Source organism: Capricornis sumatraensis, chromosome 13 (genome assembly GCF_032405125.1).
Source record: "Capricornis sumatraensis isolate serow.1 chromosome 13, serow.2, whole genome shotgun sequence".
Taxonomy (NCBI): domain Eukaryota; kingdom Metazoa; phylum Chordata; class Mammalia; order Artiodactyla; family Bovidae; genus Capricornis; species Capricornis sumatraensis.
In genome coordinates this window covers 88,913,749-89,054,366 of record NC_091081.1, presented here as the reverse complement: position 1 = coordinate 89,054,366, position 140,618 = coordinate 88,913,749, and the positions used below count along the sequence as shown (strand labels likewise).

General features: G+C 53.5%; 5 protein-coding genes across 6 annotated transcripts; 4 read left to right on the top strand and 1 right to left on the bottom strand.

The window, feature by feature from the left end:
• The first annotated feature begins 24,399 nt into the window (after positions 1-24,399).
• Positions 24,400-52,417, top strand: UNC93A (unc-93 homolog A). 2 transcript variants are annotated; one of them, XM_068985433.1, is made up of 9 exons: positions 24,400-24,473; positions 31,413-31,542; positions 35,474-35,655; positions 36,717-36,946; positions 38,879-39,004; positions 41,535-41,749; positions 45,233-45,368; positions 46,368-46,499; positions 51,842-52,417. In XM_068985433.1, exons 2-9 carry the CDS (start codon positions 31,456-31,458, stop codon positions 52,090-52,092), a joined length of 1,359 nt encoding a protein of 452 aa, XP_068841534.1. In that variant the 5' UTR covers positions 24,400-24,473; positions 31,413-31,455; the 3' UTR covers positions 52,093-52,417. The 2 variants fall into 2 exon arrangements, with proteins under 2 accessions (XP_068841534.1, XP_068841535.1); XM_068985434.1 differs by lacking the exon at positions 24,400-24,473 and adding an exon at positions 30,872-30,896.
• A 16,222-nt stretch (positions 52,418-68,639) lies between these two features.
• Positions 68,640-70,232, top strand: TTLL2 (tubulin tyrosine ligase like 2). Its single transcript, XM_068984980.1, has one exon. It carries the CDS (start codon positions 68,640-68,642, stop codon positions 70,230-70,232), a length of 1,593 nt encoding a protein of 530 aa, XP_068841081.1.
• A 6,814-nt stretch (positions 70,233-77,046) lies between these two features.
• LOC138089604 (uncharacterized) lies at positions 77,047-85,289 on the top strand. Its single transcript, XM_068984979.1, has 3 exons — positions 77,047-77,067; positions 78,063-78,153; positions 84,517-85,289. Exons 1-3 carry the CDS (start codon positions 77,047-77,049, stop codon positions 85,287-85,289), a joined length of 885 nt encoding a protein of 294 aa, XP_068841080.1.
• Positions 85,290-107,482: 22,193 nt separating this feature from the next.
• On the top strand, positions 107,483-108,379 carry GPR31 (G protein-coupled receptor 31). Its single transcript, XM_068984978.1, has one exon. The coding sequence runs from the start codon at positions 107,483-107,485 to the stop codon at positions 108,377-108,379; it is 897 nt and encodes a 298-aa protein (XP_068841079.1).
• A 14,223-nt stretch (positions 108,380-122,602) lies between these two features.
• On the bottom strand, positions 122,603-125,280 carry CCR6 (C-C motif chemokine receptor 6). Its single transcript, XM_068984977.1, has 2 exons — positions 125,149-125,280; positions 122,603-123,721 (listed from the first exon to the last, which is right to left on the bottom strand). The coding sequence occupies exons 1-2, from the start codon at positions 125,278-125,280 to the stop codon at positions 122,603-122,605; spliced, it is 1,251 nt and encodes a 416-aa protein (XP_068841078.1).
• Positions 125,281-140,618: the final 15,338 nt, after the last annotated feature.

Below are 140,618 nucleotides of genomic sequence, written 5' to 3'. Positions count from 1 at the left end.
AGAAGCAGAAAAAGATGCTTTATTGCTTTGCCAGGCAAAGGCAGCGACAGCAGGCTAATGCCCTCAAAACCAAGCGTCCACACTTGGGGAGGACAGTGAGAAGTTTCATGGCAATTGTTCAAAGAGGGAGTGATCACTTGGTGGACACTCTTCTGATGGGTTGGGGGTGGCGAGGTGAGTCGGAGTCAGCATCACCAACCTTCAGGTCAACTGGTCTGGTGCCCACATGCCTAAGGGCAGCATACCTTGTGACTCGATAACTTTTCCCACCTGGAGGGGGTTTCAGTATCTGCAAAATAGCTGAAAGATACTGTTGTGTGTAGTCAGTGGTGGGGAAATAGAAGGTTGCCCCAAGGCTGCTCTTGACTGCTTGTTTCTCCCTGGTCTTATCGGTTCAGTCACTCAGGCATGCCTGACTCTTTGCGATCCCATGGACTGCAGCAAGCCAGGCCTCCCTGTCCATCACCAACTGCCGGAGTCTGCTCAGACTCATGTCCATTGAGTCAGTGATGCCATCCAACCATCTCATCCTCGGTGGTCGCCTTCTCCTCCTGCCCTCGATCTTTCCCAGCATCAGGGGCTTTTCCTGTGAGTCAGTTCTTTGCATCAGGTGGCTGAAGTATTGGACTTTCAGCTTCAACATCAGTCCTTCCAATGAACACCCAGGACTGATCTCCTTTAGGATGGACTGGTTGGATCTCCTTGCAGTCCAAGGGACTCTCAAGAGTCTTCTCCAACACCACAGTTCAAAAGCATCACTTCTTTGGCACTCAGCTTTCTTTATAGTCCAACTCTCACATCTATACATGACCACTGGAGAAAACATAGCTTTGACTAGATGGACCTTTGTTGGCAGAGGTACTAAAACCCCAAAATACTCTCCTTTATGCTGTAATCTTTTAGAAAAGACCAGGGCATCTCTCAAGAGACATTAACCTTAAAACACAGCAGCCTTAAGGAAGTCGTTAAAATGCCTCTCTCTCAGCAGGCTCGTTGGTACCCTGGCTGCCCAGGCCCGCAGGGAGGAGGTGGTTCTGCTGCTGCAGATGCTCTGCTTCGGCCCTGAACTCCACCTCTCTTTTTGCTCTTGACAGAGAGGCCGGGTCGCATGTCTCTGGTCTCTGGTCTCGGGGTCCCTGGACTCGGCGTGCCCGCTCCTCGCCTGCGTGATTACCCAGCTCCCTGCAGGTCTGTCTCGCCCTCCCCCTCCTTTCCGTCCCAGACCTCTCAGGCTGCGTTCCTCCTAGGTGTCAAGGATGTGTTCTGCTGTACTGCTAATTATAAACCACTTTTAAAGTGCCATTAAATAGAAATCCATTCATGAGTAAGATCTGACCCATCCATTCTCCAGACGAATTTTCAGCTTCAGCCAGGAAGCCAAGAATGCAGCTTTAAACACTGAAACCAGCCCTTCCAGCACGCAGGTCCAGGCTCCTTTAAAGGCAGCGAGCCAGTGCGCCGCCCCTTCCCGTGTGGAGTTCAAGGCCCCTCACGGAACACGACGGCATTTTCTCTGTTCTCTGATTGTATAGTTCCTTTGGGTCTCCTAGCAGACTGCCCCTGCACTTGATTTCCGAAGGTGTACTGATTACTTGACATAATTAGCTTCTTATAATTTTATGCTGTCTACATGAACCAGAAAGCTTTAATTATTCAAATTCCAGCTCGGCCGACTTTCACGCTTGCCTTCCGAGTGCGGCCTTGCCCCGGTCCGGTCACGTTAAGGACTCGCGCGTTGTCTTTGGGCTTCCCTGATGCCTCAGCAGCAAAGGGTCATCCTGCAATGCAGGACACTTGCAGGGGGTGCAGGTTTGACCCCGGGGTCGGGAAGCTCCCCTGGAGAGGGACATGGCACCCACTCCAGTGTTCTTGCCTGGAGAATCCCATGGACAGAGGAGCCTGGTGGGCTACAGTCCGTGGGGTCACAATAAGTGGGACAAGACTGAGTGCCTAAATGACAATATTGTCCTTGGTAGGGTAGCAAGTGAGCTGAGTTATAATTTTATTTTTTGCTGGAAGACATGCACTTATCTGTTTGAATAGGACTGTGGGAAATGTAAATAGAGTAGATAGGACATTCATGAGAGCACATTCTTTGCAAAGCCACTCAGAACATTTGCACAATTGCATGCCTTATCAAATGCTTGATTAAGTTATAGAGCATGATTAAAAACCCAGATCAGTATTGACTCCAAGAATGACACCCTACCCTCCCCCCTCAAAAATGGCAGAGGCTCCAGTATAGTTTTTTCTCTTTCTAGAATCAACCATGTCATTTTGATAGTTATGAGAATTGTTTTAACATTAGAAACCAAGCTATATTATTTCTCAGGCCCATTTCCTAAAATAAACCACAATTTACAGGTGTGGGCTGCAGAAACTTTGATACTCAGATACAATTAGGAATTGTAGACACTTGGAAAATGAACCGGCCTCTATTCTGAAATAAACAAACAAATCTTTATTTAAGGATTCAGAATGCAATGAAACAAAGACTCCCAAATGCCCAAAATTGATCAGTAAGGACTCTGGGGATATCCGCTTCCTGCATATTTCAAGGGCTAGGAAAATCTTACTTTGCAGTTTAAACAAAGGACTTATGGTCTCAAGGTCTAGTTCCTAATCCCCTAACCCGGTTTATCAATGAAATAGCAAGGAGCCTAATGCTTGAACTCACACACTATAGCCAGGTCTCGCTCAACTTTTTCCTGAAAGGTAATTACACTAAGAATGAAAAAAAATTCTATAGCAGGGTTTTCAAGAAAGGCGCTATTTTAAAGCACGTTCGCTCCTCTTGGTGTGAGCTGGACATTGTGATTCGCTTTCCACGGGTGGAGTATGGTGGACGTGACTCATATCACTCCCCTGCGGGTCACCAAGGCAGGTGGCTCCTCAGGCTCCCTGGGAAGCCTCACTAGGGACGAGCCAGCACTGTGTCATGAAGGCAGCCAGCATCCCTGCAGGAGGCTGTGCGCGAAGTGTGGATGCCGCGGGAGGTGCCGCCGCGGAAGGCCAGCCTTCAGACGGCTTCCAGATTCCTCACCCACTGACTCAGAGATACATACTGAGATATATTTATATATGTGTGTGTGTATATATCCATATGCATATACATATATACATACACACGTATACACACATGAATACACATGCATATATACATAGACATATATACATATTTGCATATACATACACGATGAAAGGAAATGGTCCGCATGGTTACAGAGGCTGAGAAGCCCCCCACGTGCCGTCTGCAAGCTGAGATCAGAAGGTGGTGCAAGGCAGTTTGGTCTGAAAGTCTGAGAACCAGCAGAGCGGAAGGTGTAAACCCCCGCCGGGGGCAGGAGAGGCTGAACAAGCCAGGCCAGCGTGTCAGTGAGCAGGAGAAATGGGGGATCCTCCTCCTCGCACCTTTTGTCCTATTGGGGTCCCAGCTGACTGGACGCTGCCCACTCACAACGGGCGGGGCCCAGGGCTTTACTGAGTCCACCTATTCAAATGCTAATCTCATCCGGAAACACTCACACACACTCAGAGTCCTGTCTAACGGGGAGCATGAGTGCTAAGTTGTTCAGTCACGTCCAACTCTCAGCAATCCCGGGGACTGTAGCCTGCCAGGCTCCTCTGTCCATAGGATTCTCCAGCAAGAGTACAGGAGTGGGTTGCCAGTTCCTGCTCCGGCAGATCTTCCTCACCCAGGGATCAAACCCAAGTCTGCTGAGTCTCCTGCACTGGCAGGCGGATTCTTTACCAGCTACGCCATCTAGGAAGTCAGTTAAAGCCCTTAAGATAATCTGTGTCTAGTGGGGAGATTTCATAAACTGTAACAGAGAAAGAGTCAGGGACAAGTGGGGAATTTTCTGCTGGCCCTGAAATCATAGCTTACAGATGGCTTCTGGATTCTGCCTCTCGCAACCAAAATGCCATGTTAATAAGCTGAGTCCAGGCTTGCTGAGTCTGAAATAATGATGACTTTTGAGCCAAGCATGGGATTAGAGCCATGATCACTGGGCCTGAGGGAACTGCCCCAGGCTCAGGCCCTTCGCTGGGCAGGGAATTGTGTGTCCCTGACCCCAGGCCAGAGGCTTCCTGGCTGTTCCTGGCTGGCCTCCAGCCATACAAGCTCTGCCTTCAGAGTCTCTTTTCTCTGGGTTCTCAATGCCAAGCGGGCGAACTCAAGGCCAGAGCATGGCCTGTGGCCTGCGGGCCCTTCCTTTATTTCCCACCGCCGATGCCTCAGCAATGACTCTGCACTCAAGAGCCTCATGCTGGATTTGAGCCTCGTGGAGACACTGAAGTCTGACCTGGGGGTCTTGAAGCTGCTCACCCGCACCCGCCTCGTCCTCCGCAGCTTCCCGGGGCCCAGCCAGGAGGGAGGGGAGCGTGGCTTCCCCTGCAGCCCACAAAGCTGGGGAACAAAGACCATCCCTGGGGCTCCGGGAAACGACCTGTTCTCTCCAAGTTCACTGGGATATGAGTAATAACCCAGAGCAGCCACTTACCCTGCTTCCGTCAGTCAAGCCACTCCCACTCTTTGCTTTTCTTTTTGGGGTAAATTGAAGAAAGGGAGAGAAACAGAAATATGCAAACCTACAACGGCTGCTTCCAGGATCCTCTTGGAGAGCTGGCCGATCCGGAGCCCTTGCACGTGGGTATGAAGGGAATCCCGGCATTTCTGGGACTCCGACAACAAAGGAAGGCATTCCCGGCCACCACCGGCCACTGAGGGGTTTGGTTTCTGAAAGCTGCAGCCTTGAAGCCGTGTTATGGTTGCTGGCTGCTCACTTGCCGAAGGGAACTTTGTATTCTTTTCTCTGCTCCAGGTTTTCTGCTCAGTTAGTAAAACTCGCTTTTCATTTGCTGCCACCTCTGGTTCTGCCCTGGATTTCAGAGGACACCTCACCGAATGGCCTGGCTGGCGTGAGGTCAGACGCCTGCTCCTGCGGGGGGCGGGGTGGGGGCAGCAGGAGGGAGGCGGCTCTTGTCTGATGAGGATCCTGGTCCCCAGGGCGAAGGACGGAGCAGCCACAGCCCTTTCTCGTCACGCCCCTTCCACAGTGGTCTTCTCTTTCATTCTGGAATGGTCCCCACTCTGTGGGGGAGGCCCCTGGTTTTCAGAAACCTTAAGTCCGAGAGAAACCACTGCTTGGAGTCTGGCTGACAGAGGTTGGTGGGGGCCCTGAAGGCCTGGCCAGGTTTGCTGAGCCCAGGACTCTGCCGCCCACCACCCCTGCCCCCAACCACCCCTGGTGGGCGTGGCCATGTGGCTGATTCTGCCCGGGAGGGCACGGATGAGCCCGGGGCCCCTGGCAGCCTGGCTCTGGAAGCCTCCTCCCTCCTCTTTCTCTGGCTGAATGGGAAGACTTCATGGCCTCCAGGGGCAAAACGGTGCCGGGACCAGGGGCCTGCATGACCATAGAGAAGGTCACTCACCCACCAGGAACTCGGCGATGAATGTTTTCTAAGCAAAAATTAGCTTTCTGAAATTAACTGGGGTGTCTGGTGAGTCGGTACTGCCCTGAGAAACATGGGCCAGTGGCCCCCACTCACGCCCAGCCCTGGATTTCTCATCCACCCAGTGAGGAATGGTGCTCCTCGCCTCGCTGTGTTCAAGCCAGGATCGCAGGACAGGAAATCTGGGGGCGACTCGACCAGGGCCTGCTCTCAGCAGGTCCTCGATCAATACCTGCCTTCCTGCTTTTCAGACCGGCTCTCTCTGCCCTGGGTCTCCCCGCTGCCCGTCTCTAAAGCTCCATCCCTTCATCCACCTGTGACACAGGGCTCCTCAAACTGCCCGTGACAGTCGGTGAAGGGGGCGCCCTCACTCGGCAGTCTTCAGCCACGGGGGTTGGCATTCCTGCTGAGTAACAACGCCACCCCACCCGTTTCCTTGGCGGCAGAGACCAGGACAAAATCAGAGACCGGGACAAGCGAGATCCCAGGAGGGCTTGGGTCCCTCACTTGGGACGGTGGAGGCCCTCCTGGTTGGAACCAAGCGGAATGGCTCCCTGATCGCTCGTAATTATACATCCGCCGGCTGCATGCACCGGCGCGGCCCGGGAAGGAAGCGAGGGCCCGCCAGGGGTCCTGGTCCTCAGCTCAGCCCTCAGCCTGGGTCTGGGGCCAGACGCCAGCCTCTCCCCACGTCCTGGTCCTGGGGGGTGGCCCTCCTTTTTAGAAGCTGATTTATTCTCCCGGCTTGTTCGAGGTAAAAGTGACAAACGGAAACGTTGCTGAAGGTGTGTGGCGCGGTGTTCTGCATGTGTGTGGCGTGTTTCCCGCACCAGGCCCATGGACGCGTCCAGCACCCCCACAGACACCTTCTATTCCTCATGATGAGAACGCTTACATCCCTCTGAGCACGTTTCACGCAGACGCAAGAGTGTTACTAACTGCAGGCGCCAGGCTGGGCATCGATCCAGGGCATCTTCGCCTTCTAACTGGAGGTCTGTATCCTCTGACCAACATCTCCCCGCCCCCACTCCACTTCACCCCCGCCCCTGGAGACCACCCCTCTGCTCTGGTGCTGGGAGTCTGGCTGGTTTTGAGGTCACGCAGCGTCTGTCTTTCTGTGTCTGGCTCGTTTCAGCCAGCTGGCTTTCTGTCTGTCCGTGAGTCTGTCTGTCTGATGGAGTGTGGCCTCCTCACATCCTCCATTTTCCAGGTGATTCTCACGGTCGCCCAGAGAGCGCAGGCCAGTCTCAAGGACGAGCTGCAAAATTGGCCTCTCCTGACACCTGGCGGCCGCTCGTTGTCTCCAGGGCGTCTCAATTCTCTTCTGTCTCAGGGGCACAGATGGGGCCGCAAATGGGGCAAACTCAGGACAGATGGACGGGAGAGGGACAACAGGAGCTACGAGGCGTGCGCGGCGCGCTCACAGGAGGCCTCAGGGACGCGGCCCCGGTGTGGGCACCACAGCTTCCACAGCGTCCCAGCAGAAGGACAAGGGGCTGGGAGAGAAGGGCCAGGACAGGGGCCTGGGACGCGAGCCCCCAGAGATAGCGAAGACGGGCTGGCACAGGCTGATGGGGGCAAAAGCGTTTCAGGAGAGTTTGCTGCACAGAGTCCTAGGTGCCGACTGTGGGCTGAGAACAGTCTAGAATTGCCAAATAATTAAGAATCGTCCAGCCCTTACTGGGGGGGGGGGGGGGTGGGCGTGGGGGTGGGGGTGGGGGTGGGGTTGGGGGGTGGGTGGGGCAGAGTTTATCTTGTATTTCCTTTTTCTCACTGTTTCAGCTCAGAAGCCTCCCTGTGCAGAGCGGTGTATTTGGGGTGGCATCTTCCAGCCCCTCTAGAAGCCAGACCTAGGGGTCTGCAGCCCAGGGCTTCTGGGGCCTGGCTGTTCACCGTCTGGAGAGGTGGCTTTCAGGTGCATCTGTGCGTGTGTGGTCAGTCTCAGGCCCCCCCGGAGGGACAAGCCTGCCAGGCCAGCAGTTTCCTCCCCAGCTCCTTCCCCAGCAGAACCTGGGCCCAGCTAGAACGTCCCGCACAGGTCAATCCCTCTGAGCGACACTCTGCCCCTCCTGGAGGATGCGCTCTGGGGTCCTCAGAGTGAGTCATTCCTTGGATTCGGATCTGAGCTGAATTCTCCAGAATTAGCGAAAGCAACCGGTATGGGCTCTGGCGTTGGGATTAGAATGTAAGAATAGTATCAGTTGTAGCGAAGATAAAAACTTCAGGACTTTCGCCAGCTGTTCTCTGCCAATTAGCTTTGAGGTGAGATGCTTGGGGTTTTGTGAGCCAACTTTTATTCCCCTCTCAGGTGGATATTGAACTCTGAAAAAAAAGTTGGGTTTATCAATACAGACAGCCCTGGGAAGCAATGTAGTTATATATATATATATATATATATATATATATATATATATATATATATACACACACTGGTCTGTGTGATTTTTAAAACTTCAACTCCTTAGCAGTTCCTACTGGCTCTGGCTCTGGTGGGGACTTCTGAAGAAAGTGAGCTCCTGAGGGCCTCTCCTTTAGCTTCCTCTGAAAGGACGGTGAGGACTTTCTTTCTCCCTGACTCATCACGGTCTCCCTTCCTCTGCAAACAGCCTCTCAGACAGAACACACAGACACTTGCACAGACCGTGCTGGGGATGAAGAACGGTTAGGACTCTAGACTCTCACTGCCGAGGGCCCAGCTTCAATCTCCAGTCAGGGAACAAAGGTCCCACAAGCAGAGCACTATGGCCAAGGGAAAAGAAAGAAAGAAGAGCAAACCGTTGTTGCCGTGTCAGAAGCAAAGGATGCTGAGGCCCTCGAGCCATCGGCCGCTACAGCAGCAAATAGACGGGGAGACAGTGACAGATTTTCTCGGGCTCCAGTATCACTGGGGATGGGGGCTGCAGCCATGAAATTAAAAGATGCTTGCTCCTTGGAAGGAAAGCTATGACAAACCCAGACAGCATGTTAAAAAGCAGAGACGTCACTTTCCTGGCAAAGGTCTGTTTAGCCAAAGCTATGCTTCTCTGGTGGCTCAGAGGTTAAAGCATCTGCCTGGGTTCGATCCCTGAATCAGGATGATCCCCTGGAGAAGGAAATGGCAACCCACTCCAGTATTCTTGCCTGGAGAATCCCATGGACGTGGGAGCCATGGGGTCACAAAGAGTCAGACACGACTGGGAGACTTCACTCACTTCACTCGTGGTGTTTACAGTACTCATGCACGGATGTGAGAGTTGGACCATAAAGAAGGCTGAGTGTTGAAAACTGATGCTTTTGAACTATGGTGCTGGAGAAGACTCTTCAGAGTCCCTTGGATGGACAGATATCAAGCATGTCAATCCTAAAGGAAATTAATCCTGAAAAATCATTGGAAGGACTGTTGCTAAAGCTGAAGCTCCAATACTTTGACCTCCTGATGTGAAAAGCCATTCATTGGAAAAAACCATGATGCTGAGAAAGATGGAGGGTGATGAAGAAGGGGGTGGCAGAGGATGAGATGATTAGGTGGCATCACTGACTCAATGGACATGAATTTGAACAAGCTCTGAGAGACGGTGGAGGACAGAGGAGCCTGGGATGCTGCCGTCCATGGCGTCACAAAGAGAAGGACATGACTTAGCGCCTGAGCAAGAGGGGCATTTGCCGTCTGCTTCCGTGTGGACCGAGTCCTGAGCTGCTGCAGTGTTCGACCTTCGACCTGCCCTGAAGGGAGTTCTAGGTGGCAAACAGGAATGAGCTATCTTGCGCTTCAGAAAACTGGTGGAACAGGCCTTCAGATAATTACAGATTTTCAGGAACTGATTTTATGAGTCCAATCCCAGCATCTCCTCATATCCAGACAAGCACTAAATCACATCAGCTCCTCGTGACTAGCAGAAAACCTTTTGCAAAGAGATGCGCTTGACAGTATGAACTTCCTGTTCAACAGAGTCGCTCGTGCTGGCCTTGCCCCTGCCTCTCTGGAGAAGCTTCTCAGACCTTTGGCTGCTGTCCTCATTTGGCCCCAATGAAACTGAACTTGAAACTCTCACACTGTGTGTGTTTAAGCTGACAGGTGTGTAAACAGGGGAAATCTGTGTACCACATTTTGTGTTGTTGCTATTATTATTCGGGCAAAGAATAGCCACTTTATCCAGAAAGCCAGCAAACCAAGAGGATAGTGGACTCATGTCCCAAAGAAGCATCTTGCCTGAGTCAGAGTTCAGGCTTCTTTTATACTAACACAAGAGGAAATAAGTCCGACGTTCCCTCGCTGTGGGCAGCCTCCAGAGGGGAGGTATCTTTCTCCTTCCTGCAGACGTTCACAGGGAGCTATACTCGGTTATATCCATGGTCATCCTCAGGATGGCTTTGCTAAAATTCCCCTCTATGCCCCACTGTTTCTGCTGGCCAAATGAACACAAATTTACCCAATATTTGTTTTTCTATTGTCAACTAAAAAATGCACAATGTGAGAGTTTCGAATCAAGTTTTATTTGCAGCAAATGAGGACTGCAGCCCGGGAGACAGCACCTCAGACAGCTCTGAGTCTGCTCTAAAGAGGCAGTGTGGGGAGGTCAATACATAAGATTTCAGTGAAGGGGAGTTCAGTGCAGTCAAGCGCTTACTTTACAAGACGTGAGTTCTGCTAGTCACCAGGAGCTGGGGGATTCGGTGCTCTTGTAGACATGATGCAATGCAAGGACCAGGATCATGAAGTCAGCTCTTGAAAGTCTCTTTCTAAAGGCCTGTTCTGCCGTCTCCTTGGAGCATGGAGTGCCTCCTTCTCCACCTGAAATCCCTCCGGGGGCTGCTGTAGGCTGGCAGCTGAAGCAACATGAGGTTTTGTCTCTGAGGGGCCAGATGGCAAACGCCCAGGTCGTTGTTCAGTTGCTGGCAGATGCTCTGGGCAAGCGCCAGTTTCTAGCTGACACTATCTCCGTGCGAACTGCCTTGCTTCCTCTATAAGTCTCAAACCCCCAACATCTTCTTTTGCATTTAGCTGAAAATGGTATTTGAGGTGAGGGCTCTGGCAATTTTGGTGAATTACTCCGTTTTCTTGTGTTTCTCCCAGCTGGCTCAATGGTAAAGATTTTGCCTGTCAATGCAGAGCCACAGGAGACGTTGGTTTGATCCCTGGGTTGGGAAGACCCCCTGGAGAAGGAAATGGCAACCCACTCCAGTATTCTTGCCTGGATAATTACACAGGCAGAGGAGCCTGGTAGGTTACAGTCTGTGGGGTCACAAAGAGTCGCCATGACTGAGCAACAAATTAGGCGTGAAAGTGAAAGAGTGAAAAAGCCGACTTAAAACTAAACATTCAAAAAACTAAGATCTTGGCATCCATGATCCCATCACTTCATGGCAAATAGACAGGGAAACAGTGGAAAGAGTGGCTGACTTTGTTTTCTTGGCTCCAAAATCACTGCAGATGGTGATTGCAGCCTTGAAATTAAAAGACACTTGCTCCTTGGAAGAAAATCTATGACCAACCTAGAAAACATATTAAAAAGCAGAGACATTACTTTGCCCACAAAGGTCAGTGAGTCAAAGCTATGGTTTTTCCAGTAGTCATGTATGGATGTGAGAGTTGGACCATAAAGAAAGCTAAGCAATGAAGAATTGATGTTTTTGAACTGTGGTGTTGGAAAAGACTCTTGAGAGTCCCTTGGACTGCAAGGAGATCCAACCAGTCCATCCTAAAGGAGATCAGTCCTGGTTGTTCATTGGAAGGACTGATGCTGAAGCTGAATCTCCAATACTCTGGCCACCTGATGTGAAGAACTGACTCACTGGAAAAGACCCTGATGCTGGGAAAGATTGAAGGTGGGAGGAGAAGGGGATGACAGAGGACGACATGGTTGAATGGCATCACTGACTCAATGGACATGAGTTTGAGCAAGCTCTGGGAGTTGGTGATGGACAGGGAAGCCTGGCGTGCTGCATTCCATGGGGTTACAAAGAGTCGGACACAACTGAGTGACTGAACTGAACTGACTGATGTATACACGTTATTTAAATTTGGTGTGATTTTCTCTGATTGATCTGTCTTGTGTTAATTCTTAGATTAGCCAAATGAACCTAAAAGGGTAGAGGACAACTTCTTCCTTCACAGCAGTTGGCTGTGTAGCTGGCTGAATTCAACTTACTGATGGAATACTCCTTGCCCCAAGGCTGCTGAGGCTCAGAAAGCCTGAAACTCCTGATAAAAGAAGGCACGAGGTAAGCACGAGGTCAGTTAGCATCTTCACAGTCAAGATAATCACGATGGTGTGATCACTCACCTAGAGCCAGACATCCTGGAATGTGAAGTCAAATGGGCCTTAGAAAGCACCACTATGAACAAAGCTAGTGGAGCTGATGGAATTCCAGTTGAGCTGTTTCAAATCCTGAAAGATGATGCTGTGAAAGTGCTGCACTCAATATGCCAGCAAGTTTGGAAAACTCAGCAGTGGCCACAGGACTGGAAAAGGTCAGTTTTCATTCCAATCCCAAAGAAAGGCAATGCCAAAGAATGCTCAAACTACCGCACAATTGCACTCATCTCACACGCTAGTAAAGTAATGCTCAAAATTCTCCAAGCCAGGTTTCAGCAATACTTGAACCATGAACTTCAGGATGTTCAAGCTGGTTTTCGAAAAAGCAGAGGAACCAGAGATAAATTGCCAACATCCGCTGGATCATCAAAAAATCATGAGAGTTCCAGAAAAACATCTATTTCTGCTTTATTGACTATGCCAAAGCCTTTGACTGTGTGAATCACAGTAAACTGTGGAAAATTCTTCAAGAGATGGGAATACCAGACCACCTGACCTGTCTCTTGAGCAACCTATATGCAGGTCAGGAAGCAACAGTTAGAACTGGACATGGAACAACAGACTGGTTCCAAATAGGAAAAGGAGTACGTCAAGGCTGTATATTGTCACCCTGCTCATTTAACTTCTATGCAGAGTACATCATGAGAAATGCTGGACTGGAAGAAGCACAAGCTGGAATCAAGATTGCCAGGAGAAATATCAATCACCTCAGATATGCAGATGACACCACCCTTATGGCAGAAAGTGAAGAGGAACTAAAAAGCCTCTTGATGAAAGTGAAAGAGGAGAGTGAAAAAGTTGGCTTAAAACTCAACATTCAGAAAACGAAGATCATGGCATCCGGTCCCATCACTTCATGGGAAATACATGTGGAAACAGTGTCAGACTTTATTTTGGGGGGCTTCAAAATCACTGCAGTTGGTGACTGCAGCCATTAAATTAAAAGACGCTTACTCCTTGGAAGAAAAGTTATGACCAGCCTAGATAGCATATTCAAAAGCAGAGACATTACTTTGCTGACTAAGGTCCATCTAGTCAAGGCTATGGTTTTTCCTGTGGTCATGTATGGATGTGAGAGTTGGACTGTGAAGAAGGCTGAGCGCCGAAGAACTGATGCTTTTGAACTGTGGTGTTGGAGAAGACTGTTGAGAGTCCCTTGGACTGCAAGGAGATCCAATCTGTCCATCCTAAAGGAGATCAGCCCTGGGATTTCTTTGGAAGGAATGATGCTAAAGCTGAAGCTCCAGTACTTTGGCCACCTCATGCGAAGAGTTGACTCATTGGAAAAGACTCTGATGCTGGGAGGGATTGGGGGCAGGAGGAGAAGCGGACGACAGAGGATGAGATGGCTGGATGGCATCACCGACTCAATGGACCTGAGTCTGAGTGAACTCCGGGAGTTGGTGATGGACAGGGAGGCCTGGTGTGCTGCGATTCATGGGGTCACAAAGAGTCAGACATGACTGAGCGACTGAACTGAACTGAGCATCTTGGAGCTCTGCCTGCAGGGTCTGGTGGAAACTGAGTGGTAAGAGCCCTTTATGTCTTTTCTAAATTTATATTAGCAGGAGAAAGCACGGTGCTAATTTCTTGGCTCAATGACTCGGGGCACATTTTGGTAAATTACTCTTGGTTTGCAGATTCTTTCTTCCCAGAGGTGGCAGTTGTTTGTCTTTTATCCATTTTTCATGAGGAAAAAGAACTCTGGCCTGGTTGGTCTTCCTCGTGTCTTGTTCTGAGTCTTGAGAGCTTAGGGGAGCACAGAGCAGAGGAGGGGAGAGTGCTCCCTGACCAGACCTGAGAGGGATGGGACGGAGGACAGGAAGGGGCAGGGAAAGGACTGCCGTGTGGGGCTGCAGCTGAGGGCCTTGCTGGCTGGCTGTGCTCAGCCTCACTTAGAAACTAGACCCTGCATGCTGCAACCGGTAAAAAAAAGTCTTGCATGCCTCAACCAAAGACCCTGCATGCTGCAACTAAGACCCAACACAGCCAAACAAATAAAAGAAATATATATATTCAAAGAAAAAGTAAGGAGAAGGAAATAGCAACCCACTCCAGCATTCTTTTCAGGATGACTTGTGGACAGAGGAACCGAGTGGGCTTCAGTCCATGGGGTCGTGTCTGAGAGTCTGCTCCAAGGCGGCAGTGGGGGAAGGCCAATATATAAGGTTTCGGTGAAGGGGGAGCTCACTACCATGAAGCATTCATTTTACAAAAGGTTTTTTGATCCTTAGTCATGAGGATCTTCTGTAGATATGAGGAGATTTAAGGATTGGGACCATAAAATCTATTCCTAAAAACATCCAACTGTCTAAAGACCTGTCGCACCAGATTCCCTGGAGCACCGAGTGCCTCCCTCCACCCTGAACTCCCTCAGGGGCTGTTGAAGGTCAGCAGCTATTGCAGCTCGGGGTTCAGCCTCTGTAGCGGCAGATGGCAAACGCCTTTGCTGTTCAGTCTTTGAAGATGCTCTTGATAAGTGCCAATTTGTAGTTGGCCGTTGCGTAGAGTCGAACACGATTTAGCGACTAAACAACAGCTGCTTAGCACAGGAAATATATTGAATATTCTGTGATAAACCATAATGGGAAAGACTATTTTAAAAAGAATAATGTATATATGTATGTATGTATCTGAATCACTTTGCTGTACAGCAGAAATTAACACGCCATTATGCATCAACTATATTTCAATAAAATTAAAAAAAAAGAATTCATCAAATTGAGGTATTTCTCTCTAAGAAATTTCAAAGTCAATTTGAGGTCAAAAGAGTCCATGTAGAATTTGATTTGAGGAAGTTGTCCAAAACGTCAATAGTTTTGACCATTTGATCAAATGGGATCATAGATCATTCGTAAATAATGTTTGATTATCTGTTGGAACAAGGTGACAGTGTGAGATTTTTAAAGACAAATACAGAAGTTTTGGGGGTTTCCCTGGTTACTCAGAAGGAAAAGAATCTGCCTGCAATGCAAGAGACAAGAGTTCGACCCCTGGGTCAGGAAGATCCCCTGGAGAAGGAAATAGCAACCCACTCCAATATTCTTGCCTTGAGAATTCCATGAACAGAGGAGCCTGGTGGACTGCAGTCCATAGGGTCACAAAGAGTCGGACAGGACTAAAATGACTTAGCATGCACAAAATGTATATCATTATGAATAAAACTTAGCTCTTTGAATATGGAGAAGACTCAATTCTCCCAAGTAATCAAAGACCCAAGAAAAACACAAAGCACAGGAGATTTTGATAGGATGCAAAATCTTTGCTTTCCAGGTAGATAACCCAAAAGGTAAAGAAGAACATTTTACAATCTCTTATCAAGAGCAGAAAATCTTGTTCTTTTTAACAAAGAGAAAACTGAATTCTGATTTTGCACCAGATTGCACTTGTGCAGTTATTAGAAGCTGCTCCGTGACTTGAAAGCTGGAGCGCCAAGGGCATCTGAAGGACGATGAGAGCAGCTCGGAGACTGTCAGGGGCGGGGGGGGGGGGGGATGATGTGCTGGGAGGGGCGGGGCTTTGGTGTCAGGGCAGAGCCTGTCCCCCTACCTGAAGTTCGAGGGCGCAACACCACCTGTGTCTTCAGTCTCATTCTTGCAAAGTGGTTACTATAAAGTGTCTGGCAAACCACAAAATGCCACGGCAACAAGAGTGAGGAGCAGATTGTGAGAGTGAACGGAATTCACGGACTCAGAGCTTTTATCACAGAGACTGGCACGGGCTCAGCGTGCAGTGAGCACAGAGAGCCACGCTCAGTGACAACCCCACTACTGCTCAGTGATGGCGCAACAGACTCACCGTCACAACAAACGCTGGGAGAACAGAACGCATGGGGCCTGCTTGGGCTGCAAGAACTGGACACGCTCTGAGAGGAGGAACAGGACCCTGCTTCTGCCCACCTCTCTCTGCCTGGAAAACTTTCATTTAGAATCTAAGTTCTGGCGGAAAATAAATGTTCATCTAGAATTATATGCCCAGTGCCATAAATACAGTTTAAGATTAAAACAAATGAAAAAACAAAACAAAACAAAACTGGGAGGTTTTACCACCCAAGAACTCACTAAAGCAAATTCTATAGAACAAACTTCCAGAAAAGGGAAGTTGTCCTGTAGGAAGGGCTGACACTTAAGAATGATGAGCAAAAACACTGTTGAGCATACAGGGAAATGCAAGCTAATATCGTCCATGGGGAAAAAGGAGTTTAATCTGGGAGATTAAATTGAAAACAGTTAATACAAAACAGCAACATATAAATTGGGAAGGATGGTCTTAAATTCTTATTATTCAAATGGAAAGTTTAAGATATTCATTAACTTAAGGTAAGTTGAAAGTCAAGGATCACCATTAAAGGAGTAGGAAAAGAATACGTAACATCTAAAATAGAGAGAAAATGGAGTATGAAAACAAGTATTCAGTTCAGTTCAGTTCAGTCTCTCAGTCGTGTCCGACTCTGCGACCCCATGTACCGCAGCATGCCAGGCCTCCCTGTCCATCACTAACTCCCGGAGTCCACCCAAACCCATGTCCACCGAGTCAGTGATGCTATCCAACCATCTCATCCTCTGTTGTCCCCTTCTCCTCCTGCCCCCAATCCCTCCCAGCATCAGGGTCTTTTCCAATGAGTCAACTCTTCACATCAGGTGGCCAAAGTATTAGAGTTTCAGCTTCAATATCAGTCCTTCCAATGAACACCCAGGACTGATCTCCTTTAGGATGGACTGGTTGGATCTCCTTGCAGTCCAAGGGACTCTCAAGAGTCTTCTCCAACACCACAGTTCAAAAGCATCAATTCTTCGGCGCTCAGCTTTCTTTACGGTCCAACTCTCAAGATCGTGGGTGAATCCAGACGGTGATGCCAGAGGGCAGGGGAGGGTCCCTGCCAGCCTCACACAGTAGGGGGCGCGGCTGCGGGGCCGGGACTAGACGTTTCTCAGGCATCACCAGGCCCGGGGACCACATCTGCCCTGCTTCTCCCTGCCCCATCCCAGAGATCGCCTCGTGCCCACCAGTGTCCTCTGGACTCCTGCCCCACCCCTGTGCATGGGTGAACCGGACCAGCAAGGGTGGTGGGCGTCCCTCTGGAGCGGGCCCCAACCTTCTGCCTTCCTGCCCAAGAACTTTGCTTTGGCACTGTTGGAGTTGGGGACATCTTTTCCTCGGAGTGGGACTAAAAGAAGACATCTAAAAGTGAGTCTTTGTTGTGAAGGAGATAGAGCAGTGGTTGAACAAGGCGAGCTGCCCAGGCAAGGCTGGTCCCACAAGCGCTCTTCAGCAGGCCTTCCCGGGGCTCCCGTGGCAGGGGGGACACAAACGACCTCCGGTCTCAGCAGCACGAGGCTCGAGTCCTCGTTCCTCAGTAGTGGGTCTGCAGAACCAGAGACCCCTCTCAGGGTGAGAGACGTTACAATCGCTTAAGTTTTGAGAGTGTGGTGGTCGCAGGAAGGAACTTCCAACGAGCAATGTCAGCGTCACTTAGAAGGCCGAAGATAGTCATTTGCAAACCTTTCAACCATCGCGGTCTCTTCTGGACCCCAGGGCACTTCAGGAAATGATTCTGTAGTCAGACTCTCCTAGAGTGTCCTGGGAGTGTGACACCCACAAGTCAGGCTTCATCTTGTTTGGTAGACTCTGTCTGCTTTACTAAATCCAAAAAATAGGTAGTGAGGCCGAGTGCGAAGCATGCAGAGCAATCCCCCTCAGTCCTAGGGACGGGGCTACAAACGGACAGATGGACAGCCGTGGGCCCTGGCCTGGGAGGCCCCCCAGCAGCACACCTCAGGCTCTCCAAACCCCGAGGTGGGGGTGAGACTCGGGGGCCGTGCCCTGACCTCTGCAAACCTGTGCACCCCTTCTCCTGCAGGCCAGGGAGCCCCTGTCAGTGTAGTTTTCTGCTGAGGCCCCTGGACCGCGCCCCCCCACCCCCCCAGCCCCACAGGCACGGTGAGATGCTCGGCAGAGTTCATAACCAGCTCTGAAGACACAGGGTTCTCAGCTCCTAGGAAAGAAAGGAACTGCAGTCTGAGCACCATGAAGGAAAGCTATTGAGAACAGGCCTGATGCATCCATGCTGGGGGTGGGGGGGGAGGGGAGGTGGAGACGAGAGGTGCCTGTCGCCCCACCCCGTCCTCACTCGAGCAGTCCAGGTGAGCGGCGCTTCCCGAGCCACGGGTCAGACACCGTGAAACATCACACTGTTCCTCAGCTGCACCCAGGGTTTAAGAAGCACGATGTTTGGGATTCTTTGGAGAATCCTGCGTTTGCCTGTGGTGCCCACAGGCGCTCTTCCCCAGGAAGAGCCCAGGTCCTGGTGAGAGTTCCATCCCGGCTTGGACGGCCATTGACGCGGCGGGCGTGTCGCTGCCTCTCAGCCGTGGAAGACAGTTCAGGAGAGATGCCAGCCACGGAGGCGCTGCGTGCCCCCCAGCTGGCTGTCCCTCTTCGGGGGCGCTGGACACCCGACCACAGAGGCCAGGGCTGCGAGGGCTCACTGTCTGCACAGAATTCTCCCCCCTTGTGACTCACAATCCCGTCCGGTTCTCAGAGCTCGTCATCAGCCTGCCCTCGCCTGGCCTGAGCGGGAGTGCCCTTCCCCGGCCTGCTGCCACTCCTGGGTCCCTGGCACAGAGGACGGGAAGTGACTAGACTGCTTGAGATGAGCAGGTACGTGGTGATGCCCTAGAGACAGGCAGCTCTGTCTGGGGCAGAGGGAGGGATGTCCGGTCCAGCTCTCTCTGGGGCAGAGAGAGGGCTGACGGTCCTGCTGGCCGGGCCCTCCGCCGCATGATTCCTGGCTGGGAGGCAGCCCTGCTTCTCCTCTGCGTCCAGGCCCCTGCAGCCCATGCAGAGTCCCGCCCCAGGGGCGGCATCGGGACACAGAGAGGCTGTCTGCACCACCGTCTACCAGCCTCTCCAGGGCCCCACCACATCACTTGCTTCTCTCCAGCCGCCTTTAGACAGGCGAGGCCTCAGGGAGCTGTTGGTCCAGTGGGCAGGCAGCATGGGAGGATGGATGACCAGGGTGGGGCTGTGGGGCCACTTTACCCCCGAAGGCCGGCCGGTGCGTTGGTGGGGCTCAGGGAAGGTGGGGCTCGTCGGGGAGCGCAGGAGGGTGTGAGTGGCCAATGGTTTCCTACCATTTTTATTTAGAACCCACACCATCACTTCCAGTAGCGATCTTTACACAATGTTCTCATTTAATCACCCCCGTCTCTCTGTCGTCTCTCTACATCTTGCCAGCAAATTTTTTTTTTTCCCAAAGAGTTCAGAAGTTCCCAGGTCAGCAGCTGCCAGGGGCTCTGCAATTTACAAACAGGTCCTGCCACTTGCTGGAGCGAAAACAAGTATTACGACACACTTGCCCACGGTACCACTGAAAAGGGCCATTTCCTTTGCAACCAGAAGCCAACCAGGGAAGCATCTCAGGGTTCAGACACTCTCCAAGGGTAAGAAGCCGTGTGCTGCGATGGGACTGAGGAGGCCACGGAACTAGGTAAAATCGGCCAAGGGGGGCGTTGTTTAGTGTGGGGACAACATTCACAGCGTGGATGTTTGCGCACTGTGGAGCAGAGTCAACACTATCTTTGGGGATTTACCCACGTGCTGGAATCCGCCACGGCCTGGCCTGCAGAGAAAACATACCGTCAGCATCGCCACCCTTGCCCACTTCTGGGCTTCAGGAGCCCGTGGGCGCTGGGCCCTCACTGTCCAGCTGTGGCGTCCTGCTCCTCGGCGCTCTGCCTGCCCTGCCAGGGCCACCTGCTCTCCTCCGTGGGGCTCGCCAAGCCGGTCTGTGAACGGCAGACCCGGGGCTGTGGGTTTCCACCCAGAGAAATCTGCCTGGGTTTGCATCCGGGGAGCTGAGCGGCTGTATCAGGGTGCTGTGGTCACTTAGCCAGCTTCGTGGAGACGTGGGGGTGGGATCCCGGTGGGACACGTCCCCAGGCTTTCGGCCACGTTCCCTGCTCTGTTTGGGGGATGACACGCACGTCTCCCCTGCGTTTGTCTGATTCCTCTTTTTGCCTAGTTGTCTATTTCCCGTTCCTCCTCTAGGACGGGGGCGGGTGGGGGAGGCTTCTCACCGCCCCGGCAGTGCAGGGCCCCGGATCCTGGAAGAGTACCTGGCGTGGGGTGGGCACCCAGCAGGCACGTGGGAGATTGTGAAAGCAGCTCTCTGCCTAAGGCAGCAGAGGGCGCCTTGGGCAGGAAGCGAGGTTATGCCTTTGGGAGAGGAAGGTATGCGTGCGCGTGTGCATGGCGTGTGTGTGTGTGCGTGCGCGTGCGTACGTCTGTGTGTGCATGTGTGTCCTGCTCCAGCAGCCCCCATCACAGTGCCCCCCTGACCCATTCTGTTGCACGCCTGTCGCGGCAAATGTGAGGCATATTAGAAGTGGTGGCCGTGCCCTGCCAGCCTCCTCCACTCTGGTTCCGAAACCGCTCTCCTCTGGATGACCTCCAACTCACAGTGTCTGGCTTCAGGGAGGACTTGAACTCAACTCCTCAGCTGGGACTCGAACCCACAATCTTCTAACTGAAGTCATACGCCTTGTTTCAGGACTTGACGCTCAGGTTCTTTATGTCTCAGCCCAGAAGGAATTCAGCGAGAGGCAAAGTGATACATGAGAAGCAGGTGTGTTAATATAGGACACTGGGAGGGCTAAGGGCAGGTGAGGGGGCTCTGTCTAGAGAAATGAGTGGGCTCTGCTTTTATAATGAAAGGGAAAGCGAGAGAGAAGGGAAAGGCCGCCTTCTCCCTCTCTCTTTGTGAAGATGTTGCAGGACGGCGGGGCCTGAGAGGAGGCTCCCATCGCAGGCCTTGGCTGAGCCCCGGGACGGGCTGCCACGAGGGCCCTTGGCTCCCAGCAGGGAACAATTCGAGAGCGGGCCACAGTAACGGGCAAGGAGGTCCCCGAGACAGATGCTCAGGCCATAGAGTGTGGTCCCTCTGACAAGGTGGGGGCACCTGAGGTGCGGGGTGGCTCGATTCTACGAGCTGGGCAACTTCATAGGCTAATGAGTGGGGGGCTCTCCCCTCTGTTTTGGGGAAGGGGCCCCACTGCCCATTTTCTGACCTTTCATGATCAGCCTGGGAACTGGGATGCTGCCCGTGGGTGTGTCATTTAGCTGACGTGTGAGGCTAAAGGACCATGGGAAGTTGAATCTTCCACCATCTTGGGCCCAGTCAGATCCAACCTGTTCGCGTGGTGTCCGTGATGGCCGTGTAGGTCCTCTGAGGCTGTGCCCTGCCCCTCTCTCTGCTGCCTCCGTTCAGCGTGAGGGTGTGTGGCCTCTCCAGCGCTGCAGACCAGGGCCTCCCAGTTCCCTTGGAAGGTTCTGGCTGTGCAGTCAGGCGGCCCAGGTGGGCCTGGTGGAAAGGGATGCTAAGAGCCCAGAGGGCACAGGAGACCCGGAGTCTCGCGAGGGCTGGGCGCTGCTCCCATCGCGAGTGCTTTGAGGGTGAAAGCATTTGGACTGCTTCTCGTCTTTTTCTGCCCCGTGTCAGCAGAGGCCCTGAGGAGGGTCTCTGCTCTCTAGGTGATGGCTTGGCAGAGGAGGGGCTGGACCCAGGAGAGGCCCCTGCCAGCTCCAATGTCATCGTCCCCAGGGCCTGGACCATCTCAACGCGGGGTCACCAGGTGACTCTGTTGCTCTAAAGGTTTAGCTGCTTTGGAAGACGTGCTTTGAGAAGATGAAACCGTTCCCCTCAGACTGGGGCTTGAACCCGGCCAAACCCCACGGTCTTCCAACCGAGAGCACACGACTAGTTTCAGGACTTGATGAAGCTCAGGTTCCTGATGTCTCATCTCAGAAAGAATTCCCTGGGAGACAGTGAGAGGTAAGAAGTGGATTTCTTCAGAGAGAAGCACACCCCAGAGCCCAGAGTGTGGGCTGCCACAGAGGGGGGCGCAGCGCCAACACGAGGTGTGGTAGCTTGTACAGGCTGCGTAATTTCGTAGGCTGATGGGCGGGAGGATTATTCCAATTATTTGGGGGAAGAGGTGGAAATTTCTAGGCATTGGGCCACTGCTCATGTTTTGGTTTTGATGGCCCACCTTGCAACTTTTACGGCACTTCTGAGAGTCCACTCGCTTGCTGAGGTGCTGAAAGAACCCCATGAACAGTAAGAAAAGTCAAAAAGATACGACACCGGAAGTTTAGCCCCCCAGGTCAGCAGGCATCCAGTATGCTGCTGGGGAGGAGCTGAGGGCAATTACTAATAGCTCCAGAAAGAGTGAAGCGGCTGGGCCAACGGGGAAAAACCACTCCCTTGTGGATGTGCCTGGTGGTGAAAGTAAAGCCCGATGGTGTAAAGAACAATATTGCATGGGAACCTGGAACGTTAGGTACATGAATTGAGGTAAACCAGACGTGGTCAGGCAGGAGATGGCAAGACTGAACATTGACATCTTAGGAATCAGTGAACTGAAATGGACGGGAATGGGTGAATTTAACTCAGATGACCTTTATAATCTACCACTGTGGGCAAGAATCCCTTGGAAGAAATGGAATAGGCCTCATAGTCAACAGAAGAGTCCGAAATGCAGTACTTGGGTGCAACCTCAAAATGACAGAACAATCTTGGTTCCTTTCCAAGGCAAACCACTCAGTATCACAGTAATCCAAGTCTATGCCCAGCCAGTAATGCCAAAGAAGCTGAAGTTGAATGGTTCTATGGTGACCTGCAAGACCTTCTAGAACTAACACCAAAAAAAAAAAAAAAAAAAAGTCCTTTTCATTGCAGGGGACTGGAATGCAAAAGAAGTATGTCAAGAGATTCCTGGAGTAACAGGCTAGTGCGGTCTGGGAGTACAGTGAGCGTGATATTGCTGACTCTGCCGCCTTGGACCCACTTGAGTCTGCTCAGTCCATGTTGTATCCCCGGGCCCTGTCATTATTTCAAAGGTTTCACCCCACCCCCTTCCCTCCTGCTTCAAAAACACTTTCCCAAGCTAGAGTTATGCTAACATAAATTGCTTTTCTTTTTTCTTAAAAACAAAGCACTAAGTACATTTATTTCCAAAGTGTAAGAATTTAACTTAGGCAATATTTTGTTTCAGGCCCTACATATACCTTTTAAATTCTTTATGTGGATAAAAGTATAATTAACGAATAGGACAAATGCAAATTTATTTGGTGCTGTTTTTGTTAACAAAGATGTCACATTTAAATGTCAAAAAAGTTGATATAAATTTCCTTACATAAGCAATGCCTTTAAAAGAGTAAATCATTGATTAGACTTCCCTTGAATTCAGAGCCATGTTTAGCTTCTTAGCAGGAAGTCTGCTCATTTAAAATGTGATTCTTGGACTTCCTGGGTGACGCAATGGATAAGAATCTGCCTGCCAATGCAGGGGACACAGGTTCCCTCCCCGATCCGGGAGTATTCCTCGTGCCCCGGAGCAACTAAGCCCAAGAACTGCAACTCCTGAGGCTGGGTGCGGCAGCTATGACGCCCGAGAGCTCTGGAGCCCGAGTTCCCGACAAGAGAACCCACCGCGGCGAGACGCTCAGACACAGCTGGATAACAGCCCCCGCTACCCGCAACTGGAGCAGGCAGCAGCAGAGGCCGAGCACAGCCAAAAACAAATTCACAGAATTTGCAGTGTGGCTCTTTAGCTCTCAACCCCTAGTTGCTTTTGGTGAACTTGGGCAGCAGAAGGTTCCCAGGTGGCTCAGTGGTAAAGAACCTGCCTGCCAGGCAAGAGACTCAGGAGACTGGGGTTCAATCCCCTGGAGCAGACAATGGCAACCCACTCCAGTGTTCTTGCCTGGAGAATCCCATGGGCAGAGGGCCCTGGGGGGCTGCAGTCCCTGGGGTCACACAGAGTTGGACGTGACAGAGCACGCCCACACTGGCAGCCAAACAGTGACACCTCGTGACTGGTAGAGTCACACCAGTGTCGGCCATTAGCAGTTCTCTAGAACATTCCATCACTTTTATACCTAGCAAGTGATCGTGAACACTTAAGGGGGCTGCAAAATCATCCTTTTTCTGCATAGTGGCAATGCTCAGCTGTGTCTGACTCTGTGAGACGCCATGGACTGTAGCCCACCAGGCTTCTCTGCCTGTGGGATTCTCCAAGCTAGAATTCTGGAGTGGGTTGCCATGCCCTCCTCCAGGAGATCTTCCCGACCCAGGGATCGAACCTGCGCCTCCTGCATCGCGTGGTGCTTCACCCCTGAGCCTCGGGGAAGCTAATCAAAGGGTCTGGTGTTGATGTTAACACTGAGGAGCGAAACGATTGCTGATCTCTCCTGAGGCACTCACACGGCATCTCTTCAGCCACTTGAGGTTTGCCCTGTCCTGGGGTTCAGGTCCATGGTTCTGCCAACACGTCACTGTTGCTGCTGAAAGGTCAAGACAGCTTTCCTTTCGGTTCCTGGAAATTCCCCTGCCCTGCCTGTCCCCACCACACGTCTGCAGGTAGGCGTGAGTTGGTCAGGACACACCTCTGAGCCCGGGCCCCTCTGATCGTGGGGAAAGCGTCACATGACTGTCCTCCTCACAGTAACAGTTTGGAAGCCCTCCTGGAGGACATCTCTTCTAAGAAGTATTTTGGGAGAGTGATGTCACCACGACGGTGACACAGGCCCTTCCTGACTTCGCTCGCCTCACAAGCAGGGCAACTGACCGCCTTGGGGACTGGGACAGCACTGAGGACGCCCTGGAGGTCTGGGCGGAGGCCACAGCGCCCTGACCCCAGGGACCGGGAGACCACGCACCGGGTAAGAAAGTGGCCACAGGCTCAGCACGCTGCCCCTCCCCCCGCTGGCACCACACCACGTACAGGGGCCCCCTCGAGCCTCCAGACCCCCGAGTGGGACAAGACCTGGGGTGGGGGCAGCCTCCCCCGACCCGCCCCCAGCACTGTGCGCCGCTTTGCTGGGTGCGGATTCGCCTGATTTAGATCCTCAGACTGGAGTTTTGCTGACTGGAGTTTTGTAAGAGCTGTTTGCCCAGGTCCGGGCAGGAGCTGAGTCACAGCCCTGCCTGCTGGCAGGCAGCCGGCCAGCCCTGTCTGGCCAGGAGGCTGGCAAGGACTCCTGCAAGCTGTGTGCCCGGCTGCGCTCAAGCTGGGGGGCGGCAGCAGAGCAGGTGGCCCCCAGAGCGAAGCTGGGGACCAGCGTGGCCCACTCTCTGCTGCCCACGGGCAGCGGACAAACTCAGGGCCAAGGCTGATGGCAGCTCCTCGCATCTCCAGGCTGGAGAGCCGACTGGGAAACAGGGTGGCCAGGAGCAGCCCCTCCCCTCCCGCCCGGGCAAGGGAGCCGGGCACACCCCCACCCACGTGCAGGGTGCCTCGAAGCGCCGTCTGACCGGAGGACCAGCAAGGGCTCCTGGAAGTTGTGTGGCCCAGCAGGGCTCGAGCTGAGAGTTGGGTGGGGCTGATGGTTTGCCAGTGACTGTCTGATCAGAAAGCTCAGGGTGCGTGTCGGCTTCAGTTAAGAAAGCCCAGATTTTCCAGCTGATTTTCCAGCTGAGCCAGGGCAGGGACTCAGAGGCCTGCTCATCACTGAATACAGGCTTCAGCCTGAGCAACCAGAGACCCACCCAGAGCACCCGGGAGCCACAAAGCCCATCAACAGCCCCACGTGCAGGGGTCTTGGACGCAGAGCACAACCTGTGGCTTCCCCTGTCGGCTGACCAGAAAGGTCAGTGCACACTCAGACCTGACTTGGTCCCCAGGCTCACAGCAAGCATCATACTCAACAGTGAAAGGCTGAGAACTTCTCTAAGATTAGGAACAAGGCAAGCCTGCTCTTCCTACTCCTATTCAGCAGTGTTGGGAGTCCTAGAAGATCAATCAGCCAAGACAAAGAAGCAAAGGGGAAAGTAAGACTATCCTTATTTATATTTGATTTTATGTAAAGAAAATTCTAAGGACTCAACCAAAAAAATCTAAGATTTCAGTAAAATTGCAGGATACAAATAACATAAAAATCAGCAGTGTTTCCTATACACTGGCAACAAACTTTCTGAAAGAGAAATAAAGAAATTGATCTCAGAATAGCATCGAAAACAAAATCATTGGAAACAAATTTTACTAAGAAAGTGAAGGATTTCTACTCTGAAATCTACAAGACATCAACGAAAGAAATTAAAGACACAAATAAATGGAAAGACGTTCTGTGTTCATGGATTAGAAGAGTTAACTTTGTTAAAATAGCAATATCATGAAAATCTACCTATAGATTCAATGCAATCCCTATCAAGATTCCGATGACACTTTTTTTTATAGAAGTAGAAAAAAAAAAACACCTCTAAAATTCATGTGGGGCCACAAAAGGCCCTGAATAGCCTAAGAAATCCTGACAGAGAAGAACGAAGCCAGGGGAATCACACGTCCTGATTTCAAGCTACACTGTAAAGCTATAGTCCTCAAAATAGTGTGGAGCCAACACAATGACAGACAATTAGACCAATCGAACAGACGGCCCAGAAATAAACCAAGTCGTATATGGCCAATATTTGACAAGGGAACCAAGAATACTCAATAGATGATGCTGGAATCATTAGATAGTCACAGGAAAAAGAATGAAATAGGATCTATGTTTTACACCATTTTCCAAAATTAACTCAAGATAGATTAAAAACTAATGGAAGTTCTGAAACTACAGAACTCCTAGAGGAAAACATGGGAAAATTCTCCCAGATGTGGATCTGCGCGATGATGTTTTGGATACGCCAAGGAAGGCACAGACAGCAAAATAAAAATTAAGCAAGTGGGAGGACGTCCATCTGACCAGGTTCTGCACAGCAAAAGAAATCAACAAAGGGAAATGCCAACCTACATGATAGGAAAACTGTATTGCAAACCATATATCTGATAAAAGGCCAATATTCAAAATACATAAAGAACCCATATAAATTCAACAGTAGAAAATAAAATAACTCAGTTAAAAAAGGGGCAAAGGAGCTGAGCATTCCTCCAGAGAAGATACCTGAAAAGTGTTCATCATCACTAGTTGTTAAGGAAATTCAAATTAAAACCACTGAAAGGTTGTTGCTGAACCACAAAAGACGCTGGGATTCTTGCCCTCCGGAGGAGAATTCAATCCGGGGCCGGAGACGAGGCCTGGTCGCTCAGAGCTTTTGTGTAATAGAGTTTTATTAACGTATAAAAGCGACAGAGAAAGCTTCTGACACAGACATCAGCAGGGGATGGAGAGTGCTAGTGTCAGCAGCGGAGTTACATACCTTTTAATTAGTTATTACAGTGAATCGGAAGAGTGTCTGGAGGTTGTGAAGATCTTACTGGACCTACTCCCATAATTTACATTTTAAGATAACAGGTTTAGCCAGAAGGCTTTTTCCAGAAACTGTCTTCAAGCAGGATACATTATTGTTATATAATCCTAAGGAATGTAGAGGGGGAAAAAAAATGTTTTTCCTTTCTTCCTCCTTGAGAATTCCAGACCCCTCTCTCCTTGGGGACCCCTGGACTTCTTATCAACCTGCCTAGAAATTGACTCTCTCACCACAAAGCAATACCAGCTCACACCTGTTAGAACCACCATCACCATAAGGCGAACACTGGCAAGAACACGAGGAAAAGGGAAGCTTCAGGCACTGTCGGTTGTAAACTGGTGCAGCCACCATGGAAAACAGAGCAGGTTTCTCAGAAAATCATGAGCAGAGCTGCCATTTGGTCCAGAGATTCCACTTCTGGGTATTTATACAAAGGAAATGAAAACACTAACTTCGAAAGATATCTGCACCCTCAGGTTCATAGCAGCATTATTTACAATAGCCAAGATAAGTTTTTTTTATCAACAGACAAACGAATGAAGTTGTGGTATATGTAATATACATGTACATATATACATGGAGAGGGAAATGGCAACCCACTCCAGTATCCTTGCCTGGAGAATTCCATGGACAGAGGAGCCTGGTGGGCTACATACAGTCCACGGGGTCACAAAGAGTCAGACACGACTGAGTGACTAACACACACACTATATATATAATATACATTTATATAATATATAGACAATTAATATAATACCATACACAACAGGAAAAGCAAGGAGATCCTATGGTTTGTGACAACGTGGATGGACCTTTCCCTCAGTTATACTAAGTGAAGTCCCACTGAGAGAGGAAATACTGTACGAACTCCCTTATATTGGGAATCTTTTTTAAAAAATTTAAAAACAAACTCATGAAAAAGAGATCAGACTTATGATTACCAGAGGCAGAAAGTGGAGGGGGGAAAGGTTGGAGAAAGGTGGTCTAAAAGTTCAGGCTTCCATCTACAAGATAAGTATGGGTGATGATTCTCGTTTGCACTGATTTGATACAAACCTAAGTGAAGTCACTCAGTCGTGTCCGACCCTTTTCGACCCTGTGGACTGTAGCCTACCAGGCTCCTCTGTCCATGGGATTCTCCAGGCAAGGATACTGGAGTGGGTTGCCGTTTCCTTCTCCAGGGATCTTCCCGAACCAGGGATCGAACCCGGGTCTCCCGCATTGCAGGCAGACGCTTTACCGTCTGAGCCACCAGGGAAGTCCCATGTGATACAAAGGAGTGTTATTAAAAGAGTGAATCTTTGCGATCTCATCGTGAGGAAACCTTTTATTTTTTTTTCCTTTCTCTTTTCTTCTTATTGTATCCATATGAGAAGATGGGTGTTAGATGAACCTATTGCGACCATAATGTCTCAATAGATGTAAATCAAACTGTCCACCATAAGCTTACACAGTGATGTATGTCAATTATTTATCGATAAAACTGGAGGGGAAAAAAGAAACATTTTTGTCTTGCTAGAGAGCAAGGTTTATTGCAAACCAAGGTTTAAAATCCCTCTTAAGACAAAGGGGAACGCCAGGAGGGAGACTGAAGAAGCGAGCCTGTAAAGCAATGATGTCAGCGATTGATTCCTGATTAGAAGAGGACAGTTAGAGGGGCGGGGTGGGAGAGACCAGAAGCAGGCCCCCGGCGTGCCTCTGCACAGACTCACAGCTCCTCAGGAGACCTTGGCTGCTGGTGAAACGTCTGGATTGGCAGCTACTGGGAGGTGCGCATGGAGCCAGTTAGAAAGTCCAGAAGGTCATTCTGGTGTCTTTGAACAGCGAGTAGCAGGAGAAAACCCTAGGAAGGTCTTGTGTATCAAAATATAAGTCTTTCATGGGTAAAGACAGATTGGAATGGAGGTAAGCTAGAGTGTTGCTGAGGACTAAAAAGGATGTCAGATAACTGATAAGATTGGTGTGAAAAGTGCGTGTTATGCTAGGAACGACATTTTAAAGGATTTTTATTGGAGTATAGTTGCTTACGGTGTTACGGTAGTTTCCACCATACTGTGAAGTGAAGCACCTATGCTGTTGGTTAGTTGCCAAGTCGTGTCCGACTCTGCAGCCTCAAGGACTGCAGCGCGCCAGGCTTCCCTGTCCTTCACTATGTTCCGAAGTTTGGGTAAACTCCTGTTAACTGAGTCGGTGATGCCGTCCAACCATCCCATCCTCTGCCGTCTGCTTCTCCTCTTGTCTACAACCCTTCCCAGCATCCCAGGGTCTTTTCAAATGAGTCATTTCCTCACCTCAGGTGGCCAAAGTGCTGGAGCTTCAGCTTTAGCGTCAGTCTTTCCAATGAATATTCAGGACTGGTCTCCTTTAGGACTGGCTGGTTTGATCTCCTTGCAGACCAAGGGACTCTTAAGAGTCCTTCCCAGCACCACAGTTCAAAAGCATCAATTCTTTAGTGCTCAGGCGTTTTTATTGTCCAAATCTCACATCCGTGCATGACTACTGGAAAGTCGGCTGTTACATGGAGCCCCTCTTTGGGGAATTTCCTTCTGATTTACGTTACCGCAGGGCACTGTGTGGGAGACGGCCGTGGCACCCGCTCCAGCGCTCCTGCCTGGAGAGTCCCGTGGGCGGGGGAGCCTGGTGGGCTGTGGTCCATGGGGTCGCTGGGAGTCGGACACGACTGAGCGACTTCCCTTTCACTTTTCACTTTCATGCATTGGAGAAGGAAATGGCAACCCACTCCAGTGTTCTTGCCTGGACGATCCCAGGGATGGGGGAGCCTGGTGAGCTGCCATCTATGGGGTCGCACAGAGTCGGACACGACTGAAGCGACTTAGCAGCAGAGGACTGTAGGGTTCCCTGAGCCATTCGGTAGGTTCTCATCAGTTATCTATTTCATACATAGCATCACTAGCATATACGTGCGACGTTTCTTGGAATATTGTCCCCACTGATATCTTCATCTTAGCCAGTTAACACTCACTGGTGATCTGTGTCAAGGCTATTCCAAGGGCTTTCCCAGTCATTAGCCTCTTGAACTTCTGCAACCCTCCTTTTTCAAGAGGCAACTGAGGTTTGAAGAGTCAGTAATCCATTTGAGATGGTCCGGCTAAAAAGTTACAGGATTAGAGTTGGATCCTCAGGTCTCATTCATTTCTGTGGTTCCCATCGCTTTTTGCAGACCATGCTGCTCTCATAGCTTGGTAAGTGTGACAATTTATGTTCAGTCGAGGCCCAGAACTGTCATTTTCCACAAAATGTTATTTCCATAGGAATAAGTTAAGCTGCAAGGAGAAGAGCTTCATCACGCTATTCATATGGTATGGCTTGCTTCCCTGAACCGGGTCACCACCCTGGGTAACACCTACCTACACTGTGAGGTTTGCCTTATTAATCCGAGCTAGATAAAAACAACTGGCTGCACAGAGCTTTCGAAACAGTCTTCAAACTCCAAGTTTTGCTAATAATTGAAGAGAACGACTCGCAATCAGAAGGGCAAGCGATTTTGCTTCTTGCTTATTGGCTGTGAGAGATGAGATAAGCTCTTTAAACTCGAGATGGACCCTGTCCCGGACGATCACGCTGGCTACATGAAGCCATTTACATTTCTATTTTAATCAATTACAATGAAATGCAACTATGGGTTCACTTCCTCCGCTGCAATAACCACGAGGCTTTCAAGCCCGTAAAGCATGGCCAGTGCCACTGAAGAGGGGCGTTCACAGTTGCATTATTCTTAATTGATTAAAAAAGAAATTTAAATGGCTGCTGTGTTGGATGGCGCAGAAAGTTCTCTTAGACAACACTGGTCTAAATCTGGAATTCAAACCCCTCGAAGTCTTCTGATGCTGTTTCCTGTCTGGTAATGGGTCTCAGATCTAAATGATAATCACCGCACCGTAAGTAAGACAGCGTGTAAAAGGCTTTGCAAGCCATAAAGTGTTACATAAATCCTGTTACCTTATTGCAGTGCTGTGAAATCATTTAGTCTTTGACACACTAATACTTTGGCCCTTGGGTCTTACAGTCATGTCAGCTCTTTTTCAGAAGTTGAATTATGGATCTTGAAGCTGACATGTATACTTTGTCCTTTAAGATAGTCACATATATCTAATTATGTAATGTAGGCAATTATACCATGTGATATGAAAATCATCACTTTCCCACATGGACCATATCTATTGGAAATTAACAGAAAAAAGTTCCGGTCCACACAAGCTGATGAGAGTCCTAAGTGTTGCCTGGTTAGGAAGCGATGACTGTGGGTTGCAGAAAAGGCGAATAACAGTGTTGGGGGCCTCGTGGAGTCAGTGGTTACCAAGTTTATTAACTCTCAGCAGCCTCGGTGACTAATGCACGTCTCACTCGGACTCCAGGACAGAACGTGACTTCTGAGTCGGGCTGGTGTCTTTCAGGGAACTCCGGAGCCGCCCGGGCGTGTAGCTTTCAGCCGGCGCCATGGAGAGGAACCTGAAGAATGTCCTCGTGGTCTCCTTTGGGTTTCTGCTGCTCTTCACTGCCTACGGAGGGCTGCAGAGCCTGCAGGTAGGTGTGTGAAGGCCATCTGACCTCCCCCTCGGGATGCCTCCTGGACACCAAGATTATCCGTGCCACAGACAGCGAGGAACGTGGGTATCTGTCCAGGTCACCCTCCCCAGTCCTCTACACAGACGATGGCTCTACACGCAGCCTCCGCTCCTAGTTCAACGCGATTGCACAACTGCTGGTGTCTGACCCTTGGACGAGCAGAGCTGGACTTGGGTTGGGGTCTGATAAGGTCTGCCTTGCCTTTTGTGGGTGAGAGGAGACACAGACTGATCACTGTGAATCTGTGGTCGGGCAGTAACGTGAATCCATCAGAGGTCCGTGTGCATTCCTGCCTGATCTGCCCCGGGCAGTCCCTATTCTGATTACGCTCACAGAGAATGAAATTTCAGCCCAGGGTGATGCCCAGAGTCAAGTTGAAGGATCATCCGTGACTTTGTAGACATTGCTCAGAGCTCTGGGATGTTGTAATGTGCTAGCATGTGTGAAGCACCCGTGTTTTTGTGCTGCACTGAGCCCGTGTTGAATGTGGTGAGTGGTGTCTGGAAGGAGAGTTTAGCGAGAGCGTGGACCTGTCGGTGCCACTGTCCGCACAGGAGGAAGTTGGCCAGGCCACACTCCCTGGGCCCTGGCATGGGCCGATGGGGTCAGAATTCTCAGGGACCAGTTGCGATCTCAATGACAGCCGATTGGCCCCTGGACTTAGTAGCCAGGGCGGGGGGGGGGGGGGCATGCCTTAGGATGTGCCAGGATTCCCAGCTCTCGGGCTGAGACTGCAGGACTCGAGGATACACGCGATCTGAGGGCCTCCCCAAGAGCCTGTCGGAGCAGCCTCTGTGTGGGGAGAGCGCGCAGTTGAGGGGAGGCCACGCTGGCCTCCCCGTCTTCCCCAGGGCGCCTGCTGGGGGCCCGCCGTCACCAGCAGCTCCTCCTCAGAAGACTAGAGATATTGGAGAACCAGACCTCCGACCTGTCATGGGAGGAGCCCACCTACCTGCTCACCCTGCTCTGTCCCTGCTAATCGGGCCGTATCTCCTCGCCCACTGATCCAGAGCACGTCGTGTCTGGATGCTTGCAGCCGGGCCTGGCTTAAGAAACAGCATGTGAGGATAGCACGGATGTGGCCTTCGGGGGGCTGACTCCCACCTCGGAGGGGTCTGCCTGCCTCCATCTCTTCCTTCTGCTTTCATCTGCTTGGCGTCGTTCTCGGGCCCAGAGAGGTACCAGAGGCGGCCACGAGCAGGCCGGCGTCCCAGCCCTGGTCTGGACGTGGTCGTGCACTTGCCGGGGACCCCGACACAGGTCTACGCTGCCTCCCGCACGAGCAGTCAGCCTCCTGTTTATGGTTCAGGTCACAGTGCGAATGTCACGTCTCTCCTCCTCCTTCCCTGTGCCCGGGGCACCACGTCTGGGAGAGGCGGCCCTGTGTGTGCACCTGGGGTCCTGTGGTTCACCCTGCACTGTGTGTGAATTCCACGAGGCCGGGCCCACCCCCACCACTGTGCCGCTGTGTCCCTGCCTCAGCGCTCAGCATGCTTGGTGGCCATTTGGTGAGTGAGGTCGTTGATATGTGCTCATCTGCTTAAGCCCCCTCTGGGGTGCTCCGCGGGAGACCCAGAGCCCGTCCCTGCTGCAGCGCCCTGGAAGAGAGCTTAGCGGCTCTGGCTGAAGCATCTGACCCTTCTGGGCTCTCTCCTCTCAGGATGGGGCCTCTGTAACCCACCCCCTAAACATCCCGGCCCCACCTACACCCCCTGATGTTTCCCTGGTTACCCCCACGTCCTGCAGGTCTCACGCCTTCCAGAAAGTCTTCTGGCACGAGAAGGCCTGGCCTTCGTGTCCTCCTAGGAGCTTGGCCCCCGAGTCACCCCGGCAGGGCTCACTGTCCCCTGCGGTGGCCTTTGGGCAGCATCACTGGCCTCTGATATCCGTGCAGGTGTCTTTTCTTTGAGCAGCCCTGGAGCCTCCCATCAGCCGCTGCTGGTCCACGCTTGTGACCGATCAATCACCCGATCGACTTGCAGATCGAGTTGAGTGACCATCCTCGTTGTTGAGTACAGGTCACTTCCATGGGCTTTTTCTTGGGCATGTATTTTGCAAGTTGGCTCACATTTGCAAAGACAGGCCTTTGAATACGGTCGCTCATGTAAGAAAGAGGCATTTGCTTTTGAAAGTTGTTTCCCGTGTTGAAGGTTGAGACCCAGCTTCCTTCCCAGAGGTGGACAGTGGAGCGCTATGGTCAGTAACAGACATATTTGCTGAATGGCCGTGGGGCTGTGAGTGGGAAGGACATTCTAATGCAGAGCCCCAATGCCAGCTTCTCATTAGCACATGAAGGGGAAAGTTCACCAGTCAGGAGGCGTCAGGTTCGAGTATTAAGCAAGTAAGGGGCCCTGGCCAAGCCTGTTCTCTCCCTCCATGCTCCAGGAGACTAGTTATGAGCAGAAATTTCCGGTAACCCTCACTTCACAGTAGACTATTCGACTTCTGATTCCAACCAGATTTTAGAATTTTCATGGGTCCAGGTCTTATTTTCAGTGTCAGTTAACTGGGCAACGCGATTAAGTACCTACTGGGGGCAAGGCACCTGGGGAGATTCAGAAAAAGCTCACCCCCCTGAGCTCAAGACCCTCGGAGACGCTTGACCTGCGCTTGAAGAAAGGGCACCATCTGGACAGAGGAGGATGGTCAGAGGGCGGGGCAGCTACCCCGAGGAAAAGAGCCCATCCTGGAGTGAGAGCTCGGCCTGCGGGCCTGCAGTCTGCAGGGGGCTTCAGGGCGCCCAGTGGCTGGGTGGGGTACTCTGCTCTGTCTCGCGGGGGGCTTGGTAGGAAGGAAGGTGAACGGTGCCACTGTTTACTTCTGGGTTTGGGGTCGTCTGGACTAGTTAGCCAGGTGTGCAACTCACACGGTGCATGTCTTTCCCAAGGGGCCAGGGCTACCGATCCAGCCGGAAGGAGAAGGAACGCGGGAGCTCTCAGTTCAGTGTCTGCCTGCTGCCGACACTTGAGCCGTGGTGGTTTCCTGAGTCTGGGGCTCTGGCTTCTGCGGGGAAGGGACCCTCTTGGGCTCACATTTCTTCTCTGCTGTGTGGTCAGTGGCCTGGAGCCCAGCAGGCGTCCCTCCATGAATGACCGCAGGGTTGGCCTGAGCAGGACATGGAGGAGGAGGAAACAGGGCCGGGAGGACCCTCGAGAGGGAGGATCTGGCTGCTGGGGGGAGCACATGTCTTCTTCCCCCCTCCTCCCCTCCTCTCTCCCCTCCCCCTCCTTTTCCTCCCTCCTCCTCCCCCTCCTCCCCACCCCCTCCTCCTCCTCCCCACACTCCCCCTCCTCCCCACCCTCCCCCTCCTCCCATTCTGCGTCCTCCCCCTCCTCTCTCCCCTCCTCCCATTCTCCGTCCTCCCCCTCCCCTCCTCTCCTCCTTTCCTTTTAGAAGTGAAATAAATAGAAGAAGCAATCAGGCTGGTTCTTTCACAGCAAAAACCAAACGTCACCCCTGCCATGGCCCTTGCCAAGCGGGTCTGGTGCCTGCCTGACCTGTGGCCCCTTCACACTAAGCTCGCTAAGCACTCAAGTGGGAAACGACAGCACTGAGGAGCGAGCCTCTGTGTTTACACGGCTTCAGACCGGAGCTCCTTGCTCAGCCGCAACGCTCGTCTCCCGAGTAGCCTGGGGCCACCAGGGCTCCCGGCCACCTGGACGCCCTCTCCCCTCTCACCAGGGGGCGGGGGGCGGGTGCTGGAAAGCCTGAGCCCCCACCCCGGCTGCCCCACAGTCTCTGGGCTGCCGGTCCCTGACCCACTGCCATCCCCTCTGCCCCGTCCCTCAGCTGGAGGAGAGGAAGCCTGCCGCTGGGCCTCGGGGGCAGGGGGCGGCCCCGAGCGCCCGGCCTGGGCCTCGGACGCTGACGGCCGGTCGTGTTCCCGCAGAGCAGCCTGTACAGCGAGGAGGGCCTGGGCGTGGCGGCGCTCAGCACGCTCTACGGCGGCATGCTGCTGTCCTCCATGTTCCTGCCGCCCGTCCTCATCAGGAAGCTCGGCTGCAAGTGGACTCTCGTGCTTGCCATGTGCTGCTATGTAGCCTTCTCCCTGGGCAACTTCTACGCCAGCTGGTACGCCCGCTCCCAGCTGCTGCCCGCACCCTGCCCCACGCCCGGGGCAGGCCGTGACCGCGTCCCCCGCTTTCCCACCAAGACGCCCCTGTCCCCTCTGCTAGGCCATGCTCCCCCGACCCCCCCACCCTGCCTGACCTCTCCTCGGGCCCCCAGCTTCCCTCCTGGGCCAGGGAGGGCACTTTCACAGCCCCAGCAATGAGGGGGGAGAAGCTGCCTAAGATGTGGAGGGTGAATTTCAGGGGGAGCGGGCAGAGTGTGGCCTGGGCCAGACCTCACACGCTCACCCCGTCACAGAGAGGGCATGCAGTAGGGCTGGAGCCGGTGTCCCGGGCTGCACCTGAGCTCCGCCTGCTCCGGGATAGACAGGGGCCCTCAGGGGCCTTGTTCCCAGGGGCACGCTGCTCAAGCGTCTCCTAGGGGGACGGACGCCCCTTGTCACCCAGGATGCACTGATGTGCTGCTAGGTCCGTCCCACTCTTTGAGACCCTGTGGCTTGTACCCCACCAGGCTCCTCTGTCCACGGGATTCTCCAGGCAAGAACACTGGAGTGGGTTATCGTTGCCTACTCCGGGGGTCTTCCCGACCCGGGGATCAAACCCACTTCTCCTGCACTGCAGGTGGAGTCTTCACCGCTGAGCTGTCAGGGAAGCACGCGGGGAAGATGGCTTCACATTATTCCTTCTCTGGTTACCAGAGTCTCAGACGGGATCCTTACGGCAGAGAGTGACAGACAGGGAGCTGAGTGGATAGACAGACAATAAATCAGGTTAAATCTTCCGCCATTAGAAATACCTAGAACCGGCCCAGTCTTATCTGCTGTCCCAGCTCACGGTAGCTGCATCCAAGCACAAAAACACTGACACCAAATTTCACTCTTGCAAACGATCCTGAACCAGAAAAGCGTCTGATTTTCTCAGTCATCTGAGTCTGAGGGCGACTCAGTCAAACTGACCAACCCAACACGGTGACACTTCCCTGGGCCGGGCCGGGAGCTTCCTCCTCCTCAGACAGAGGGAGGGAGGAAGGGGCCAAGGCAGGCCTGTCCGTTCGTCTCTCAGGTACACTCTGATCCCCACCTCCGTCCTGGTGGGGCTGGGAGCCGCCGCCCTGTGGTCTGCACAGGGCACCTACCTCACCATCGTGGGGAACATGCAGGCGCGGAAGACGGGACAAGTCGGCAGAGACGTGGTCAGCCAGTACTTTGGCATCTTCTTCCTCATATTCCAGTCGTCTGGCGTGTGGGGCAACCTGATCTCGTCTCTCGTGTTCGGCCAGACGCCCACTCGAGGTAACGGAAAGTGGGGGCCACCCAGGGCCTCTGGTCCCGTCCCTCACGTCCTCATTCAGGACATGAGCAGTGGTCACGTGGGGCCCTGAGACCTGGTTCTCAGACTGCCTGGACCCGGCTCCTCCCTGGACAGTCTGGGCGGGTCTGAAGGCCGTCTGGTGCCCGGGTGCCTTGGCCGCCACTCCTTAGGGAGGGGTGCCCTGGGGAAACTCAGGGTCACTACCTCTGGAATTCGAGTTCACGTGTCCTCCAGTTCAGTTCAGTTCAGTGGCTCAGTCATGTCCGACTCTGAGACCCCATGAACCGCAGCACGCCAGGCCTCGCTGTCCATCACCAACTCCCAGAGTCCACCCAAACTCATGTCCATTGAGTCAGTGATGGCATCCAACCACCTCATCCTCTGTCGTCCCCTTCTCCTCCTGCCCTCAATCTTTCCCAGCATCAGGGTCTTTTCAAATGAGTCAGCTCTTCCCATCAGGTGGCCAAAGTATTAGAGTTTCAGCTTCAGCATCAGTCCTTCCAATGAACACCCAGGACTGATCTCCTTTAGGATGGACTGGATGGATCTCCTTGCAGTCCAGGAGACTCTCAGGAGTCTTCTCCAACACCACAGTTCAAAAGCGTCAGTTCCTTGGTGCTCAGCCTTCTTTAGGGTCTGACCCTCACATCCACACATCCATGGGGTAGTAAATCCTCTAGACTAAGAATGGTTTCCGTGATTTATTTTCCCTCGGAATCGATTCATTCACCAGCGTTTTCAATATTACACGAAAGGCCACCATCCCCAACAGATTTGAACACTGCATGACCAGGGTCTTAACTTTCCTCTCTGCCCGGCCTCACCCAGACAGGGTTACAGAGTGCGCGTCTGTTTTACGCCTGCACACTTTGCTGTCTGAAGACTTCAACCAAGGGCAGAGGAAACGCATGTCTGCAGTCCTCACAGGAAGCTTTATTAATGGGGAAGAGGTGCTAACTGTCCCGTTATCAGGAATCTCTCTCTCTGCCTTGATCTTTTGTACTGTTCATCCACTCAAGTCCCAGCTTTCGGAAATAAGAATCTTTCCTCCCTCTTTGCTCACATGATGTCATCCTTGCTGAGTACCTCCGCAGAGGGAAATTGCAGGTTTGATAGACACCAATCATTACTCAATATTGCCAGAACTGTCAACAATCGACCAACAGAAGCTAGGGTGAAAGTTCAGGCTCTGACATGACTGGTGTGGAGGCGTGAACAGGTTCACTTTTAAAGACATGCAGACAAGTAAGCTTAATCTCTCCCTGGTCACTGGACACAGAATCTGAGGGCTGGAAAGTACGTTGGGAGCCTTGAGAGGCTTCTCCACCTTCCTGTGCCTCCAGCCTCCACGCTGCCGCCTTGTCCCCGGCTGCGCACCTCCCGACTCACAGGAATGCCGCAGCATCTCGTGCGCTGAGATCAGTACTATGGGAACGATGAGACACCGAGGATGCTTGCCTGTGAAACGTGTCCCCTTTCTTCAGAGATTCGATGTGGGTCTACTGAGAGTCACTGATTGCTCACATGTCATTCTTTTTACGGCTAAGAAACACTCAGAGAAAGTATGAGCGAACCTGCCCACGGTGATGGGTCTCTTCACAGATGAGCCTCAGAACCCAGTGGGCCTGACACCCAGTCTAACATATCTTATTTATAATTCAGAAAAGTGGAAAACTTTTAATGAAGTTAGCAACGCAATATAACTAGTAGCTAGCATTTATTCCACCAGCATACAGATGTTTCCGAGGAGAGACGTGTCTGAGACACTGGATGGAACAACCTCCGTGGTTGGCTCTGACCCATGGTGGGTCTCATGCTCCGTGTGGCCACACTCTCCCTGGCACATCCTTCCACGTGTGCCGTCTCCTGTTGCGAGTTCCCCATGTCCTCAGTTGGCCTCTCTGCTTCCACAGGGACCATCCCAGAGGAGCAGCTGCAGGCCTGCGGGGCCAGCGACTGCCTGATGGCCGTGACGTCCACCAACAGCACGAAGCGGCCCTCCCAGGACCTCATCTACACGCTCATGGGCATCTACACGGGTACGTGCCGGCCCCAGGAATCCGGGCAAAGCAAGACCTTCCTGGGTAAAAGACCACCTTCCCAGGGCTCAGATGATCTGAGCTTATCTGCACACACCCCTCAGAATGCGTTCAGCTGGGTGGTGCCCAGGGCCTTCCCGCATGAAACCCAGTGCAGCAGCCTCTGCTGTCAGAGGTCTCGCTTGATGATGGAACCAGCCCCACGTCTGCACCATCCAGGCCCGCGGTCATCACGTGTGCTTACTGAAATTCTAATTAACAAAAGTAAGATGACTCTTCCGAGGTCACACAGCAGCCACGTTCCAAGCGCTCAGTGGCCACTAGGGGCTGTGGCCGCCCTGTTGGGTGGCACCGAGGTGGCCCACAGCCTTGGTGAATCGGCTACTTGCAGGGCTTCCCTGGAGGCTCAGATGGCAATGAATCTGCCTGTAATGCGGGAGACCCAGGTTCAATCCCTGGGCCAGGAAGATCCCCTGGAGGAAGGCATGGCAACCCTCTCCAGTGTTCTTGCCTGGAGAATACCATGGACAGAGGAGCCTGTGGGCTACAGTCCGTGGGTCACACAGTCAGACATGGCTGAGTGAATGTCACACTTCACACTTCAACTACATCTGGTTGGATTTGGAAGTCCCAAGTCTTGGGCTTATCACCTTTTCCTGAAGCATATACTTAAATGACTTCTGAGAGGCTGGGGCTGGGCGGGCGTCTCCCACTGCCCACCTTTGGTATCTGTGAAGCCTTGTGGCTCCCACTGGTGGTCACGGGGCAGCAGAAGGTGTTGGACACTGGAAATTTGTGAAGAGATGGCTGCCCAAGGGGAGTGAGTTCCTATGACGGCGCTTATCCTTGTTCAGTCGCTCAGTCGTGTCCGACTCTTTGCAATCCCACAGACTGCCGCGCGCCAGGCCTCCCTGTCCTTCTTCATCTTCTGGACCTTGCTCAAACTCACGTCCATTGAGTCGGTGATGCCACCCAACCATCTCATCCTCTGTTGTCCCCTTCTCCTCTTGCCTTCAATCTTTCCCAGCATCAGGGTGTTTTCCAATGAGTCAGCTCTTTGCATCAGGTGACCAAAGTATTGTAGCTTCAGCTTCAGCATCAATCCTTCCAATGAATATTCAGGGTTGATTTCCTTTAGGATTGACTGATTTGATCTCTTATCCTTAGATGCTTATTTCAATGAAAAATTTCTAAATGACCCCACTACTTTGGGCATATCTTTAAATTAGGTGGTTGGGTTATTATTATTTTTTTTTTTTTGGTGTCCATTTGAAGAAAATTTAAGGATATTCTTTATCATTCTTGAATTCTGGAGTCTGTGAAGGTCTTGGATTGTATCCTTCTTAATGACCATGAGTCTGATAAGAGTCAGATTTGATGGGACTGAGGGCACAAGCCACTGGGAATCAAAGGCCATGAGGCCGTGTGCATGGGCGGCTCATCTCCATGGTGAGAGCAGATGCACCAACACTCCAGTCTATTTCAAAGTCACTTCCATATCAGAGGAGCCAAGGGGGGCCTTAACGCTGATAAACCAGAGTAAGCGCTAGAGATGGGGCCCAGAAAGCAGGCAGACGAGGTCCTGGCTGTCGGTGACCTTGGAGGCCAGATGTGCACTCAGCTAACTGAAACCAGTTGAACAGGATGAGTGTTTTGAACAAAGCTCTCAGATGATGAGCAGTTACATCTCCTTGAGAAATTGGGTTCTAGGGATGGTGACTGCAGCCATGAAATTAAAAGACGCTTACTCCTTGGGAGGAAAGTTATGACCAACCTAGATAGCATATTCAAAAGCAGAGACATTACTTTGCCGACTAAGGTCCGTCTAGTCAAGGCTATGGTTTTTCCAGTAGTCATGTATGGATGTGAGAGTTGGACTGTGAAGAAGGCTGAGCACTGAAGAATTGATGCTTTTGAACTGTGGTGTTGGAGAAGACTCTTGAGAGTCCCTTGGACTGCAAGGAGATCCAACCAGTCCATTCTGAAGGAGATCAACCCTGGAATTTCTTTGGAAGGAATGATGCTAAAGCTGAAACTCCAGTACTTTGGCCACCTCATGTGAAGAGTTGACTCATTGGAAAAGACCCTGACGCTGGGAGGGATTGGGGGCAGGAGGAGAAGGGGACGACAGAGGATGAGATGGCTGGAAGGCATCACGGACTTGATGGACGTGAGTCTGAGTGAACTTCAGGAGATGGTGATGGACAGGGAGGCCTGGCGTGCTGTGATTCATGGGGTCGCAAAGAGTCGGACACAACTGAGCAACTGAACTGAACTGAACTGAACTGAACTGAGGGCAGCTCTGATGGGAAGGTGGTACCCAAGCCAGGTATTGAAGGATGAGTAGGAGTTTATCAGGCAGAGAAGGAGAGATGAGTGGGTGCTGAAGGCAGAGAAGCCCCAGAGGGAGCCCAAGGGGCTGGAGGCTAGACGGCAAGGCGGGGAGCCCGTGTGTGTGCGTGTGCGCTTGTGCGTGTGCTGGGGCCCCTGGAGCCCCGCACAGCAGCCTGTCCCCTCCTTGTCCTTTCAGGGTGCGGTTTCCTGGCCGTCCTACTCACAGCCGTGTTTCTGGAACCCGTAAGAGATGCTCAGCCGGAAGGTGAGGGCGAGAAGCAGGCGCCCCCTTTCTGGTCCACTTTGCTGTCGACGTTTAAGCTGCTCAGAGACAAGCGTCTGCGTCTCCTGATCCTGCTGCCGATGCTCAGCGGGTTCGAGCAAGCCTTCCTGTCGGGCGACTACACGCGGGTAAGAGAGGGGCTGGCTGGCGGGCGGCTTGGGGCTCCCTGGGCTGCACGCAGCCCTTCCGGCCTTGGGGGAACTGCCCATGGGGCTGGATGTGAGCTCACCTGGCCTGGAACCAGGGTCGCCTCTCGCTTGAGACGTGTCTCCAGGTAAAGGACCAAAGCCGTTCGGGAGTCGTTGCAGTGACCCTTATTTGCCTGCATCTCACCCCGTGTCCTTGTCTTAGAGTGGAAAATAGAGAAAACACTGAAATTCCTTATTACCTAGCTTTTAAAAAATGTTCATTCTAAAGTCTAGTTGATTGACAGTGTTGTGTTACTCGCGGGCGGAGAGCAGAGCGGCTCAGTTACACGTCTGTGTGTGCACGCTCTTTCTCAAAGCCTTTCCCCGTTTAGGTTATTGCAGATGCTGAGCAGAGGTCTCTGTGCCGTGCAGTAGGTCCTTGCTGGTTATCCACTTCAAATATGGCGGTGTGCACACATCCACCCCAGACTCCCCAACTGTCCCTTCTCTCCCTTCTTCCCCTGCTGGTTACCATAAGCTCGTTCTCTAAGTCTCTGAGTCTGTTTCTGTTTGGTGAATGAGCTCACGTGTATCATTCATCACAGGATACTTGTCTTTCTCTGGCCGACTTCACATAGTATGATGATACTCTCTATTCGAATCCATGTCGCTACCAGTGACGTTATTTCATCCTTTTCATGGTTGAGTAATATTCCATCTATTTTGGCTTTATTGACTATGCCAAAGCCTTTGACTGTGTGAATCACAGTAAACTGTGGAAAATTCTTCAAGAGATGGGAATACCAGACCTCCTGACCTGCCTCTTGAGAAACCTATATGCAGGTCAGGAAGCAACAGTTAGAACTGGACATGGAACAACAGACTGGTTCCAAATAGGAAGAGAAGTACGTCAAGGCTGTATATGGTCACCCTGCTCATTTAACTTCTATGCAGAGTACATCATGAGAAACACTGGGCTGGAAGAAACACAAGCTGGAATCAAGATTGCCGGGAGAAATATCAATCACCTCAGATATGCAGATGACACCACCCTTATGGCAGAAAGTGAAAAGGAACTAAAAAGCCTCTTGATGAAAGTGAAAGAGGAGAATGAAAAAGTTGGCTTATAGCCCAACATTCAGAAAACAAAGATCATGGCATCCGGTCCCATTACTTCATGGGAAATAGATGGGGAAACAGTGGAAAGTGTCAGACTTTATATTTTTGGACTCCAAAATCACTGCAGATGGTGACTGCAGTCATGAAATTAAGAGACGCTTACTCCTTGGAAGGAAAGTTATGACCAACCTAGACAGCATATTGAAAAGCAGAGATATTACCTTGCCAACAAAGGTCCATCTAGTCAAGGTTATGGTGTTTGCAGTGGTCATGTATGGATGTGAGAGTTGGACTGTGAAGAAAGCTGAGTGCCGAAGAATTGATGCTTTTGAACTGTGGTGTTGGAGAAGACTCTTGAGAGTCCCTTGGACTGCAAGGAGATCCCACCAGTCCATCCTAAAGGAGATCAGTTCTGGGTGTTCACTGGAAGGACTGATGCTGAAGCTGAAACTCCAGTACTGTGGCCACCTAATGTGAAGAGTTGACTCATTGGAAAAGACCCTGATGCTGGGAGGGATTGGGGGCAGGAGGAGAAGGGGACAACAGAGGATGAGATGGTTGGATGGCATCACCGACTCGATGGGCATGAGTTTGAGTGAACTCCGGGAGTTGGTGATGGACAGGGGGGCCTGGCGTGCTGCGATTCATGGGGTCGCAAAGAGTCGCACTGAGCGACTGAACTGAACTGAGTAGCGATGTTGAGCATCCTTCCACGTGCCTTTTGCTCCTCCGTATGTCCTGTCTGGAGAAAAGTCTATTTGGGCCCTTAGCTAGTTTTTGAATATTGAGGCACAATCTAGAAAGGAAGGTGGCTCCGCATGGTTGCCCTGGCTACTCAGATGCCCTTTCCCTGGATGCCCACCTGACCCCTGCACCGTCTGCCCACTTTGTTCCGAGAGGGGGTCCTTCTTTAGGCCTGGCTGGAGCGGAGCCCCAGGTCTGGCTGGCTACCTTTATCGAGGGTCTCTCCCTGAGCCCCTGTCTCTGGAGCCCCTGCCCAGGTGGGGTTCTGTCCTGGAGACCCCGGTGGGATGCTGTAGAAGGGATGTCACAGACAGGGATGGTAGAGAGGTTTTTGCCCAGAAAGTGTGGGAGAGGAGCTGGGCGTTGGAGGGAGACAGCCAGGGCCAAGGCTGGACCCTCCGGCCTGTGTCGAGAGGCCCACCCCCCAGGACCACCACTCATCCTCCAGGGAACTTCCACTCCAGTCCCCCCATGGCTCCTTCCCAGGAGGGGCTGCCAAACTTGCAGGAGAAAGGGCAGGGTACAGATTTGAGTTCCAGATAAACCGCAAACTCCCCTTGGTGTACAGCCCCGCACGTTCAGGCGCCCAGGGCTGCCTGTGGCCTCTGCTCTGAGGACTATCCTGTTGGAGACCTGGAGTTTCCAAGAACAAGGGGGATGACACAGAGTCCCTGGGTCTGGACGAGGCCACTCCCCTCGGACTTGTCACAGACCACCGCCTGTGAGCTCAGGCACAGCCGGCACCATCCAGGAGCCAGGGGCCTCCTGATGTGTCTGTCCTGATTCTGCAGAGATGGGCGCATCGTGAGAGCTGCAGCCCGTGAGCCCTGGTGCCCCGGGGCCCCTCCGCCCCCCACCTCCCGGGCCTGGGGCAGGAGGTCTTCCTGTTCTCATCTCTACCGAGATTCCCTCCCTGCTCCTTCCATCTTCTTTTTCATTAAGACCTTATTTTTTAGAGCAGTTTTATGTTCATGGCAAAACTGAGCAGAAATTACAGAGATTTCCTGTGCCCGCCCCCCGCCGACCCCACCTGGCTACGGCCTCCCCTACTGCCTACAGTTCATCTGTCCGTTTGTCACAGCTGGCGCACCCACAGGGACACGTTCTCATCACCTTGCATCCAGCATCTCCCTGGGGGCTTGCTCTTGGTGTGGGTGTTCTGGGGGTTTGGACACAGGCATGATGACATGAATGCATCATGACCACATTGTTCAGGGCAGCTTCAAGGCCCTAAAGCACCCCCCAGCCCCCTGCTCACCCCCAGGTCTGTCCTCAGCCAGCCGCCCACAGGCAGGAGGGGCACGGCCCGCCCCAGGAGAAGACTTCAGACTCAGAACGGCAGTGCGCCACACCTGCGGTGCAGGGACACGGGGAGGAGGCCTGTCCAGACGGTCCTGTTAGCTCTCACTCAAAAGGGGCGCCAACACTGTCCTCGCCCTGGGAACAGAAGGCCTGGACGAGCTTTCAGGCCAACTCAGCAGGCCAGCGGTCACACTGCAGATGGCGTTTTAGCACAGCCTGGACTCCCTGACTTGGATGAGCCCCAGAGAGCTGCGGCTCCCGCGCCCGGCCCCGAGCGGGACGAGGCTGGCGCGGGTGACGGTCTGCCCTCTCCCGCAGTCCTACACCACCTGCGCCCTGGGGATCCCGTTCGTGGGCTACGTGATGATCTGCTTCGGGGCCGTCGACGCCCTGGGCTCCGTGCTCTTCGGGAGGCTGGCCCGGTACACCGGCAGGACCGCGCTCTTCGCGCTGGGTAGGCGGGTGCTGGGCGCGGCCCGGGGCGGGTCCAGCTGCACTGCGGGCAGTTGCAGCCTGTGTGAAGGGGGCCGGGGTTGGGGTGAGGAGCGGGGTCGCTGGAGGCACACAAAGTAGGGGGGACGGAGGTCAGGCGGGAGGCAGGGGGCCTCCCAGAAGGAGGAGATCTTGGTTCACGCGCTGGATGAAGCTGGTTGTCTAAACACGCATCCCCTTCTGCCTCCCCTGGGGGACCAGGAAGCAGCAGAGACAAGGTGAGGATGAGGGTGTTCAAGGAAAGAGCTAGCCAACAGTGACAGTCCCGCGGGTCTGTGGTGACGCAGCGAGAGGGAGGGGAAGCCAAACCATAGTGCCGGCCGAGGCCTGAGTCATTCGATTCTTACTGAGGAACGCAGACACCTAGTAACTCACCCGGGGTCACGCAGCCCCGGGACACCCTCGAGGCACCCGCTCCACGTGCTCCTCTGCCGCCCCGGAGGGTCACAGGCTGCTCTGTCTCCCCGGTCGGGGGGCGTCACAGGGCCTGCAGACTCACGAAGCCGAGACCTCAGGCTGTGAGGACAAAGCCAGGAGGAGCGAGGAGGCCTTGCTCCCCGTCCTGCTTGGAAGGCCCCGCTCCCAGACTTGGGGGCCCTCTTCCCCTCCCCTCCCACGCCCCCCACTCAGTGAGAAGCAGGGGTCCCCACTAATGAATAAGCCCAGTGTCTCCCACCCTGAGCCCCCACAATCTGGGGCCTCCTCTGCCCAGCAAGATGACACTTTGCTCTAAGACACAGAGGTACGTCACCCCAAGGCTCCCCCGCCATTGCTGCTGTGAAGACCAGAGGCGGGCAGAGTCGCGCACCTGCCAGGGGTGCCCCCTGGCAGCCTGCACGGGTCAGGTCAAAGGCACCAGAGAAAGCGGGCAGCAGTAGTCTAGGGAGCAGGGGGTTGGAGGCTCGGCCCGCGGCTCAGAGGGACTCAGAGGAGCCCCCCGCCCCCCCGCCCCCGCCCCCAGGGGCCGTGACCCAGCTGGCCTGCATCGTTGCCCTCCTGCTGTGGAAGCCGCACCCCAGCCAGCTGCCCATGTTCTTCGTGTTCCCCGGCCTCTGGGGCATGGCCGACGCGGTCTGGCAGACACAGAACAACGGTGAGTACCTGGCTCAAGGCCGGCCCGCTCAGGGGGCCCCAGCTTGGCCGGCTGCGGAGGGCTCAGGGCCCCTGAGGGAGACGGGGAGACGCGTGTCAAGGAGCAGGGGCTGGAGGGCAGGCCCCAATTCCTCTCGCGGGCTTGGATCCGCAATGCCTGGGAGAAAAGACAGCAGAGCCCGCAGCTGTCCTTGCTAGCGTGACCGTCCCGTCGAGGCTTCCCCCGGGCGAGCTCCTCTGGGCAGAGCGATGTCCTGCCCGTGTGTCTGGGCAGAAGCGCTTCTGTCTGCTTTCAGTGGAGGTGTGGGGAGGGGCCAAGGCTTACAGGTTACATGCCAACGTCCCTCGGTGGACGGGGAGAACTGAGTTGGGGGTGGGACGGGTCAGTGGCATATTCATCCTGGGGGTCACGCCTGAGTCCCGTCCTGTCTGATGGTCCTCTGGGCAGCGGGAAGCCTGGGGGAGGCTGGAAGGGAGCCGTCTCTAACAGCACCCCCTAGACGGGAGTGCGGCTTGTGAACAGGAGATGTGTACTGCTCTGGGGCTGGGTGTCCAGGACGAAGGCACCGCGGGTTCGGGGACTGGAGGACCCACCTCCTGGCTCATGAACATCTCACTGAGTCCTCAGTGGACATAGGGGCGAGGGGACAATCGGGGGTCCCCTTCACGAGGGCACTGTAACCCTGAGGGCTCCCCATACCACCTCCCAACACTGTCACCTGGGGGTTTCAGCCTCTGTGTTTAGGGGGACCTGTGAGGACAGGCTGGCTGCAGTGCTGAAGGTGAGGGTGGCGGTTGGCCCGATCTGGGGCTGAACTGCCTGGTGAAGGGGCCGGGTTCACTCAGCACCCACGGAAGCAGCAGCAGGGGTTTACAGCTGGGGACGGGGGTAGGGCGAGCTGCTGCCGCAACGCAGGGGAACCTGGGGACGTGGAGGGGTATGCCACGCAGAGGGCCATGGTCAGAAGGGGCTGAGCAGCGGAGCTGCTGGAAGCAGGGAGGAAAGGAAGCCAGGACAGGCTAGGACCTGGTGGTCCCAGGGCCGGGCTGGACATCGGGACTCCCGGGCTGCAGGCGGCCGGCAAGCCCCCAGACAGCAGGTTTGGAGGCATACACTGCAGGGCTTGGCTTGGGCTTGAACAAGACAGGGGACCCCGATCAGGGGGACCCAGCCCTGAAAGGGGTTGTCTTGGGCGTGTGTAGCGGTATTGTTGTTGCTGTTATTGTTCAATTGCTCAATCATGTTCGACTCTTTGCGACCCCGTGAACCACACCACACAAGGCCTCCCTGTCCCTCACCATCTCCCAAAGTTTGCCCAAGTTCATGTCCACTGAATCAGTGATGCCATCCAAACATCTCATCCTCTGTCGTCCCCTTCTCCCGCTTTCAACCTTTCCGAGCATCAGGGTCTTTTCCAATGAGTCAGCTCTTCCCATCAGGTGGCCAAAGTACTGCAGTTTCAGCTTCAGCATCAGTCCTTCCAACGAATATTCAGGACTGATCTCCTTTAGGATGGACTGGTTGGATCGCCTTGCAGTCCAAGGGACTCTCAAGAGTCTTCAACACCACAGTTCAAAAGCATCAATTCTCCGGCACTCAGCTTTCTTTGTGGTCCAACTCTCACATCCATACATGACTACTGGAAAAACCATGGCCTTGACTAGATGGGCCTTTGTGGGCAAAGTGATGTCTCTGCTTTTTAATGTGCTGTCTAGGTTGGTCATAGCCTTTCTCCCAGGAAGCAAGCATCTTCTAATTTCATGGCTCCAGTCACCATCCACAGAGATTTTGGAGCAAGAGAAAATCTGACCATTAATTTTCGATGCAGAGTGAAGAGCTGTGAGGAGAGGGGAAGGGGCCCGGGGCGGAGAGGACAGCTGGGAGGCGGGGAGAGCGTCCGACAGGGGCATGTGGGGACGGGGGCTGAGGGGCCTCCAGGCCGGGGGGCGCGGGGCCCCCTTTCTTTGGAAAGTGTGGGAAGGCAGGCAGCATAAAGGACAGGAAGACTATCACTCTGGGGAAAGGAGTTGAGTTCAGGCCTGACAGTCCTGGCTTCCTGGAGGAGCCACAGCCAGGACGCCCTAACGTGACAGAGGGCATTGACTGCGGGCCGGCGGGTTAATCCCGCGAGGATTCACTCATGATGCAGCCCGGCGGGTGGCGTCACCCCCACGGCACCTCACCCAGAAGAAGGGCGGCACCTGCAGAGGTCTGGGCTGGAGCAGTGACGGACTCGGGAGGGCAGGGTCTCCCAGGACCCACTGATGGCCCTGGCTGGGGGGTGGGAATGTCGAGGCCCCAGGAGGTGAGCCGTCTCTGCAGCCAACAAGCCACTGAGGGGTGAGCCGGGGCCCCAGGGGCAGATCCGGCTCAGAAGGGAGCTTCTTCCCTTGGAAATGCCACCCACTGTCCAGCCCTCACCAGGGAAGCACCTGGGACTGGAAAGTAGGTCAGGCCCAGACACAAGCCAGCAACTGCCATTTCCAGGGACGGGGGCCTGGCTGCTGTCCCTGCACCCAGGGATGTCACACACATGGCCTTGGCAGTCCAGGACAGCCCCTCCTCAGCATCTGAGTCAGTGCCGGCCTGTGAAACAGCTGAGGAAACATCCCCGAGCAAACCCAAGGTCGCTGGCATCAAGGGGTTTGGCTTTCACAGCCTTTCTCCCGCCTCCACGATGCAGGAGACGTTCCTGGAGTTCTGAGCCAAGTGACAGAGGTGTGCTCAGCTCAGCAGAGACTGCTGTGTTTGGACAAAGGGCAGCTGGTGGAAGCGGCGACAGATTAGCCGCAGGTGCGTCTGTTGCTCAACAGAGGAAATCCCTGAGTCGGTAGAGGAGACAAACAGAAACCACACTTGCTTTTCTCGGCCGCCCAGACTGTAAGCCAGTGAGGGGTCCCCACAGCCCCAGAGGACTCTTAGCGATCATCAGGAGAGAGGGCCTCCACGTCCCCGTGGAGGGGCGAGGGACCCCCACTGTTTATGCCCCAGTGCTTCTGCCGACTTGCTCTGACTAACTGACTTCCCTGAGCTCAGCTGAGCTTTCTGAAGTGTTTACACAAAGAATTGATGCTATTGAACTGTGGTGTTGGAGAAGACTCTTGAGAGTCCCTTGGACTGCAAGGAGATCCAACCAGTCCATCCTAAAGGAGATCAGCCCTGGATGTTCATTGGAAGGACTGATGTTGAAGCTGAAACTCCAGTACTTTGGCCACCTGATGCAAAGAGCTGACTCATTGCAAAAGACCCCGATGCTGGGAAAGATTGAGGGCAGGAGGAGAAGGGGATGACAGAGGATGAGATGGTTGGATGGCATCACCAACTTGATGGGCATAAGTTTGGGTGGACTCTGGGAGTTGGTGATGGACAGGGAGGCCTGGCGTGCTGCAGTCCATGGGGTCACAAAGAATCGGACACGACTGAGTGACTCAACGGAACTGAACTGAACTGAACACTCAGAAGTCAGGTCAGGACCTGGGATGCACAGCCGTGTGCATACAATTCCCAGGTGTTCGGAAGGCTCACAGTAAACCTGTTTGGTTCTTCTCTATCCCTGAGACACTGGAATAATTGCTCCAACTCTTCCTTCCTTTCCATGGACATGAGAGACTATCAGGCTGAGCCTTTGTCAAGGTGAGCAGCTACATGAAGTCCAGTGAATGACTTGGGTTAAGTCCTTCTTGAATAAGAATACCAATTTAAAATGAATTATTTCTGTCTTTTTGTTCAAATTAAGTTTTTTTGAGTAAAAATCAGTTCTTGGGGGGAAACTGTTCTTCCCATCTATGGTTTGCGACTTTCTCAACCATCTTGACCAGGAGGGCTGTTTTAATAACAGAGCTCCCTGCGGGCTCCCCTCCCTGCAGTGTGGTCCATCCATACCGTCTCTGAGTTTTCAAAAACTGCACATTTTGTGTAGCTTTTGCCACCTACCAAGACCAGCTCTCTCACTTCTGCTGTCTCAATAGCAAGATGGATTTCTAATGCTATTCTCCCTGGATGTTTCTCTCTGTTAAGAAAAGACGTGAGTCACGTGAGTCACGTACATTCCTAGTTAATGAGACGGAATACAATTGAGTACAGTGTAACCCTCCTTTGCAGTCACCACTTCTCAATGGAAAAGCTGATTGCTACATCTGGGTGGGACCATCCCAGCCCTTCCTTCTTGGGGCAGAATCCTGCCTCCCCCTGCTCCAGGTTCCCACTGGGCTCTGGGTTCCCACTGGGCTCCAGAGAGCCCTCCTGCCTCTGGAGCCATTCATTTTGGCTGCTCTCTGCTTAGCCACCTTAACGTACTGTGGCCATGGCAACACTCGCACACCAATGCCTGAATCTGAGACAACTCTGAGTGTCTGGCCTTGAAATGCCCTTTTGCCTCATCAGCCACCAAAGGGGCTGCTTCCAGGCTGATAAATTCAGATCTGTCCTTTCCTATGTGCCCGGCTCATGCATCCTGTCGTTTCCAACCAAACAAGACGACCTCATCCTGGCATCGGAGGTCGGGAATCTGCATCCTGTCTCTTTCACCTGGTGCCGTGGCCAGGTCGGACTGCAAGCAGGCTTTCCTTCTTTTTGTTTTATAATGATCTTAGATCGACGGCAGAGTTGCCAATAGAGTGCAGAATTCCCACATACTGTCCACTCTGTCTCCTCAATTGGAACATCTTACAAGCCTGCGGTACACTTGTCAAAACCGAGGAATTAACTTTGGGAAATAACGGAACTTCAGATCTTATTCCATTTTTCCAGCTTTCCCCCCTTTCTCTGTGTGCTCCCCAGGCCGGCGGCTGCTTTGCTGGTCTGTGCCAGCTTCTCTTTCTGCTCTGCTTTGGTGACCGTGGCCCGCTTGGAGAATACTGGTCAGGGGTTGTGTACACAATCCCTGTAATTCAGGTTCATCTGATGTCTTCTCATAACTGGGCTGGAGCTATGGTTTCGGGGAGGAAGACCCCAGAGCGCAGGGGCTTTCTCGTCATGTTGACCAGGGGGACAGCACACGGCCGGCCCCCCTGTGGACCCTGCAGAGGGGGCCCCTCGCCCTCATCTGTTCAGGTCCTGTCTCCCAGCCTTGCTTTCCTGACCCGCGAGGTACGGGGTCGGATCACGGCCCCTCCGGCGGTCACTCTCATCCGCTCTGTCTCTCGTCTACGCGATGGTGCTTCCTTCGCTGCAAGAGGCCCGCTCACCGGACTGGTTGTTGTCCACAACGTGAAACCCTTCTGGTTTCCAGGCAGGGAGGTCCTGGGGTGGTTACCTGGGCCTCGGGGAGGCGGCAGCGCTTTCTGCAGGAGGCGGGAGGGCTGTGTGCGCTCTCACAGCCACGTCTCCGCCTCTCCCTGCAGCTCTCTTCGGGGTTCTGTTTGAGAAGAACAAGGAGGCCGCCTTCGCCAACTACCGCCTCTGGGAGGCCCTGGGCTTCGTCATCGCCTTCGGATACAGCACGTTCCTGTGCGTCAGCGTCAAGCTCTACATCCTCCTGGGCGTCTTGAGCGCCGCCATGGCCGCCTACGGGGCCGTCGAGTGCATGGAGTCCGCGAAGGCCGCAGAGCGGACAAAGCCCGCCGACGAGGGGGTGACGCAGACGAAACTGTGACGCGAGAACCCGCGGTGGGTGGGCCCGGGCCGGACCCTGAGTGGGGCCGGACCCCAAGACCCGCGGAGGCTGCCGCTGACTTCACGGCGGCTTCACTGTTATGTGGCGTTGTCTCTGTTTTATCAGGTTCTTCAGTCCGCCATCTCATCATGGAGGTGCAGAGTGTACGTGGCGGAATCAGTTCATTTCAGATACAAAAGAAATAAACTCAGGGTGCCACCAGCCACTAGGGACTTGCCTAGAGTCATGGGCCAATAGCCTAGGCTTGTTTGGGGGTGGCTGTTAAGAACTAGAAAGTTGCTGAAAAGACGCAGCCCCACGCCAGCACTTTGCAGATGGGCAAACTGACGTGCCGGCAAGTCAGTGCCTGCCTCCTAGAGTCAGCAAGGGACAAAGCCAGACTAGGCTCTCTGTGTCTTGAAGCCTTGGGGTATGAGTTTCTGAATAAATCCAGTTATATTATGCACCTAACTCTTGTCCAAATACTTCACTCCACTCACCTGGATCACACACACACGTCATCACATTAGCTTGTTGGAGGCCATTAATGACAAGAGACGCTAGTTACTTCCAATGGGACTTGACACGTGGGGCTGATAACACATGAACCCACACGCGGGCCCACGGTCTCCTGCCCTCTGCCCGCCTCTCTGGCAGGTACGTCCATCAGCCTGCTCCTTCCTCCTTGTCTGATGCCCAGTAATGCAGGCACGGCCCTTCTCTGAGCCCAGCTGTCTTTCTGAGACACCCCACCCCGGAACCTCATGGACAGGGCTCCCCGTGTCTCCTCTTTTCTCCTTTCACCCCACCTCGCCTCCTCCTCCCCACCTCAGTCCCTGCTCTTCTCCAGGCTTCTTTCCACGTGTCCCGTAGCAGCACACCCGCCTACCCTCCCCCAGCCCTGAAGCCAACCTGTCTGCCAGACCCTGTGACCCTCCCAAGGCCAAGTTTCTGAGGTGTGTCCTGCAGCCCAGCCCAGGGCCTTCCACCTTCCAGGGGGCCTCCCGGCCCCTCTCAAGGGCACTGTGGCCTCTAGGGCTTTGCTCACAGGCCTCCTCGACCTTGAGCGCCCTCCTGCCCTCAACACAGACCCCTCGGGCTTGTCCAGGCTGTGCTTGTGCCGCGTGACGCACACTTCCTGATACTGGCTTCTGTGTGCGGCCCCTGCTCAGTACTGTGGCTGGCAGTGCTTGGTCCTCCTGAGCCTGGGTGCTGGAACTGGGGACACTCTGCCTGCAGAGACCCAGCAGACTTGCAGAAATGCACGAATTGGGGGCAGAGGGGCCCGGCCGGGAACATCAGGCCCACAGCTGCCCCTTCTCCAGACTCCAGGCTGAGATGCCACAGGAGGGCCCAGCATCTTCGTGAGGTCCTCGGTAGGAGGCCAAGGCACCACAGGCTCTGGCGGAAGGCTGAGCTCCTTGCTGTTTGCAGCTGTTGCTGCTCGATGGAAAATGTACAGGAGCCCCAGCCCCTCGGGCGACAGGAGGGCTTTGGGTCAGGCAGTGGTCTGGAGAGTGGCCGCTGGGGCCACTGAAGGCTCCCACTGGACAGCAAGCTCCCGCCTGCCAGCCGGCTGCTCCCGGAAGGTGGCCCGTGGCACTCAGGCCTTTTCTTTCCTGCTCATCCTCTGAACTTGGCCTGCGCCCTTTAACCTGGGTGTGTGTTCGGGTACCTTGATGGGGGCACGGAGACAGAACTATCAGGGCTCTCGCTTCTTCCTGGACCCCGGGCTGGGGCCGGGGGTGAGCTGGGGGGTCCCTGGGTCTCATCAGTGTTGCTCTGGGAAGGCTGAATTGTAGCAGAAAGTAAGGGACTTAATCTTGAGTGTAGTACTCCATTTGCAAAATGGGAAAGTTCCTCCTCCATAAGGAATCATTGAGACAAGACATTATTCAAAGGGGAAAAGCAGAGGAGAGATAAATTAGGAGGTTGAGAACAACACGTACACACGGTTACATAGAGAGGCGATGGACAGCAAGGCCCTACTGTATAGCACAGGGAAATATACTCGGTATTTCACAATAACCTATAAGGAAAGAATCTGAAAAAGGAAAATATATATACATACATATAATGCTTCGAATTTTTTTATAAAACACTATAAGCACTGTACGGACTTCCCAAGTGGCTCAGCGGCAGAGAACCCGCCTGCCAATGCAGGAGATGCGGGAGACACTGGTCAGTCCCAGTCCAGCATTCTAGCCTGGAGAATCCCACGGACAGAGAAGCCTGGCGGGCTGCAGGCCCTGGGTCGCAAAGAGTGGGCACAATTTGCGTGACTGAGCGCACACAAAGCACTGTACACAGCGAGGTAAGAATGAGCACCTCAGACAAGGTTAAATGCAGTGGTTTTGTCCATCTCTAACTCCCAGCAGGGCTATTATGAGCCTCGATGAGCCTGCATCCAACAATTGTACGTCTCTTGTCCGCCTCCAAGGGCTCAGGAACAAAGGCACTACTTGTCTACTTGCTCAGAGTTACTCACTAGGGAAAGATTTTCAAAAATAGTGCATGAATGCATGTCACAATGTACTGGTAAACATTTCCCAAAAGTTAAATGTGTGTCTAAAGTAAAATGCTAAGTGCAGAAATGAAGTTAAAAGCACATAATAATAAAGAGAAAGTGTGTGTGGCAGTAATCTAGGCTCACGGCTGCCGGAGTCACTAGCATTGTCTGAAGCAAGTCCTGAGTTTACTGGCGGCCCAGCTAAGAAGAAAGAACACAGACAGCCTAACGGTCACTATGTGATGGAAGGGAGCTCGCCAGTGCTTTAAAAAAGAACAACTCTCTAGGTCCTGAGATATAAACGAGCACCCGCGCAGGTCACAGGTGAGGAGCACAGACGGGCCCACGGACGCCGCCCTGACCGACGGCCGGGTGTTTTCTGACAGTGACGGCTCAGGGGTCCCACCGGGTGGTCGTTCTGTGGACGGGCCAGGGGCCCCGGGAAGCCGGGAGGGCGGCCTTCAGTGAGAAAGGCCCGTTACTTCACACCACACCCTCCAGGAGCCTGGAAACTTCTACTCGAGTTGAAGCGTCGGCCTTGGGAGACCCTCTCCCTCACCCTGGCTCCAACCGGGTTTATGCAGTCGGTGAGTGAGGCGTGCTGACTACTTTCCTAGTCACACAGGGTGAAAAAATAAGGCACACGGAATGAGAGGGCTAAGCAGCACACAGCGGTTTGGCAGCCGTTTCTAGTTTCACGGCCAAATCAGAAACGGAGATTTTTTTTCCCTCCTGATACCCTTTCCAGGCCCAGGTCACGCTTCTCCACATCTCTGGGCTCCCCCTCCAGCCTCCGCCAAACAGGCTCTCAGAACCTCCACCCCCAGCTGCACAACGCTTCCCGGCCTCCCGCCGCCCCGTAATCTGTGCTCATCTCCCATCTCCCTGCCCCTTTAATCGCCTCCCTTCCAGCTCCTGGCGCCCAGGCTTCCTGGTTTTCTCTCTCAAATACCAGGACTAACAGTCGGACGCATTCATCTGCCTGCAGAGTCTGCCTCGTGGCTTCCTCTCAGCTCACAGGCAGGTCTCCGTCCGTCCATCTGCAGGGAGGCGAGGTTTGCAGACGGAACAGGCAGGACACGTTCTCGGGTGGTGCTGCGTCCACCGCCTCCAGACTTCCGGCCAAGCGTGGGGGTGACCCAGCTATTGTCGGAGAGCCTTGTGGGCCGCAGGGTAGCCCCTAGTCCCGGGGGCACGGTGGGCCCTCCACAGGGCCATCAGCACTGCTGTGCTGAGTCCGTGACCAGCTACAAGGCTTCCTCATCCCATCCTCATGGCTGGGGGCCTCTGGGTTTATCTTTCCTGACCTCTGACCCAGGGGCTCGGCCTGAGGTGGAGGCTGGTCATCCGCATTTTGGAAAGCTCCCCAGCGATGGAATGTGTAGCTGACGGGAGTTGCGCACCGGTTTTAAAGTCGCGCCACGTCGCTGCTCTTGCAGCAGCTCGCTCGCTTAGCTGGCTACCTGCATACGAAGTACATTTTTGAAAAGAACTTCTGGGAGTACGCATCATTCGTTACCGTTGTCCCTGCAGCTCACGACAAGTGACGTCATGCAGTCCCACTGCCCCCGTGCGCCACGAAGCGACAGGGAAGTAGTACCAGCTCCACTGACACTTGGCCAAACAGCCGAGCGAAGCGCCAGCCCCTGTCTGCACCGCTCGGCCCAGAGCTCCCGGGGGAGACGCCTCGGCCTCCACTGTCCTCATTTCCTGGTGGCGGCTCAGCCAAGCCCTCCGCGGGTCCACGGACCCTTTCCCTGTCCCATACCGCCCCCCTCCACCACCACCCCTCAGCCTCCAGCACCCCCTCCAGGGGCCTGGCCTCCCCGGCAGGCCTCAGCCCTCCGACGCCTGCAGACAGCGCCTGTGGCCGCCCAGGACTCCGGCCCAGCTCTCGGCTGTCACTCACCCGCCCCTGGACAGGCCTCTGTCTCCAGCACCACCTCCCATGGGGAGCAACCCTTGCCTCCACACACCCGCCGGCTGCCCCAGCCTAACCCGCTCCCGGCCGCCGCTTCCAACAGGCACCGGCCCCGCTGGCCTTGCTCCCGGGACGTCTTCCAGCCCCGCGCTCTCTGTGGCCTCCTGTGACTCCTGACGTGACGACCGTCCTTCAGAGAGTCAGACTCACACGCTGCTTCCTCTGCTCACAACCAGCCAGCTCTGGCCACTGTGTTTTCAACACCGTAGCCGGGCATGCTGAACCCCCGGTGAGGCAGTCCCGACTCATCCTTGCCCTCACCCCTTCTCTCCCCAAAATACAATATAAAGTTCCCCCAGTACCACATAAATTTAGAAACATATTGCATATAAATATCATAATCTCTGCGCCTCAGCAGTGATCGCTGGCTTTATCAAAATTCCTTTCCTCCCCCTGTGCTCAAAATTCACCTCAGATGCCTCTTCTCAGGGGCGCTCTTTCAAAACTGCCTTGCTCCCCCCAGGCAGAGACCCTTCCCCACAGGGTCCAGCGCTTCCTCCCACGCAGGCACGAGAACCGCCTCCCGTTTCCCCAGTCTGTCTGTCCCCGCTCCGGCAGGACAGGGACGGGGGCAGATCCCGCAGAGGGAGGAGCCTGGGTCTGCGGCAGCAGTCAGCAGTTCGCCCGTTCTCCGTCTTCCCCGGGCCCGGGGAGGCGGGCAGGAGGGAGGCGCCTGTCTGTCGCGTTTGTCAGTCGGGCCCGGGGACCAGCGCGCCCCCATCACCTGGACCGCGGAGGCCGAGCGGCTGCGCGGCGCCCCCTGGCGGGCGGGGCGGGCGCCGACCGGTACCTGAGCTCCCCGAGGGATGCTCCTGCCGCTGGTGACGCCCACCTCCCTCTGGCTCCAGGATCCGCGTGTTATTTCTGTCAGAACATCCCTCCGACTCTCATGCAGCGCTCCGTCACCTCTGCTCCCTCATTTCCTTACAAAAAAAAAAAAAAAGCCGCAAGCAGGCTTCCCCTGTGGCTCAGACAGTGAAGAATCTCCCTGCAGTGCGGGAGACCCAGGCTCTATCTGGCTTTCGAGTGAGCAGCTGGAGGAAAGCAAAGATCTGAGGTCTCAACACTGGCATTTTCCGAGGTTTAAACGACAGGGTGAGGACGAGGACCTGGGGGAGTGACTGGGGAGGCTGGCTGAGCGGGGCTGCAGGGTCCAGAGGGAGGCCAGGCACTGGTGGGACCAGGGCGAGGCGGCTGCTGACTTGGCGGTGATGAGGCTGCTGGTGTCTGTGATCGCAGAGACTGGGGGACGACTTTGGAGATGAAGATGGGAGCCCAGTGGCTCAAAGAGAAGAGACGTGTAGACGGTGGGGTTTCCAGCCCCGCCCAGAAGTTTTCTCCTGAGAAGAGGCCACAGCTCCAGCACGGCCTTGTCACCAAAACTGGGGTCCAGCTGCTCGCGGGTCAAAAGTCAGAAAACAGGCAAGCTTGGTGAAAAGGAAAGTTTGCTTTATTCTGGATGCTGGAAACCAGGGAGGAGTGTGACTCTTGCCCAAAAGCCAGCTCCCACCCCTAACCCCCCTGACCGTCTTGCCACTGACGGTCAGTGGGCAAGAGCTTCTAAGGCGGAGCTTCAGGGTGTAGAGATGGAAGGAGGGGCTACCTGCAGAACAGCACAGTCAGCTCTGGCCGTCACTGGTGGTCTGAGCAGCAGCATCTTGACTGTTTTAAGAACAATTAATCTTCAGTTCAGGGCTTCCCTAACGGCTCAGTGGTAAAGAATCTCCCTGCCAAGCAATAAGACGTGGGTTCGATCCATGGGATGGGAAGATCCCCTGGAGAAGGACATAACAGCCCACTCCAGGATTCTTGCCTGGGGAATTCCGTGGACAGAGGAGCCTGGCAGGCAGAGTCAGACACAAGTTATCGGCTGAACAACAACGACTGGACTCCTATCTAGTCTCGTGAGACTGCTCTTCTTTGCTTCTGCATTTTCTCACTTCTCTGATTAATCTTATTCTTGGCTAAAGTTTTTCCACAGACAAAAGACAGTGGAGGGCTTGGGGGTGGGAGGACCACAGGTTGAAATATTTGGGGGTTGGGAAGGACAGGACTTTAGATGAGTCTAGATAAAATTCCTCCTATGAAATTGATGAGAAAAGCAAGACTAGACAGCAAGGTTCGTGATTAGTCCTGGATCACACAGCTGGTTAATTGAAGAAACGGTACTATAACCTGGTTTCATAACTTATGGTTGAGGATGTTTTTCTGCTAAAAGGTGAGAGAGGGATAAATAATTCCCAATGCTCTTCAACTGAGATAGATGCTACGTTTTTAGAACTTTTTATTGAACTGCAACATAAAGACAGAAAAGGTACAATTATACGTATATGGTTTGGTGAATTTTCACAAACTGAACACACCGATGCAACCAGCACCCAGACCAAGAAACAAACCACCACCAGCGTGGACCCCCAGGGGACACATGGCCATCACATTGCTATCACTTCCTCCAAGCGTGACAGCTCCCAAAACCATAGGGGGATTTTATGTGCTTACTTACATGTGATTCTCTGAAGTTTTTCTTACAAAAGTAGCTTGTTCATGTAAGTTCTTCAACAGTACTTAAGTGATAACAGTAATTAATAACAGTCCATTCTCAATAAATGCTTACCATCCTTCCAATGAACCAGGCAGTATCCGAGTTTCGATTTCCCACGCATTTTAACTGGCAAAGTGTCAGTGGTGTGGTTACTGGTTGGGACGTTCTTTGGGGTCCAGGAAAGACGTCCACATTCCCATAATCATACTGCTTTCCCTACATGCCTGCCTCAGGCTTGGTAGATGGGGTTGCTTTTCTATTGACCACCTGGGGCAAGGGTCTTGGGGATGGAACTGGGGTGTAACAAAATAGTGAATGTTATGGATTTGTTATGGAATTGTTATGGATTCAGAGTTTCCTTGGACTCCATGAAAATTCTAGATTTTAAGCATCATAATGCATCCAGCTTCCTCCTGATCCTCTCAGAGGGGAGAATGTAGGGTAAGACTGTCCGGTCGCAGAGAACAGATTTGTGAGCTTGAGGGTGAGTTTAGCAGATGCTGTAAACAGTGGGCAACTTGTGAGGTCCACGTACCTGATGGGAGAAAGCCTCAGAGGGTTTGGCGTGGAGCTGGGCAGAAGGCAGTCCTGGATCAGCCCTGCCCTGGCACCGGACTCCCGTTTGAGTCACTTTGCATGTGGGCAGTGACCAGGAGGCACTCACTGAGCCATCCCGAAGCCTTCCCATGTCTGAGGAGGCCCAGGGTCCCCTGGAGAACTCAAGTCATGGAGAAAACTGAGCCCAATGAGAAATGATTAAAAGGAAGCTGAACATGGAAAAGACAGAGTTTGGAGAAACGCATTTTCTCATTTGGAAAAGGACAATCATTGTCATCAGATAGGTGCCCCCTGCATTTTCCTTGCTGTTCACGGGCCCTTAGCAACCGCCTCTCATTGGAACCATCACTTCCTTTCCCAGCCCCGACACCCAGCTTGGAACTCGAGAAGCTCAAGCAACCATCTCAAACTGAACGGGACATCTGCACCTGTTGATCCGACTCAGACGATTCAGGTCCAGACGCCTTCACTCCAGCCTGGAGGCCTCCCCCGTCGGGCACGTCCCTGACATCCTCCCAGACCTGCCCTTCGTCTGTTGTGCCTCAAGGCAGTCAGCCGAAGGACTTAATTACTCTTGGTTTTTAGAAAATTTACCAGGTGGGTGGCTGGAGGATAGCAGTGAATAATTAACAAGTGAACACAACAAACCGCAAAAGAAAGATGCCTTCTAGGCTCCATACAATGAATGATTTTATTCTTGATTTGCTAACTAGAAAATCTGCGGTGACTCCCTTTTGCCTGACACCACTCAGCCGACATCTTCAGCCGCTGGGTTGTGCAGCTTTTATATAGTTATGCGAAGCAGTTTATTGGTCCTGAGTGGTTATAACCAGGCCCGTAATGAGGTAGGTGATGGGGAAACATTCCGCATTAATCAGTGAGGTGATAACAGGCCTGAACCTGAAGGAGCTGAGTACAAAGTTTCTGTGCAAGGCCCCGGCTTCGAGACGGCTCTCTTGGCTTGAGGGCTAGAGTCCACAGTCCTGCTGGCCCACAAGCCCCAGAAGACGGGGCGAGACTCTGGGGCAGCGTTCAGCCTTTCTGGAGGGTGCGTCCACCCAGCGTTTGGTATGGCTTCAGTGGATAAAAAAGGTTCACTTGGGAAATGCAGATGTTTTATGAAGAAATAATACTTGTTGTGGTCCCACTAGAGTAATACCCAGGAGATCCCCAGGGGCCCACCAGAGGGGCCCACCACCTCTTCTCCGAGTCCTCAGGAGTTTCGTCGACGGGACCTCTTGGCCTCGGCCTTCATGGTCTCCTGCAGGGAAAGAAGCCCTCCAGAGCGCAGGTGAAGGAAGCCGGGGGCCCACACCCTGACCAGGCCCTGAGCCCTGGGCCTGCGTGGTCTGCAGGGAGGGAAACCTGGGACCCACACCCTGACCAGGCCCTGAGCCCTCGGCCTGTGTGGTCTGGAGGGAGGGATGCCTGGGACCCACACCCTGACTGGGCCCTGAGCTCTCAGCCTGCATGGTCTGGAGGGAGGGAAGCCTGGGACCCACACCCTGACCGGGCCCTGAGCCCTCAGCCTGCGAGGTCTGGAGGGAGGGATGCCTGGGGCCCATGCCCTGACTGGGCCCTGAGCTCTCAGCCTGCGTGGTCTGGAGGGAGGGAAGCCTGGGACCCACACCCTGACCGGGCCCTGAGCCCTCAGCCTGCGTGGTCTGGAGGGAGGGATGCCTGGGGCCCACACCCTGACCAGGCCCTGAGCCCTCGGCCTGTGTGGTCTGGAGGGAGGGATGCCTGGGGCCCACACCCTGACTGGGCCCTGAGCTCTCAGCCTGCATGGTCTGGAGGGAGGGAAGCCTGGGACCCACACCCTGACCGGGCCCTGAGCTCTCAGCCTGCATGGTCTCCTGGGGGGAGGGAAGCCCTCTGGAACAAGTGTGAAGGAAGCCTGGGTCCCATACCCTGACCAGGCCCTGAGCCCTGGGCCTGCGTGGTCTGGAGGGAGGGAAGCCTGGGACCCACACCCTGACCGGGCCCCCAGGGTTTGTGAGGAGAGCAGGCCGCATCACCAGCGACCCACACACCAGCATCTGTTCCTGCCCCTCTCAGCTGGGCTCTGCAGCTGCCGAGGGAAGACCCCAAACCCACCCCCAGATCAGGGCCTGACGACGCAGCATTCTGTTCCCACTTGGTGCCCAGTGTTTACACCCAGCCGGCTCAGGGGCCATCGCAGCCACGCCTGGAGGACATCGCACCCATGCCTGGACATCGCACCCACGCCTGGAGGGTGGCCCCTGAGCGCGCCGGCACCCAGGACCCGTCCTCCGTGAGGCGCTGGGTCCAGAGCCGCTAGGATCGGTGAGCGGACGTCCTGTCCTGCCTGCATAGCAGGCGGATTCTTTACTGTCTGACCCGCCAGGGGAGCCCGGGGCATGGTAGAATTTTCATTTCCAGTCTGTCCCCTTCCACCAGCGTTTATGAACCATGAACACATTCTAGGGAGGCTGGGCCCAAGAGGTGTTTGGAAGTGGCCTTTGCCTTCAGGAAACTGAAGGATTTAATGATCAAATAGACTTCCTTACAATTAACACCAAAAATGGCACGTGGGTTTTGTTTAAGAATAATGAAAAATTGTTCTGGGTTTAAACAATGCCAACTTTTCCTGACAAGAGCATGTATGTATGCAGTACATAGGAACTCTTTAAAAAGTTATTATTGAAGTGGAGTTGATTTACAATATTAGTTTCCAGTGTAACAAGGAACTCTTAAGTCGGCAGACTTAAACAATAGGATAAATCAGGGGCTTCCCTGGCGGTGCAGTGGTTAAGCTTTCACCTTCAACACAGAGGTTGGGGTTCAGTCCCTGGTTGGGGAGTTAAAATTACATGCCTCGTGGCCAGTAAACCAACACAGAAACGAGAAGCAATATTGTAAGAAATTCAATAGCCTTAAACAGTGGGGCAAGTCATATATAGGTGATTTGTTTAATGTGAGAGGCACTCTGTGTTTCTATAAGCTGTAAACCATGACTGAAATCTATAGACTAAGCATCAGGAAAGGGGGATAAACGGGGTGGTGACATCTCCAAGACAAACGGTTGCGGTTGACTTGTCCCCATAAACTGGCTTCACCGTCTGGAAAAATTATGCTGGAACCTCCAGCTACTGCTTCTTCCCATTTGATAAAAGTGGAAACTTTTTTTAAAGTTTAAACAAACAACTAACTTCTCAAGTTGAAAATCGCTGTGCTAAGCCGTGTGAAATATCTTCTGTGGGTGATGATGCCATCTTCTATATTCACACCAAGATGGCATTTTAAAATACACGGACAGTGTGACTGAAGGCAATGCTATCACTAATAAGAAAGAAAGGGAAACCACATTTTCATAAGAGAGCCATGAAAATAAAGGCTTTGTAAAGGAAATCTCCAGTAATTCCCAAGAAAGGCGCGGAAAATATTTTTGGACTTAACTTTTCAAATTGAAGTTTCAAGGCCTTTCCGTAGAAATGTAGCTTTATGACCGGTATCTTGTGTACATACATGCTATAAGCAGGCCCGTCGGTCAGGTCCACTGACCTGTGTTTCTTATAGAACCGGGCTTTCCACTTGGGTGGAATCTGTGCGCTGCGTCTGAATCAGGGTCACCTGAGAAGGTCCCTCTCCCCGCCCCCACGCCTTCCCTGTCTGTTCATTGGCGCATGAAGGGCATGGTGTTAATTAGACGGTTTAATACTTTAGTGGTATCCTGTCCCCATGGAAGCTGCCCCTGGGACGTTTGTCCTTTAAGCAGTGAAAGTGCTGTAAAAACTGTGGGGGGGAGGGGGGCGGTGCTGGGAAACTAACTCCCAGGTCCTCTCTAAGGGTCTACTCTGGGAGGAAGGAAGCGTGAGCACTGGCAGTCTGATGGGCCCTGGGGGCCAGCCCCTCCTGGGAGCGCTTGTGCAGAGGCTGGTCTTTCAGGAGAAGCAGCGGGCACACAGGGGCATCCCAGGAGCCGTGATTCTGGCAGTGACCGAAGTGCTGTCTGGCTGACTCCCATCCCCAGAACCCGTGTGCTCTGGGATATCGTCAAGGTTTGGGAAGGAGAAGCTTCCTTTATGGCCAGGACTGTGCGTGACCAGGGCTGAAAGTGAAAGTCGCTCAGTCATGTCAGACTCTCTGGAACCCCAGGGACTATACAGTCCACTTCTCCAGGCCACAGGACTGGAGTGGGTAGCCTTTCCCTTCTCCAGGGGATCTTCCCCACCCAGGAATCGGACCGGGATCTCCTGCGTTGCAGGCAGATTCTGTATCAGCTGAGCTCTGACATCATGAGACTGTAATTATGCTCATGACCTCCTCTCTGTCTGGAATTGTCTTGCTCCTGGACCAGCTCGTGCTCTGACGAAGTCAGCGTGTTACCTCCCACGGAAGACATGGGACTCAGCGTGTCTGAAAGGTCAGTCTAGGGTAGCCCGCTCCAAGGTTCCCTAGGCTTTGGCGCGCTGTAGTTCACACAGCTGAGTTCGCGGCCGGTTCTGGCCCTGTGTACTGGATCCTCAGTCCAGATGAGGGCTCTCATCTCAGGAACCGGGCACTGGGTTCGTTCACGGCAGTGGCGTGGGGCACACACACAGCGTCCTGCTGGCCTCGGCTGCTGCAGGGTCAGCAGAGCTCACAGCTCCCCAGAGCTGAGGGGGCTGCTCCCGCCTCCTCCTCCAGGGACCAAGACCCGCCCCTGGCTTCCATCCTCGGGGCCGGGACCCCTCTCCTTGGGGTTGCTGGCTTGGGAGCATTCCAGGATGTACCAGTCTCCTAGGGACTCTCTATGACCCACGGAAGGGCTTCAGAGTTTGTCTCCAATCTGGTTTTCTTTTTAAAATTAGAGTCTAGTTGACTTATAGTGTTGTGTTAGTTTCAGGGGTACAGCGAAGTGATTTAGTTACATATACACATACATACATACCCATTGATTTTCAGATTCTTTTCCATGTAGGCCGTTGCAGAATACTGCGTAGCGTTCCCTGAGCTGAACAGTACGTTCTTATCTGTCGTCCATTTTATATGTAGCAGTGTGTGTCTATCAATCTCAACCCCCAGTTTACAGCCCCCCCCCCAGCCATAACCCTAAGTCTGTTTTCTACATCTGAGGCTACTTCTGTTTTGTAAATAAGTTCCTTCGCACTATCTTATTTAGATTCCACATGTAAGTGACATTCTGTGGTATCTGTCTTTCTTTTTCTGGCTTATTTCACTGCGTATGACAGTCTCTAACCCTACCTGTTACTGCAAACAGCGCTAGTCGCCTTCTCCGCGTGGATGAGTAACGCCCCACTGCATGTGTGTGTCACGCCTTTGTCTGTTGACGGCCATTGCTCCCATGTCTCGGCTATTATAGGCGGCGCTGCAGTGAACACTGGGGGTGCACGCACCTTTTCAAGTTAGGGTTTTCTCTGGAACTCTGCCCAGGAGCGGGACTGCGAGATCATACAGTCACTCTATATTTCGTTTTTTAAGGAACCTCAATACTGTTCTCCACAACGGTTGCACCAGTTTGCATTCCCACCAACAGTGTACTTTTCTCCAAACACACCCTCTCCAGTATTTATTATTTGTAGATTCTTTGATGATGGTCCAACCTATTTTTAACCCCTGCACACATACCCCATACACATGTTTTTTAATTGAACTATTTGCTTCCATCAGCAGCTGTGAGAACAAGGCAGGATAAACACGTTTCAAGTGGCTCCAGAAGGACTTTAATTCAGGAGAAAAAGCTCAAATATGCATTTGGTTTCTCAGTGAAATTTTAACTGGAAGGTGGATGCGTAATTGAAACGGGGTCCGAGGACAGCGTGTGGACCCCCCGGTCAGCCTGCCAGGACCAGGCCTCCTTCGATGACGTTCCCCCAACCACCCCACCCCAGGATGAGCCGTGGTCTCCTGGGCTCCGCGGTGGGAGCAGACCCAAGCTGATGGAGCTGCCTGGGAGCAGCGTTCCCCGCTTCTGTTCTCCTCCGGCTTCTCTGACCGCCCCCTGCACAGGCTGGGGAAGGCCGGCTTCAGCCTCTGAGCCCTGATTCCAGGTGAAGCGGGCTCTGGTCAGAACACACCTTCTCTCGAGCCTCTGAGAGGTTTACTCCCAAGGTGGGAGAAGGCGGAGGTGGCCAGAACCTGGACACCAGTCCAGCTGGTTTGTCTGACTCAGCATTTCCTACACTGGTTTTGTGAAATGCTACCATTAGCACGTCACACACAGCTGAAGTGGGTGTCCTGTTCAATAATGGCAAATCTCTTGGAGATAGAAAAGAAGCCTTTTTAACTTTGTTTAATCTAGCTTCCATCATTATTTGAGCCAGCCTCACCCACCCCTATCCCCACCCTCACCCCTGCCATGCACAAACACAAATGTACACACACACACACACACATACACATACACGCGCGCGCGCGCGTGCCTTGAAATACATATTAAAACACTGAACACAGTTTGAACATCACAATAAATTCCAAAGACTGAATTCTGTACCAGCCGCCACAGATCCCTGAATTCTATACGTTCCAGGTCAAAGCAGCAACGACGCTGAAGGCACTCACACTCACTCTGTTGATTCTGCCCTGCTCACAGCTCTTTCGGACCCTCGTTTGGAAGCCCCTTCCTAGCCTGTCGGCACCCTTGATAGCAGAGGCAACCCATTCCCTGCAGGTGGCTTCAGTTCAGAAACAAGGTCACTTGGCAACAAGTATCTCCTTTCCTCCTCGACAACTCGCAGCTTCAAATACGGAGAAGAATGTGGGTGAGCAAGTCGAGTCTCCCCACCCCCTCCCTTTCATCCTTCCTTCCCTCCTTCCCTTTCTTCCATCCTTCTTTCTTTCCTTTTTTGCTGATGAAAATTCAATTAACCATCAAGTTAGGAAGAAGAAAAAAGGGAATTTTATTGGAGCCGAATTGAGGATTATAACCCAAGAAGTAGAGGCTCAGTCAGAATGCTCGGAGAACCAAGGCACAGTCGTGTATATTTGAGACAAGAATTGTACATCAAGATAACACACTGCTACTTTACATAAAGTTCACCAAGGATCCATAGTCCAAGTAAACAGATACAGAGCAAACAGCAAGTCTCCGAGACCCTCGGCAGAGCTGGGAAAGAACACTCTGCTTTTATGAAGTTTCATTGCTAATGTCAGAAGAAAGAAAAAAGTTGACCTTAATGGTTGCCCAGGCCCTCCCATGTTTGAGGAGCTCTGGTTAACATGTAATGAGATGCACACGGCCCAAACACACACACACACGGAATTATATGTTTAATTGTTCTCTTGTCCTGCCTTAAAATGCTAAATCTTATTTTTTCACTTTTGTCTCCTTTCCTTCTTCCCTTCTTTCCTTTCTTGCCCAGACTGGCTTCCCTGAAAATACAGTGCACGTCTCATTTACGCCTGTTCCATCAACTGGAGTCTCCCAAACACCACAGAATTTCCAGCAAATAAATTTTTGTCGTTTTACATGAATAATTATGCATGAATGACACAAATATGGTCAAAGAAACGGTCACAGTGGCCTGAACTTGGAATTTTTGATGAGAACATAGGACTTTGGAATACTGACGTTTTCTCCCAGAGGCTGTGACTATTTTCACCTTTCTTCTAGGTTGTACCAAAGCCTCAAGCTTCATCATCAGTTTTGGTTTTTCTCACAAATGATCCTTTTTTTTTTTTTCTTTGAAAGTTTAGAAAAATGTTGGATCTTCACTCTCTGTTTCTCTTGTAAAATGTGAGGTGCCATCCTCAGGCAACCATTGCTGTCACAGAATGAGGTTTTACAAACTCCAATTTTCTTTCTCAACTCTTTCTTGTAAATGAGCTGATATTTGAACAAACTGGGGGCCTCTGAAACACTGCCAGGCCCTGGGACTATGAGGTGGGCCCTAGGAGATGGTCACAGGGGCCCAGCCCGAGTTCCTGAAACTTCTCAGGCCAACAAGACCCTGGTTCATCTCGTAACACCACTGTTCCCAGCTTTTTACACATGCTCAGATTCATTTAACTGTAGAAACTTGGCCATTTTTGCTCTGAAGAGTGCTCACTTTGTAGCCAACAGGGTCCACTGTGGCTCTGTGGAAGTGTGGCAGTGTCCCTGAAGGCACATTTAACTCGTTCTCATAGAAGGAGGTGTGCCGGTGAGCTCCGAGAAGAAGAGCGTGGGGACAGGTGGGGCTGGGTCTGTAGGCAGCAGAGATAGACGCCTTTGTGCAGAGGCAAGCGTTGGCAAGACCGATAACGTCCGGGAGGGTACAGACCACAGGCGACCTCAGGACCTGGCCTTCTAGGTGAAATCTCCACCAGGTCGCCATCGGTCCGCCCAACCTCTTTTCTAACAGCACATTTTTTTTTTTTAATTGAATATAGTTGCTTTACTTCCTTCCCTGAAGTTGGGGCTTCCCTCATAGCTCAGTTGGTAAAGAATCTGTCTGCCATGCAGGAGACCCCAGTTCAATTTCTGGGTCGGGAAGATCCACTGGAGAAGGGATAGGCTCCCCACTCCAGGATTCTTGGGCTTCCCTGGTGGCTCAGCTGGTAAAGAATCTGCCCGCAATACGGGAGACCTGGGTTTGACCCCTGGGTTGGGAAGATCCCCTAGAGAAGGGAAAGGCTATCCCCACTCCAGTATTCTGGCCTGGAGAATTCCATGAACTGTATAGTCCATGGGGTCACAAAGAGTCGGACACAACTGAGCGACTTTCACTTCACTTCATAATTGCTTTACAATGTTGAGTTAGTTTCTGCTGCACAGCAAAGCGACTCAGTTACGTGTGTGTATGCGAGTCACTCCAGTCGTCTCTGACTCTTTGCAAGTCCATGGACTGCAGCCCGCCAGGCTCCTCTGTCCATGGGATTCTCCAGGCAAGAATACTGGAGTGGGTTGCCATTTATGTGTGCTTGTTAATCCCAAACTCCCTCTCCATCCCTTCCATTATTCCCTTCCTCTAACAGTTTCTGGTCATCCATTTCTAGAAAAGAAAACCTTACTGATGGCCGAAGATGAGCCTCCAGGGGCCAGTCTGAAGCCCCTGGTGTTCCGGGTGGACGAGACCACCCCTGAGGTGGTGCAGAGTGTCCTCCTGGAGCGCGGCTGGAGCAAGTTTGACCAGCAAGAGCGGAACATGGAGGACTGGAACCTCTACTGGAGGACCTCCTCTTTCCGGATGGCCGAGCACGTCAACGTCAAGCCCTGGCAGTGCCTGAACCACCACCCGGGCACCACCAGGCTCACCAGGAAGGACCTCCTGGCCAAACGCCTGAGGCACATGGAGCGGCTGTATGGCACCCCACTGTACCAGTTCCTCCCCCCAACATTCATCATGCCCAGCGACTACAGCAAGTTCGTGGCCGAGTACTTCAAGGAGAAGCAGGCGCTGGACGCCAAGCTCAGCTACTGGATTTGCAAGCCTGCAGAGCTCTCTCGAGGACGAGGAATCATCATTTTCAATGACATTAAAAACCTGATCTTTGCCAACACATGCATCATACAGAAATACATCTGCAACCCTCTACTTGTCGGGAGGTACAAGTGTGACCTCCGCGTCTACGTGTGCGTCACTGGCTTCAAGCCGTTGACCATCTACATTTATCAGGAAGGGCTGGTGCGTTTTGCCACGGAAAAGTTTGACCTCGGCAATCTCCAGAACAGCTATGCCCACTTGACCAACAGCAGCATCAACAGGTCGGGGGCCTCGTATGAGAAGATCAAAGAGGTGGTGGGCAGCGGCTGCAAGTGGACCCTCAGCCGCTTCTTCTCGTACCTGCGGAGCTGGGACGTGGACGACCTGCTGCTCTGGCAGAAAATCAACCGCGTGGTGATCCTCACCGTGCTGGCCATCGCGCCTTCCGTCCCCTTTGCGGCCAACTGCTTCGAGCTCTTCGGATTTGACATCCTCATCGACGACAACTTGAAGCCGTGGCTGATGGAGGTCAACTACAGCCCGGGCCTGTCCCTTGACTGTTCGGTGGATGTGTCCGTGAAGAGGAGACTCATCCATGACATCATCGAGCTGGTTCACTTACACAGTCTCAGAGACGAGAGGAAGGAGAGCTGCAGGGCTGCAAACGGAAGCCCCGACGTCTCCCTTGCTCGGAAAGACAGAGGTCAGGGCGGCAACCTTCCTTACGAATCCTTCTCACAACTCGGGAGCAGAAGAGCTTTCAGTAAGGACGGAACTCCTGGGAAGAAAGCGGTCACAGAGTGCCCTGAACACCAGCACACCTGCCAGCCCCGAGAAGAGCTGAGCAGGCAGAAGGAGGTACACCCGCCGACGAGGGAGCCTCCCAAAGCCAAGCCGAAGGCCAGGGCCAGGCACCCGGCCCTCAAGACGCTCATCCCCCGTGTGTCGCTCATCCAGTCCCACGGCCAGGAGAAGGGCCTCACCCTGTGTGTGCAGCCAGACAGTAGCTGGGTGCCCGGTCCCCAGGCAGGCAACTTTGTTCTCATTTTTCCTTTCAATGAAGCTACTTTCGGAGCATCTAGGGATGGACTCAATGTCAGGAGGATAATTCAAGAGCTCCAGAAACTAACGCATAAGCAGTGGTCTCAAGTGGCAGAAGAGAAAAAAAAAAAAAGAAAATAACATGACTTCTTGAAAACCAAGAATTCCTCTGCTGGGGAAGGCAAGTGGTTCCGTCCCCACCTCAGTTACTTCCCTGAGATTAGAGCTGTCGATTTGTACATAAATATAAAAACTCACAGTAGAGCATGCTCGGGTGTGGTTCCGTTCCATCACATCACAGGTCTCTTTGCTCACATCTCTCAGAAGAACCACACAACCCTTACCTGTACTTGGAAGTGCCTTATTACAGTTATACTGTGCATTTTTAACATGAAAAAAGATTGTATTTAAAAAGGTTCTTAGGTGAAACCAGTACAAGAAAGGCCAAAGGTTTGCTCTTTCTTCCTTAACAGACCAGATTTTGTTCACAATTAATCTTGTTAATGATCAAACATTCATCTAGAGTGCGTTACTGAAAGTTTCCCCGAAAACAGTCAAATGACTCTGTTCTTTATGGATCCTAGGCCCTAAATCAGACACTGTACCAAGTATCTTCCCACTGGGGACATCCATCAGCCATGCGTGGAAAGTGTCCCCTCTCTGCTGGCTTTGTCACTGTTAGATTACCCTCCAGCCCTGCAAAGTCTGAAAGTTCCAGATTAGGCAAGTTACCATTCCTGCCAGATAGGAGAGACACAGAGCTCCAGTATTTACTGTAAACGCCTTGCTGAGAAGCCAGACACGAAGATCTTGAGCTGTATGATTCTATTTACATGAAATGCCCAGAGTTGGCAAATCCGCAGAAATAGAAAGTAGGTTGGTGGTTTCCAGGAGTTGGTGGGGAACAACAGCCAAATGACAGGGTTTCCTTTTGGGACAAAAACGTCTGGAAATAGAGTGGTGAGGGCTGCACAACATGCATAAATGTTTAGGGCCAGATAAACATGCCAAGTGCCACTCACGGTAAGTTGCATCTTGTGCTTGTTTTACCACAAAAAAAAGTCAACGCAGGGAAAGAAAAGTCAAGATTGAATTATTGAGAGTTGGGATGCATAGCGCGTGATGTAAGTATCAAGAGCCAAATGCAAGGAAGTAAGGACTTGGGACTTTCCTGGCGGTCCAGCGGTTAAGACTCCACACTTGCAGTGCAGGGGACACAGATTTCGCTATCTGGTCAGGGAACTAAGATTCCACAGGCCTCACAGCTGGGCTTAAACAAAAAGGAAGTGAGTAGCATTCATTTCAAGATAATGATGACTTCCTGTCTTGGGTGCACGTGGAGGGGCTTCTGAAATGACCAATTTTATTATTTGACCTGGACGGTTCAGAGGAAAAGGCTAAAGGAAGCGAAAAAGTTACAGCAGGGTTAGTCCCAACACTGCGATGCATCTCGTGTTCATTGCCTGATCTCAGGCATCTGTACCTTTATTGCTCCACACCTTGTTCCGGAAAGATTGGAAGGAGTCAAGAAAAGTGCATCAGGGTGGTTTTGAGCTTACCTGTCAGCCAGGCTTCCCAGGTGGCGCTAGAGGTAAAGAACACCCCCCACCCCACCCCCACCAGTGCAGGAGATATGAGAGACACAGGCTCAGTCTCTGAGTCAAGAAGATCCCGTGGAGAAGGGAATGGCTACCCACTCCAGTAGTCTTGCCTAGAGAACCCCATGGACAGAGGAGCCTGGCAGGCTGCAGTCCATAGGGTCACAGAGTCAGACACGACTGAAGAGACTTAGCATTCCTCAGCCAGGTTCCTATATTTCACCTGGCAAATAAAGACAGGAGCCTTTTCCGCAAATGTCCAGGTCATCTGATGAGACCAAAGCATGTAACATCCATCTCTCAAAAACCAGAGATGAGATCTCAGTCTCCCTCAGTGTTTGAAATGCTGGCTTCTTCATTATAAGCCAGGTTTTAACGATTCTTTAGACGTGAACACGAATCTTACACAGGTGAGCAGAGCATGTTCTTAAGGAAAGATGCTCTTGTTTGTGCATTCGGAGTTTTTTGGGCTAGAATAGCCTTGGGCCATTCAAAAATCCAAAACCTGGGCTGTACGTGTCTTATAGCAAAGGGTAGGCCAATTAAACTGAAATAATAACAGACTAAGAATTTCAAAAGAGATAGGAAATGTTTTTGCTCATTTCCTAGAATTAGCATCAGGGTCACTGATGTGGGGTGGGGTGGGGGGTGGGGTATGTGGGGGTATGTGGAGGAGAGAACACAGACAGCATCTTGCTGAAGTGGAACAGCAAAGCCCCAAGTTGGGAAACCGAGGAGTTCTCTAGAAATACATGGGCCTCCACTCCCCGAGAAGGGAGGAGGCACGCATTTCCCTGTTCCTTCATGGCAGACATCTGCAAACCTTGAGCAGAGCGTGCATGTCGGGCAGGGGAGCCCCTGAAAGGTGGGAAGGAGGCAGCCCACCAAGGACCCAGGAAACCTGGGCCGGAGATGTCGGGGGCTCTTTTTGGCCTCATACCCCCAAAACAACACACCAAAGGAGCGGGCAACCCAGAGAGGGAAGTGGACACAGACTGAGGAGGCCCAGGCCTGCTCTCCAACCCGGGGACCGGTGACCAAGCAACTGCAAAAACGGTCAGTCACAGAGTCAGGGAAACAAACTGGGATCTTTGGTTCTGAAAGTCCTCCGAGGCCTGGGAGAGTCTTACAGCTGAAAGGCAAGGTTCTTCTTTCGTTTCGAAACTGGATTGGCTTGGGTTTAGAGGGAACCAGCAGAGAGGGAACAGGAAATCAGGATCAGGATCTTCTAGAAGGAATGAGGAACGAAGGGGCTTCTTCCTGTGGCACCGAGGGCACTCTGGGCTGCGTGGGATGCCCACCTGCCAGAATCCCCCGAGCAGAGCCTCTGCGGGCACTCCCGCCACCTCTGGTCCACAGGGGTCAGAGCCCTGGGCCGGTGCGCGGACAGTTAGTTGACCACTGCTGCCCTCGCAGCCACGCGGGGTCCTCTGCCCGCGTGTCTCCTCACGCCTCGCCCTCTTCCTGTTCCCAGCCACCGTCCACCTGCAGGCTGGCTGCTGACACAGCGGCCGTGGAGGCAGGGGAGGATGCTGGGCTGGGCTTCTCAGCTCCCAGCTGGGAGGACCAGCCCGGAGGTGTTAGCTGAGCCGCCCCGCCCTGCCCCCCTGCTCCTGAGATGCCGAGAAGCTGATGTCCCATCTCAGCTTGCTGCAGACTGCTGCAGGTATATGGATCTATGCATGCATGCATGCTAAGTCGCTTCAGTCACGTCCGACTCTGCAACTCTATGACCCACCGGACTCCTCTGTGCATGGAATTCTCCAGGCAAGAATACTGGAGTGGGTAGTCATTCCCTTCTCCAGGGGATCTTCCTGCCCCAGGAATGGAACCCGAGTCTCCTGCCTCGACAGGCAGAGACTGAGCCACTAGGGAAGCCCAGATTTAAAAGTACGTTCTAGATTTTGGGAATCAGAAGGAAATGGTTTTATAAGCTTGTTCTGATATGCAGCATACCAGAACGCACAGCACACACAGGCCTTCTGGGTGACCTGTCTTATTCTGACCCATGATCTCATGTGCGTGGCTGTTGGGAAGCATTCTGCCCGTTCAGCAGATTATCTGGTGTTTGAACACAGTTTATCCACAGAATTGTATGTTACTTTCTTCCCCTGATCTCCACAAACAGCTAGAAGTCCTTTAACTTGGTAGAGCGGTGTTTTGTTTTGTTTTTTTGCTTTAATGAAAATTTCCAGGATAAGCCAACTCAAAATAGTCAAAGGAATGAGTGAATCCTGGCTTTTCCCTGATGGTGGTCAGAAGGTAAAGAACCTGCCTGCAGTGCAGGAGACCTGGGTTCAATCCCTGGGTTGGGAAGATCCCCTGGGAAAAGCAACTCACTTCAGTACTCTTGCCTGGAGAATCCCATGGACAGAGGAGCCTGGTGGGCCAGTCCGTGGGGCCACAAAGAGTAGGATAAGGCTGAACAGCTAACACTTTCACTTTTTCTATTCTCGGCGTTTTAGCAGTGGGTTGGTTTGGTCTGTTACATCTGACAAATGACCTCACCTCATGGTATCTGCCTCCTGGGTGGAAAAGGCCCCATCCAGTGTGATTGCAATAGAATGCTTTGATTTTCAAATCAAAGCCAAGACCACACATTACTCTTGAGTTACTTCAAAAAGCCTCACCCAACCACTGAGGCTACTGTGGTGTGTGCACCATAGACTTTAGGACTGAAATGATCCCAGGCACTAACATGATACTTCACTTCTGTCGCATGAAGACATGGGCACATACAAACATCTCATCATAAGATTTTTCAGGAAATTATTCCTTTCTTGTATTTTGGGACTCTCTATTTTAGTATAAAAATCAGTTAAATGCCAGTTTGTGTCTTATTTTCTAGGCCGCCTACAAAACAATAAAAGGGGCAACTCTCATTGCCTTGACTGTGAGATTTTAAAATGCAGAGTTTCAGGAGGTGGCTTACCACCCACGCAGCGGCGGGCATGAGGCCAGGTCACTCAGACCCTGGGTCGGGCTCCCTGTGGGCGCTCCTGTAGTGGCGTGAACTGGTGCCCTGAGGAAAATGTTCAGGATGGTCAGGCTAAGCTGGTGTAATTCAGGAGGAGAGGACCAGGGGCCAGCTGCAGGCAGAGGCAGAGGCGCCCAGGGCCCAGGGAAGGCTGCCTGTCACATGCAGAGCTGGTTCTTGTGGTGGGCAGAGAGGAAGGGGTCTGGCCGGGGCCCTGGAGTCATTGTCTGCGAGCTTCCTGTTCTCTGGCTGGACTAGTGTTGATGCAGCCACCTTTCCGAACCAGGAGCCCAGGATCAGGCTGTCTCTTCCTTAATAATTTCTGGATGACTTGGGTAGTCCTCAAGTGTTACATGAGTTTTCATCATTTAGGGCCGCAAATATTAGTTGTTTCTTTTTTTAGTAAATAATGTACTTGGAAGGTTACACATAAGTTGGAAGGTCACAAGCAATGTTGGAAGTTCACAGGTAAGCTTGGAAGGTCAAGGTGATGTTGGAAGGTCAAGGTGATATTGGAAGGTCACAGGTAAGGCTAGTTTTGAAGGAGAAGCTACTTCCTGTCCAGGATGATGTTTCCAGCCTCATCCCTAACCTTGACCCTCCCGGAGGCATCCTTGGTCTCCTGGTGGCCATCATGGTACACAGTCTTGGTGGAGCCATCGGGGTACTCCCTCCTCTTGAACTGGGCCGTGTGGATCTCCCGCTGACCGTTGCTGAGCACGATGGTCTTGTCACCATTCCTGGTGGAGAGAACAAACTTGTCAGTGGCCAGCACTCCCCGTGGGGACCAGTGGGGCCAAGGGATGTGACCACCCAAGTCTGCACACCTCACCCCAGATCTTGGTAGACAGGGGTACAGATCCCGCCAGGGTGGGAGCAGCGCAGGCACCTGCAGAGTCAGGTTATAGACAGGAGGTGAGCAGGGCTAATGGCGGCCTGGGGAGAGCTCAGGAGAGAGGCCGGGGTCACAGGCCTGTTCGGGTGAGTTGCTTGCGGGGCACCGGAAGGTAGCTCTGCGGGAGGAAGGAGAGGCCGCAGGGCTCCACCTGGGGAGAGGGGGCCTGAGGCAGAATCACCCCGAGAGCAGGAGCCTGAGGCAGGATCACCCAGGGAGCGGGGAGCGGGGGCCTGAGGCGGGATCACCCGGGGAGCAGGGGCCTGAGGTGGAATCACCCGGGAAGGGAGGACCTGAGGCGGGATCACCCGGGTAGGGAGGACCTGAGGCGGGATCACCCGGGGAGCGGGGGCCTGAGGTGGAATCACCCGGGAAGGGAGGACCTGAGGCGGGATCACCCGGGGACCGGGGGCCTGAGGTGGAATCACCCAGGGAGCCGGGGCCTGAGGCAGAATCACCCCGGGAGCGGGGGCCTGAGGCGGAATCACCCGGGGAGCGGGGGCCTGAGGCAGAATCACCCAGGGAGCTGGGGCCTGAGGCATAATCACCCGGGGAGCGGGGGCCTGAGGTGGAATCACCCAGGAAGGGAGGACCTGAGGCGGGATCACCCGGGGACCGGGGGCCTGAGGTGGAATCACCCAGGGAGCCGGGGCCTGAGGCGGAATCACCCGGGGAGCGGGGGCCTGAGGCAGAATCACCCAGGGAGCCGGGGCCTGAGGCAGAATCACCCGGGGAGCCGGGGCCTGAGGCGGGATCACCCGGGGAGCGGGGGCCTGAGGCGGGATCACCCGGGTAGGGAGGACCTGAGGCGGGATCACCCGGGTAGGGAGGACCTGAGGCGGGATCACCCGGGGAGCGGGGGCCTGAGGCGGGATCACCCGGGGAGCGGGGGCCTGAGGCGGAATCACCCGGGTAGGGAGGACCTGAGGCGGAATCACCCGGGGAGCGGGGGCCTGAGGCGGGATCACCCGGGGAGCGGGATCCTGAGGCGGGATCACCCGGGGAGCGGGGAGCGGGGGCCTGAGGCGGAGTCACCCGGGAGCGGCAGGGACCTGGTGTGGAGTCACTTGGGCACAGTGATTCCGGCGGTGGTGCCGACACGGGTGGCTTCCATGACAGGAGAGGGAACCCGCGGAGGCAGCAGCCCGCCGCGGCCGCGGCCCCTGCGCTGTGGGGAGCGGGCGCTCGAGGGTCTGAGGGCGGCCGGGGCGGGGGGGCCGGTCTCCCTGCTCGCCCCCGTCAGGACGGCACTTCCCCGGGCGTCCTGCACAGCCGTCCCGTGAGCGCTGCTGCCGGCTCCGGCTGCTGCACACACGGCTCAGCAGGCACACACCGAATGCCGGGGATCGTTTTCATGGCTGCAATCCAGTCATGACCAATGTCAGTGGAGGAAACACTTAAAAATGAGTGTCTATGGAGTGGGAGGTGGGAGGGAGCTTCAAGAGCGGGGGCATACGTACAGCTATGGCTGACTCACCTTGAAGCATGGCAGAAACCTACACTGTCGTAAAGCAACTATCCTCCAATTTAAAAATATTTTAAAAATGAGTGTTTAGATCCATGTTGCTATGAAATCAATCAGATGAAGGTTATAAGACCAAACCTCTAGGATCAACAAAGTTTTCTGCTATACTTATACAAATACTGCAACTTTTACAAAACTTAAATTAATCCAGAGAATTGACAACTGCACAAACCACAAATTCCGGAGACTTCAGACTGACACCACCTGTCCTGGTACCAACCTTTCCACACTCACAATGGTCCCATCTGGGAATACAGTCTCCTCGCGTCCATCATTCAGACGCTGCACCGTCCCATCTGGAAACACGATTTCCTTTGAGCCGCCAGGGCAGACTTTTTCTGAAGAATACAGGTTAATTCAACAGATCTTCATAACTAGAATATTTGTTGCATTATTTAGCTGTACAAACATATTTTACAGTGATCCGCTCCAAGAGGACTAGTATTCAAGATGTTCTTGTATCCTACTCTCTCATATTTTATTTATATTTGAATATCTTGCTCCAGGCAGGCCCATCTCCCTGGTCTCATTAAAATACATAATTTATATTCTCCCAACTTCACTCAAATTATGTCCTAATTAAAATTTTTCTTTCCTTCCATATGCTCTCTGGCTCCCTAAATCCTGCCTTTCAAGACCGTCATCACTCACCCCACAGCAAGTGGACCTTTGAAGGCCTTGGACCCTCAGTATGGTAGAGTTCACTGTCACTGTTTCCTGTGGACTTGAGGGGTCATGCCAGATGGTGAATGTTCGAGGGGAGAGAGAAGATATGGGAAAGCCTCGGACTGGAATTCCAGAAGAAGAAGGAAAGAACGAGGAGGAATGCAGATATGATCAAAGATAGTGACTGAATTTCCCAGACTGGATGCAAAAATGTGGCTCCACAGATCTAGGAGGTCCGGCTTATTCCAAGCAGAATAAATGAAAAGAAATCCAAGGGGCATGTTACGGCTTGACCTGTCCCCCACCCCAGAGTTCCTGTATTGATGTCCTGGCCCCAGCACCTCAGAACATGGCCTTCCTAGGACATGCAATTAGTCAAGATGACGTCATGCTGGAGCAGGGTGAGCCCTGACCCCACAGGACTGGTCATAGGAACAGAAGTCTTCATGGTTAGAGGGGCATTGATCTTAATATATGCAGCTTATCCCCAAGAGGAACAGAAAGTATAAACAATGGATGTGTGTGTTTGCATGTATACATATATGCACACAGAGAATGATACAGCAGATGTGGCAACAGCTTAAAACTTGGTGAATCTGAGTAAGGACCATATAGGACACTTACATTAAAATAAATATGTATTTTTTAATTTAGGGCAAACAAAAAAAAGGGGGGCTGAGTAACAAGTTAAAGAGTTTGCTCTAATGGATAAATACAGAATGCAGTGCCCAACAGAGTTCACGTTCCTCTCAAGCTCACATAGAATCAGGACATTTAAATAGGAGTCAAACAGAAGAAAGGAGTCATACTCTTATGGTGGTGGTGGTTTAGTTGCTAAGTCATGTCCGATTCTTGTGACCCCATGGACTGTAGCCGGCCAGGCTCCTCGGTCCATGGGATTCTCCAGGCAAGAATACTGGAGTGGATTGCCATTTCCTTCTCCAGGGGATCTTTCTGACCCAGGAATCGAACCCAGGTCTCCTGCATTGCAGGCAGATTCTTTACCACTGAGCTACCAGGGAGGCCCTCCTATAAAGAAAATTAAATCAGCAAAGTTAAAATAGAGGGAAAAGTCTCAGACTGAGATTCATGTTCAGGATCACACACACCCAATAGAAATATTTTGTCCCACCAGGATCCTCTGTTTTACTGCCCTCAACAGAGCACGAGGTTCTCTGCCCCCAGTTGATACCCATAACCAGCTGTCCTTGACACCCCCTTCTGGGCTGATTAGCCATGTTTCCCAGAGAGAGAGACAGTGACCGCCTAAAAGTGAGAGGACTGGAGAAGGGAGCACATGCGGTGGTTTGCATGATAGCCAGCGAGCCTATACTGAGGGTGGCTTTGGTTCTGCGGGCTACAAACTCAGAGAGATGGACTCCCTGTCTTAGTGAGGGAAGGACGCCTTGGTTTGGTATCGTTTCAACATCTTTGTTTTGAAAAGCCGAGGGCAGTACTAACCCACCTCCAATTACGTGAAAGGAACAACAGGATTTGAAACACTTGACAAATAGGAAACAACTTTTTGGTTGGAAAGTATAAAGGCAAATCAGTGAACCTCTTGAATTAAACAGGTAAACTGTCACTGGCCCATTCATCAGGGACCCTGGTCCTTCAAGGCAGACACTGGTGGGTATTCACAAACTGGACCTACGGTCCCGGTGATCTCAGAGAGCGTGTTATAATTCCACCCTCTCTCAGGACAGCTGTGAAACCAGGTACAGTGGTCAGGAAGGATATTAAATGATGGCACGTGGGAAGTGTCCAACCCAGAGGGGGATCTATTTTCAAATCGGTCCCAGATCAGGAAGTGACACTTTGTGCCAAGAAGTCGAGATGGTGACCACAAGTCTGACCCTCCTTCTATGACGGCTCTGGAGACAGGCAGCCCCATAATGGGGTGGAGGCTAAACGGCTGCAGTAAAGCCATCCCAGGGACAATCTTTTGGAAATCTACAAAGCTCAGTGCAGGATCAGGACTTTGTTAGTTTCAACAGCAAGAGTAGCAACTCAAGAAGGTGGAAATGACCATTTCACACAGAGTAGCTACAGGTGGCAAGAAAGACCTTGGGGGTATAATCTGTGCACTCTCTCAAAAATCCACTCCAGAGGCAAAAGTCTTAAACTTCTGGCTGTAATGCTGATGTTGGTTGTTCAATTGCTCGGTCATGTCCCACTCTTTGTGACCCCATGGACTGCAGCACACCAGGCTTCCCTGTCCTTTATCATCTCCCTCCTGGAGCTTCCTAAAACTCATGTCCACTGAGTCCATAATGCCACTACCCCACCATAGTTTGACCTCAGGCCAATCAACAGGGAGGGAACACAGCCCCACCCATCAGCAGAAAATTGGATTAAAGATTTATTGAGCATAGCCTTACCCACCAGAGCAAGACCCAGTTCACCCCACAGCCAGTCCCTTCCATTGGGAAGCTTCCACAAGCTCTGATGCTTATCCATCATAGTGGAGACATAATGAAAACCACAATCACAGAAAACTAATCAAACTGATCACACGGACCACAGCCTTGTCTAACACAATAAAACTATGAGCCATGCCATGTAGGGCCACCCAAGATGGACAGGTCATGGAGGAGAGTTCTGACAAAGCGTGGCCCACTGGAGAAGGGAATGGCAAACCACTTCAGCATTCTTGCCTTGAGAACCCCAGAACAGTATGCAAAGGGCTTTTATTAAGTGAGTTAATTGCTGAGTCATCTGGCCGACGTCTGCCATGGAGAATTTGCTCTAAAAGTGCCCACAGCTGGTAGAGTTAACCTTTCCCCAGGCAGCACCCTGCACATCTCCTGCCCATGGCCAGCACCTCTCCCCAGAGGTGCTCATGGCATCACTCACCTGACTGCTTGTTGGGAACACGCCCGACTTCCAGAGGGTGGCGATATGCCGTGCGTGCTCTCCCAGCCCCGGCAGAGTGTGTCTGCAAGCACCAGAAACACACCTGTGTTGGGATGCTGTCCGGGGGTCACTCTGCTGCTGCTGCTGCTAAGTCACTTCAGTCGTGTCCGACTCTGTGCGACCCCATAGATGGCAGCCCACCAGGCTCCCCCGTCCCTGGGATTCTTCAGGCAAGAACACTGAAGTGGGTTTCCATTTCCTTCTCCAATGCATGAAAGTGAAAAGTGAAAGGGAAGTCGCTCAGTCGTATCCGACTCTTAGCAACCCCATGGACTGCAGCCTACCAGGCTCCTCCGTCCATGGGATTTTCCAGGCAAGAGTACTGGAGTGGGGTGCCATCGCTTTCTCCGGGGGGTCACTCTGAGCCTGGGCTTAATCTGTGAACCTAGTAGAGCGCTTCCTGCAGGGCGAGGCCTGAGCTGTGTGTGGGAAGGAAAGTAGGGCTTTGGAAGAAGAGCGGGACATCAAAGCCCCCAAAATGGAGGCAACTAGGATGCCTGGTTAGTCCTGGTGATCACTGGCTGAGAGGTAGCCCTCAGCCTTTCACCCGGATGGGCTCTGGAACCTGGAACCTGCCAAGCTAAGCACCCTTGGGGGGATCTGTAGCTATCTAGACCCCCCTATTTCATGACAAGCACAGTGAGTGTGAGCTGTGATCCCTGCCACCGAGAGCCTCACCGCCCAGTTCTGGATAACACACGAGCTCGTCTATGGTCATCTGTCCACACATCTGCCTTTTTACAGGTCCCGTGACTGTGAGTTTCTGAGTTATGATGACTCCTTTGATTTACGATCAAGTGGAGAAGGACCAGGTGGGAACGTGCAAGAGAGGAGGGGGAGATGCTTGCTGTTGGGGGAGGTCCCTGGGCTAAGCTGGGTGAGCCTGGACCATGCAGCAGGGAGGGTGGGTTAAAGAAAGGAAGGCTACAGACACAAAATCTGCTTAATGGGTGGATTTGTTTTCAAAGTGAGAACTTGCGAGGAAGAAATCTCAGTCTACTCCGAGCTCTGAGGGTCTGGCCCAGTCAGTTGGTGCCGGCCATCCTGAGCGTCTTTGCTCATCAGGAATAGAGGCTGAGAGAATGAACACGTGAAGAGAACTGTTTAAGTAAAGTTGAATTATTTGGAAAACTGTGCTCCCGAGGTTCAAGGGACTGCAGTACTTTCTTGTTTTGAAGTGAGTCTTCTCACATGGATCGTTTGTCCCAAAGTGAGTGGAAGCAGAGAGAAGGCTAATTTGTCCAGCATCTCCCTCCCAGGACACCCGGGTCCTGTCCTGCCCAGCAGCTTGTCTTCACCATCTACACCGAGCATCTGCACCCATCCTTGGTCTCTGCGTTTCCGCATCCTGAGTCTGGCTAAGAAACAACTCTCTGTTGCCCCAACATCAGGGAAACTCCAGGTTCAAAGTGTGAAGGGCTGGGTAGGTTACAAGATCAACACCACATAGCTGTGACATATTGGGAGGCCACCTTCCAAACAGGTTCTTCCAGACTCTCCTGTTTGCATTAGTTTGCAAAAAAAAAAAAAAGTACGTGGGTTAGCTCAGGTCACTGAGAGCTCGTATGGCAGTGAAATAGTTCAGACTCCAACATTCACCCTCAGAAAGGGTCAGAGGCTTTAGCTGGAGTGAAAACACAGAGCCTCCAGCTGACCTCTCTAATTAAAACCAGTAAAACCAAGGGGAAACGGCAGAGGGGAGCTCTGCAGCCCTTCAGGACTCCCAGGGCCCTAGCGCTACCTCTTAATCCCTAAGCCTGGTTTAAAAAAAAAAAGCAAGTTGCATATTTAAAGAAGGCTTAAGAAATGTGTCAAACACAGTTTGGTGATGTTTCAGTGCTAGAAGACAGTTATCAGGCTACCACTCTCAGAACCAAGTTAAATCCCAAATTATCTGGACAATCGCCTTTCTGGAGAAGTTCCTGTAAAAACTCCAGATTCTGCTGAATCTCTTCCCCCAAATACGATAACTTAACACAACCCAGACATCAGTGCGTCCCCTGAGCCTTGGTCAACGTGACCCCTGCTCCCTCCAAACACGTCCCGTGCCTCTACCGGTCATACCCAGAGTTCTCAGCTGTCAGTGCCTGAGTGCTCGACATGCACCACGCGGCACCGGCCTGCTGTGACCTTAGTCTGCGTAATACCCTGCAGCGGATTCTCCCGGCCTGGGCACAGCTGACAACTTGGGCCAGATCATCCTTTGTCGTGTGTGTAGGAATGGAGGAGGCACCCTATATATGCTGTAGGACGCTGACCGTGCCCGTGGCCTCCACCCTCTGGATGCCAACAGCCCCCCACCGCTCCAGTCATGATAGCCAAGAGTGACCCCCAGCATTGTAAATGCTCCTGGGGGCCAGTTGAGAACTGCTGATCTGTTAAACATGTGCGCCCTGATTTTCAGTTGTGGAAACTGAGGGCTCAGGAGATCAGTTCATTTCCCATGTTCACGATCATGGTCACCAAGAGTGATTCTGTCCCAGGCCCCTGTGGCTCCAAGGCCCGGACTTCCTGCTTCACCCAGCACCCAGCACCCAAAGACCAGCACTGAGCACCTAGGACCCAGCACCCAAAGTCCAGCACCAAGCACCTGGCACTCAACACCCAGTGCCTAGCACCTAGAGACCAGCACCCAGTGCCCAGCACCTAGCACCCAGCTATGGGGAGACTGGCTCCTTCTCCTACCAGACAGTGCAAAAGCCATTCAACTGAAGAAAAGAGAAACCATCTCCTTCCCTTTGACCTCCAGCTTATACTAGGACTGAGTCCCTGGCTCTCTGCCTGAGTCTGCTGCAGTACTAATGCCGATTCTATAATTAAGGCACTTCTGTCAGGTGTTTACTACTGAGTAGGAGCACAGGCCATGCCCTATGTCACTCGCTCTCATCACCATCCATCCAGTGAAGCTCATGGATGAGGCTTAGAGGGCTGACCAGTCCCTGAATGACTGAGTGAGAACTCACGGCCGGGACAGGGCTGGCGGCTACTCCCTCTCTGGTGTGGAATCCTGAGTTTCCCATTGACTTGAGCATCTCACCAGCCCAAGAGCACCCAGTAGGCAGAAGAGTCCCCCCAATGAAAGCCAGGCACCTGCCCACTTTCTAGCTTCATCCTTGAGCCCCCGAGGAAGAGGGTGACAATGAACAGAAACTTTCCTAATAACTGGGTGGGGTTTGATATTTTTTAAGACCAGTGTGTAGCTGTACACACCAGTCTGGTGTCTGGTGGGCTCTCCGTCACGTCCCAGTTAGAACATCGTGGGGTGGTGTCTGGAGCTGCAGCTGTGGCCATACTCTTCCACCTGCTTCCTGAGAGCCCTGCCCCCCAACAACACCCACCCCCGCCCTTTCCGTGGACGTGACCTTCAGGAACTGAGACTCTTTGCAAGGGTTGAAATGTGGAGCAAGGAGACACTCCAGGCAATATGAGACAAATTACGTGTAAACCTGTTTTGCTCTGGGAGGTGCGTGGCTTTGTTTACTGGAAGCAGACTGTCAGCACTGGAGCTGGGTCTGGGAAGACGGATGGCACCACCACAACGTACCTCGTCCTTGGGGTGCTGGACCTCCCCCTCCTCCTCCTGTCTCATCTTGGTGTCCTCATGCTGGGACGCATTTGGGAGCAACTCTGGTTCTACAGGAAGATTCTGTGGAAAGAGCATCACATTGTCTGAGGAGACTGTGGTTAGGACGCCTGCCACCGCACCTCACTGGGCCAGCCCCGTGGCCCATCCAGGGCCATGTTCTGGGCTTCTGTGAAGGCGCATGTCCCCAGCGTCCCTGTTCATCTGATCTGGGCCAAGATGGCCAAGTGGCAGCACAGCAGGTAATGGAAACCTCCTGATCAAGACGTCGCCCCCATCGTCGCCCCCCCATCGTCGCCCCCCCATCGTCGCCCCCCCATCGTCGCCCCCCCATCGTTGCCCCCATCGTCGCCCCATCGTCACCCCATCGTCGCCCCCCCATCGTCGACCCCATCGTCGCCCCCATCGTCCCCCCCCATCGTCGCCCCATCGTCCCCCCCCATCGTCGCCCCATCGTCGCCCCCCAATCGTCGCCCCCCCATCGTCGCCCCATCGTCGCCCCCCCATCGTCGCCCCCCCATCGTCGCCCCCCAATCGTCACCCCATCGTCGCCCCATCGTCGCCCCCCCATCGTCGCCCCCCCATCGTCGCCCCCGCATCGTCGCCCCCCCATCGTCGCCCCCATCGTCGCCCCCATCGTCGCCCCATCGTCGCCCCCCCATCGTCGCCCCCCCATTGTCGCCCCATCGTCGCCCCATCGTCGCCCCACCCATCGTCGCCCCCCCATTGTCGCCCCATCGTCGCCCCATCATCGTCGCCCCCATCGTCGCCCCATCGTCGCCCCCCCATCGTCGCCCCCATCGTCGCCCCCATCGTCGCCCCCATCGTCGCCCCCCCATCGTCACCCCCCCATCGTCGCCCCCATCGTCGCCCCCATCGTCGCCCCCATCGTCGCCCCATCGTCGCCCCCCCATCGTCGCCCCCATCGTCGCCCCCATCGTCGCCCCCATCGTCGCCCCCATCGTCGCCCCCCCATCGTCACCCCCCCATCGTCGCCCCCATCGTCGCCCCACACAGGGCTGGCGGGGTTCCTTCTGAGGCATTGAGGTGAGCCCGTGAGTGAGGGTCCAAAGTCATGTAAAAGCCAGAGGAAAATGTCAACTCTTAGCGCCTTACTTATGACGTCAGAAAGGGCAGAACAGAATGTGGGCTGTTCTTGGGAGAAGGGAAGGGAAGCTATCTCTCACAGCTCCCTACTTCTACACCATATTGCTGTTGCCGTGCTCCCCAGGTGGCTCAGATGGTAAAGAATCTGCCTGCAATACAGGAGGCATGGGTTCAATCCCTGGATTGGGAAGATTCCCCTGGAGGAGGAAATGGCAACCCACTCCAGTATTCTTGCCTGGAGAATTCCATGGAGAGGAGCCTGGGGGGCTAGAGTCCAGAGGGTCACAAAGCGTCAGACACAACATAGAGACTAAACAACAACAACTTTTACACCATAAATACGTTCAAGCCCAGATTTCCTTCCATGAAGAAAATTATAAATTCTTAAAGAGATGGGATTACCAGACCACCTGACCTGCCTCCTGAGAAATCTGTACGCTGGTCAAGAAGCAACAGTTAGAACTGGACATGGAACGACAGACTGGTTCCAAATCAGGAAAGGAGCACGTCAAGGCTGTATATTGTCACCCTGCTTATTTAACTCATATGCAGAGTACATCATGAGAAATGCCTGGCTGGATGAAGCGCAAGCTGGAATCAAGATTGGCGGGAGAAATATCAATAACCTCAGATATGGAGATGACACCACCCTATGGCAGAAAGTGAAGAGGAGCTAAAAAGCCTCTTGATGAAAGTGAAAGAGGAGAGTGAAAAAGTTGGCTTAAAGCTCAACATTCAGAAAACTAAGATCATGGCATCTGGTCCATCACTTCATGGGAAATAGGTGGGGAAACAGTGGCTGACTTTATTTTGGGGGGGCTCCAAAATCACTACAGATGGTGACTGCAGCCATTAAATTAAAAGACGCCTGATCCTTGGAAGAAAAGTTATGACCAAAAGTTATGACCTAGACAGCATATTAAAAAGCAGATATATTACTTTACCAACAAAAGTCCATCTAGTCAAAGATATGGTTTTTTCCAGTAGTTATGTATGGATGTAGAATTGGGCTATAAAGAAAGCTGAGTGCCAAATAATTGATGGTTTTGAACCGTGGTGTTGGAGAAGACTCTTGAGAGTCCCTTGGACTGCAAGGAGATCCAACCAATCCATCCTAAAGAAAATCAATCCTGAATATTAATTGGAAGGACTGATGCTGAAGCTGAAACTCCAATACTTTGGCCACCTGATGTGAAGAGCCGACTCACTGGAAAAGACCCTGATCTGGGAAAGACTGAAGGCGGGAGGAGAAGGGGACAGAGGATGAGATGGTTGGATGGCATCACCGACTCAATGGACATGAGTTTGAGTAAACTCTGGGAGATGGTGATAGACAGGGAAGCCTGGAGTGCTGTAGTCCATGGGGTCACAAAGAATTGAACACTACTGAGCAACTGAACTGAACTGAATAATACTACTGATTCTTGTTTTAAATACAGTGTATAATAAGCAGATTGCTAGCTAGCAGTTGGAGGTAATTATGCTATATTTGCCTTTGATTTTACTATTAATAGTTTTGGTTAAAAATTATAAGTAAAACTGTTATAAAACTTCAATTTGAGAACTCAAGTGATGGAAAAGTATCGCTCTTATTTTGACAACGTGCTAAATGCCTCCAAGCGAAAGCAAGGAAAAATGTTTCGACATACAGGCAAGGCTGCAGCCCCTCAGCAGGTAAGGGGGGCGGTATTTGGAATCACCATGGTTTTCTGTTCTCCCCATGAAGACAGAGGGGGCATCCCTCTCAGTGCTGGGGGCTGCACCCCCTCAACACACCCACCTGCGGCTCCTCGGAGATGCTCGGGGAGGAACACGTGGGCTCGTCCGTTGGTACCCGGGCGGGGAGCCTGCCTGCATCGCTCCCGGAGGGCGAGGAGCGTGTGTCTGCGGAGCAAGCACGTGAGGCTGAGAGAACAGTGCACACGCGTCTCGAAACCACGTTATCTGGTTTCCAAGTCCCACGTGAACTGACATGAACACACTCTGTTTCCTTCACGAGATCAATACGAAACAGAGGGTCAGTCATACAGACACAGGGTCAACTGATCACGCGGGAAACGTGAGCTATTTACAGAGCACGCCTGCTAAGTCGCTTCAGTCGCGGCCGGCTCTGCGAGCCCATGGACTGCTGCCCACCAGGCTCCTCTGTCCGTGGGATCCTCCAGGCAAGAATACTGGAGTGCGTTATCATCTCCTCCTCCAGGGGATCTTCTCGACCCGGGGAAGGAACCCGTGTCTCTTACCTCTCCTGCACTGACAGGCAGATTCTTTATCACTAGCACCACCCGGGAAGCCCATTTAAAGAATATAGTCACCCTTTTTCACGTACTAAGATGGTTCGGGGGGTGGAATTCAAAGGCCTGTTCTCTGCCTTGGAGCTGCGAATGAGCCAGCAGGCAGATGGGTGTGAGGAGAGGAAAACCTGACCCCACGGTGGCAGGTCTGCTGGGCAGAAGGGGTCTGGGAGTGAGCGCCACCTCAGTCCCAGGAGTCGGGGAGCGTGTCTCCAAGGAGGCACCGCTTGTCGGGGAGACAGGGCTGGAGGTTGAGCTTGGCTGGGCGGGGGCTATCCCACTCGGCATAGGAGCAGAAAGCTCCAGCAGGTAAACTGGGGTTGGGGGAGCAGGGTCGGGCCTGGCCCACAGGGTCCTCTGGGGGGCCAGGGGCCGCCGGCATTGACCCTCGAGGGGGTGAAGAGCCAGCCTGGGCTGTGGGGAGACCCCGGGGCGGACCCAGAGGACCGGCGGCGGGGAGGGGCGGGGGGGAGGGGCGGGGGAGGGGTGGGGGCCCGTCGGGCAGGCAAACCAGTCCGCATCCACTCAGGCCGAGGGTGGGCTCTGAGATGGCAAGGCCGGGGGTCCTGCCAGGAGAACTGGGATGGGGGACAGGCAGCTAAGGGCAAGGTCTCCGGAGGCCACGTGATCCTGATCGTCCTGCTGAGTTCACGGGGGCCTCGGGCACCCGCAGCTCATGCTCGGCACAAAGGTGCCAACCTGCAAGGCCCCGGCTGGCGTGAGGCAGGGTTTAGGGTGGCAGGTCCGCACGCGGGTCTGAAGTGAAATTGGGAAGGGCTCCCTCCCTGACACGTCCGGAGCTCAGGGCTCTCTGGTCCTGCTGCCAGGACCCCGGAGGGGATGGTCCCATCTGGGTGGTGGACCACCTGCCCCCAGGACCAGCTCTGGGTGTGCGGGGAGAAGGGGGATGTGCGGGGCAGACTGGCAGAAGGAGACCCAAAGGAACTGGAGAAAGAGGGTCAGAGCAGGGTGGACGACCTGCTGAGAACCACAGGCGCTCGCCAAGGGAACACCTTCAGGATAATAAACACTAACAGGATAGTAAAAGCCAACGTCTGGGAGTAAACAGCAAACACGGAAGAAAAGCCGGCTCGAGGAGGCTCACCCGGGTTGTCCTGGGCTTGGTGGTCCTGGGGCGCGACCGCAAGAGCAGCTGGCGCTAGGGACCTCCTGCCGCTCCATTTCTGCAGACATCGGGGCGATTGTTGGAGCACCTAGGGGAAAGGACGGGCACAGAGCCCGCAGGCCCGCTCAGCTGCGCACCTCAGGGCCAGAAACGACGCCACAGAAAACCTCTTCCGCTGTCAGTGTTTTCAAACCACCCGAGGGCTCCACCAGCAGCCCTGAGCCCAGCGCTGCAAGGACCTTTGTTTTTGGTTTTGGTCATATTTTTGTTGTTGCCGCTGTTGTTCTTGAAGCAGAGTTGATTTGCAGTATTGTGTTAATTTCAGGTGCACAGCAAAGTGATGCAGTTAAATATGTATATTCTTTTCCAGCCTCTTTTCGCTTATAGGTTATTACAAATTATTGAGCAGAGTTCCCTAGGCTGCACAGCAGGTCCTTGTATCTGTTTTATCTGCAGCAGTGTGTACGTGTTAATCCTGGTTTATCCCTCTGTGCCCCGTTTCCTCTTCGGTAAGCATAGGTTTGTTTTCTGGGTCTGTGGGTCTATTTCCATTTTGAGGGTAAGCTCATTTATATCATACTTTAGATTCTGCATGTGAGTGATGTCGCATGGGCTTGTCTTTCTGCGTCTGGTTTTGCTCAGTACGGTACTCTCGGGTTACATCCATGCTGCTGCACATGGCCTTGCTTCACTTGTTGCCTGGCTGAGCAGCGCTCCGTTGTATATCTGTGCCACAGCTTTATCCTTCCTCTGTTGACGGACCCTTAGCTAGCGTCCGTGTCCTGGCTGTTGTAAACAGTGCTGCTATGAATGCTGAGGTGCGAGTACCCTTTCAAATTATGACTTTCTGTGGCTGTGTGCCCAGGAGTGGGAGTGCTGAGTCACGTGATGGCTCTATTTCCAGGGGCTGTTTTTTTAAATGTATTCTATCGAGGTGTAGTTGATTCGTAATGTTTCTCAAGGTCTGCCATACAGTCAGTTCAGCTCAGTCGTGTCCGACTCTTTGCAGCCCCAAGGACTGCAGCCCTCCAGGCCTCCCTGTCCATCACCAACTCCCGGAGTTTACTCAAACTCATGTCCCTTGAGTCAATTATTCAAGGGGCTGTTTCTAGGTGCAGGAATATACAGAGCACAATAGAGAAAATGATAATCAACTCCATTCATTTACTTTTTTCGCATTAAAGTCAAATAATATTAATACATGAAAATATAATTATTCTTAATAAATTTAAACTATTTAGAATGATAAATTGAGTCTCCTTTTTAGACACAGTGGAATTTCATCTAAATCTAGGCTCTCAGTGTACAAATTAGCGCTGCTCCCCAGTGTTACCTTTCCAGCCTCAGACAGGGCTGGCTTTTCTTCAGAGGCTTGTTCCCTCCCAGGAGGCTTTGCATGTCTGTCTTGAAGACTTCTGGAAAGAGCTTTATCTCCATCTTCACATGGTATCAGTTTCCCCGAGTCAGTTTTCTCTGTCTCTCTGTTTATTGGCTGAAAACAAACGTGGGAGTACTTTTGCATTAATGACGATCATTATCCAAAAATATCAGCAAATACCTCATCTTGGCCATCACAGAAGCTAGGTTGTTATAGCCCTGTTTTCACATGCTGCAAAGCAGAATTCTTGGTGTATCTCATCTCCCATGCGATAGCCCATGTTCACATGGAGTCAAGGAAAGTTAGCATTGATTGTCTAAAAGAGGTTTGCTATCACGGCAAAACAAATTGCTCAAAACTGAATTTTAAAACATACAACATAAATTTTTTCTACCCTTTGCATTATTCAAAAATTGATAACTTTCAGGTGTGAGCACACCAATTCACTTGCATGTGCATTGATTAAGGAATTATGTTGCACGCTCCTAATTAATTCAGTTCAACACAGAACATAAGAGAAAGCTTCATCCCAAAGCAAACCAGTGACTCCACACAGCGCTGGAACTTCGGACACTCCCCACCCCAACAACCCGAAAAAGATAGCTTTCCTACTTTTAATAAACACCTGGATTAGGAGATCCCAGACCTTCCTTCAAGGAATAAAATATTTTCTGCTCAGTAGAGGTATTGGGGCAGGAGGGCAGGACATGAGGTCATCCCCAGCAGTCCGGGGGCTTTTCAGCCCAGGTCACCCATTACCAGACGCTGGCCTCCAGGTGTGAAGACACCTCAGAGCTGAAGTAGCAAATATGCTGCTAGTAAGACGGACTAAAGAGGGGCTGCCCTTAGCCAGGAAAATGCCGCCAGGATCAAATAACACCCTGCAGGAGGCCCCCAGAAAGCAGCGTGGACTGTGCGTGGAGAGAGGCCGGGGCACGAGCCGCGAGGAGACGCGATGGCTGCAGGTCCGCACGAGGACGAGCCAGACAGCGTCGCGGCTGTGGTCACCTGGGCCCCGGCCCGAGGCTGGGCTGACGGAAGGGAAGCACAGACCCAGGTGTACGGCTCTCCCGACACGAGGACGAGCCAGACAGCGTCGCGGCTGTGGTCACCTGGGCCCCGGCCCGAGGCTGGGCTAACAGAAGGGAAGCACAGACCCAGGTGTACGGCTCTCCCGACACGAGGACGAGCCAGACAGCGTCGCGGCTGTGGTCACCTGGGCCCCGGCCCGAGGCTGGGCTGACGGAAGGGAAGCACAGACCCAGGTGTACGGCTCTCCCGACACGAGGACGAGCCAGACAGCATCGCGGCTGCGGTCACCTGGGCCCCGGCCCGAGGCTGGGCTGACTGAAGTGAAGCACAGACCCAGGTGTACGGCTCTCCCGCACGTGCCCAGCTCCCTGCCAGGCCCTCTGCCCTCGGGGCCCCAGGGAGCCTTCAGAAAGGGAGGGGAACCCCTGCCTTTACCAAGAGGGATTCCCTCCAGGGAAGCAGGGTGTCCCTGGGATGCGGCGGGGACACGTGGGCCTGGGTTCCCAGCCTTCGCATCCTTTCACAGACGACACACCCGAGAGTCAGCTGGTGGAAGTTACCTTTCCTGATGGCAGTCCCAGGAGCGCTGCCCTGTGACTTCGGCCAGCGTGCTTCGGCATTATCCCTGTATCAGCTGGCAGAGGGGACGTTTTCCCAAAAGTAGACTCTGACACCTAAGACAATTTATCACACAGAAAATTCAGGAAGCAAGGTCACATCTCCTGAGGTACAGTAACTGAGAGAAATGCACATTTAATCCATTCAACAGTAACTACAGGGGGAAAACAGGGATGCCAGGTGGGGGACCGGGGTGGGATCCTCCATCAGGGTGTTGCCGGCTCTCCAGGAACACCCGCCGCGCCCCAGACAAGGCGCCCTGTGTGCTTTGTGGTGCTCTGTGTCATGGCTCACTGTTTGAAAATATCCCGAGATCCCCAAGGCAACGAAACCAACGCCTGATCTGTTTCCTTGCGCAGTGTGTCTTCAGCTGAGAAAGGATTCAAGAAGGAAGAAAACGCGCCCCCGTTTCTAGCATCACTCACAATTTATCTAAGATCTGAATTGGGAGACCCGCAGCCTCCCAGCTCTGAAGCAAGCGGCCGGATCCCTCAGGTGGGAGGAAATATTCTAGTTACTCACCACTCAGCCCAGAGGGCAGGGAAGGGGCGGGGGGGGGGGGGCGGGGGGGAAGCTGGTCCAGCGTGCTCATGGGTGGTCACTGACCTTGAGGTCGTTGGCCTTCTGATCTTCTGCCCCTGAGTCGTGTCTGCACACAGATACGCCTGTGTGCACCTAAGTGTGCAATTCACATGTGTGTCTGTTCCCTTCAGGTCAGGTGTGTGCTCTGCAGGGCAGGCCCGGTCCCTCTAAGCAGCCCCGTGACCCTGTGACAGGGACTGTGCACAGAGCTAAGGGATGTTTGGAAGCCCGCCAAGCACAGGAGCTCAAAATGAGCGAGAGAGAGAGAGAGAGGAAGAGGGAGGCCCATCCGTCGTATCACAGACACCCCAAGTCCTTGGGCTTCCCTGGGGGCTCAGCTGGTAAAGAATCTGCCTGCAATGAGGGAGACCTGGGTTCGATTCCTGGGTTGGGAAGATCCCCTGGAGAAGGGAAAGGCTACCCACTCCAGTGTTCTGGCCTGGAGAATCCAATGGACTGTACAGTCCCTGGGGTCACACAGAGTCGGACACGACTGAGTGGCTTTCATTTTTCAGTTTCAAGTCCTTGAACTACAGACTCAGAAGCCCACACAGTGAGTGTAGACAAGAAGTGTTAGCGCTTCCCTTAATCTGCTGGAGGAAACCCCCAGTTACATTTCGAGGGTGTTTACGTGATTTCTTGCTGACTCCTCCACACACAGCTCGAATGGCCCAGTTCTTTAGATGCATATCAGGAAACACGCCAACCCAGCAACACAGTCCCAGCCACCCCACCATCTCTGCGGCCTACGCTCAGGACGGCCACCCACGCGCGGAAGCGGGCACTGTGTGCAGGGAAGCAGGATGAGCTCTTTCCCATCGCTCAGGACGGCCACCCACGCGCGGAAGCGGGCGCTGTGTACAAGGAAGCAGGGCGAGCTCTTTCCCATCTCTCCATTAAGTGACCCCAGTGTGTGGACAGAGCCCTGGGGCCCATAGGCTGCTTCTGGGGTCAGCGAGCTGGTCCGAGTCTGGACTCTGGCTCCCCAGCCACATGACTAACCCTGGGGTTAGACGGACCCACCTCAGGGGTCGTGACACTGGTCAATAGGGGCAGAAAGCACAGATCGCCCCCTGTAAATCCGGGCAGCATCCAAGTGCTTTTGCTTGGTGTTAGTAGATGTCTTTGCAGACAGACGCACAGGGCCCCCATGAATACTCTGGCCCACTCCCGACTGTAACTGGTTGCTCATGGGGCGTGGAGTTGACCAGAGGAGGCAAGCCCTCCTGTCTCCTTCACGGGAAGTGCCACGGTCACCCAACGCCAAGCATGCGGCTCTGTGGGTGATGCTCTGGGCTAGCAAACAGAGGCCCTGGTACCCGAGCGTCTGAGCGTCTTCTCATGTGCACCGAGCCCGCTGAGCTCCGCTTGGCCTCCAGGCGGCGCCGCTCCGAGGCCCTTAGCCCGGCCCGCAGCTCCAGGTTCTGCTTCACCAGCGCGTCCATCTGGGCCCGGAGCTCACGGTGGGTGGCTGCCCAGCGGGCCTCCTGCCTCCCGAACTCCTCTCGGAGCCCCGAGAGCTCCTGCTGCAGCTGCTGCAACAGGAGAAAACAAGGACCGCTGTCAGGAGCCCACAGCCGCTGGGCCGGACGCAGCCAGGAGACCTCCGTCCATCTCCACCAAGTCACGTGCAGATGACACAACCAGCTCAGGAGGCTTATCCTTCCTGCTAAACACTACTGGGCAGAAGGAGGCTGAGAGGGCTCTCCCTTCTTCCCCCCTCATCTTATCCTAAAGGGTCAGGACAGCCTGGACTGAAGAGTGTGAGCGCTGAAGGGATTCAGACCCAGACTGTGACCTTGGCTGCCCCCCTTCCTTGCTGTGTGACCTCAGGTAAGCCACTCAACCTCTCTGGGCCTCAGCTTCTGCTCCTCTAAAATGATGATACAAAGCGACCTCAGGCCATTGCTTTGAGAGGGGAAACCTATGCGTAGAACACTCAGTGCGGAGAATGAAAAATGGGGAATAGATGTTGCTTGTTGCTTTGCACTTCTTCACTCAATTATGTCCAGCTCTCCACGTTAAAGTACAAAACAGACTTCAAAATTAGAAATGCAAGGGGCTTCCCTGGCGGTCTGGTGGTTATGAATCCACCTTGCAGTGCAGCAGATGCTGGATCGATCCCTGGTCCTACATGCCAGAGGGCAACTAAGGCCGCGCACCACACCTACTGACCCAGGGCCCTGGAGCCCGTGAGCCACCGGCACTGAAGGCTGAGCACCCTAGGGCCTGCGCTCTGCAGCAAGGGAAGCCGCCGCGGTGAGGACCGCAGCTGGCAGTAGACCCTGCTCTCACAGCTAGAGAAAGCTGATGCACAGCAAGGGAGACCCAGCCCAGCCAGAACTACGAATAGATAAGTAGAGAAATAAATGTGCTTTTTAAAAAGTGGGTGGAAATCATCTTTTCATGAAAGGAATATAAGCTGTTGGGCATAACAAAGGAAATGTTCTTTGTATATCAGAATAAAAGCTGTTTTCAGAAAAAAAGGTATTAATTTGCCTACCTTAGAAACAGTTTAGTAGAGAGACTTAGGGGAGGGAAAAATAAGTTTAAAAAACTCTAGAACTTGAGGAAGATATTTTCCTTTTATAGAGATTACCTCCAAAAAGTAATTAACATCACATTTGCAAATTAAGTATTAAAAGGAAAAAAACACAATTTGAGAGAAAACTAGTAATTACATTATTCGCTCATTTTCTTCTAGAAACAGTGGGAAAGTCATTGCGTTTCCACAGTGAAGTAAATTCATATTCTTCTCCTCATCTGTAGGAATTATTCTAAAAACAAACAAGTTCGTGAAGGCTGATGCTGCAGAGCTTCTGGGCAGAGGGGTGGGCTGACGAGGCCCCAGAAGCTTGGGCGTGGTTCCCTGTCCTCCAGACCCCGGTTACTTTCCCGCATAGAACCTGCGGGTCATGAAGAGAGGGTGGGGAGCAGGGGCATTCCAGAGCTGGGTGCCCAGGACAGTCGGGCAAGGACTGGCAAGAGTGGGTCAACACCAGGAACTGAGAAACCCAGGCCTGCGCCACTCAGGACTGCATCCCCCAGGCCTGAACGCCCTGGACCTTAACCCCCAGGGCTGCACTGCCCCTAAGCCTGCATTCTCCAGCCCTGCACTCTCCCAGGCTTGCACCCCCAGGCCTGCACCCCCTGGACCTTCACCCCCAGGCCTGCACCCCGCTCACCAACATGGCTTCAGCCCCGCCATCCTCTGGGGAGCACCCAGTTGCTGTCTCGGGCTTGGGCCCGGCCCCGCCATCTTCTGGGCAGCTGGGCTCTGTCTCCCCCGGCTCCTCGGCCCCCAGGTGAGCCCTCAGCATTCTGAGGAGGGAGCAGAAGGTCAGTGGGCGGGGAGGGAGTGCAGGCCGCCCCCAACTGCCGCATGGGACGCCCCCCCCCTCACGACAGCCCAGCTCGGCCAGCATGGTGCCTACAAAGCTGGCTCACGGACCGGCCATGGCGCTGTCTGCCAAGCTCCCACGGAGGACCGAGCGGCCACATGCTGGCGCTCCTTGGTGGTGGAGCGCAGACGCTGTGACTCACAGACCATCGGGCCGTGCAGACGGGACCCTGGCTGGCCCCGCGACCGCGGCTGTGCTCACGGGGGTCTCCGTGGGAGGCTGAGGCCCCCGCTCTGCGCGCAGCACTGCCCAGACTGCTGGAATGGACCCTCTGCCCACCAAGCTGAAGGGGCGGCTTCTCTAGCACCAGTGGGCTGAGTCTGGGCCACCGGGGACCAGGGACGCCACCCAGGAGCGGGGATGCTGGCCCTGCCCCCGGGCGCCTCAGGCGGGGGACGGGTGGGCAGGTTTCCAGCCTTCAGGCTGCGGGCTTCCGGCCGTGGAGACTCCTGCGGCTCCCGACCAGGCTGCGTGCAGACACGAGGAGGAACCGGGCTGGAGGGGAGGCGCGTCCACCGCCGCACCTCACAGCCGCGGAAAACAGAGCCAGACCCGAGAAAGCAAGTTCCCGCAAACACGGGGCATCCTCTGAAACCGCTCTCAGCCGACGGCCCTTCTTTTCTGCTCTAAGGAAACCCGGGCCTTGATCAAAATGAGGATTAAGGCTGACTCAGAGTGACGGGCGAGTGTGGCCTTGAGTACAGAATGAAGCAGGGCAGAGGCTAACAGAGTTTCGTCAAGCGAGCACGCCGGTCATAGCAAACATGTTCTTCCAACAACGCGAGAGATGACTATTCACATTACCGGGCAGTCAAAACCCAAATCAGACTGATTATATTCTTGCAGCTGAAGATGGAGAAGCTCTATACAGTCAGAGAAAACAAGACCAGGGGCTGACTGTGACTCAGATCATGAGCTCCTTATTACAAAATTCAGACTCAAGCTGAAGACAGTAGGGAAAACCACTCAGGTCTGACCTAAATCAAATACCTTTTGATTATACACTGGAGGTGACAAATAGATTCAAGAGATTAGATCTGATACAGTGTCTGGAGAACTATGGAAAGAGATTTGTAACACTGTATAGGAGGGGGTGACCAAAACCATCCCAAAGAAAAAGAAATGCAAGAAGGCAAAGTGGTTGTCTGAGGAGGCCTTACAAATAGCTGAGAAAAAAGAGAAGTGAAAGGCAAATGAGGAAGGGAAAGATAAACCCAGCTCTCCAGAGAACAACAAGGAGAGATAAGAAAGCCTTCTCAAGGGCATAATGTGAAGAAATACAGGAAAACAACAGAATGGGAAAGATGAGCGATCTCTTCAAGAAAACTGGAGATTTCAAGGGAACATTTCAGGCAAAGATGGGCACAATAAAGGACAGAAACCACAAGGACCTAACAGAAGCAGAAGATATTAAGAAGAGACGGCAAGAATACACAGAAGAACTTTACGTAAAAGGTCAGAATGACCTGGATAATCACGATGACCACGATGGTGTGGTCACTCGCCTAAAGTTAAACCTCCTGGAAAGTGAAGCCAAGTGGCCTCAGGAAGCATCACTACAAACAAAGCTAGTGGAGGTGATGGAACTCCAGCTGAGCTATTTCCAAACCTAAAATACGGTGCTGGGCAAGTGCTGCACTCAATGTGCCAGCAAACTTGGAAAACTCAGCAGTGGCCACAGGACGGGAAAGGTCAGTTTTCATTCCAATCCTAAAGAAGAGCAATGCCAAAGAGTGCTCAAACTGCTGCACAGTTGTGCTCATTTAACATGCCAGCAAGGAAATGTTCAAAATCCTTCAAGCCAGGCTTCAACAATACATGAACTGAGAACTTCCAGTCGTTCAAGCTGGTTTTAGAAAAGGCAGAGGAACCAGAGATCAAATTGCCAACATCCGTTGGGTCATGGAGAAAGCGAGAGAGTTCCAGAAAAACATCTACTTCTGCTTCATTAACCATTCTAAAGCCTTTGATTGTGTGGGTATCAACAAACTGGAAAATTCTTAAAGGGACAAAAATATCAGACTACGTTACCTATCTCCTGAGAAATCTGTGTGCAGGTCAAGAAACAACAGAACCAGACATGGAACAACTTACATGATTCAAAATTGGAAAAGAAGTACTTCAAGGCTGTATATCGTCACTCTGCTCATTTAACTTTTATGCAGAGTACACCATGTGAAACGCCGAGCTGGATGAAGCACAAAGCTGGAATCAAGATTGCCAGGAGAAATATCAATAACCTCAGATATGTAGATGATACCACACTTAAGGCAGAAAGTGAAGAGGAACTAAAGAGCCTCTTGATGAGGATGAAAGAGGAGAATGAAAACCCGGCTTAAAACTCAACATTGAAAAAACTAAGATCATGGCATCCGGTCCCATCACTTCATGGCAAATAGAAGGTGAAACAATGGAAACAGTGACAGACTTTATTTTCTTGGGCTCCAAAATCACTGCAGATGGTGACTGAAGCCATGAAATTAAACGATGCTTGCTCCTTGAAAGAAAAGCTAAGACCAACCTAGACAGTATATTAAAAAGCAGAGACATTACTTTGCCGACAAAGCTATGGTTTTTCCAGTAGTCATGTATGGATGTCAGAATTAGACCATAAAGAAAGCTGAGCACCGAAGAAATGATGCTTTTGAACTGTGGTATTGGAGAAGACTTGAGAATCTTGGACTGCAAGGAGATCAAATCAGACTACCCTAAAGGAAATCAACCCTGAATATTAATTGGAAGGACTGATGATGAAGCTGAAACTCCAATATTTTGGCCACCTGATTCGAAGAGCCAACTTATAGGAAAAGACCCTGATGCTGGGAAAGATTGAGGGCAGGAGGAAAGGGGGGCAACAGAGGATGAGATGGTTGGGTGGCATCACTGACTCAATGGACATCAGTTTGAGCAAGCTCCAAGAGATATTGAAGGATAGGGAAGGCTAGTGTGCTGCAATCCATGAGGTCACAAAGAGTGTACATGACTTGGCGACTCCGACAGCAACAGAGGACATCAGTGATTGTCCCAGGGCGAAGGACATGGGGGAGGGGCAGGCTTACAAGGAAACTGAAACCATGACACCTACAGCTGTGTGCAAACAGAAACGCGTTTATTCATAAACGTCAAGCTATACTAAACATGGAACGAACAATTTAACCACAGTGACAGATAAGTCAGAAGTTAAAAGCATCTGTTTTGTGAAGAAAGACAATCAAGAGTACCAACAGCAAAGACTATGGAACAGACTGATAATTCCATCGTCCCATCCCCAGTCGGGTTTTACCAAAGTTTCGCTCAGAAGTTGGCTTGAGTGTGTCATCTTTGTGCCTCTGAAAAGGTACTTCTTTCCTGTTTCTCTAACAGGATGAATATCAGCTCCAAAGGCAGTCTTGGGGTCACCCCCAGCATCAGCCAACCCAACAAGAACTGCCGCCTCACCTAGTCCCGGGCAGTCATCGGGCAGGGTCCTGGAGCCCCCCGACCCCTCCGCTCCTTCTCAGAGAACAGCGATCGATTCTAAACTGCCTCCCCACCTGAAAGGGGCACACGCATACCACGCTTCCCAACACTCTGGCTAGCTTTATGACTTCATAAAGTTAAAAGACAATGAAATGTTTACAAACATGTGGTTTGGGTATAGTCAGTTCAAAGTCAGTGCAATATATTACCCACACAGGGAACTGAAGGTGGTGGGAGTCCACCTCCCGACTGACCGCCCACGATGTGTTTAATATCGGGCTCTCAGCCCGTGTCCTCAAGGACGCAAACCTGCCCTTTGACCCGTTATTTGCTAGAAGGACAGCAGGGTCCCTGCAGACACAGAGGGAGCGTGGCTGTGTGAGTCCGCAGCTGGGGAAGTAAATCAGATGGCGTCCCTGGAGGTGGGGGAGGGCCCAACCCCAGGCCTGCAGACCCTGGACAGGAGGAGAGCAGGGCTTCCTGGCGAAGCCACAGGATCAGAGGACCCAGACACAGGCTCTGGGGCACCACGTGGCAGTGAAAGCGTGCTCTCGACCGTGCTGGCTATTGCTGGGAGTTCTAGGAAAGTGCTGGAAGAAAAAGGCATTTCTAGTCTCTTAGCTCTATGAAGGCATGATCCCGTGATTCATTAGAAAGACTATTTGTGACTAATGCTGCCTGCTGAGAAAACAGTTTGAAAGCACTTTCCTAACGGTGTCTAGTTAGAGAATCCTCTTAACAAGAACAGTTTGACCAGATCGTAATATTCTTCAAGTACACCGGGGAGAATGTCTAACTGCGGCCACGGTGTCTGAATTTGGAGTATGACTTTAAATGTGCTCCTGGCTCTGGGATCTCACTGAACGTGCCAGGTTGAAGAGCCCAGTTGGTGCTGAGTGGGGTCCTCTGTGAACACCAGCTCCTCTTCTCTCGTCACAAGATGTCGGCACACGGGGCAGACTCCGCCTCTCTATGCCCCTGTCTGCCTTCTGAGCGTCAGGTCAGAGGGTCCCTTTTCCCCAAGGCCCCCCAACCTGCAAAATTCAGACGTGAATGTGGTTTCAGGTTTTGTTCAGTGTCGATAAATGAAGAAGACTGCTTGGTAAACTGTGATTCTTTCAACACTTCCCGCACCCAGGAGCCCTGTGGGAAGCTGCCACCCACGGGGGCTGCCCGAGCAGGGTCACAGCTGGAGAAGCAGCCAGCTCGTCGCAACCACAAGCCTGAGAAACAGGAAGGGGCGGGCCTGTCCCTGAAACTCATGCTCTGGTGGCCCGAGCGCAGGTTCCTGGAGCTGCGTGGAGCCAGCCTGGAAGGTTCGTCCCGGGTCACTGATGGAGCGGTGGGGCGGCACTTCCGCCGGGTCGCGGCTCGGTCCCGGGGCTGCCTGTAGGGCCGGGGGCCCTGCAGGGTCCCACGGTAGGAGATTCCACTCCCCATGCCTCCTCGGCGAGCCCCCCAGAGTGTGTTTCCTCCCCCAATTCCTGGCGTAGAAGATCCAAAAAGAAAAGCAAAGAAATGCACACTCTTCTGTGTCGACTCTACAGCTATTTACTAAGAACAACGAAAATTGAGATCAAACCCATGCAAAGCCCTCCTATACCCTGGACACAAGTTCTGACTCTTAGAACTTTTTGTAAAGTCATAGCTAGTGGCATAGATAAAGGCTCAGCTATAGGATATCCCCCACCTTGTCTGTGACGCTGATTTCCAAACATTTCAAAGCGTAATGACATGAGAAGCTATTTACGATTACAGATTAAATGGAGGAAAAAAATCCACTTTGTAAACATCTGCTTCTGCTTCACTGACTGCACTAAGTCCTTTGACTGTGTGGATCACAACAAACTGTGGGAAATTCTCAAAGAGATGGGAACACCAGACCACCTTGCCTGCCTCCTAAGGAATGTGTATGCAGGTCAAGAAGCAACAGTTAGAACCAGACGTGGAACAACAGACTGGTTCCAAGTAGGGAAAGGAGTCCGTGAAGGCCGTATACTGTCACCTGGCTTATTTAACTTATACGCACAGTACATCGTGCAAAATGCTGGGCTGCATGAAGCTCAAGCTGGCAAGATTGCAGGGAGAAATATCAGTAACCTCAGATATACAGATGACACCACCCTTACGACAGAAAGCAAAGAGGAAAATAAAAAGCCTCTTGATGAAGGTGAAAGAGGAGAGCGAAAAAGCTGACCTAAAGCTCAACATTCAGAAAACTAAGATCATGGCATCCGGTCCCATCACTTCATGGCAAATAGATGGGGAAACAATAGAAACAGTGACAGACTATTTGGGGGGCTCCAAAATCACTGCAGACATGAAATTAAAGATGCTTGCTCCTTGGAAGAAAAGCTATGACAAACTTAGCATATTCAAAAGCAGAGACATCACTTTGCCAACAAAGGTCCATCTAGTCAAGGCTATGGTTTTTCCAGTGGTCATGTATGGATGTCAGAGTTGGACCATAAACAACGCTGAGTGCTGAAGAAACGATGCTTTTGAACTGTGGTGTTGGAGAAGACTCTTGAGAGTCCCTTGGGCTCCAAGGAGATCAAACCAGTCTACTGTAAAAGAAATCAGTCCTGAATATTCATTGGAAGGACTGATGATGAAGCTGAAACTCCAATTTCTGACCACCTAATGCAAAGAGTCAACTCGTTGGAAAAGACCCTGATTGGGGAAAGATTGAAGGCAGGAGAAGAAGGGGACGACAGAGGATGAGATGGTTGGATGGCATCACCGACTGAATGGACATGGGTTTGAGCAAGCTCCGGGAGACAGTGAGGGACAGGGAGGCCTGGTGTGCTGCAGCCCATGGGGTCGCAGAGAGTCTGACACGACTGAGCGACTGAGCCAACACCGGCAGCAAGCTGAATGAAGCAGCACCTGACGGAAAGCACTGGACGGAAATTCACCGAACTTTTAGCAGTGTCTCTAAGCAGTGGGATTAGAAAAAAACGGAAAATGGGTTTTATTTTACTTTACAGCTCCCCATATGTTCTGTGGCAGAATAGATCGCTCTGCTAATAAGGAGGTAGCAGTGAATTCTGAAGTTTTTAACCTTTAGAGCGATATGTTGAGGGACACGTTTTCTTTGGAAGAATCAGTCTGAGACTGAGGACCGCCGTGTTTGCTCGTGTGACGAGCAGCCTCGCAGTGCGGTTAGTTATGTGGACACGGGCATCACACCCTCTTGAGAGACACACACACAGAGGCAAAGACGTCAGGAAGGGCGAGAACACGTGTGATTAGAGAGTCATGACTGATCTCTTGAGGACGAGAATTTAAAGCCCACTAGACCACTTTCCGATCGATCTCATAAGCGTAGAAATTACGTTGGCCATTTTCACATCTGGGGGAAGAAGATCAGGGAGGAGGCGAGAGAACGCAGACGGCACTGGCCGGAGGGCATGGAGGGGCGACAGTCACACCGTCTGGCAGGAAGCCCACCCCACACGCAGTCACGCCGCTGATGCGAGAGGGGCCCGGTGGGAAGACAAGCTACACACGGCAGTTACTGGGCGACCCGGTCTGTATGTGAAGGCCCACGTGTGACGGGCGGTTATGTAACAGCGACTTCCCTTTTTACTGTGCTTTCCTGCGTTTCCCGTTTGATATGCACTGAGATGACATCAGACCGCAACGAGACGAAACCTGAGACTCCTCTGTGAAAAAGCAAACCTGGGAAAGGGCCTGGGAAGACGAGCGTCGATTTCTCCTAATCCTTCGAGCTGTGCGTTCTCAGAGTGGCGGTGCGAGTGTCGGGGTGGGGGGGGGGGTTGTGGCCGCAGAAGGCGGGGGTGGTGGGGACGAGGTGGCTGCACTGACCACCCCGCCCCCGCCCCCGGCCCCCCCAGGCTCTGCCAGGAGAGCGAGGAGAGGGACGCAAACTCAGGACCACAGCATCACCGCCCCTCGTCCAGGCGTGGGGAGGAGCGCAAGCCAGGGGCCACGGTGTCCTAACAACAGTTATCCAAGTTGCCTTCGAGGCAAGTTTGAAAGATCTGATGTAACAGTCGTCTTCCCTGGAAACTAGCTGAGCTCCTCTCAGCTCAGTGTAGAGACTGTGATGCCCACACAGACGCACGTGTGCACACACTGTCCATATCTGCTAGCTCATCATCACATGAGGGCTTTAAAAAAAAACACTTTTATTGAAATACAGTTGATTTACAATGCTGTGCTAAAATCTCCCGTACAGCAAAGTGACTCAGTTATACAGACATGCATGCTTTCTCATAGTCTTTCCGTTATGGTTTATTATAGAATGTTGGAGACAGTTCCCTGCACTGTGCAGTACGACCTGGTTGTTTATCCGCCCTGTATGTAATAGCTGGCGTCTGCTAACCCCAAACTCCCAGGCCATCCGTCCCCCAGGCCCCCCAGCCCCTTGGCAACCACACACCTGCTCTGTCCGGTTCATCTGTGCCACCCTTTGGATGCCACGCGTGCGTGACAGCACGCGGTGCTCGTCTCTGACTGCTTCCACTCAGGGCGGTCATCTCTGGGCCCATCAGTGCAGCTGCATGGTGCAGCCCATGGGGTCGAAAGGCTTGGACACGACCGGGTGACTGACCTGAAGATTACGCTGTGGGCCACACGTGGTTCAGGCAGAAGACTTGCCACCTCACCAAACGTTGGCAGCTGCCGCCCTGCTCGCACACCGTCCAGACGCCGAGCTCCCGTGCAGATCCTCGGTCTGGAAGGAGAAAGGGCGCCCTGGCTGAATGTTGCTCACGCCCAACCCCTCGGTGAAGCCCCTTCTGGTGAGTTTCCCCAAGTATGAGGGCTCCTCCAGCAAGCGCAGGCCCCCAGAGGTGACGCCCATTCTCCCTGCCTTTCCTCCATGTGGCACAGCTTCCAGGGACCTTCGTTCACTCATAGCATGGAAATTTCGAAAGCGGCACGGCGTCCCTGCCAAAACCTGGGTCCTGCAGGGACCCTTGCCGGAGCCGCCCTCTGGGAGCCTGTCCCCCGTGGACCAAATCTGCTCGCTGGCACGGGCACCACAGAAGGGTTTCTGGGATTTCACGTGCTGGGACAGAAGGAAATGTCTCAAGAAAAGCACAAAGTCCTGTAAAGCAAATTTATCACGTTCTGTATATTAGACTGTTTCTTTACTAAAGGCAAAGGAGAAAAGGAAAGATACCCACCTGAATGCAGAGTTCCCAAGAATAGCAAGGAGAGATAAGAAAGCCTTCCTCAGCAATCAATGCAAACAAATAGAGGAAAACAATAAAATGGGAAAGACTAGAGATCTCTTTAAGAAAATTAGAGATACCAAGGGAACACTTCATGTAAAGATGGGCTCAATAAAGGAAAGAAATGGTATGGACCTAGCAGAAGCAGAGGATATTAAGAAAAGGTGGCAAGAATACACAGAAGAACTGTACAAAAAAGATCTTCATGACCCAGATAATCACGATGCTGTGATCACTCACACTCATCTAGAGCCAGACATCTTGAAATATGAGGTCAAGTGGGCCTTAAGAAGCATGACTACAAACAAAGCTAGTGGAGGTGATGGAATTCCAGCTGAGCTGTTTCAAATCCTGGAAGATGATGCTGTGAAAGTGCTGCACTCAATATGCCAGCAAATTTGGAAAACTCAGCAGTGGCCACAGGACTGGAAAAGGTCAGTTTTTATTTCAGTCCCAAAGAAGGGCAATGCCAAAGAATGTTCAAACTACTGCACAATTGCACTCATCTCACAGGCTAGCAAAGTAATGCTCAAAATTCTCCAAGCCAGCCTTCAACAGTATGTAAACCATGAATTTCCAGACGTTCAAGCTGGATTTAGAAAAGGTAGAGGAACCAGGGATCAAATTGCCAACATCTGTTGGGTCATAGATAAAACAAGAGAGTTCCAGAAAAACATCTATTTCTGCTTTATTGTCTACACCAAAGCCTTTGACTGTGCGGATCACATCAAACTTCTTAAAGGATAATACTATCTTCCAGAAGTAAGGAGAACAGACCAGTATGCTGAGAAAAAGCAGCAGAATTTTTTTTACTCTATAACTTTGATTTTTTATATTTAAAAGGAAACATATAATTACTTATATATTATATAAATAATTATATATTAAAATATATAATTATTTTCCTTTTGTATTTTAAAAATACATAATCATTAATGTTTAGGTTACTTATTGAGTAATTGAGTATATTGAGAATATTAATAATTTAGTATTGAGAATATTGATAATTTAGAAAGTTTTTGGTATACTGTGAATCTGCAGTTAAGGGGTAGTACCTTTTAAGGTCTCTCCAAGTTTTCAATGCATTGAAATGATTTAATCTGTTTCTTTCCTGAGTTTGTGTAACTTCTGTCCCTGAGCAGCTGAGTAAGTGCCAGCTTTCCTGGGCGTCACCAGGAACCACAGCATCCCTGGAGACGAGTTGGTGGTCTCTAGCCAGCCCTCGTTCCAGCTGGAACGAACACATCCTCTCGTGTCCCTGGAGGCATCGCCGGAGGCACCAGGTGGGACGTTTCTGCAATTGCAAAAGCTCAGACGACTCTCCAAATGCACCTTTCAGGGAAACAGGGGGCAGGCGGGCCTGCATGATGCAGAGAGGGAAGGATGTGCGGGCTGGCGGTCCAGCTGGAAAGGAAAGCCCGACAGAAGTAAAGCAAGGAGGAGAAGTCCAAGAGCTGGGAAAGTCACGCAGACCAAAGGCCGCGGCGGGCTTGCTGCGGCCTGGACTTCCCACGCACACAGGAGTGAGGCTGCCGCAGGCGTGGAAGCCGTGGGCAGCGTGGCTGAGACGCGGGCTCTGGGGCAGGCTGGGCTGGGAGCACCCGGCCCCTGCCGCTCGCCGCCCTGTGACCTGGAGCCAGTGGCCTCGCCTCTCTGAGCCGCCGCGCCTCCGTCCACGACGCAGCGCTTAGGCCTGTGCCTTCTGCACCTCGCGCCACTCAGTTCAAAGCAGCAACACAGGTGCGCGCACGACGGCGCCTGGCGCACGGAGGACACACTGCAGCTACCAGCCCTCACTGCTGGAAACCCCTGCAGCGTCCAGCTTGGGCCTCAGCAACGAGGGTGTCGTAGCACGTGGAACTGAAGTCAGGTGTGGAGCTGTATCACTGCGCTGGGAGAAAAAAGTTTTGTTAAAAGTGTAAGCACTGGATAGAGGTTAATGACGACTGCAGCACCCATGTCTGGCACCCGTGATGTCCCAGATAACGGTGCCCAGCACCATGCGTGTGAGAGTCTCAGACACGGGGACCCTGCTCGCAGATGTCCTCACATGCACCCCGCAGAGCGGCTAAGTGGGGAAGCCGGATGGAACTAAACTCTATTTGACTCCAAAGCTCAAACCAGGATGAACAGGGAAATCCCTAGTGATAGAACGGTAAGAACTTCACACTGCCATTGCAGGGCACACAGGTTCAATCCCTGGTCAGGGAACTAAGATCCTGCATGTCATGAAGTCAAAAAAGAAAGAAAAAAAATTCAGGCTGGACAGAAACAGGGAGAATCAGGGTGAACAGCGGGCCAAGACCCGAGTGAACTGGGATCAGGTCAGAAGGGCGGGTTCGCCAGCGTTTAGCTTCGGCTCTGCTCGTGCGTCAGGCACACGGAGCGTCACCAGCATACGGAACGCGTCCCTGGGCTCGTGGGCCGGACATGCTGGTGGAGTCCGTGCATTCACACCCATCACTGATTTTACTCTGCTTTCCAAGCCCGTGGAGACCTGGGGGTGCAGGTCCCCACGCGGCGAGCATCGGAGGGGAGGGGAGGATCTTCTCCTCAACAGAAGATCAGCTCTGATGAAATGAAAGGACAAGTGAAAGTGGGCAACCATCGAATGACCGGGTCGTCCACCTCCTCTTCTCGGGGACCGCAGCACCGGGTCTGACTGTCGGAAGACAGTGCAAACTCGAGAACAATCTGTTCCCACCGTTGTCTTAACTAAAGTCTTCCTGAACTTCCCAAGCCCCGAAGGGGCCACACACAGACCCTCAGGATAAAGTGCTGGATTTAACACAGGACGACAGGAAGTGAAACACAATTTCCCCTTTTTCAGGGCAGAACAAAACTGCAAGGGTTTTTTCCCTCTGCTCCTGATCCTCTTTCCCCAAACAAATTTTACTTTATCCGGATGCTGTCAGTGTGCCGTCTGTCCCGGTGGGACAGCCTTGGGTTCCGTCCCTGCCTTCCACTCCGGAAGCCTCGGCCCCCCAGACAGACGGACGGACGGACGGACGGACGGCGAGGACTCGCAACATGCTGCAGCCCAACTGCTCAGAGCACAGCCGTGCGGCGGAGGTGGCCGCGGCCTCGCTGCTGCTGCTGGAGTGCGGGCTGGGCACGCTGGGCAACGCCGTGGCGCTCTGGACCTCCTTCTTCCGTCTGAAGGTGTGGAAGCCCTACGCCGTCTACCTGCTCAACCTGGTCCTGGCGGACCTCCTGCTGGCCTCCTGCCTGCCCTTCCACGCCGCCTTCTACCTGGGACGCAAGAGCTGGGGCCTGGGGTGCGCGTCCTGCCGGGCGCTGCTCTTCCTGCGCGCCCTGTGCTGCGGGACGGGCGTGGCCTTCCTCACGGCCGTCACCCTGGACCGCTACCTGCGGGTGGTCCACTCCAGGCTCGGGGTCAACGCGCTGTCCCTGCGGGCGGCCTGGGGCATCTCGGCCCTGGTCTGGCTGCTCATGGCCGCGCTCACCCACAAGAGCGCGCTCCTCTCAGAGGCGGACTGCCCCAGCTCCGAGCCCCAGGAAGAGTCCTCCTTCCGTCGCCTCTGGCAGGAGGCGCTCTTCTTCGTCCAGTTCATCCTGCCCTTCGGCCTCATCCTGTTCTGCAGCGCGGGCATCCTCAGGACCCTGCGGAAGCGGCTGCGGGAGCCGGACAGGCTGCCCAAGCTGCGGCGGGCGCAGGCGCTGGTGGGCGCGGCGGGCGCGCTGTTCGCGCTGCGCTTTCTGTCCTGCTTCGTGGCCCGCGTCCTGCTGGCCGCCTCCCGGGGCAGCCTCGCGCACCCGCAGGGCGTGCTGAACCCCGTGGGGGACTGCTTCTCCAGCCCCGCCTTCCGGCACGCCTACCGCAAGCTCTTCTACGGCCTCACCCTGCGCGCCCGCCGGCCGCACGCAGAGGCCCCGGGCTGGGACCTCAGAGACTCGGACTCCTGAGGACCGCCCGCCCTTCCCGTCTCCAGGAGGACTCCCCCAGGGGCGAGCAAGCAGGATGGGAAGTCAGGATTAGGCTCTACACACTCCCCACCGTGGTCACGGGGATTTCCTCCAGCGATGGCGCCTCACGGAGCCGCTACGCAAAACTGAGCCGGCAGAGCCTCCGTGACACAATTCTGAGGCAGGCTGAACTGCTCAGTGATGGCCCCACGCTCAGGGCTGAGGAAAGATGCTCTGGTGTCCGGTGAAGGAGTGGGAGGAGGAGGAAGGCGGCATGGCTGGTGTGGTTCTGACGGTTCGGCGTTGGCAAATCACTTAACTTCCTATGCTGATCTGTAAATGCAAACTGCTCTTTGGCACCTACTGTGCAGACGGTGGTAACTGACGTGGGGAAGTGGGGCTTCGGGGCTGAAACCAGGTTCCGCCGGGTGTAAGCGTCCCGTGCTCAGCTCTGCTTAGCTCACCGTGGTTTGATAAACTCGAGCTTCACTTGCATAAATTATAGGTCACACCCAAGACAGCACAGTCAGTGCCTACCTTTGTTATTAGGAGTGCTTTCTTACTAAACCTCTCAAAAGTGCTTGTAGAACTCTCTAAGGTTTGAATGGCTACGTGCTTCTGAGAATCCGTCTGCTTCGCCTGCTCTGTTTGAGCCTCCTGGAAGGAGCACTTGGAGTGAGACACCGCTTTGCGTGTGAGAGCGTGCTTTCCACCCCAATGCCCGCGACGAGGAAGTCCTAAGCAAGGTGGCTGGGGCCCGGCTGGGAGCAAGGCCACTGCAGAGAAGGTGGGCAGAGCCCCTGGAAACCGGCAACAGCGGCCTCCTCCTCTCTCTTAAATGATGTCCCAGATTTGCACCCCACGCTGCTGACAGAGGACTTAGAACGTCACCTTCATATCTGCCTCATTGCCCGTTCTCTGTTCAAGGCGGTGATGCCACCCCAGAGAGACTCTAAGATGCTTAGATGAGGCCTGGGCTCTGCCTGGAGTGCTGGGCCTCGGGCTCTGCCTGGAGCGCTGCGTCTCAGGCTCTGCCTGGAGCGCTGGGCCCCATGCAGCCCACACTGGGGCCTCACATGACCTTTACCTGTACCGCCCCCAGGGAGAGACTTCTGCTTTTCCCAGAAGGTGGCTCCATGATTGTTGCAGTATCTAAGGTTAGAACTGCTGGAATTAGGCAACAGAAAATGACAAAGCTACCTCCTCTCCAGGACCCGTGTGCCTCCCATGTAGGCTCCTTGCCAGAACCAGGCGTGAAATGTGGGCATGGCCTTTCTACTGTGCCCCTGAAGGATGCAGGCCACAGTGCTAGGCACAGTGTGCCCAGGGCTCCAGGGAACGCGGGTCACCCAGCGACACTGCGCTCTCTCCTCGGAGTTCAGCTCCTCCCGAGTGAACAGAGTTTCAAAGGCCTTAGGAGGGAAACAGGACCAGATGAGGTGTGATGCCACTGAGTAGACTCTCTGATGTGGATTCTAAACTGTGTTTCTTCTGTCTCAGAAAAAAGAATTGTCTCCATTTTTCTTCCTTTGATCTTACTGCATATACAATTTTAAACGCTGCTTTAAAGAAACAGGGAACCTGGCATGCTACAGGCCATGGGGTCGCAGAGTCAGACAAATGAGCAACAGAACTGAACTTAAAGAAACTAACGTTCAATGTAAGCATTTCCCATATTATGATTAGTTCCCCATAAGCCTTATTGATAACCCAGTTAGGGTTATGGTTAAGAAACTAACCGTCCTCGTGCTGATGACATTTACGTCCCTATGCAGGTAAATCCACACCCTGAAAACATGTAGCCGTCTAGACATCAGGTACCCTTGGGCAGGCGTGGGGAGAGCCAGCCCACGTGACCGTCTGGACAGGCTTGCTGGCGCACTCTGGGCACTGCCTGCTTCCGGGCTCTGTCCTTCCAGGCTCCCTCCACAACGCTGGGGCCAGTGGCTCTGCCCGTACCCAGGGGGGCCAAATGGGGAGGTCTCATCACAGACCTTCTGCCTCTCAGGGTCCTGATGACCGTCTCCTGGACTCGCTGTGGTATCAGTCCGGGACCTTTTGAAATCTGGATGCCTCAGCTCACCCCGGGGGTTCTGACTCAGTTGGTCTGGGAGGCATGGGAAGGTCTGAAGCCCCCTCTTGAATTTTGTTGGGTTTCCCAGGTGGCTGCAGGGTAAAGAACCCACCTGCCACTGCAGAAGATGCAAGAGGCCCAGGTTTGATCCCTGGGTCAGGAAGATCCCCTGGAGAAGGCAATAGCGACCCACTCCAGCCTTCTTTCTGGAGAAGCCCATGGACAGAGGAACCTGGTGGGCTGCAGCCCACAGGCTCGTAGAGTCAGATGCAACTGAGCAACAGTGTCTGCTGCTGTGCAGCCAGGCTGAGCGTCCCAGGGTCAGCGGTCATGCCCAGGGCCCCGGGTCAGCCTGCTTCTCTGTGACGTCCTTGCCTTGTGACCTGGGACAGCTCATCCAACTGCTCTGAACTTTCCTCTCCTGTCAGATGGGGACAGTAGAGAGGACCACACAGGGCAGTCGCGTGGCTGAAACGATGTGAAACTGTGGGCACTGAGCCCGGCCCAGGACACAGCGCACCGCAGGAGCTGCCCAGCCATCTCCACGTGGCCTGCTCAGTCAGCAAGCTCTGTTTATGTCCCCCAGCCTGTGGTCCCTCTGGGGACTCAGCTGTTCACCCTCAACACAGCCTCTTGAGCCGGGTGTCCAGCAGCTCTGCTAAATCATTGCTAAATTTAGCTCTGCTAAATTTATTGCTATTTTTTCCTTCCAGTAATTCCTTTCTGCATATTTCCTAAGGATCCTGTGAAATGGGACAAACTTCTGTGTGTGGAAGGTTCAGGATCCTCCAGGCATCTCTGAGGATGTTTTGGCCGCCTGGTCCTGCCTCTCCCGTCGGACGCCAGCTCTGCACTCGGATGGGCCTTTTCTTTACAGACACGGAGCACGGAGGCCGTCTTCTCCAGATTATCTTCTGTGAGTAAGGAAATGACTCAGAATGAAAGTGTGAGTAGACAGTACGCGGCGGTGTCGGAACCACAGCCGTCCTGCTGCCGGCGGAGGTTTTGGTTTCTCTTCTCCCGTGACTCGCTGCTTGTAACGCGGCGGGTCCCCAGCCTTGCTGTGCGTCTTGCAAATCTCAGCCCTGCCTCAGCTCTGACTCAGATTTCCCTACGAGAGATGTATTTCAAAGCCGTTGTGCTTTGAAAATCCCGGCCACCTTCTCCTTCCCCTTTCCAGACTCTAGCAGCCGCTGTGCCCGCCTGGGTCACACGGCCTGCAGGTGCAGATTCCGGCCTGGGACGCTCCCGACTCTGTCCCGGAAGCCCCTCCCCGCCGCCCCCTGCCCACCGCCCCTGCCCGCGGTCTGCCTCACCCTGGCCCACGGCCCCCTGCCCACCGCCCTCTCGCCGCCGCCCCTGCCTGCGGTCTGCCTCACCCTGGCCCTCGGCCCCCTCCCTGCCGCCCCTGCCCGCAGCCTGCCTCACCCCGGCCCGCAGGCCTCCGTGGGCCTCCCATCTGTGCTCCCCACCCTGGAGGCTCCTTGCACCAGGCCTGGCACATAGTAGATGCTTAATAAATCTGCAGAATTAATACATACTCAAATCAACCTGATTTAAAGTTTAAAAATGCACTTTATTCACCGTTTAATAGGGATCTTTTTAAAATGGGAGGAGCCGTGCCCGCAGAGGGGCGCTGGGCCCGTGGCTCTAGATCCAGCTGTCTGAGGATTCCCCAGCCTGTACGCACAGTGCTGCTGCCGGCTTACACTCCTGCCAGCTGTGCACGAGGGTCCAATTTCTCCACCTCCTTGCCAGCCCTTATCATATCCGGTTTTGCTTGTTCGCTTTTGTAGTAGCCCTCCCAAGGGATGTGAAGGGGAGAAACATTTCTCTGAAAATCAGGAAACACTTGATGACTTCAGAGACGGAGAAGAAGGCGAGAACCAGGCCCTCAGCGGGTTTGTTCTGTGGCCACCCTGCTCTGTAATCCACCGGGATCTCAGGCAGCTTCCGTGTCTAAGCCTCTTTTTCACTGGAACCATAGGTCGGGGCACACGTGTCCTGAGGGTGGTCGGAGAAGCCACTCCCTGGACGCAGTGCTGAGGGCCCCCCGTGCCCAGCCTCAGGCATGGGACCCCCGGGAGCCTGGAGTCAGGGCGGGACGGGCTGCCGTCCCCGGGAGTGCTCCGGCCTCAGCTGGAGGTTCAGCCCCACTGCCCTTCGGAGAGGGAAACTCGAACCCATCACCAGGTGGGGCCCACGTCTCCATCTGGAAAGGGAGATGACCGTTCACTGGAAGGACGGCTGGGAGGACGGCCAGCCCCCGGGACCATGTCCTGACCCGTGCACACCAGACGCCTGGGGTCTTCAGTGCACGGCGCCCTGCAGAGCAGCCATCTGCCGACTGCGGTCAGACAACGAGAGACTGGGAGCTGTGAGGCGCAGGCCCTTTTCACACCCTCCCCCGCCGCCCCCCGGTACCCAGGCTGACACCTCAAGTTCACCAGGCCCATCGCCTCCCCGGGCACTCCCCGCCCCAGGCTGGGCCAGCGGGAACCTGATGGGAGCTTCTCTCCATCAGTCCAGCCCCTGGACAAGCAGCACAGATGGTTTCCACGTTCGCATTCAACGGGACAGTTTGCTTAACGCGCTGGTCTTTGTCCTGTGACTTCACTTTACCTCCCTGTTGGGGAGAGCAGAGTGGAGAACGTGCCCCAGGGCGTTCCTGGTCCCACATGAGGCTCAGAGGATGGAGGACAGAGATGTGAGTGTGCCGCACAGGGCGTGGGAGACCGAGCGGGAGAGAGGGTCCCGGCCTGACCTCTGAGGCCCTGCACGGCCCTGCACAGCCACCTGGCATGTACCGGCCCTCGGGCATGCACCCCACCACCTGGCGTGTAGCAGCTCCCTGGCGTGCACCCCGCCACCTGGCATGTACTGGCCCCCTGGCAGGCACTCGGCCACCTGGCATGTACCGGCCCCCTGGTGTGCACCCCACCACCTGGCGTGTAGCAGCCACCTGGCATGCACCCCGCCACCTGGCATGTACCGGCCCCCTGGCTGTGCACTGCACCATCACAGCACCCACCTGACCACCCAGGGGTGCAGGAGGGGCCTCCCCAGGCTGCCGCTGTGCCTGGATTGTTAAGTCCTTGTCCATCTCAGAATTCTAACAGCTGCCCGAAGACTGCGTTCTGCCCACAGAAGGCTTCTGGTTGACTCACAAGTAATTTTTAATTTGCCTTATACTATACCTAGTTAACAAGACCCAAGACTCTACATTTTTAAAAGCCTAGATTTTCACCTCTTTTCTGAAAACTGGCAGACCTGCCAGCCCTGGGCACAGACCGCCCCATCCCAGGCCTTGGTGGGGTGGAGCCGCGCCCTGGAGTGGCCTCCCTGCCAGTCCGTCCTGGCCACTGGGTGGCCCTCCTGGCCCCTGCGAGCAGCCACGCCTTCGTGAGCTCCGGTCCGCACACCCCTGCCGCTGCCTGTTCTCAGTCATGTCCGACCCCGTGGACGGCAGCCCGCCAGGCTCCTCTGTCCCTGGGATTCTCCAGGCAAGAGTACTGGAGTGAGTTGCCACTCCTTTCTCCACGGGATCTTCCTGACCCAAGGACTGAACCCAGGTCTGCTGCACTGCAGGCAGACTCTTTGCCGACTGGGCTCTGAGCAGCAGGCTCGCTGACGGACCCTCACCCTAAAGCACCGGCCACCTGGGAAGCCCGACACCCCCTTCCCCCCCGAGTTTCAGATGATTTTTCAGCTTCCCTTCTCCGATCAGCGCGATGGTTACCTGTCCGTGTCCACACGCCCGACCTGGGTGCCCAGGGACTCGCCAGACCCTAATCCAGGCGATGTGTGGAGGTGTCTGTGGACGGGTCAGCATCTGCCTGTGAGGAGAGGAGCTCACCCTTCCTGACGGGGTGGGCCTCGTCTGATCAGGAGGGGGCCTTAGAGGCAGAACCCCGGGTTTCCCCGAGAAGGAGGCACTCTGCGCTCAGACCCGAAGGCAGAAAGCCTCCGCAGCCTGCAGCCCGCGGGTGCAGGAGGCCCTTTAAATGAACCCCTGCACCTGTGCGCACACCTGCCTGCCCCTCGGGGAGGCGCGCTCTCCTCCACTCGCTCTCCCAGCTTCGCGGTGCAGCAGTGACCAGCTCGGCCAGCCGCCGGGGCAGGTCGCCGGAGGGCTGCTCTTCGCGCTTCATTTCCGTTTCCGCCGCCCCCGCCCCCCGCCCCCCGCGGCCGCTTCACCTGGGCCTGCGTTCCCTCCCACCCGCAGTGCCCTCCTGTCCTCGGATCCCTGACTCGCGTCACCCCCACCCCTGGCTTTGCTCTGCCGTCTTCCTGTGCCCGCATTAGGGACAGTCTGGAGTCCCCAGAGCGCGCACATTTGGTTTCCGTTCGACGTGAAACTGAACAGTTCTCGATTAGATTCAGCCCCTATCAGATCAGGCTGTGTGTTCGCACAGCCCTGTTAGACAGCCGGGGGTTCAGCGCAGAGGACAGGCTTGTTTCTCAGTTCAGCTCAGTTCAGTCGCTCAGGCTTGTCCGACTCTCTGCGACCCCACGGACCGCAGCACGCCCTGTCCATCCCCAACTCTCGGAGTCCACTCAAACTCATGTCCATCGAGTCGTGATGCCATCCAGCCATCTCATCCTCTGTCGTCCCCTTCTCCTCCCACCTTCAATCTTTCCCAGCTTGAGGGTCTTTTCAAATGAGTCAGTTCTTCGCGTCAGGTGGCCAAAGTATTGGAGTTTCAGCTTCAACATCAGTCCTTCCAATGAATATTCAGGACTGAGTTCCTTGCTGTTCAAGGGGCTCAAACCCAAGGGACTGTCCCACCTCTGGACAAAAGCACAAACCACTCTAGAAGCTATATACTCATATGACACGATTTTTCACTTAGAAAAAAGTAGCCAGTTCTCACCACAACCCTACCTGGTCCAACACCTGCATGAAACACAGTCCCCAGGTCTAAGCCACAGGCCTTGCTTCGTTTCGTTGTTGTTGTTTTTGAGTCACTAAGTTGAGTTAGACTCTTCCTGACCCCATGGACTGCAGCACGCCAGGCTCCTCTGTCCTCCACTACCCCCCAGAGTTTGCTCAGATTCTTGTCCATTGAGTCCGTGATGCCATCTAACCGCCTCATCCTTTGCTGCCCCCTTCTCCTCTTGCCTTCAGTCTTGCCCAGTATCAGGGTCTTTTCAAATGAGCCAGCTCTTTCAAATGGGCCAATGTACTAGAGCTTCAGCTTCAGCATCAGTCCTCCCAATGAATATTCAGGGTTGATTTCCTTTAGGACTGAGTGAGTTGATCTCCTTTCGGTCCAAGTTATTAAAACTCAAGAAATATATTTTAAAAAAGGAAACATATTTAATTATAGCAATTATTTCCAAATTTAAAATACAGGCAAAAGAAACTTTTTAAGGCTGATCAGGAATGTTGCGTGTGGACACACTCACCATACTAGAGAAAATAAATGTATTTTATGGAAATAATTCCTCCAAGCTGTTGTGAGCTCAGCTCAGGGGGAGTTGCAGGCACACCCTTTTGATTTCTAACTTGAATTTCTGTGTCGAGTGGGAGAATCTCTAGGACCGTCTCATGACTCAGTTTTCTCATTTTTACTAGAACTCTGATGCTATCATGCTTTTATTTACTGAGAACCGCCCCCCTCCCCCCAATCCTGCTGCACCATAACAAGCCTGCAAGCACTTAGAGCTTTAGTTTACTCTAAAACATTCACTGTGATTCCAAACACCAGCATCATAAAATCTGAAGAGCTGTCTGCCTAGAAAAACGCACTGGCTGTGCCTTTTGCCAACACAGAGGCAAACACTGTTAGAATAAAGGAAGAAAACAGCAAAAACGAGGTAGCAAGATTCCCTGGAAACTATGGTAACTCAGCAATTGCATTACTTGAAAATTAAATTCCCAACCTGACATTTAAGGTGTGTGTGTGGAGAGCTGATAAAGAGAGCCGGTTCATCAACAGAGAGGCAGACGAAGGGACCCTGCTGTCCTCTGTGGCCGAGAGACGGGAGGGGGCGTCCAGCAGATTCTGATGGCAGGTGGGGTCTCCCAGCTTCCTTGCCTACTCACACCAGACCGCAAGAGGGAAGGGCTTTCCTGGGCACTGGCAACGGGGGCTGCTCCCCTCCTGCTCCTGCCCACCTGTCTAGTAACCGTGGTAACCGCCACTGGCCTGTGGAAACCCTGGTACCCGAGTTCCTGGCAAGCATCTGGCAGCGTCCCTCCTTCAGCCATAAACCATCAACAGATTCCTTCCCCGCCCCAAGTTGGGGGTGCAGGGTATGAACGCCACCAGGGGAGAGCGCGGGAAGCCCAGCTCCGACTTAACAGGAGACTCATCATAATTCCCACACAGAGGGCTCTGCGTCTGCTTCCCCGGGCTCCTGAGACCCCTGCCACACTCAGCTTGGGTCCCTCAGGGCCTGCGAGTCGCTCCTCCTCGCCAAGACAAACGGAAACAGCAACACTGGAATTTTCAGTTCAGTTCAGTCTCTCAGTCGTGTCCGACTCTTTGCAACCCCATGAACCGCAGCACGCCAGGCCTCCCTGTCCATCACCAGATCCCAGAGTTCACCCAGACCTACGTCCATCGAGTCAGTGATGCCATCCAGTCGTCTCATCCTCTGTCGTCCGCTTCTCCTCCTGCCCCCAATCCCTCCCAGCATCAGGGTCTTTTCCAATGAGTCAGCTCTTCATATCAGGTGGCCAAAGTACTGGAGCTTCAGCTTCAGCATCATTCCTTCCAAAGAACACCCAGGGCTGATCTCCTTCAGAATGGACTGGTTGGACTCCTTGCAGTCCAAGGGACTCTCAGGAGTCTTCTCCAACACCACAGTTCAAAAGCATCAATTCTTCAGCGCTCAGCTTTCTTTATGGTCCAACTCTCACATCCATACATGACCACTGGAAAAACCACAGCCTTGACGAGAAGGACCTTTGTTGGCAAAGGTGGAACCAAAGTGCTCATGGAGAGAAGTATGAGACCCGAGTGCTGAGCACACACCAGGCTTTCTGGGTCGGGGGTGCAGACCTGGAAAGATGGCTAAGGACAGCTCCTTGGGAAGGCCGGGCTGCTGGCCGCCTCTGACAGCATCTCCAGGGCGGCGGCCCGTACCCCACTGACCTCGCGTAAAGACAGAACGCACTGAGACGCAGGAGGACACCCTGGCCAGGTTTGCCCTCTGAGATGCTGGGGCCTCTGTCACCTGGACGTTCTGTAAGCACAGACTGTGCCCAGCAGGTGGCGGCAGCGTCCCGTCCGGGAGGTCCGCCCCCCACGTCTCCTGCTAAGTCAGGAGTGTGTGCGCTCAGTCAGTGTCCAACTGAGAGACTCAGTTCCTAGGCAGCTTGATAAGCAGCCCGGGGTCCCCAAGGAGGAGACAGGGGTCTGGGGCTCTCAAGAAGACAGGGAGGGGTCTAGAATTCTCAAGGAGAAGGAAAGGACAAATTTTTTTTTCTACATTCATTAGTCTTCATCACATAAAAACATTTTTTTCTTTATGCCGGGAGCTGATGATTACACAACAAAACAACTCAGCTTAACCTCTGCACTGTGGCCCCCTGATGCGAAGAGCTGACTCACTGGGAGAGACCCTGATGCTGGGAAAGATTGGGGGCAGGAGGAACCTCTGTACTGTGGCCCCCTGGTGCAAAGAGCTGACTCACTGGGAGAGACCCTGATGCTGGGAGGGATTGGGGGCAGGAGGAGAAGGGGATGACAGAGGATGAGACGGTTGGATGGCATCACCAACTCGATGGACATGGGTTTGGGTGGACTCGGGAGATGGTGATGGACAGGGAGTCCTGGTGTGCTGCGGTTCATGGGGTCACAAAGAGTTGGACGTGACTGAGCGACTGAACTGAATGACTGACTCTAGGAAGAATGTGAGAAAACAGTCTGGCAGTTTTCAATGAGTTGCGGAATCATAGCAGGAGAATATGAGCCCCAGCTGCTCACTCTGACCGCTGGTTCTGCAGCCTCCCCGCGTGTACAGTCCCTGAGCTCGAGGACAGCGAGCATGTCCCTCTGGCTCCCTCGGGGCAGCAGGCGCCGCGTGGGAGGAGGTGCTGCGATCCCACTAATCGACCATATGTGTGAAGCATGTGTGAAGCCCTGACTCTCCCCGCGGTTGTGAGGGAGGCTACGGGCTGCCAATCAGACAGCAGGGGCCTCTGCAGCCTCGAGCCAGGGATCCCCTGTCTGTGCAAACAGGTGGGCACACAGGGCCCCCCCTCTACCAGCACCATCAGAGCTGCTTCTGCAGCCACGGCCGCTGCCCACCATCCGGAGGTCCCCGAGAGAAGAGGGTGCCCTCTTGCGTCGAGCACAGAAGTGGCCCGGGTTTGGGGGAATGCCCCCTATGGAGCCGAGGGCCGGGATGGGGAAGCAGGACCACCTCCTCCCCTGGGGTGGGATGGAGGGGGCAGGTGGCCAGCGGAGGCTCCCAGGGGAGGCCCGTCTGCAGCGGGAGCACGGCAGGGGCGTCCACCCAGGACCAGGGCATCGTCACTGTCCACACCCAGCAGGAGCACACGTGGAGACTGAAGCCCGCAGTGGGGACGACTGCCCGGACGCCCCTTACCAGGGAGGAGGGCACCACCCGGAAATGAGTCCTCAGGCTTGAAATCAACTCGGATATGAAGAGCCCTCTGCCTCCAGGAACCTAGCCGTTATGGGCTAGCTGGACTTGTGACCCCCAGATTAGCACGCCGGGGTCCCGACCCCTCTTCCTCAGAACGCGCCCGTGTCTGGAGTGCCTGTGTGCCAAGCCGCTTCGGTCGTGTCTGACTCTTCGTGACCCTATGAACTGTAGCCTGCCAGGCTCCACTGTCCGTGGGATTCTCCAGGCAAGAATACTGGAGTGGGTTGCCATGCCCGTCTCCAGGGGATCTTCCTGACCCAGGGATCGAACCTGGGTCTCTAATGTCTCCTTCATTGGCAGGCAGGTTCTTTACCACTAACGCCACCTGGGAAGCCCAGATTTGGAGAGAGGATCTTTATGAGCTGATTAAGTTAAAAACAATACCGTTAGGGTGGCCCTAATGTGACTTATGCAGCCTTATGTGACTGGTGTCCCTATAAGAGATTAGAACACACACACTACGCCCCAGAAGCACAGCCATGAGGACCCAGGAGTGAGATGGCCGTCCGCAAGCTAGCGAGAGGCCTCGGAGAACCAGCTCGGCCGCACCAGGGCCTCAGACACTGAGAAGCCAGCTTCCGCTGGTCAAGCGGCCTGGTCTGTGATCCTTTGCTTCAGCGGGCCTCCCCACGAGACACACCAGGAGACTGTGCGTGCACACACACTGTATTCATTTAGACCAAACTCTGTCCTGATGCCTCCCGGAATGCCCAGGACTGGCACACTGGCGGAAATCTTACAAAGATTCTCAAATACTGTACTTTCCTGGCCTCCTTTAAGAGCCAGCCTCTCGTCATCAGAAGAAAATCAGTGTGCAGTTTGGAAGATAACACTTCAGCCCTGAATTTTCACCTGTGCTAATATATCATATATACATATACATATATATATATGTGCAAATCTCAATTATCCAGAAGCAATTGATCAAGACTATCTCATTTACTTTGTAACAGAAACCAAGAAAAATTATCTTCTGGTCAGTATATATTAAAAACACATACATACGCATTTGCAAGAAATTATGCATGTGCATAACAGCTTGGCAGGCACAAACCCGCTCTCCCTGAAAGTACAGGCAGCTGATCCCCAAACACAGTGGAAAGTGTTTGCAAAGATTCAGAGGAGGGGCAGAAACCACACACTCAAGGTCCAGCCAGAGCTGACCATGAGAGAAGACGCGAGAAAGCGGAGAAAAGACCCGGGCGCCATTAAAGACCAGTCTGGGGTCATTTAATTTAGACCAGAGATGTAGTAGTCCGGCGACCAGGGGTGTCCACCTCTGAGTGCCAAGTGGCTGTTGATACACCTGTTCTGACGCCCAAGGCAGCAAGAAAAAAGATCCCATTTAATGAAACAAAGTACATAGCATGTTTGCAAAACATCTTTATTCACTATGGCTGAAATCTGAGAAGGCTTATTGCATAAAGAGGCAAGCTTCACCTCTCTGGGGCCAGGTGCAGAGGAGCTGTGCAAGCTTCTGTGTGGGTTTAGAAACACACTTCCCCAGATCGCATCAGGGCTCTGGTCAAACCGAAAGAAGCATCTGAGTGATGTCTCCTCTGCTTTGATTTCTGGAGTCACATGCTAACAGGTTTGCAAGACCCATATGGGACGGCTAAACACCTGGGTCTCCAGTCAGAACCCTGAGACTGGAAGACGATTCCTACTTCACCCACAGAGCAGTTTTATTTTGCAAAGCCAAAACCGTGTTTTAAAAATACAGACTTTGGATCTTAAGAAATCCCATTGAAATGCATATAGAGACACAGCTGAGGCTTGTAAGAATAGGAGAAACTTTCAAATAACATGCTGGTCAGCATTAACCATGTCAGTATCTTTGCAGTTCATGTCAGGACCTTTCTAATACACGTTTTTCAGGGGAGGGGGGCAGGGAGGTTGTTTATTGTTTGGCCATGCAGCTTGGGGAATCTTGGTTCCCCTATCAGGGATCAAACCAAGGTCCTCAGCAGTGAAAACAGAGTCCTAAGCGCTGGACGGCTGCAGAATTCCCGCATCCGTGCTTCCACGAGATGTGCTGATACTTTTCCACTTTGTTGGCGGTGGTGGTGTTCAGTCACTGTCTTGTCCGACTTTTTGCGACCCCATGGACCGCAGCACACCAGGCCTCCCTGTCCATCACCAACTCCCAGGGCTTGCTCAAACGTATGCCCATCGAGTCAGTGATGCCATCCAACCATCTCATCCTCTGTCGTCCCCTTCTCCTCCTGCCTTCAGTCTTTCCCAGCATCAGGGTCTTTTCCAGTGAGTCAGCTTTTTGCATCAGGTGGCCAAAATATTAAAACACTTTCAAAATTTGAGTTCTATGAACTTTCTGTGAAGTCAAAGAGAGTTGTTATTCTGTAGTTAACCTCAGACTTCGGGTAAAACCACTTTACAGCAGCAGACACCAACATGACCCTTGCTCTCTGCCGGAAAATTTGAAGCTCCTCCCGACCCGACTCCACACGTCTTTCTTTAACACCACAATGGAAAGGAACAAAAGCCCTTTCATTACTGTCTCAGTAGTTTCCTGGTTCTTTCTTTAAAAGTATTCTAAACAATTAAATTTTTAAAAACTAATTCAAAAAATTTAAACCACCAACTCAAACTGGTGTTTTCCTGGTAGCTCAGTAGGTAAAGAATCCACCTGCAATGCAGGAAACCCCAGGTCGATTCCTGGGTTGGGAAGATGCCCTGGGGAAGGGAAAGGCTACCCATTCCAGTATTCTGGCCTGGAGAATTCCATGGACTGTATAGTCCATGGGGTCACAGAGAGTCAGACACGACTGAGCAACTTTCATTCTAACCTGTACTAGAAGCCCCAGTTGCATTATGTTTTGTTAAGCAAGTATTTATTAAGCACCTTCGTCTAGCTGATTTTAGAGGCTCGCCATCGTGGAGAGAAACACAGCACGCTGCGCTTCCTGACGTCCTGTGGCGACCGCAGCTGCCTGACCCCTGGGGACCAGCATCGCCAGCACTTATGCGGCCACCTCCTCGGTCTCTGAGCTTGATTTTCCTTCTGCTCTTTCACAGTCTCATGCAAGCTGAGCGTATCACAAGGAAATGAGACAAAGCCCAAGCTAGCCCATTTTGCTGCTGTGATGACCAACAGTAACCATGGCAATGGAAAAATGTTTAATCTTTTGCCTAAATGAGCTATGTGAGGGCTTTTGATTGTTGTTCCTGTTCCGTTTTGTTTTTAAGCCATGGGGTGTTTCGCAATGACCAGGAGAAACTGTGGTTAAAGGCTGCTTTGCGAATATTCCTGAAAGTGTTCGCGCTTGTAAGCAGTTCATTTTCATCCAGCGCTTCCCAAAGCCTGCTTTGTGGAATGCCAGCCCTCGGGGACAGGGGCACAGGGCACCCCCGGTCAGATGAGCTGGGGGTGCTGCCTGTGGGAGCCCCCCAGCACCCACAGCCCCCGCGGCCCTGATCCTATAGGAACGACCCCACTCGCTTTTGCTTCATTTCCACGCCCCCCCACCCCATGCATTTCCGTCCTGTCTGCGCGAGCCTGGGGGGCGTCACATGGTGAAGGAGGACGGGTTGTCGTTGTCCGCAGTCTCGCTGTTCTGCCGGGAGGTGAAGGTGTCCGAGTGCAGCCGGGAGCAGGAGAAGCCCGGAGCCTTCTGCTTCCTCCTCACGCACCACAGGTCCTTCATGATCTTCAGAAAGTAGCTCCGGAACTTCTGGCCAATGAAGGCGTAGAGCGCGGGGTTGAGGCAGCAATGCAGGAAGGCCAGCACCTCGGTGACGTTCTTGGCGTAGCCCAGCAGCCTCTCGCTGCTGCACGAGCGGCCCGTCCTGCCCAGGTTGACGGCGGTCACGAGGAGCACCATGTTGTGTGGGATCTGGCAGGCCAGGAACACGAGGACCACCGCGATGATGACGCGGATGGCCCTGTGCCGCTTCGAGTTCTGCGCCTGGACTAAGGTCTTGACGATGAACGCGTAGCAGAAGATCATGAACACCAGCGGGATGAAGAAGCCGAAGAGCAGCTGCAGCCCCAGCATCAGCAGCTTCCAGCGGATGGGCTCGGACACGGTCTGGTACCGGGGCTCGCAGACGTCGCCGCCCTGCAGCTTGTACTTCTGGTTGAACGTGAAGGTCGAGCTGGAGATGAGGATGGACACCACCCACACCGCCAGGCAGATCAGCTTGTGGTGAGCCAGGGTTCTGGAGCGCAGCCGGAAGGACTTGGTGGCCTGCACGATGGCAATGTAGCGGTCCAGGCTGATGCAGGTCAGCAGCAGCATGCCGCAGTTGAAGTTGACGGCATAGATGCCCCGGGTCAGTTTGCACATGGTGTTGCTGAAAATCCACTCACCGGTGGCGTGGCTGACCACCCAGAACGGGAGGGTGAGGACAAACAGGATGTCCGCCACGGCCATGTTCAAGAGATAAACGTCCGTCATGGACTTGGCTTTCTTATAGCAGGCAAAGGTGACCACCACCAGAACATTGCCCAGGAGGCCGCAGATGCTTATCAAGGAGTAAGCGACCGGCACAAAGAGCCCAGAGAAACTTCTGACCTCCTGCAAGGAACACAGGAGGCTGTCATCATCCAGCGAGTAATCCGAACTATTAGCCAATCCAAAGTAGTCCTCGTTTGAATCGTAGATGTTGGTGGAATTCACTGGTTCCTGGGAAGTGGAAAAGGATAGTCAGCTGCAGTGTAAGTTTCTAGGAGTCAAACTGACTGATATTATCCTCCCAGGCAAAGTAGAAAGGATGCTCACCACTCTCATCCTGGTGCTTGATCTGGGCAGGAAGGCCGGGCCTGGACTGGGAGGGAGTGGCCTTTTCACCTCCTCTGGCTCACAGTGGAGAGAACGGGAGAGACGTGGACCTAAGCAGGAAGGAAAGCAGAGCGCACTGAAGTTGAGTATTCTCGGAGAGCCAGAGAGTTCAGGAAACGGAATTCTTCCCGCTTCAACACAAGAGTGCACAGCATGCTGTGTTATACAGAAATGCTCATTTAGAACTGGTGTCAGTAACCTCTTTCCACAGAAGGCCAGACGGTGAGTATTCTAGAATCCGTGGGCCGTGTCGTCTCTGACACCACTACTCAGGTCTGCTGGCAGAGCCTGAAAGCAGCTTCAGACGGCTGCGTGGACAAAAGGGCACGCCAGCCGCGGGCCCCCATCTGGAGTGTAAAAACGGGTGATACCAGCAAAACCACAGGCTCATTCCGCAGAAAAACATTCTTGAAGATTCGGTTTAATCACATTCAACACGATGCCCCTGAACAAAACCTGTAGAAGTGTAGATGTTGCTAGGATAGTTATGGTTTATAGTCCTCGCTTGAAAATATTATATATCCTGTTAAAGACTGCATGGCTTTCCAGGTGGTGCTAGCGGTAAAGAACCCGCCCACCAGAGCAGGAGATGCAAGAGACCTGGGTTGGATCCCTGGGTCAGGAAGACCCCCGGAGGAGGGCATGGCAACCCACTGCAGTGTTCTTGCCTGGAGAGTCCTATAGACAGGCTACGGTCCCTAGGGTCACAAAGAGTCAGACGCGACTGAAGGGACTTAGGAGCCACAGATGTGTCCAAAATGCACTCTCTCGCTAGCAACCACTGACCTGCTGGGGCAAACACACCCTTATCTTCAGAAACCAGGCTTCAGGGAGGGAGGCTTAGGCTGGCGTGGTTAGGGAAGGCTCTGTGTGCAGCACAGCTCTGGGTCCCTGGAGAACCAACCCCTGTCAGGTGGCCACTCTGACTCAAGAGGAATGCTGACCACCAGGTGTCTGTGAGACCCCAGCCTGGCCGGGTCGGCTTGACTGCTGCTAAACAACCCCGACGGTGCTGAGGATGTGCTGGGAATGCCAACAGGGGAGCTGCAGGGCTCCAGGCTCAAGGAGCACACCGGGAGGTGGGTGCACGCTGGAGCCGGGCCTTGCAGGAAGGCCTGTGAAGCCCACCACTTTGAAACAAACAGGCGGAGGGGAAAGGAGGCTCGGTGCTCTTCCCACACTCCCTCGTCCCTCTTTACCTGGTGTGGCGCAGCGCTCTGCTTTGTCATCCAGCCACGGATAAAACCCTGGCCTGGACGTCTGAGACTCACGTGAAACGCGCATTCCCTCTTCTCCTGCAGCTCCTGCCGCTCCCCCGCGCCCTCGGCCCAGGAGGCCAGGAAGAACAGAAACGCCAGCCTTGGGTGCTCAGACGGAGAAGGCGGCCCCTGCCCTGAGCCCATCGGCTGTGCCAGGCCCGTCCTCAGCTATGGAGGCCACGCTGATGCTGGGGGAGGGATCCCGGGTATGCAGAGGTCACCCTGGAGGACTTCCTGCACACGCTTCTTGGGTCACGTGACTCTCCCACTGCGGCTTCCTGACCACACACCAGATGGCCTAAACCCACTCCCTCTCTGCTGCCCGGGGCCCGAGTCTCCGCTCTGCCTGGTCCCTGCTCTGGACACAAGACTGCAGGGACGCTTGGCTCACCTCTGCACTTTCACAACCGCCTGCGGAAGACGCACAATCAGAGCTTCTGTGTTGCAGAGGCATATGAGGAGATAAGCATCCATCAGATCACCAGATTAAATGTATCAGTCGAAATATGACCTCAAGATTTGTGCTTCCGGCCACGAGGGATTAGTAGAGACCAAGCGCACTGTACTGCATCAGGCAACCAAACTCGCCCCCAAACTGCATCAAATCACAGTTTTCAGACACTGGGGACGGACGGGGACTGTGGTCTGAGCTCTGTGAAGTCCCCGGGTTCTCACTGGGGGCCGTTCCCGTGTGCAAAGCAGGGCCCAGAGAACGGCCTCCTCACGGCGCTGAGGAGACAGGGGCCAGAATCCAGGGAGACGGGCAGAGGAGAGAGGGCCCCACACACAGAGAGACAAGGGCCTGCAGAGCTGTCCTGAGAGGAAGGGGAGCACAGCCAAGGAAGAGCCCCCAGCACGGGCGCGGGGCCGCCCTCAGATGCCTCGCAGGCAGAGACCGGCCTCCTGAGAGCAGGGCGGGGCTGTGACAGAGCCGGCTGACGGCCCCCACAGCATTAAACGGTCAGCGGTCAGCCCAGCCCAACACTCTCTCTCACAGATATTTTTCCTGTCCTTGTTGAACTGCACTTCGAAAGTGATTATTTTCTGGTTAGAACTATACTCTGCCCCTGCTGCCTACTTCTTCAAGAAAACACTCCCTCACGGCCCTTTCCTTCAGAGCATCCTTCGTTCCAGAAAGAAGGGCAGAGAGCAACGGCCCCTAGGACCACCGGAGCCTCTGACAGCTGACGGCTGGACACCAGCTGGGATGATTCTGAAACTTTGTAAGAAACTTCTGAAAGAAGATTACACACCAGCACCCTAGTCTGCAGCCCGATTTCCCTGGACTGTGAGACCCTTTTCTCCTCTCTCAAGGGAGGGCACCGGCTTGAGGTCCCAAGCCCTGTAGCCCCCTTTGCCTGGCAAAAACAATCAAAGCTGCTCTTTTCTGCTTCACCCAAAGCTCTGTCTCTGCACTTTTATTCAGCTCCAGCGAACGGAGGCTGGGTTTTGGCCTTAGCAGCAACCACGACCTTCCAAGTCCCAGGACCCTGGGAGCATCCTCAGAAGGGAACGGTCTCAGGAGTAACAGGGTTACAGTAAGCTGGGTTACGATAAATGCTTCTCCGGACCTGCCAGGACAGAGCCTGAGAGAAAGTCTCAGATGAGCCATCTGATTCCAATCATACAGCTACCTTCAGAATGAATGAATCCCCAAATTAAAGATATACGACCAAGTGGAGCCTTCAACATGTAAAATTCATAATGTCAGGTACCCAACAAGATGTCTAGACTTCTGTAGACTGAATGCTTGCAACTCCCCAAGGTTCACACGCTGAAGCCGAATCCCCAGGGTGACGGCGTGTGGACGTGCAAGGCCCCTGCCCGTGCAAGGCCTCCGGGGGATCAGCAGCCTCACAAGAAGAGACGTGTATGAGAGCCCACTTCCTCTCTGCTCACCCTCCTGTGCGGACGCCGTGAGAAGATGCAAACCAGGAAGCGGGCTTTCATCAGACCTGGATCTGCTGGGGCCCTGACCTTGAACTTCCCAACCCCCAGAACTGTGAGAAGTAAGACGTTTGTAGTTGAAGCCAGTCAGTCTGCAGTAATTTGTTATCGCAGCTAAAACTGATCTAAGGCACAGACATCCAGAATGACAGGGAAGTGACCTGTGAGCTACCCAAGGAGACGGAAGAATGGCACGGATGATGGAATTAGCAAAACAGGCTCCAGCAGCTGCTATGAACGCACGATACGTGGGTCTGCCAGTCACTCATTTGTGTCTGGCTCTTTGTGGCCCCTGCTCTGATGCTGGTATAAATACAGTGAGGTTCCGGAAGTGGCAGGAATTGCAAAGAACCCGCCTGCCGAAGGAGGAGACATCAGAGACACAAGTTCGATCCCTGGGTCGGGAAGACCCCCTGAATGCGGGCACGGCAGCCCGCTCCCGTGTTCTTGCCTGGAGAATCCCGTGGACAGAGGAGCCTGGAGGGCTGCAGTTCACAGGGTCACAAAGAGTCGGACACGACTGAAGCCTCTTAGCACACACGCACTATAAACACTGCACGTGATCAGGAAGGCAGAGGAGAGCACAGACACGATGAGGAGCGCCATGGGAGATACAAAAAGGCCGAAGAAAGATCCTGCAGATGAGATACGCAATGTGTAGAATGAGGTTACACAGGCTGGGTGACTTCCCTGCTGGTCCAGGGGTTCCGACTCCATGCCCCCACTGCAGGGGGCCCAGGCTCCATCCCTGGTCAAGGAACTAAGATCCATAATACCTCTCAGGTACAGCAGAAAAAAGAAATACACTGATGGGGATTAACATCAGACTGAACTCTGTTGACACGCACAAAACAATTGTGATTCTATATTCCAGCAACATTTAGAAACTGAAATTGAAAAACCAAATTATAATAGCATCAGAAAACATCAAATCAAATATTTATGGCCACATCCCCCCTTATCTATACCCTGAAAACTATAAAACACGGAGAGAAATTAAATAGTCTAAATTAATGGAAATATCTATATATTTATGATCAAACAATTCAATATTGTTAAAAGGTCAGTTCACTCCATTGATCTACAGAGATAAACAAACCCAGGTGAAAACGGTGGCAGGGGTGTTTGTGGAAATCGACAAGGTAAATTTAAAATGATAAAGAAACTCAAGGGATTTAAAATAGCCTAAGCAACGACCGAGGATGAGATGGCTGGACGGCATCACTGACTCGATGGACGTGAGTCTGAGTGAAATCCGGGAGTCGGTGATGGACAGGGAGGCCTGGTGCACTGCGATTCATGGGGTCGCAAAGACTCGGACGCAACTGAGCGACTGAACTGAACTGAAGCAACTTTGAAAGAGAGACAAACATGTAGGACTCACAATACCTGATCTCCAAACTTGCTACAAAGTTGCAGTAGCTAGGACAGTGGGTGCTGTAAGCGTAGGTCCATGAGCAGCAGGACAGAAGCAAGACTGAGTTCTTGCTAAAGGACCACAGGTAATTCGGCAGGAACAACAGTCTGTTCAGTAAATAGAGCCAGCACAGCTGGGTTTTCTCGTATGAAAGATGAAAGCTGATCTGTACCCTTATCTCACAACACAGGCAAAAAAAAAAAAAAAAAATCAGCAGAGGTTATAGCTCTATGTGAGAGGTAAACGCACAAAACACCCGGAAGAAAACTTAGCAGAAAATTGTCAGGCCCCTGGGAGTGAAGGAGATCTCTGATATAGATTGCGGAAGGCATGAGCTGTTAGAGAACTGATCAATTGTAACTCATCAGAATCTAAGACTTCTGTGCTTTGAAAGACTTCAGAAAATGAAAAAGACCGTTGAATGGGGGCGGGGGGGAATGTAAACCGATATCTCATCACTGTAGCCAACATCTTCAAACACTTACAACTCAGTGACAACCCAAGAAGAACCAGGCGAAAGATTTTAAGTCGATTCACCAAAGAAAACACATGGATGGCAACAAGCATAAGAAAGGGCACATCGTGTCCTTAGTTATCAGGAAAACGCAAGTTAAAACCGCAGTGAGAGGCCACGCCACGCTCACCAGACTGGCTGAACTCAAAAGGGCAAGCGACAACGTGGAAGAGACAGCCAAGGGCATCCCGCCCAAGCAGTGAGGCTGTGACGCAGAGACCGGCTATGAGAAAAGAGGGCCAGGCCTCTCGGGTCACACACACACGCACTAACCACCCAAACCGCAACTGGCCCCTGCGCTGACCCAAGAGAATGGAAATGAAAGACGCGCAGTCACAGGTTTGTTCCTAGCAGCCCAGGCTGGAAAGGAGCCCAGTGCCCATCGGCTGGCAAGTAGACATGTAAATGGTGCCCCAGACACCTGGGCCCCAGTCCGTGGGCAGCCAGGGGCTGCTGAGCGCCCGGACGCCAGGGCATTGTTCTGGGAAGAACTTAAACATGCATGCCCAGGTTCTGCATTGTTCCAATTATACAGAATTCTAGAAAAGGCCGAACGACGGTGGTGGAAGCCGAGTCGGTGATGGCTGTGGGTGGGGAACGGGGAGAAGGGGCCGGCCGAATGGCCCGGAGTGGAGGGGAGGGTGCCTTTCTGAGGTGCCCGAGATGCACCCTGTCAGGATGATGGCCGCTGGCAAAGCCCACTGAAGGCTGCTTTCAGTCTGGGGGCATTTACTGCTATCATTTGTGCCTCAAGCGGCTGATAAAACAACTGCACGGGGCTCCACGTAAATGCACTGATGCCAGTGACAGGTCCCCACTGAGGACCGAGCGGGTCTCAGATCTGAGGATGGGTACTGGGCCCAGCCAGACCCCCGTTCAGGGGAACTACTCTTCAGGGACAGTGTTAAACACCTGTTGGGAATAAACATTATTCAAGTGTGGGTGATGATGGATGCATCGGTCTTGTGGTGAAGCCCAGTGTTCTTGAAAACACGGCTTTCGAGTCCTCGTGTGTGCCAGGCACGAGCAGTAATGGTTCAGCCTGCCTCAGACCACCATCCTCATCACAAAAATGTGGCGGAAGGACTAGCGATGACCCCAGAAGGAGCAAGAGGGACAGGCTGAGGGGTAGGGGTACAGGTGCATGGGTGGGGGCTGGGGCAGAGCTGCAGTGGAGACCCCGTGCTGCGGGGGGCCGTGTGGGGCCCCGGGGGGAGGCCAGACCTGGGGCATCAGCATGGGCCCTGGGTGGGGCGCCTGGGTGGGGCGGGGTTAGCTCCTCGTCCCATGTGGAGATGAGGGTGGCAGCCCAGCTGAAACGCGGCTGGGGAGGACCCAGGGCACTGGGTCCAGCCAGAACCCCACTCAGGGGAACTACTTGTCAGGGATAGTGTTATACAGCTGTTGGGAATAAGCATTATTCAATGCGGATGATGACGGATGCATCGCTCTTGTGGGGAAGCTCAGTGTTCTTGGAAACACGGCTTTCGAGTCCTCGTGTGCACCAGGCATGAGCAGTACCTGGAAATGGTTCAGCCTGCCCCAGACCACCACCCTCATCACAAAATCATGTCAGGTCTGTGCAGGAATCGTGCTGGTGACAGACTGGCATCAGCGTCACCACAGCGGGCAAAGCGCCTTTCTTCCCCGCAGGTAAGTGACCTCAGATCTTGAGCAGCAACAGTCAGCTTTTTGGAGGACTCTGTTCTAACAGAAGGACTCTCTGTTGTTTTTATGAAAATTGGTAAAAACATTAAGACTTTTAAACGGAGACATATCTGTACCTTCTTTAATGAACAGAGAATAAAATAGACATGAGGAAATTTATCGTGACCACAACAGGAAAGGTAAATAATGCTCAATGAATGTTAAAAGTAACTGACGCTCCATTCTTAGGCCAAGTCGTTGTAAGGTTTAAAACGAGGTGCGGGACAGTGTCGTCGAGTCTATAACAGTCAGACCTGCAGAGGAGTTTAGAGTTGCGCTGTGGGAAACGCGGCTGGCCAGAAGCAAGGGAAGCCAAGCAGCCGTGATGGTGCAGAGAGACCCCGTGCACCAGAGCGGGGTGTTCCTCTGCAAAGACGGGGGCCAGGGAGGGGCGAGGTCACTGACCACCTGCTAGGAGGCCATTTGAGAGGGTCTAGGCTTACACCACCCTGCAAAGGGTAAGAAGGCGACCAATGAGTAGAGATGGCATCAAAAGAACTGACCGAATGTCAGGAAGATTATTTGAACGGTTTGGCAAGCTGGGCACGGGCTGCCTTGGGGGCCAGCAAAGCCCAGGTCAGGCACAGTGGTCACTGCTTACAGAGCATGAGGCGCGTGTGAGCCGGGTCAGACCTGCCGAATCGGGGTCTCTGGTGGAGTGCTCTTTGGAGAGGAAAGGATTAGAGCGGGTGCCCCTCTCCTCTCCAGCTGGGGGCCGTGGGGGCAGGACGGGCTGGAACCTCGCGAGGTGCCTTTGCGAGTGGAGGGTCTGGCTGAGGAGCTCTGAGGCAGACAGCCCCGCGTGCCCCGGACGTTTCACCACCAATGAGCCTGGAGCTGTGGCTGCAGGGCCCTGTCCACGGGAGGGTGTGGGGCTGCGGGGCCCCGTCCACGATAGGGTGTAGGGCGGGGGAAAGGCGGCTTCCAGCCAGGCAGTGAGCAGGAAAGATGCTGTTAGGGTGGGGCTGACACGTGTCCTACTCACGGCAGGAGCCTTGCTCTGCTCACCTGTCTTTTGAGCCATCAGTGCAGTTGGGCGTCAGATGAGCTCGAGAGCCCACGCAGGGTGGCGGCGGCCACTCACCGCCCTTCACAGCACCTCTGGTGACTCTAACGCAAGTTTGTGTGAGCGCCCTGGCTTCGTTGGGGAGTCCAGCCTCTAACAGCTATAGCGCTGGAGTTTAGATCAGCGTGTAAGCCAGTGAGCTCAGATCAGTGAGTCCCTGGGAGATGCTCTCGCTTCAAAGAAGCAGGCGCGAGGACGGGCCGGGGAGAGACGCTCCGGGGTTAGCTTTGGGAGCTGCCGCCTCCTGCCTCCTCCTTCTGGAACGTCTGCATCATCGTTTATCCCCAAGGGCTCCTCAGAACCTGTGTCACCCCTTGGAAAAAGCTGACGGAGAGGAGTGCTTCCTTCCCTGCTTCCGCCCTCCCTCCCTTCCTTCCGAGACAAGCATAAACGTCAGGCCTGTGAGCCGCCCAGCCAGCGGCTCGGAGCTCTGACCAGGCCTGGGAGGACGTCCCCAAGGCAAGGGAGGCCTCCCCTTCGGTACCAGCTGGTCTCCGCGCCAGGCTGTGGCCAGGAGTAGACGCACCCTCAGAGACTGCAGGGAGGGGCCGGCGAGCAGGGCCTGCACCAACCCCGGCGGAGTCGTGTCTCATCGCGGACACACAGAACTCATGTTTCTAAAAGTCAGGCCGTCGAATGGCTTCTCTTCCTTTGGCAGAGGCACACAGTGACAAGCTGAACCTTTGCACGACTTTGCACTGAAGGTTTGAGGCCATAAATGACAAGTAGGCGTGCCAGAACCCAAGATTGAATGGAGCCTTGGGGAGTGAGCCTCTGCCCTCAGCTGTCACACCCGAAGACTCGAGGAAACCTTAGCGCTACTTAATTAGGCCAACATCTTTAACACGGTGTTCACAATGCTAATTTACATTTCGTCACAATTAAGCAACATGGCTGTCTGTGCTCTCCTCTGCCTTCCTGCTCACGTACAGTGTTTACAGTGCGTGCGTGCTAAGAGGCTTCAGCCATGTCTGACTCTTTGTGACCCTGTGAACTGTAGCCTGCCCGGGAAGGGAGGAGGGAAGGGGAGGAGAGGAGACGAGGGGAGGGGGGAGGAGAGGGGAGGGGGGAGGAGGGGAGAGGAGAGGGGAGGGGTAGAGTAGAGTAGAGGGGAGGAGGGGGAGGAGGGGAGGGGGGAGGGTGGAGGAGAGGGGAGGGGAGGGGAAGGAGGGGAGAGGGGAGGGGAGGGGAGGGGGGAGGAGAGGAGAGGAGAGGGGAGGAGTAGAGTATAGTAGAGGGGAGGAGGGGGAGGAGGGGAGGGGAGAGGGTGGAGGAGAGGGGAGGGGAGGGGGAGGAGGGGAGAGGAGAGGGGAGGAGTAGAGTATAGTAGAGGGGAGGAGGGGGAGGAGGGGAGGGGGGAGGAGGGGAGGGGGGAGGAGGGGAGTGGGGAGGAGAGGGGTGGAGGGGAGGAGAGGAGTAGAGGGGAGGAGGGGAGGGGGGAGAGTAGGAGGGAAGGGGGGAGGAGGGGAGAAGGGGAGGGGAGGGGAAGAGGGGGAGGGCAAGGGAAGAGGGGGAGGGGAGGGGAGAGGGGGAGGGGAGGGGGAGGGGGGAGGGGAGGGGAGGAGTAGAGTGTAGTAGAGGGGAGGAGGGGGAGGAGGGGAGGGGGGAGGAGGGGAGTGGGGAGGAGAGGGGAGGGGAGGGGGAGGAGGGGAGAGGGGAGGGGAGGGGAAGAGGGGGAGGGGAGGGAAGAGGGGGAGGGGAGGGGGAGGGGGGAGGGGAGGGGAGGGGTAGAGTATAGTAGAGGGGAGGAGGGGGAGGAGGGGAGGGGAGTGGGGAGGAGAGGGGAGGGGAGGGGGAGGAGGGGAGGAGGCGGCTGGAAAAGCAGGAGGGGTGGGCAATAGGCCACCCTCAGCCTTTGGTCCCTTTGACCAAGGGCAGACTCTACCCATGAAAATTAAATATGCAGAAACATTAACATTTATCAAAGTCTTATCAGCAAGGAAAACTTAAAGTTTTCATTTAAACAAATTAAGCAAGTTTAACGGTTTGCTAAAATTAAAGCAGAGGGTTTTCAGTCTGCGCTTATGCTCACAAATAGTGATGGCCCCCAAGACAAGGAGCAAGAACAAAAGGTATGTGTGTGTGTACATGTGTGTGCACGGTGAGTACGCACGTGCACGTGTGCACGCGTGTGGATGCTACCCTGTGTGTATAGGCATGTGTGTTATGTGTTACACGTATGTGTGTGGCATGTGTATGGTGTGTGTGTGCTGTGTGCACACATGGAGGCATGTGTGTGTGTAGGCCTGTGTATATGCGTGTGCATGTTTGTTGAGGCTGGAGGGTGGGTGTGCGTGCTTTCTGCTCTGGTTACACAGTGGGTTCCAGGATCACAGCTTTATGGTTTGTTGAGGCTGGAGGGTGGGTGTGCGTGCTTTCTGCTCTAATTACACAGTGGGCTCTGGGATCACAGCTTTATGTCTATTACCTTGCTAAGTCTGTCAACATCCCTTTCAGATGACTTACACCCACTTTACAGGCTTTCCTCGTGGCTCAGTGGTAAAGAATCCACCTGCCAGTGTGCAAGCCACAGGTTCACTCTCTGGACAGGGAATATGCCCTGGAGAAGGGAATGGTAACGCACTCCAGTGTGCTTGCCTGGAGAATTCCACGGACAGAGGAGCCTGGGAGGCTATAGTTTGTGGGGTCGCAAAGAGTCGGATGTGACTTAGCGCCTAAACAGCACACCCGCTTTACAGATGGGAAGGCTGCAGTTCATTCTAATTCACCTGGTCTCCACCAGGTCTCACTGAAGGACCATGCAATTCCCACAAGATCTTAAATAACGTCTTTATTTTAAAACATTATAGATATCAGAGTCTTACATACCACAGAGGTAGGCATTCAATACCATGCCAACTGCTGTCTTAATTCATTTGACTCACAGGCACACAGCGTTTTATCCTTTTTTAGATGAATGTCAGTGGAGCTGAAACTCTAGGCTGGCTTCCTTCTGCTTTTGCATAAACGTGGTTAAGAAAGAAGCCAGAAGGTTTTTTCCAGTGAGTTGAATATAGGTTTTTTTTTTTTTTTTCCTTCTGGTTCCTTTTGCTTCTTCAAAAGCTTTTTTACCTTTTCTTTTTCATTTACAGTAATTAATGTTATACCTCTAATCATTCCAAGAACTAGTGACTAATTCAGACTTCGCACCGGTTTCTTTCCAGTGCTGATCACTACAATATCAGCTTTCTGCAACTACTTGGGCTTTGGGGGAATCTGTGGAAACTGTCTTAAAGACCCCCATGCATCCTTTTATAGTCATGAGACGCTAACTCCCTAGTCACTGTGGCGTTTGCAGCCATTATCAGAGCTTTTCCTGTGTTGTGCTGAGTCTCATAGAAATTTCCACCCCATCAACTTCTCTTAAATGACTGCCTGACAAGCTCCTTCCCAATCAACCTCCAACTATTCAAGACCTTCACTCGAACTTTGTCATAAATCACCTTTCTCATCACCTCCAAAACATTTTTAGCTCAGGTTTGGCTTTCCAAACTCTTTGTGGCCTTATTTAAGCAAAGAACTGCATTTCTCCCCAGACTGATGCCCCACAGATATCACGTTATGAGGCAATGATCACACTGCCCAAGCACTAGTGCGAGACAGTTAGAATGCAATCACTTACTGTATGTTTAGGAGGAAAGCAAGCTTCCTGAAAACGCAGCACCATTCCTCAAAGTGCAAGGACACTGTGCGTGCGAAAGTGAGCGTGCTTTACGAAGTGTAAACACAGACAGCACGCCAGCATCCTGGAATCCTCAAGAGGCAAGCAGGTCCATGTCTAATATTCTTCAGATGCCGGATCAGAGAAGAAAAGACATTTTTGAAAGGGGCTCAGCAGGCTCACCTCCAAAAGGCTGTGGTCCAGAGAGCACGGTTCTGCTACACGGCCCTGCTACACGGCCCTCACACAGGCGCGGGCATCCCCACTGTGACCTCTCGCCAGACGCACTTTCTAATGGTCATTAAGAAAAAAACAGTGAGGGGCCAGGATTAACCAGAAGCAAATTGCTGAGTTACCACTTCCTATGCAAAAGGAACGCCTATTTGCCCAAATACAGATGGTTAACCATCTATATCCTGTAGGTTATAAAATGATCATATGACTCCCTGGAGCGGCAGTAGAGCTGATGAGAAGGGAGGGGCCTGGGTGGGGTTATTCCCACAAGAACGGCTCTGAGCTGCCTTTCAAGGTGTGGCAATGACATCGTGCTCAAATACGGCTTCTCCCGGCCAGAGACGCCTGGGAGCAGGGCAGCATCGTGCGCTGCCTGGAAAGACGCACACGGGTTCAGAAGGGCCATTGAGCACGGTGGATGGAGCCTCTGGAGCCCCCTCCCTGGGTTCGCGTGAAAGCTGAGCGCCACAGTCAGGTTCTGGCCCTCCGCAGCCCCAGGCCCTGCTCTGTGCAGTGAAGGCCGCGGCGCACAGCCCCAGAGGGCCATGGGGCAGCAGGCCCAGCTCACAAGACTGGCAGGGAGGACAGAGCCTGGAGCGGGGCATTCAGTGAGTGGGCTGCTCAGGCGTCTTCGACTCTTTGGGACCCCACGGACTGCAGCCCACCAGGCTCCTCTGTCCATGGGATTCTCCAGGCAAGAGTATTAGAGTGGGTTGCCATTTCCTCAGGGGATTTTCCCAACCCAGGTATCACACCCAGGCCTCCCACATTGCAGGCAGACGCTTTACCCTCTGAGCCACCAGGGAGGCCCAGGACTGGAGAAAGTGCTCAATAAACTTGAGTTTTGGGAGGATAAACACCCCGGTGACTCAGTGGTAAAGAAGCCACCTACAATGCAAGAGATGGGGGTTCAGTCCCTGGGTAGAGACAATCCCCCAGGAGAAGGAGATGGCAGCCCACTCCAGGACTCTTGCCTGGAGAATCCCACGGACAGAGGAGCCTGGTGGGCCACAGTCCATGGGGCTGCGAAGAATCGGACCCGACTGAGCAGCTCACACATACACACACGGTATTGTATCCTCTGGGATCAAAACATCCTGCGTGGTGATGGATGCTGGCTAGACTTAGCATTCATTTCACAATATACGTAAATATCAGATCGCGGTGTCGCGTACCTGAGACTAACACAATGGAAGATGTCAGTCATCTCTCAACTGAAAGAAACACAAGGCCCTAGACAGCAGGACCCGTGATCGTTAGGAGGCGGCGGGTGACAAGCCCCCCGAGCGCCCTGTCGCTGTGTGCAGGGGTGGATGTGAGGAAGAGCATTTCGATGAGCCCCTAGGCAAGCTCATTTTTCTGTATAAGTGGCTTTAAGAAATCAGCGAAAAAGTTAAAGAAAAGATATTCTAGAATCATAGAAGTGTTCACCATCACATAGTGTGTTATGATCCAAATCTCAGGAAATTGTTTCATAAAAAGACTGATAGCAGTCCAACCCTTGGTGAGCCTGGGGACTGCAGCATGCCCGGCTTCCCTGGTCTTTGCAAGGGTTTACAGCAAAGACCGACAGGGAGCAAGGCCGGGTGGAGTGATGTGTTCCCTCCTTCCAAGCCTGGCCCCTCCCACGTCATGCTGAGCTGACCACGCTGCCCATGCATGGCCCCCGTCCCTCGACTGGGTGCTGACCAAGCATCGGTCAGGGTCTCTCCGTGCTGTGGACCCCAGAGCCCAGCTTGCCCCAGGCCTCAGCCGCCCTGCAGTGTGGCCCCGGCCCCCTTTCCGCTCTTCCCGGGAATTATCGGAGCAAAGTGGGACCCTCTCCCTGGACCTTGCGGGCTACTTCCCTGCCCAATTTCTGCTCATCCCTGCCCCCCACCCCCGACCTGCAGAAGAAGAGCCTTTCTGCATCTGACTGAGAGGCTGGACGACCTCCCGGCTCCAGGACCCCGCCGTCCCAAAAACGCTCTTCCTCTGCCACAGCAATCCTTTGGAAGGACAGTCTCTCCGGGTCCCAACTCGTCTTGCTCTGCTGGGTCTTAAGGTTCTCCACTGACGTGGGTATCCTTTCCGCTCCCCTGAAAAGAACCCTCCCCGTGACATCCCGCGGTCCCTGACCTGAACGACCAATGCCCGAGGGAGGGGAGGGGACCGTGTCCTTCCCGCCCCTCCGTCGCACCCCTGCTCCTCACCCCACCACCGCCACCGCCTCCTCTGAGACCCTGTTCCTGCGGGCGGAAGCTGCTGGAAGGGCTGCCCGCCATGGCAACTCCTGGCTGAGGTCAAGAGTCAGGTCACCGCCGGATCAAGGGACACGGGTGTCACATACCCTCTAACCCACCAGTTCCCCCTGACGTCCCCTTCGACAGTCTTATTTGGCAAGAGGGTGGGAAGGTATGTCCTTTTGTGGCTCAGTATCACCCCAGGCCCAGCATGCCTAAAACAGGAAAAATAGACTTGACTTTGCTGAGGACCCTGAAGGGCAGTGAGTGGGGTTCAGCACGCCAACAAGAGCAATGCCGGGAGACAGCACCCGGAGGCGAGGGGCCTGGAGCGCCTTCCCTTCCTGGACACGGGTGCTGGGCCACCCGTCGGGGGAGCCTAGGGCCGGAGGGGGCACCCCCCAATGGAACGCTGCCCCTTGCGCACCTCCTCTGTGCCAGAGGGGAGCCAGTCTGCAGCAGGTCTGGCCCTGGTCTCTGATGGGCTCCAGCCCGAACGGTGGCCTTCCCACCCACCCCCAAGGCTGCTCCTGGGTGGGACTCAGGGGGCCTGTGTGGTCCTCCAGTGTCCTCTGCCCCCAAATTCCTTCTGCTTCAAAGTAAATTCCAAACTATACACCATCCTTGAGAAGCTCAGACCCATCTGTTTTCTCTCTCTAGAAGCATCCCCACGTTGGGACTGTCCTGGTGGTCCAGTGGTTAAGAATCCGTCTCGCGGTGCAGGGGACACTGGTTCCATCCCTGATCTGGGAGCAGGTGCTAAGGGCCGCCCCACAGCTAGAGTCGCAATGCAAGGCCCCACACAGGCAACAAAGCCACGGCGCAGCCAAAGAAATCAATACTTTCTTTAGAAAAGCAAAAACTTCCCACGTTAAAAATCTGTGAGCTCTCAACACTGCTTCAATAAGATGCTGCTGCTCATTTGCATGACATGGTGATGGACATAAAGAGCAAGAGGTCCACCCTAGATCGTGAGATTTATATAAATGGTTTCCAGTCTGAAGGCCTGCCAGGAAATGTGAACAGTTCATCCAGGACAAAGTCCAGGGGCCCTTTGGTAATTTGACATCACAGCCAAGCGGGGAGTGCTTTACCCTTTGAGGTGAGACTGTGGTGAGTCCCGGGGACCCTCCTACTAACTGGCGGGCTCACCCTGGGCCTTGGAGAGGCAGCTCCTCCAGGGCAGGGTCTGTGGAACCAGAAAGAAGGGAGTCCCAGCCCCGCAGAGAAGACAAGCTTATCCCCCCAGGAGGAAGAAGAATTTAAAAGGGAAAAGAGGAACTTGGGAAATGCGCATAGGTTATGAACAAACCCACGTGCACAGGGCTATATTTAACACAGATAACCAACAAAGACCCACTGTACAGAACAGGGAACTCTGCTCAGTATTATGTAACTACCTAAATGGGAAACAAATTTGAAAAATAAGCCACAGGTACCTACATAAACTGAGCATCTCTGCTGTGCTGGAGGCGGTGCTCAGGCGCTCAGTCGTGTCCGACTCTGGGACCCCGGGGACTGTATCCCACCAGGCTCCTCTGTCCATGGGACTCTCCAGGCAAGAATCCTGGAATGGGTTGCCATGCCCCCCTCCAGGGGATCTTCCCGCATCGCAGGCAGACTCTTCCCTGTCTGAGCACCAGGGAATACTCTCTACATCTGAAACTAGCAGACCATTGTCAGGCAACTGTGTGTGTGAAAGAGCCAGTCCATCAGTCGTGTCCAGCTCTCTGTGGGCCCGTGGACTGTGGTCCGCCAGGCTCCTCGGTCCATGGGACTCTCCAGGCAAGGATCCTGGTGTTGGCTGCCATTCCCTTTTCCAGGGGATCTTCCTGACTAAGGGATTGAACCCAAGTCACCCACACCGGGGACAGAAGCTTTACCACCCCCTCAACCAGAGCAACTGTTCTCCAGTAGAAAATAAAACTCTTAAAAAAGGAAAAATAGGAACTTGGGGAAGTTTGCATGGACTATGAACAAACGCATTTTTCATTATAAAAGTTAAAATAATTCTGGGCAACAATTTTGTAAAGAAAGTCCTTCGGTCACATAGGCTCCCTCACCACAGATAACTGTGTGTCCCTCTAGGGGATGACAAGGGCTTCATAGATTTTCAGCTTTGTGGCTGATTTCCAAAGGTGTGTGACACATGGGTGTCCGGGGTCTGCTGACGGGCAGGTGGCCCATCAGGCGGATGGCGTCGGTGTCTCCGGGGACCCTGGGCCTCCCTGATGAATGATCAGTCCTGAATCTGGCGCTCACTGGCAGCCGTGTGGGCCCAGCAGGGGGTGGTCTGCAGCGTCATATTACTCAGCTAATAAAAAGAATGCATTTGAATCAGTTCTAATGAGGTGGATGAGACTGGAGCCTATTATACAGAGAGAAGTAAGCCAGAAAGAAAAACACCAATACAGTATACTAAAGCACATATATGGAATTTAGAAAGATGGTAACAATGACCCTGTATGCGAGACAGCAAAAGAGACACAGATGTATAGAACAGTCTTTTGGACTCTTTGGGAGAAGGCGAGGGTGGGATGATTTGAGAGAATAGCATTGAAACACGTATAATATCATATGTGAAATGAATTGCCAGTCCAGGTTTAATGCATGAGACAGGGCGCTCAGGGCTGGGGCACTGGGATGACCCTGAGGGGTGGGATGGGGAGGAGGTGGGAGGGGGGCTCAGGATGGGGAACACGTTACAACCATGG

What these genes read in the sequence shown, in the direction of transcription:
- TTLL2 (XM_068984980.1), top strand. Translation starts at nt 68,640, where the DNA reads ATGGCCGAAGATGAGCCTCCAGGGGCCAGTCTGAAGCCCCTGGTGTTC.
- GPR31 (XM_068984978.1), top strand. Translation starts at nt 107,483, where the DNA reads ATGCTGCAGCCCAACTGCTCAGAGCACAGCCGTGCGGCGGAGGTGGCC.
- CCR6 (XM_068984977.1), bottom strand. Translation starts at nt 125,280, where the DNA reads ATGGGCTCAGGGCAGGGGCCGCCTTCTCCGTCTGAGCACCCAAGGCTG. An exon ending in AGAGGGAATGCGCGTTTCAC is followed by an intron (nt 123,722 to 125,148) that starts GTGAGTCTCAGA and finishes TCCACTTCCCAG; the next exon opens with GAACCAGTGAATTCCACCAA.
- LOC138089604 (XM_068984979.1), top strand. Translation starts at nt 77,047, where the DNA reads ATGGCAGAAACCTACACTGTC. An exon ending in TGGCAGAAACCTACACTGTC is followed by an intron (nt 77,068 to 78,062) that starts GTAAAGCAACTA and finishes CCCCCACCCCAG; the next exon opens with AGTTCCTGTATTGATGTCCT. An exon ending in TGACGTCATGCTGGAGCAGG is followed by an intron (nt 78,154 to 84,516) that starts GTGAGCCCTGAC and finishes CTCCTGATCAAG; the next exon opens with ACGTCGCCCCCATCGTCGCC.
- UNC93A (XM_068985433.1), top strand. Translation starts at nt 31,456, where the DNA reads ATGGAGAGGAACCTGAAGAATGTCCTCGTGGTCTCCTTTGGGTTTCTG. An exon ending in GAGGGCTGCAGAGCCTGCAG is followed by an intron (nt 31,543 to 35,473) that starts GTAGGTGTGTGA and finishes GTGTTCCCGCAG; the next exon opens with AGCAGCCTGTACAGCGAGGA. An exon ending in GCTCATGGGCATCTACACGG is followed by an intron (nt 39,005 to 41,534) that starts GTACGTGCCGGC and finishes TTGTCCTTTCAG; the next exon opens with GGTGCGGTTTCCTGGCCGTC.